We start from the raw sequence: 102,037 nt of genomic DNA on the forward strand, positions 1-102,037 counted from the left end.
CTGTAGTTAGAGAAAGATGGGGTGAGAAAGGGTGTGGCTCTGCCTTGTGAGCAGAAAACGCTGATTATTTCCTCTTTGCCTTTGCTCTGACGAAAGACTACCACAGAAGTCTGACTCGGGTTCAGACCAGAAAAAATCTAAACCATTTGAAAACAAAGTATCAGCAGAGCTCAATCTCATTGATGCTTTAAATCCCATTGAGGCAACTTTTTATTGAGTTAATTAACAATTACAACTTCAGATCTCTTGTTTAATATGACAAAAGTTCTTTAAGTTTATCGGGTAATAAACATAGATTAGATAATTACAGCTGTTTGTGCTCAACACATTTATATACAGTGTTAAAAGTCAGTTTTATCATCCGGAGACTAAATGACTTTTGGAAACAAAAGAAAATAAATGGGTGTGTCTCTAGAGCTTCTGTTTTAATGCAGCACATTTTGGATGAACTTCATGGGTATTAGTTTTTTTTGTATTTCAGGTACACCACAGAGTTGTAATAAAACTTGGTCTGGATCAGAGCCATCAGTTGCTGCCATGCGGGCGAGAGAGCCGCTTTCATCAATGTTGGGGCTCTTCACACTGATTTGGAGCTCATCAGTCAGGGTGACTCCAGCTGTCAGTCAGTAGATGTATCCTGCAGAGCATGGTGTTCAGGTGGCAGATAGTAATGACTGATTACACTGAGGACAGTGTGTGTGTGTGTGTGTGTGTGTGTGTGTGTGTGTGTGTGTGTGTGTGTGTGCGTGTGCGTGTGCGTGCGCGCGCGCGCGCTCTTGTGCATTCCCCTTAACCATAAACACGCCATCTTCTCATGGGCGTGATAGCTATGGGAAACCAAATCAGTGCCTGTTATTTAAGAAGGTTACTCTGCCTTTACATTTCAAGATGGCAGACAGAACACTCAGTATGAAGTGTGTATATGATGCCGTTCTATAATTAGTAGCAGCAAAGACTGATAGACTTTTTATTGCCCGGCTGTTGCAGCTGATTTGCTAATGTCAACATAACTGAGGTGGCTCTTGTTCACTGGGTCTGGAGGATTTTATGTACATATATTCACTCTTTTTGAACTGTAGCATTTTTGAAAACAACACTATTAACCTTTAGGGCAGCTATGCAGGCTCCACTCAGATCAGGTTTTACTTTATACAAGTGTTGACTAAAAGGCTTTGCTGAGATAAGCATTTATGAACCTCGAGCATTAGGTGTGAAGTTCTGATGCCTATGGTGCCTCTGTCACATGTTGTGCTGGAATCATCGTCTGTCTAATGTCATCTTTACTATGTAAGCAGATCTGGTGGACAGGAAGCTAATGGGGGGTATATTTAGGGTTGATTATCACCTCTTCTTTTCGCAGTGACCTGTTTTGACTGCTTTAAGAAGAGGCAGCATGCAGAGAGTTTTACATTTGTGCTTTGCATGCCCCCTTTCCAATAGGATAAAAGACCTGTGGATATATTGAGTCAAGGTTTGAATTGAATTAGTGAAGCTGGGGTGGAAGGTGATGTTTTACTCGGTGGCTATGACCGTGATCGGTTCAGGTTTAAATCTCCTTGGATGCTAATTAGGTCAACAAGATGAGAAGCCACATGGTCTCTAATTTACAGAGCGATATAGATCTGATACATAATTTTTTCCAACTATTTCAATCACAGTAAATCATGTTCCTGTGTGAACTTGAGGTTATATGAGCCAAATGTCAACATGGGGGCAGATAATGCTCTCATAAGTTTAAAAAAGCTCCCAGATCAGCACTAAACCATTGTAATCATTTACTTGGTTGACATGCGGTAATCTCCAAAGAAAGTAAACATACCTGCGCAAGTTATTTTATAGGCTGCAGTTTAATTGTAAAATATTAAGATAGGGGTGAAGAGGATAAAATATACAATTTGATTTCATAGTGTATTTGCTCGGAACTAATTTACTGTGAGACCACTAAGACTGAGCTGAGGTTGTCATCTCAGGGCAGATTTATGTGATTGTCAAGTTAATGAATCCCTTAATAAGCCCACATCTCAGAGCCAACAGCGTCATGTGGCAGACAGCATGCAAAACAAGGGAAAAATTGTAACACCATCTCCAGTTTTCATTGGTCTTTCATATCAAGCAAGTTTACAGTGCACATTACACTAAGACAGCGTTTGGCTGTGGTCAACTTTCTCAGAAAAAACTAATTTGTGAGTATGTTTGTGTGAGAAACCAAGTTGATGTGTGTGTGTGTGTGTGTGTGTGTGTGCGTGTGCGTGTGCGTGTGCGTGTGAATGTGTGCGTCATGGCGTTCCACAGTGGTCAAAGGTGCAGGAGTCAGCAAGTGTGAAGGCACGATGTGACCAAGGGTGATGTGGGCAGAGACCTCAGTCAGGGGGTCCCTGACGAGGAGAAGAGGGGTGCTGGCAGAGAGGTGATGAAGGAAAGGTGTGAGGAGGAGGGTGTGTGTGTGTGTGTGTGTGTGTGTGTGTGTGTGTGTGTGTGTGTGTGTGTGTGTGTGTGTGTGTGTGTGTGTGTGTGTGTGTGTGTGTATGTGTATGTGTGTGCGCGCGCATGTGAACATATGGTAAATGGTAAATTGACCTGGGCTCTGGCAGGGCCAGGTGGACAGGAATGTGCTGTTGTGTGTGGATGGGATCCTCCCTTGAGCGCCCCAGCATGCCCACCATCACCCCACACTAGCAGGCTATTTATATTACGCTGTGGGAACACACACACACACCACACACACACACACACACACACACACACACACACACACACACACACACACACACACACACACACACACACACACACACACACACACACACACACACACACACACACACGACACCACCCTGCTTCCCAACTCCGAGTCACAAACAACTTAAGGACAAACTACAGCACATAGCCTAACGGTTACATTAGCCTTTTAAACTCACATTATTACTGCCTACCTTCTCAGTTATCCTTGAGTCACCCTAAAACAAAAATCAGCTGGGTTCACCTCACAATGGAAGGTTCAGATTTTGACTTTTGCAGAAGAGCAAGTCAAGCTAAGCTAAAAACCCAAGGCAAGATGTTTTATGTAGTTTGTAACACTTTTAGTAACACTTCCTAAGGAAAGACTAGGAAACAGATTTGAAACACTTTGATAGGATTTTAAATACTCACACACACCACATCTGCACTCATGCATGCAGAACTCCCATTTGTGGAAAGCAAACATTCCTCAGACTTCTAAAACCGTGCTTCTGGGATGAATACAGTTTTACTGTCAGCTGCAAGAAGCAAATATGCAGACAGAAATCAAATGAAGGCATAAATTATGTTTATCACATAAACATGTGAACAGGTAACGACTGCACAGTTTTAACACAGCTCTTGGTGTGACTACAACAAACCTGTTTCCACAAGAGACCAACTGGAACCACATTTTAAGTTGTTGTATTTGTATAGGTTGATGTTAGTTTTGATGCCCCCTGCAGCTTATAATTCTGGAAGCAACCCACAAATACAAGAATGAGAATGTAATGTAATCTAGTGAAAAAAAATATAACTGCACTGTGCGGATTAACCTCAAATGACCATATGGCTCTTTTGTAACCTAAACCCTAAACTGTCTTTAAAATACGATGTAATGATCATTTAACATGGCACAAACCAACCAAAGTGTAAGATGAAACAGTAACCTTTTTTCCATGATCTGATAGCAGAAGGAAAATAATTTGCACTAAAGGTTAAGGCATTTTTAGATGGCTGGAGTTGGTGGAACTGATTTAGAAAAAGGGATTTATAGTAAAGGACCTGAAGTTGGTACTGTGACCTCTGCAAGTCATTCACCTTCACAAAACAACGCCTTATGATACCTGGAGTTGACAGAAGGACTCACAGAGGGTAAATTGAGTCCTACCAACTCCCACCCAAGTTCCTCTTATCTATTAACACGTAGTATAAAAGGACACACACAAGTACACTTTAGCACAAATCAATGCCAAAACATAAAAACTCAAAGATACTGACAAGCACACGTCAAACTTCTTCCAGCCTGCCCCGATCTCCGAGCAACCTGATCTAACATCAGAGTAATGGCATGAGAACATCAGAGCCTGGACAGATATGAGAAACTATACTAAAACATTCACAAATAAAAAACTGTACATGGGTTTAAGTTACAAAGTGCATAAAATGACACACTTGCCCTGAAAGACAAAACACAGAGCGCGCACACACACACACACACACACACACACACACACACACACACACACACACACACACACACACACACACACACACACACACACACACGGCATACAAATAACATGGGTCATGGATAAAACAAACATGGAACATGAACAAGATGGTATGCATAAAATTGAGGCATTACACAAAGTGAAAACATATTTAGCAGCCCCGGCCTGGCCAAAATGACACGTGTGTTATATATTTAGTACCTATTGTGGGTGGAGGAAATTATTCTGCTTCTTAAGGTAAATACAAATGTATAAAAACCATCAGATTATTTGAAGAATCACACGTCACAAATCTGAAAACAGGCCGGATTTTATGACCTCAGAGCTTTCTTAGTGTAGCTCCAAAATTTGCCCAATCACTGATCACTAATCTTTTCATTTTCTCAAATAAAATGTTTTTTTTCACGTAAAAAACAACAACATTTTAATGATACATTCTTCTTGCCTGACGTCGTTCGTTTCACTTCAATATCTCTGTCTGGTTGAGCGTGTTTCAGGAGTGTTTGGCGTTTTCTCCATTGTCAATGTGTAACATATGTGCAGACCGTGTTTCTCTGCATGTTTGTGTGCAGAACTCACACGCTGAAAGTTCAGGAGAGTGTAAAGTGAGTGGGCTCAGCATATCTTCCAGGGTTAATTGTATCATAAATTCACAAGCTGCTAAAAGACAAGCATGGCTGGAATTCACACTTCAGCCCTCACTTTCTCAGCCACAGCTCAGCAATGTGTGTGTGTGTGTGTGTGTGTGTGTGTGTGTGTGTGTGTGTGTGTGTGTGTGTGTGTGTGTGTGTGTGTGTGTGTGTGTGTGTGTGTGTGTGTGTGTGTGTGTGTGTGTGTGTGTGTGTGCGTATGCGTGTGCGTGTCTGATATGACACTATTAATAAAGGAACAATGTTTTCTATTTGATCAAATGGAGAGATAAATGAAAAAACCTGGGAAAAGAGAGAAGGAACTGAGATACATATTTACTCTGCTGTACATTACATCAAGATAGTAATCATAAACCTTCAGTAATTCATCGACATACAATTCAATATTGCAAATGTGTGTTTTTGACCAGGCACTGATTCATGGCTCCGTGCAAAGCATCTCTCCAAGTGTGACATGCATTTATATATGTGAGTTTCACTTGTTCCTCCTTTTTCTTGCTTTCTCTCTCTGTATCCTGTTTTTGTTCGCACCACATTTATTTGCACACCTAAAGGGCAATTTTAGCGCCCAGCAAGAGATGGAGGTAAATATGTAGCGCTGGGACAAAAGATAACTAACTACAATGGTTTTATTACAGAGTTAAAGGTGCGTGATATGCAGTATTATGATGGGAAGGTGTGCGGGAATCATCACTGGTCTGTGATGAGGTGATAAAGCATACGCAGAGTGGTCTGGGTCTGTGCGTAACCTCTGTGAGAAGCTCCCGGTTCCCAGGACCCGGTGTGTACGTTTGTGGGGCAATAACTCACCAGGTCCTTTGACTTCCTCTTTCGGCCTTCTGCGTTTTATGACCCTCTCCTCTGCCATACAGCTGCTGTCTCCGCAGCGTCCCTTTTCTCTGATTGGAGTTTGAGGGAAGAGGATGAAGGGGAAGAGACCGGGAAGCAGCTGGGATGAGGTGGGAAGCTGGTTTGATGGAACACATTTTTATCACGACCAAACTACATATGTACGGTGGGAAACTAGCAGCCACATAATGAGACTGAATTTCCTTCTTCTTCTTTTTTTCCACTTCATTTAACACAATTTCTATTTGACCGGCTGAAAAAAAAAAAAAAGATGTCGATAGGTTTTCTATCTACTGTAAATGTACAGTAAATTACCATTGAAGGCTTCACACTATAAATCGCTGAGTCAAAATGTACCCAATTTGGGTCAAAAGAGCACCAGTTCAATAATAGGTGAACTTCACCCTGTGACCATGTTGAAAACCTCTCAAGACAAGGAGTTGTTTTGACCCAGTGGTATAGTCATTTTTAGCCATGTTTAGTGACACGACTCTCGGGATGGCAATGTCGGTCCGTCAGTTGGTCTACCACTAAAATATTTCAGCAACTATTCTGTGCAGATAGGCTATTTGTGATTCCCAAAGGAAGAATTATGACCCTGACACCCTGACCTTTCTTCTGGATGCACTGACAGCTCAAATTATCTGGTATATAAACACTATTGGATGGATTACCTCTCCCCAGGATTAGTTACATTAAATTTGGTGGTCCTTGATGTTACTTGTATCGCCATCATCATTTCTGACCATACACCTGCAAAATGACATTCATATCCACCTCAGTTGTATCTTTTCTGTATGTTTACTAAAAACTAAAATGTGGAACATGCAAATATTATGCTTGCTGGGCATGATATTAGCATTTTGCCACTGTGGCATGACTGTAGACTCATTCGTGCTACTCTTGGGTTAAAACGAAGGGTGCAAACAGTTTACATTTATACTGAAATGTACTGATGGCTGCACGCTCATCAGTTTGTGCAACCAATAATACATGTGTGGCAGATTTCAGATAAAACCTGAGCCTGCTGTGTTAAACACTGGGTCAAAGCAAATCCTTCCAAGTAATGAGATCAAATCTGTGAGGCTAAGCGGATGTGGGGCGCACAGGGAAAGAATCAATGTATGCAAAATACATTTTCATCACAGTACACTGTCTGCATGTTTGCTTCAAAGTTTAAAGCTAATGGGATGTAGTTAGTCTGACAGAAACATGACTGAAACTCTCTGTCTGAATTTGTGTGCTCTCGTCACTTTCGAAGGGAAGTGGTTGAAGATGAAGGTCAAGGTCACGTTACTTGAATGTCTCTGTTTCTTTAAGACACAGGAAAAAGTCAAGTGTGGGTGAAGGTCTTGTGGCTCTATCTGTCTTTGGCAGGAAATTCAATCACGATAGGGTGCTATCAGTTGTCAAGAGGAAACACTGCAGATCTTGTTCTTGAAAATTGCTAAATGTGTCGAAGGCAACTAACCTTCCTACCTGTCTCAATTATGAGAGAGTGTGTGTGTGTGTGTTTAAACCAGGTTATGGGTGTTTAGTACATGCGCCATATTCCTGACCTCTGATCACGCAAAGTATTTTAATCCAATCAGCTTCGTTTTCACATGACTGTCACACACTCGCTGCTCCCATGGTAACCTACAGAGGAAGGAGAGAAAGCGCTGGAGTGAGAGAGTCGGCAATGTTGTCCTCTCTTTCATCATTGTGACATTAAGACACAAATATAATCACACATATTGGATTTTATACTTCACCAATATGAAACTCTTTACTTTTCAGCTGGGTGAAAAATACAAACTCTTTAATACAAAAATACAAACACATTTCTGAAAAAAGAGACTGGAGGCAAACAAGGCAAGAAAATCAGACATCAATCTGGTAAATTAATGATAGTATATAAATACTTAGCAGAAAATGTGAAGTTCTAACCACACAATATATTGGTTTTCACTTAAATTAAATGATTTTCATTGTCACGCTAATAAAATTCCAGACGATAATTACATCCACTAATGCAGACCACGGCTGCGCAGTAGGGACCACACTTTGCCTCTGTTTGCATGTATGTTCGCTACATCTCAACTTTTACATAAATTGGGATAAAATAATACATTTGACGTGCTTTCAGATAGATATTTTGATGGATGGGTATTTTAGCAGAACTGAAAAGAGTCCCTTGGGTGCATGTTGAAAGAAAGCGGACATGTTTAAAAATAGAGAGGAAAGGCAAATGGTGACAAAGTTTGACTGAAACTTGCCAAAAGATAGAAAAGGGATAAGGCTGCAACGATGAGCACAGTGACCCGCACAGCAACGCACAAGTATACAGAAACACAGTGACAAGCAAGCAGTGATCAACAACAGTTAATAAAAAGGAAGGTTTGCAAAGACAAAAAAAAAAAAAAAGCATGTTGAAGCTGTTTAAGTGGAATGAGATCACAAAGAAAGATAACTTTAATCATAAGTGGTGCTAAACTCACAAATAACCACTTCCCTTAAGGGGTGAAAAGGTGAGACTGTGCCCTGTGGTTTTTTTCTTGGCACGCTACTTTCTGCCGCTTCTCATTTTTTTTCTCTGACATTTCCTGTTTTACCTCAAGTTGAAGATTCAGAGTATGTTAGTGGCTTTTTGAGGCTTGCATCTGCAGCCGTCAGTGTTTTTTCTTGCTCTTTCTATTTCTCTCCACCAAGATGCAACATATATGTTTTCTCATCCTAAAACGAACTTATGATTTGGAGCTCAGCTAACAGGAGTCAGGGGGATTTTATGCCTAATTTTTCAACTGCATCTGTGCAACAGTTAGCAAAACAATCCACCTGCTGGTCAAGGATGGTATTGCCAGACTGTGTTAATGGTGGCAAACACCATGAATTAGCGATTGGTTAAAGTCAGGCCAGGAAAGCTCTGATAATTACTTATGGGAAATCCTATTTTTATATGACAGTAGTGATGCCAACAACTTGTGGTCTTTTCCAAAAAAAGAAAAAACTTTTGAATGTCTGGAGGAAAAAAGATGTTGATAATATTATATATTAAGATAATGTAATGATACGACGAGTACCATCCGAGTCACTGAGCCTCAGCTAACGCCACTCTTATAATGTACCTTTATATTCCAATAGACTAAGAACAGGATTATTGTAATATAAACTGGTAGCAATATTTTGTATTCTCACAGTGAGAATATCACCCGATTTAAGATGCATGCATGTTGGTTTACATTTCCAATCGAAAAACGCCTGATAATAATCAGTTCAACTTGAGGTCCTCTGACAGAAAGGAAGTGCATTTTGTGCAAATTATTTTATTCAGAGATAGCAGACAAAACAGAAACAGAGGTGTCCTTTCCAGCTGAGAGCAGGCGGCGGCGACCTGTGACACCTGCGACTCTCAGCCTGAACTGACTTTTAAATCGAGTCCACACACTTGTGTAAACTTTATACAAAATAAAAAAGGACCCAACCAGACATGAAATTGTTTGGTAAATGCCTGCTTGCAGAAAGGTGCTGGTCCACACTGTCACGGTGCAAGAAGGTGTAAATATACTGTAGAGGTCAGGTTACAAGGTCAGAGACTGTACAAAAAGTACTGGGGATTAAATTGTGTGTTTATCTTCACCTCTGATGGCTCATTAACAACTAAATAAGAGGATGTGTTAGATAAATGTTATATAATGCCATTGAATATAAATCTTAATGTATTACCATTTTGCAATGGTTTCCAATTTATGGCTACATAAAATAAGGGATATTCTCTTTCAAAAAGGCAAATATAAAGGCTGAATTTAAATTATAATGCAGGTCAGCTTTGTGATGAAGACGCAAGTGAAGGGAGGAGATCTTATCGGAGATTTTCATAACTATTATCACAATCTATAACTATTCCTTAGTTGACGATGGCATGAAATATGGAAAACAAAACAGTGACAGGGTTGCTGTTCTGTGCGTATGCTAACAAGTACATTTATGCCTCACTGTGCACGCAAAACTCAAATGCAACAATTTTTTTTTTTTAAAGAAAATAAACATCTTGCAAGAACAGTTTGGGTTTGATGAAACAAATCCCTCTCAATAATTATTGTACAGTCACTAACAGGGTCACTGACATCCATCACAGCAAAATAATCTGCTAAATCTTCAGGTGAAGTAGCATTTGTAAGGTTTATATATAGTACTGAAAAAAAAAAACAGTCAATTTAAATGACTTGCCTATATTGTTGCTGAGCCTATTTATTGTCCTACTGAAGATTCATGCCATGTTTTTCAAATATCTAAGTGTAGTAAATGCTGCATGTTGTCCATCATGACTATGATAATGTTAAATGGACAGTATTACCCAGGCAATGTGGTCAAGATTAATGCAATTATTATTATTTTTTTGTCTTTTCTGTAATATCCGACAGATTATCAGCCACTATGATACAGCTTTGGAAACAGGAAACGTTGTTTTCTTATCGTAATTATTTCCTCACACTTGCACACAAATCATCTTCAAAAAAATACAATCGATCCACATACACACAAACACACACACATTCACTCATTTCCTCTCCAAACCGGGGCAAGTACTAGAGCAGTAATGTATAACTATTAATAATAAAATTATGTGTTATGACATCATTTATATTCAGATCACACATCCATGGACAGGTGAGGACAAAATGGGCGGTGGTACATCTGTAAAGTCTTATTTAGAGCAGGGATCCAGGTTTTAGTCGAAGGTGTCTGCAGACTTTGTGTGCAGCTCCTTTTCCACTTCAATGCCGCCTTCATGCTCCTCTTCTTCTCCTCCTTCCTCTCTCAGAGCCACCAGAAGCGTACGTAGACAATGAGCATGATGAAAAAGACACCACCAGCTGCCAGTTTGGCATAGGTGGAGCGGGTATTCAGATACTTGGCGTCGCTCCTGTACTTTTTCGACAGGCTGGACAAGTTGCTGGCCTTGGAGTCGAGTGCTGCATGGAGGAGAAAGCGGGGCGAGGAGAGGTGGGAACAAAAGAGGACGAGTGGAGAAAGGAGGCACAGAAGACAGAGAATGTGAAATTTAAGAGCATACCCGTCTTTTTTTTTTTTTAATTCAGCGCGAGACTGACACAACGCATCGCTATATCATGAAGGGACCTGGACATGCCAGAGGTAACAAAGACTTACCAGAGAGGGCCTCTCCCCTCTGTAGCACCTCCTCTATGTTGGCCACCATGATCCTCTGCACGTCCTGGAGCTCCGTGTTGATGCTGCCCAGATTCCTTCTCGCTCGGCTGTCGATGTACGACTTCTTGGTTTTTTGAATGTAAGTGTCTAAATAGAGCGAGAGACAAATATTAAAGCCAGCCAGTGGATCTTTTTATTCAAACTTAAACCCAGCATACAGTAAGTGCAGTGATGGTCAGTAAATTGAGACAGAAGTAAACACACACCAAAAGCAGTTGACCTTGGGCCGACAGAGGAGCAGCAAAAATATAACAACAATAGCAACAACAACAAAAACAAGAGACAAACAAAAAAAACACTTTGACTGTATACCTAACAACAGCAAAACAATCCCTTCCCAGTCACTTTCAGTGATTGATACAAGTTGTTATGTACCAGTCCCATCAAGGACTTACAATGTATGGATCAGGGAAGTACGGTGTCATCAAGGATTTACAGATTCCGAAATGCATTCAAAAAGGGTTCCCCATATTACCTGACATTTCTCATTCGAATGTTGGAGTGAATATTTCATTTTCTCCGGTTTTAAGAAGGACATAATGTCGGCTAACCATTGTGTATGAGTGGGCAGGGCAGCATCCCTGCACCTGAGCAGAACAGCCAGCAAGGCCAGGAGAGGAAACAAAAGATAAAGTTAACTGTACCTCTCCTCCAGTAACCCGAAATAAAGAAACCAAAGGGTGTGGTTTCAACTTACCATTTATTCTCAGGGAGAGGATTGTTTTTTGTAAATATTTCTCCACCAGATTAGTTGAGAAGACAACTGCCTGTTTTTTTTACTGTAGATGCACACTTCCTGTAGGCTCTCATAGCTGCATGTTTGATGACTTCACTTCCCTGTCGGGGGATGTAATAATCTGAAAGTGAAGATCCACTTAATGCAGTGTGACACTAGAGTACTTTTTTGTGGTGATGAAAAAGTGGGTCAGCAATGGGATTATTCACTGCGAGGAACGTGGTTACAGTTTGCAGGAATTATGAGCCTGAAAAAACTCTCAAAACAGACCAAATCATGTCACCTTTTTCCCCCAGGGATGCACAGCTACTGCCAATACTGATCTTATTAAACAGATCAGAGAAAGGCAAGTGCAACCAATCCATGTTAAAGCTGGTGTAGGCAGTTTTTATATATATATTTTATAGTTATATAGATATAGCATATTATAATTCAAGTTGTCTGAGAGAACACTAAACTAGACTGCACATCCCAGTGCGTCCGTTTTAAAAATCTAGCTTGTGACAGAGTCGATAAGCCAATCACAGATCAGTTCAGAAAGGGTGCGTTCCTATCGGCTGTTCTACAAATCCAGATGTAAGTGCCGCTGATAGTTGTTTTTAGCAACTAAAAACTAAAAAGGAAGAGGGACGTTAAAAAAAAAAAAAAGTCGGCCAATAAAAGCCATCGGGGATGTACTGGAAAAGAAATTCAGTCCTGGACTTATCTGGTGGGACTGGACCGCCCACACCCTGAATGACAGGCACACAGAGAGGGTCAGTAAAGAGACAGGCAGAGTCAGAGAAAGCCAGCGCACCACTGAACGCAATAAAACACAGAAATTGGCGACTGAAGCTGCTTATGCCCGTGTTCGTCTGGTGGGAGGGGCTTAGGACAGAGAGGGACTGGAGTTTCAAATTCTGGCCTTTTCCAGAACTGCCTGCACTAGTTTTAAGTATTTTTTTTTTTCTCTTTTCAGTCTCCTTGATAGGACCTCGTGTTTGTCTGATTTGTTGCAATTTTGTGTCATAAAAATGATCCAATTACACCTCTCAGTGCAATACACAGATTTAAATTCAGAGGGAAAGAGAGCGCTGCTATTGGATTTGATAGCCCGAGTTTACCGGGACAGGAAAAATTCAGACTAGAGCATCACTGACTGCTGTTTCCCGAACCACTAATGAGTCATTACAACTATACTTATCAATGGTCGCTAACGCATTTGAAACAAACAAGCAGACACACCAGTATAATTTGCAGAACACACTGCACAGAAGCACAACTACGACCACCACTGATGCCAAACCAGGTACAGGTTTAACATCCGTGTTACCAGAAGCGTAACAGGGTTAAAGCTTTTAGACCAGAGAGCTGAAACCTGCTCCCGGCTCTTTCTTTTTTCTTACCAAATTCAATGAAGGAGTAAGGGCGGGATACTGTGGGGACCTTCCTTCCATGCTGCTCATGAAACTCTCCCTGCAGGTCTTCTAGGTATGCAAAGGCTAGCTTCTTGGGAAAGCTGGCTTCGCAGAGCACAAGGTAGCACACTCCTTTCTCTATAAAATAGCTGCAAGGAAAACCAAACGCGTGGTCAGAATTCAAATATTAGTTCTACGGACAAGTGGTGGGTGATCTGGGTTCTTCTTTGAGCCCGACTTCACTGCACTCACTGAAATGCCATGGAGCCGGCCTCTAAAGTGCAGCGTGTGGGACTCTGGTCATTTAGTTTCCTGAAGAGCTGCTTAGCTTGACTCTGATACTGCTGAAGATCCCGACCCAACTAAAAACATGAAAAAAAAACCAAAAACAACATCAGTTATCACAGTTCACCGAAATCTCACACAGACAACACAGTATTTAATCATGGCAAAAAAAAACCTGACTGTTATATGCACTTCGGCAGGTAAAATTCACAAGAAAATGTAACTATTTTACAAACAGAACAGATAAAGATGACATGAATTTAAGTTGCGTCTGCTTGTCTGACAAGACAGACAAAAAAGTAGCCACCACCTACAGTCCAGATTTCACACTGTACTTTCCTGGATGGTGTACATTTCTTGCCCTGTAAAGAGTGCTGAAAAGCAATCATTTGAAGACTACACACAGACTCAGCAGTGTGACGCTACGTCTGACAAAATCGGCACTGAATCTTTCTGATCAATTAATTATGGTCAGCATTTTTGCCTGCGCATGGTAATCCCTTTTGTTGGGCGTGTCATTGACTTTAACACATGACAACGTATTTAGAGCAGGACTGCAGCATCACAGAAACACGTATGATGTAGAAGCACAGAGCAGAGACACAACAAACCTTTTCACTTCCCTTTTTGAAAGCAAATAAGAGAGGGAAGGAAACATGTTAGAGCACAAACATAGTAAAACAGCTCATCATGTTACAAATGCCATCCATTTGAAAAACATGTTTTAAGATAAGTTCATTGTTTTTTGAATCCCCGGTAAAAGTCTGAAAAGATAAGGCCCCCATGATGTCATCCGTCTTATCTCTGTGTCCTTTGAGATTGCAATTTATTAAAAAAAAAACATGTGTCTTGTCAATCCCCCACACCTCAATTTCACTGACGTAAACCTTTCACACCCTTTTTGATGCAAGACAAATCAAATGTATGGCCACATACAGTCAGCTGACATCACACATGAGCCGCAAAAGAGACCAAAACAAAGATCTTCGAGATTGTTCCTACCATAATAAACTTGTGTTTCAAAAGAGAGAGAGAGAGGTTTGTAACACGGTCAACATGTCTTTACTAGAGATGGACTAATATTGGCTTTTTTGAGACTGGTTCCAGCAAAAGTACTTAAGAGTTGAAATCCACCAATTACAGAATTCTGATTTCGTTTGTAATGTGAAGACAAGCGGTTTTTGAAAAGGGCTCAATATTAATGATCCATGACCCAGATATGGACTGAGCAGGATGTGTCACAGCAGAAAAAAAAGGAACATGTCAGTGCTCTCTGGTGGATGAATTGTGTAATGGCAGCACTCTTCTCCAGCTCCCTCAAACATACTGTGTCTTTGCCATTTCTGTACTGGTATTTCATGTTTCCCCATCAGCCAGCTCACACACACTAATACTGACGTATCTGTGACGAGCTCTAATTGACTAACTGACTGATATACATAATTCATTCCCATGCCATTGCTGAAGAATACAAATAAACTCGATGAGGACTGCATTTTGCACTGGGATTACATAAAGAGCATGCTTTGTGCTGTATCTGAATGCAGGCAGATTTTTTTTTTGAAGGTTTAAATTAGACTGTGTTGGACAGCAGCAGCAGCATCTGAACTTTCATAAAACTTCGAGCTGAAGTTTATCCTCAATCCTTTTAAATAATAATAAAAAAAGAAAAAAAGATGCAAATCAGCCTGTGAATAAATTCTGGGTTTAAAAGGGTAATGAACCTGTTGTGGGAGCAGTCTGATGAATGAGTCAGCTGATTTAGGTAAATAAAGCGCCGGCTCTGTGCACGGGGTGGACAGGCCTGCTGCAGGAAGCCTCCACTTATCACCAGCAAGTCGAAATTAACTTTCATACATCAGCTGGTGGCAAAGGGCCACAACCTGGAGGAAACTCGTCCCACGATTACGGGCCTCACAGCTGCTCAGCGACTTCATTTTTTTTTTTTTTTTTTTAGCCTACGTGTCCCTATCAACCTGGGAGGCATTTCCAGCAGCCAGCTAGCGACCTCAGAGGCAGAAAGGCTGAAACGTTTACCTGTTCGTCCTCCTGCATTGAAGCGGCCAGCGGAAGTCCGTCCGCCAGCCGAGCGATCATCGTCAACAGCACCATCTCTCCCAGATGTCTCGCTGTTTCTCCGCTTCCCAGCGATTGTTACAGGAAACTGATACCAATGTTTGACAGGCTGTAAAACTGACAACACCACAGGACTGACGCGCTGAGCTGGCCGGAAACGCAAGAGCTTTGAATTGTCACAGCTATAAACCCGCCGTCTCCTTGTTATGCGGAACCAAGCGGTCACAAAGAAAAGTTCCGCATCACGTACACTGCGCTAATTTTTCTTTTTTTTTTTTTTTAGCTTTATGCATTTTTCGACGATGACAACAACAGCAACAATAAGAAGACTAATAATAGTAAAAACAATAGAATTAAATTAAATTAAAAGATTTAATTCCTACACGCATTTTTTTTTTTTTATGTGATCATGTACACGTCATGTTATACACGCAGTGCACCCTCAAGTCAAAACCTTTTCTCACTTATCGGGGGTTATTTTGCTCTTGTGGGGTGTCCGGGGCCCACCAACCCCCTCAATAACAACTGATTATAGTCTCTTTCAATACATCTAATTTCATTTTACCATGCAGCAGGTAATTTAAACTCCAGAGTTTATATACAGATACGAAGATACAAAAGCCAACCAAAATCTAGCAGCAGGAATTTAAATGTGAAGTGGAGTTACAGAGTTATAGCATGGTAACGTTTCTACCAAACACATACCTGCGCACACACAGTCATTAACTTGGTCTTATACAGTCTGATACTTTGCAAGCATCTCCTCTTCCAGCCAGGCTGGTGAGGGACTCAGCGACAAAGATCAGGAGCTCACTGGACCCTTCAAAGCCTCTTAGTTTTGTGACTTGTGATAAGACAAGTGGTCGGTTGGTGTGTCCACAGGGACTCACTGTTGCAGACCGCAGCCCTGACATGACAGACAAAACACCTAGTGACCCCCAGCGTCTGCCACACAGCATTTCTGCTGCCCGCCCGACGTTTAATGGGAGCAACACATGGCACGATCTGATAGGAAACACCTATCTGTATATTTAACAGAAAATCAGATGTAGCTGGTCAAGGTGCTAATATCTACTTTGTGTGCAATTATTAAAGAATCACAAGATAAACCTGAGGGGAGATGAGGAAAGGAACAGACGTACGTATTTGCCACAGGGATCATCAAAGTGTCGCCCTACATCGTGTTTCCTCTGTTTGCTCCTCTGGCTCCATCTGTGAACATGGCACCGGTCCTGCACTCAAGCTGCACGTTCATATGGCAGGGATTCAGGTCCAGTTACAATAAAGCCAGTGAAACTACACTGAGGACCATTGGATGACTCTCACTGCAAACACCTAAAATATTTAAAAGCCTGAGTTGAGCAGGATATTAAAACCAAAGAGTTGTCTCATTTTGTGTTGCAGAGGTACTAATAAACTAATATACTAACAGACAGCCTTGGGATTAAAACAATGAATGCTTTACTGTACATCAGAGCAGTGCCTCCTGAGATACGGGTCTAATAGCCCTAACAGCAAAAGACATTTACATTTCCATAATGCCCTTAATAACCACATGAGCTCACTGTGTCCTGATCCAGCTTCCCTCATTGTACACTCTTCACTGAGGACGACTCATACTCAAAACAAGACATTTCAGCTACAGCATTAATCGCAAAACCCAAACAAACTTGGAATAGTTGCTTTGAATCCTGTTCGATGTTCGTAAAATATTCAAATGTCATGTACATATGAGCAGAAACAATGAACACGCTGGAACAAACTGAAGATGAGTCAGACAAGTGCAAACATAATTATGAGACAGCACAGCTGGATGGTGTCTCTGGTGCTACTTTGCACTGAGGTGAAGTTTAAGTGACACTGATCCTTCATGTCTGTAATTGCAGTTTCAAGACAAATCACAATTTAATTGAGGTTTAAAATTAATTACTAGTTTGTGCAAACCATCCGATGATGATGTTGCATTTTGCCAATAACAGGTTAAATTTGCAGGCAATTTGCAATCTTCTGTAGTAACAGAAGTGCAAAATGGCTCTCAAAGGAGAAAGAAAAAGAAAATCATAGAAGATCTGCATTTTATTACACACACGCACTTGAATTTAAATTTATCCACACAAAACATAGAAGGACATGTACACACACAACTCCTGCCCTGTACTGGCACTGTAGATAAACTGACCTTGTGTATTCAAAACATTTCAGGTCACAAAAAATAGGAAAGAAACAAATCAGTTTTATCCAACAAATAAATCAGCAAAAACTGTGATTTGTAACAACAACAAAAAAATCTAAGCAAACATTATTTTTGATACAGTATATTTCCCTTTATATGCCTATTAGAAAGTATACACTTGAACAAGGGCCGATTTCATTTGCAACTATTTTACGGTCCCTGGAGTGTTCAGTTGGTCCCTTGTCAGAAATGTTTTCATGAAATAGTTTGTATCAATGACCTTTCTGTCTCCTTTATCCTCTCTGTGATGGGAGCAGCTCAGGCTTGAGGTTTTTTTTTTAATGGTATCAGAACAATAAAAAACATTTTGAACTTTTGTTTGATTGGTGGACATTATGGATGTAGGCAAAACATTCTCCACCTTTGAACCGCAAAATTAATAATGAATGCCATGAGACTTACAAAATAAGGTTTTCTGTGCTCAAATTCCTCAGAGACTGAGCCATGGTCCCACACAGTAACAGATAATAGGATAATACTGCTGATTTGTGATGGTCCCCAGTTCCCTAAATGTAGCAAAAACAAAAATGCCACATTTGCCGTAGCATTGGAAGAAAATTAAATTTTTATATTATATGAAATAATAAACATTGAGAGTAAAATAAGTGTCAGCAGGTAAGAATGTAAGAATTTTCTCCAGCAATTTAAAATATGAACCGTTGACAGATAAGTCAATAGAGAAAGCCCATAAAAATATTGTAGTATATCCAATCAAAACAAAACTCCTTTTACCTTCTGATAAATTCCAGGACAGATTATAAATGCTGCAGATCTCAAATATGATTTTGCAGGTATGCCAAACTCTAATCTGTTTTCTGACTGTGCACCTAAAATATCAAGACAAGGCCACTTGAATGCAAATTAAATATTTGACAGTACATTTTGGTGTTAAGTGTAAATTGCTGGTTCAGTAGTTTAAATTTAAACAGCTGGTGATTGGTTCCATCATTGTCACTGTACTGTAGGCATTAATAACAGGAGACAGGTGAGCAATAAATGGTAAAGTCACTGATGGATTCTCTTATAATCCTGCATGAACACATTTGTGTTCAGGAAAAAATGCTGTGATACTTTTGTGCGATGGAGACAGCATGAGCAGGAGGACATGGCATCAACGGCAGTCGAGGGGGCCCCAGACACAGGCCTGACACGTCATTCATCAGCTGCTTGTTCACTCCCAGATCAAAGCCTGTCAATGACCATAAAGCATTTTCAAGTGTAACAAAGACTGTTATCGTATCAGAAAATGTCTATACCAGATCTAATTTGGCAGAAGACATCATGACGACATCATCACTCACCAAGTTTCATGGCATAAGTCAGAAGCTCTTGCACCTTGAACTGGTAATGGAGACAAAATGTAAAGATGTAAACAAAAATGAGTACGAGTAGTAGAAAGAAAGTTGGGAACAACAGCAAAGACATCAGTAATACCTGTATTTTTCTGGCTTCGACAAGGTCACCCCGCTCAAATGCTGACATGAGCTTGTTGACGCTACACCCGAAATAGTTAAATGTGCTGCGGGCAGACAAATAAATAACATGAATTACTATTTAACATAGAGAATAAAAGAAGAGAAAAGCATTATGAAATTGAAGATCACACACACCGACCTGCCAACTGCACCGTGCGCTCCCATAGCCAGTGCTGCTAGCAGTTGCTTTGGTAAAATGAAGGAAAATTTGTCTCATGAAGATGCTATAGCTGAAGTTAAGAGTCAGAAAGCGTCATCTTACATTGTAGGCAGATACAGTACAAAACCAGATGGAGGTGAGGAAAACACTGACCTCGTCCACGCCATACAGGACCGACCAGTGAGGCCTATTGTAGCTGACACACTGGCCAAAGTCCATCAGGTCACTCCCACTGAACTTCACTCCTCTGAAGGAGGGAATGAGATTCTCAATGTCTTCTACCACATCTCTCGCTCGCACTGAAGAAGAAAAGAGAAAATTCACCTCATTACAAATATTTGACATATAACATGCTGCTGATCATGGACAAAAATATGTCTTTATCTTGAAATGTAGTGTGAAAACAGGATGAAAAATCTTCCGTCAACAGCACTCACGGTTAACACCAGTTACTGCCGGTATGTGATAGTAATAAAAGGGCAGAGTTGGAGCGACCGATGCCACTTCCTGCAGGAACATCCTCAAAGCATCTGGAGCAGGCCGACGAGTAAAGAAAGGTACCATATTTACATTATGTAAATATTTGAACGAAGCCACAATACTGATACATGAAGTAACTGTAAAAGTGGATGTTAGTGGTTATGTGCATGTCCTGTCATTTGAGACATTGAAATAAAGGCTTCTCCCGCCAAACACCGTCACATACCTGCAGTGCTGGGTTTGAAGAAGGAGGGAGCAATGACTGCTATCCCATCAGCTCCGATTTGTGCTGCATGGCGAGCCTGGACGGAAGATCAACAAAAACTAAGGCAACTTGTAGCAACTGCTATGGTGGATCTACAGCCAATTATTTCAATGATACAAAAATAAAATAAAATAAAAAATGCTAGAAACTTAATAAAAACAAACTATAAAGTTGATAGAAAGATATATTTCAAGCTTTGTAGTTTCAGCATACTGGTACTGTAGCACTTTAATTTCCATTGATAAAAAACAAACAAGTGTTTTAATAATATAGTTCAACACTTATTCACTTTCTGGTAGAGAGTTGGACTGAAATGTTGTTACAGCCAGCAGCTGCTTGGCTTCGTGTCGAATAAAGACTGGAATCAGAGGGAAAGGACAGGCTCGGCTCTGTCAAATGATTACAAAATCCACCTATTTGCAGCTCTAAACCTCACTAAGTAACAATCTTCAGAACATGTTTGGGGAGGAGCATTCCTGAACAAAAAAAATGTAATTTGTTTGAGGTGCCTTTTTGGACCGAGATGCATGTAGGCATAAAAATACCAAAACAACCCTTCAAGGCTCTTTCTCTTGAAACAATTAAAAGGCCTTTATTATCAAATAAATCCTTGATCGAAGAGTCAAATAAATAGTAACTGCCCTTTTTGTAATAGTATTTCACCAACAGGAGTCTTACATTTGGCCACGGTTTGACAGCATAGAAAAGGTGTGGACAGTACAGTTTTTTTGTATTTTCACCCCAACATGTTGCTCTTGTTTGTTAATTCTGTGCAGAATCTGACAAATGACACTTCTCTGTCTTACAAAGACAGGGATGTGCCAGACAATTTCTCGGCTGGGACCGGGAACTTCCCGCACAGTCTTCACTCAAAAACAGTCTGACGCACGCAAAACAGGAACCAGCACAAAGTGACGAACTATTTCAATTGTTTCAACATTAAACTGAACTTATTATACAAACAATAAAATATCAAAGCAAAACCAGAAGAACATAAGTGCAGGTCAAACTCATTTATTAAGTTTACTTGAGTTGCAATGCATCTAAAAGCACGTGTAGTGAATGAACATACTGGGAATACTGCTCTAATTGAAAGTAATTTGTCCAAAACCTATCAATGCAGAGGATTAATTGTAATCATGGTTAAGTTAAACCTGGAAAGTTGCCCGACCAGGCAAGTCTGGAGGAATACGTTTTGATGGTAAAATAAAATAGACTTAAATGATCCTGCTTTTCTGAAGTAAGCTTGATTTATAACTTGGATTCTTCATGAAACGCACCTTGTGAAGATATATTTTGTTTTAATTTTCCCATCACTACAGACGACCGGCAACAACTTACCAGCTCTTGGGAATCTTTAAGACTCATGCAACCGACATGGACAATCACCTGATCCATTCTGTAGGAAGACAATTCAAACACTGTCAACTCGGTTTTACCATGCATTAAAAAAATTTTTTTTTAAAAGTGTGAGGACTTACTTGCCCTTAGCTTTCTGACACCACTCCTCTGCCAGGAGCTTCCTCTCTACCAGAGTGAGAGACATGCTCTCTCCTGTGGTGCCATTCACTGCAAGCAAGAGAAGTCTTGTACTATTTACACAGCATTTTCCACATGACAACAGTATCTTAAAGAAATGTAAAGAGAACAATTCTAACCTAAATCTAAGTCTGATGAGTCAACGCTCGCTCCCAAAACTGAGTTACTCCTGACAGTAAATTGCATGGAACAAAATGAAAACAAAACAAAGACTGCTAATCAAATATGAACGGATGACATGACCTATATAATCAAGCTTCACCAGGAGGTAAAAAAAATTTTAAAAAAAGGGGAGAAACCTCTGGTGGGGCCAAATAGAGGGATCCACCACCAGGACAGCAGAGTGCGCAATACGTGCCAGGAGAAAACAATTTCATGGAGCAAAGACGCAGACAATGACGAAGACAGTGAGATGAAAAACGAGAAGAAAAGAACAGGGGAAAAACAGGATGAGGCACAAAGATCAGCACAAACTTATTCTGCTGAGTAAGGTCTTACAGAAACTAGTCCGGAAACGAAGCACTGACAAAAGGAGAAATTTAGCACAAACTGCGATGATTCATTTGGTTTGAGCAAAGTGCGAAATGAAATAGAAATCTCTGCAGTCATGTATGACACAAAGGAAAGACTAACTAGCCTTGATTAACGAAGAGAAAAGGAGATTATGTCTTCTCACTATTGAATTTGTGCATCACGGGTAGCTAATGCAGAACAGACTGATAACCAAACAGAGCTTTAGACAAAACATTATCTTCCTAGTTTGGTCAGATAAAACAATGAGGACAAATAAGAGACGTAAGGATTAATGTGCCTGGAAAAGTTTTTTTTTCCTTTTTAAAGCAAAACTGGTACAGTTAAGAATGAAGTAGTACTTTTTATTGAAAGCAAAAGTATTGACTGTTTTTCTATTTTAAATCGACAAGTCTACAACTCCACTAGTCGCAATAACTATTTTTGAGGACTTCTTATGCAGTCTAAAGATTTAAGAGTCCCACAGGGTTTATATTCTTTGAGGAGGTCAGAGACCTATTTTGGGCAATATATTTTGCATTCTCTTGTTTTTTTTACTTGTTCATTTATCCATTTCTGCTCAGCTGCCCTGGCCCTCATAAACAGTCTGTGTGTCGATATGAAAAATATGTCTTTGTCTGCAAATGTAGTGTGATACATTTGATACTACCTGAAGGACAAATTATGTGACACTTTACGTGATGCATTTAGTGCTTATTAAGGATCCAAGCACCAACGGCGGTGGAAACCTATTGTTTTTGGTCTGATTTGTATTTATTTTAAAAGCGTTCCCAGCTTTTATTCAGACATCCAGGCAGCTGCTCTGCCTGACTGTGGCGACTGAAGCCGAGGCTGGATATCAATATTGTTCGGACTTCAGTCGCTGAAGTGGTTCAGTCAACCAAATACAATTTACTTTGTGCTTAGTCACCATAAATAACAAACCTTTGCCTAATCAGATTTGACTTCACTTCAGGCTCTGGCAAAATATAGGTCTTCTTTCACAATCTTCTGACATTTTGTGAACAAAATGACAAAATGAAAACAATCGGTGATTGCACTACGCGTTTTGAGTATTTTGTTACTTTCACAGAATGAACATATCGACTCAAAATCACAGTCAAAACCTGCCTAATGTGCCAAAGGCGATCTTTGTACATTTGAAAAATAGAAGGGAAAAAGAGAAACGAACACTGGACGCACTACACTGCATAACGGTATGGACAAGGCAGATGTAAAATGTGTTTTTGAGGAGTCTAATGAATTCAGCACATTAATCAGGCCTCAATAATACATGACATAATTTGATTTAATGCTGATGAGTTGAATTGAAATAGTCTACAGAATTGGCTATCAACCATAGACTGTAGGTATGAACTGATTATACTCAAAATTCATCGTGTGGCACAAAAAGCAGATGACAAAACCATCAAGTGTGTATTACGTGACTTTGTCTTTGTTTAGCATGACGTATTTTTCAAAGAAAATAAATAACAAACATTTTGACAAAAGCTTATTTCATAATTTTAGAAGGTTATGAGATCATTTTAGTTTTGAAGTGAAGTAAAGTCGCTGGAAGACTATAATGCTCTCCAAAAGTAACTTTTCTTTACATTTCATTTAGCTGACGCTTTTATCCAAAGCGACTTACAATAAGTGCGTTTCAACCAAGAGGGTTCAAAACCCAGAACAACAAGTTCTGTAACTGAATGACTAAGGTGTGGTGTTCCAGTTAGATCCAACCCTACCTGATTATATTTTAAAGTAATCTAACCCAATGCTGCATTTTTCCAAGGATTAGAAAGGAGGGTTAACGGTTAACAGAGGAACAATATATCAACTTTGTCAACAAACCAACAATCGTGCGTTATCAGCGTTGATTCAGATGGGAACACAGACAATGACAAATATCAAAAGGAAGAATCGACTTGAAAACTTACCAAATATGCTATTTACACCTTGCTTCTCTGTCAAGTAGTCAACATAAGGTCCAATCACTGATAGGTTGACTTCACTGTTTGGCAAAAAGAATACCAAACATGCGGTGGTGCTTCAGATCTACAGGAGTGTATGACATCTCCACACTCATTCCTCACTTTTAACTTCTCACAGGGGAACTGAATGTACACATGCATTCACACACACACACCAAACACATTCAATCAGTGCCGGACTCGGGGAAAAAAAAACTGCCAGACAAAGCAAAGTGTTGTCTGAAAGCTGCAGTAGTGCCCAGATCAAATATTGCCAGTTAGTGTGTCACTTTGTGGACACGTACCGATTCCTGGTGGTTTGGCACTCGGGACTTTTGGTATGCCGTCACTTTATGCATATGCAAGTTTGGTGCAAGTTGCCGAGCGTTAAGCCAAATGCTGCCCAAATGCGTTCTTTTCTGTCATCATCTCCAATTCTGATATGGTCTTTATCATAGACATACATATGTTTATGGTCTTTATTAGGTTAGAGCGATGTAAATAAAGGGATTTACATGTTTCTCCCGCCTCTTCTGTAGCTTGGATGTGTCCAATGATTTCCAAATGTCAGTGAAGTCGTTTCATATTCTGATTGTGACTCTGAAATCCTGCCGATGTGTCCAAACGTGATATTAGAGCCGGCCTTGGATAACGGTGTTAACGTCAGCCTCGCCACCGCAAACAGTCCGACTGATTGATAACAGTCACCAACAGGCAAAATACTTGTATTGTTTTTGATACGTTGAACTCCTCAATGAACACGATCAGACAGAATTTCAAATCTTACTCCACGTTGCTCAGCATTAACCAGGTAGATGTATGGCAGAATATTTATAATTTACCATAAACATATTAAATAACCGGATGCTATCAAACATAAGGCATTTACTACCGGCATAAATATTATTGATGTGGTGATTTGTTTTATTGAGAAAACTTAAAAATAGTCCCCCAAAAAATAGTTTTACCATTTATTACTTATGCTTGTGTTTCATTAGGGGTCAAGTTTACACCGATCATAAATGGCAGCATTTTTTTTTTTTTTTAACACGTGTCTCATATAGACATACCAGTGGTATACCATTGCAAAACCCAGTGAGGCTGTATTGTACACCGATTCAGCTGTTAATGCCGATCATAAACAGCAGCACTGATACCGGATATTGTTTTGGTAAGTTATAAATATTCTGCCATACATGTTCCTGGTTAATGTTCAGCAACGTGGAGGAAGATTTGAAATGATGTGTGATCGTGTTCATTTACGAATTCAACGTGTGAAAAACAGTGCAAGTATTTTCCTATTGGTGACTCTGGTTTCGATTCATTCAAACTGTTCACGGTGGCGAGGCCAAATCCAAGACCGGCTCTAATATCACGTTTGGACACATCGGCAGGATTTCAGAGTCACAATCAGAATATGAAACGACTTCACTGTCATTTGGAAATCACTGGACACGTCCACGCCACAGAAGAGGCGAGAGAAACGTGCCAACTTGCAATGTTTGATCTCGCCATCTTTCTGAAGCTTCTTACCTTTGGGTGGTGAATGGCGTAAAGGTGGCTGCAACCAGACCCGACAGCTTTTTCTGGTTTGCAAGAGTCATGGTAGACATAAATACCTGGCATAGAAACAGACATGTCAGTCAGAAACAAAGAAAGAACGAGGAAACGAAGAGGACATAGAAAGACAGGAAGGACGAGGAAAAGAAGAGGACATAGAAAGACAGGAAGGACGAGGAAAAGAAGCGGACATAGAAAGACAGGAAGGACGAGGAAACGAAGAGGACATAGAAAGACAGGAAGGACGAGGAAAAGAAGAGGACATAGAAAGACAGGAAGGACGAGGAAAAGAAGAGGACATAGAAAGACAGGAAGGACGAGGAAACGAAGAGGACATAGAAAGACAGGAAGGACGAGGAAAAGAAGAGGACATAGAAAGACAGGAAGGACGAGGAAAAGAAGAGGACATAGAAAGACAGGAAGGACGAGGAAACGAAGAGGACATAGAAAGACAGGAAGGACGAGGAAACGAAGAGGACATAGAAAGACAGGAAGGACGAGGAACAAAAACCGTTAGACAGTCATAACTTTTAAAAGGTTGTTACATGTCAAAATTATCCTAAAAAAAAAAAAAACACATTGCATCTACACCTTCGGGACACAGTATGTGAACAATACTCAATGCAGAGGAGTTTATAGCCATCGACCCTATTTATGAAAATAAAAACAAGACATGCTGTCGAAATTTAGTCCAGCTCTATTATCTGCAGCCTACCTGTACCAGCGTGCTTCTTCAACATCAAATGCAGTTTTCGAGGAAGTATTTCACGGGTTACGACTTGTTTGCAAGCATCCGCCCGGGATTTGGTGATGTGCCTGTCACGTGGAACCATCTGCGCGTCAAGTGACAAAGCAAAGCTTCACGGGAAATGTAGTTTGTGAATGAAAATCGCGAGAATAAAGCGAGATGAACCCGGACTTTTATCCACGTCGATATTAGAAAACGTCCACCTCACCTTCCGACACGCGTACGACGTTTTCAATCGTTTTGAAACGTATTCATGTGGGCTGAATGTAGTTAGCTTTCCATTTACAAAACATTAATGCCGCCTTAAATTGCTGTCAGGGATATGTGAATATTATGTGGCGCATAGAAACAAAACTGTAAATAGTTAAAAATGGATATTACTAGTGATTAGTGATGTTACGAGGTGTGCCGACGCTTCGAAGCGTGTGTCGCGTAACGGAGGGGGCGTGTCCTCGAAGCGCGTGTCGAGGCTTGCTTCATTTAGGGGAGGAGCCAAAAACGATGACGTCCGAAGCCTCGCTGCCCGGCTGTACCACGTGACTGCTTCGGGAAGTGGTTCAGATTTTGCCGGGAGGTTTGACGGCAATATAAACCCCTCAGGCTCCGTTCAAAATGTGGGTTGTTGGTGGAGAGTTGAGGTCAGTTGAGAGTTTGGATAGTTTGGAGAGTTTAGAGAGAGAGAGATAGTTTGGAGATGTAGGAGAGTGAGGAGAGAAGGAGGTGATAAGATGGAGCCAGCCGGGAAGAAGAGGATTTCCCCTGTGGGAACACTTTAATTTGATAACTCCTAATAAAGTAAGCTATATCTAACTCTATTTCTGACACATTAGGTTTGCTTATCAAGAACTGTATTTTTCACAGTTTCTTATTTTATTCAAAGGTGAGTTGGGGTACAATAACAACACCTCATCCATGCTGAGGCATTACCGTGCCTTGCATGAGAATAAGGTAGGTAGGTAGGTAGGTATATACTTTATTAATCCCCGAGGGGAAATTTTTTCGCCACAGCAGCATACATACAGGAGCAATAATAGAAACAATAGAATAAAATAATAATAGAATAGAATAATATAATAGAAAAGCAATAAAATAAAAAATATAAATATAAAATATAAAATGCACAGTACATACAGTATATATACAGTACATTAAATATCTATATATATTATATACAACCAACCAATAAACACAGTCAACATATATATATATATATATACATATGGTACAGTATATATCTATATATATAATATACATACAATATACAAGCAACCAAGAAACACAGTCAACAGTGTTTTTGTACTGTGATTGATTTTGCCAGAGGTGAGTTATTGTACAGTCTTATTGCAGTGGGCAGGAATGATCTCCTGTATCTGTCCTTGTGACAAGCGGAGCTGGAGGAGTCTATTGGAGAAAGTGCTCCGCTGTCCCTGCAGCAGGTGGTGGAGAGGGTGGACAGGATTATCCAATATGGATAATAGTTTGATCAGCGTCCTCCTCTCCACCACCTTTTCCAGACTATCTAGTTTGTAGCCGATGATGGAGCCGGCCTTCTTAACCAGCTTGTTAAGTCTGTTGGTGTCACCGGCTCCAATGCTGCTCCCCCAGCAGACCACAGCGAAGTACAATGCACTGGCCACAACAGATGGTAGAACATCTCCAGCATCATGCTGCACACATTGAAGGATCGGAGTTTCCTCAGAAAAAAGAGTCGACTCATCACCTTCTTGTAGACAGCGTAGATGTTGGTCTTCCATTTCAGTCTGTTGCCATGGAGACACCCAGGTACTTGTACTCCTCAACCATGTCCACCTCCTCTCCCAGAACTCTCAGCGGTTGTGGAGCCGTCGTCTTCCTCCTGAAGTCGACCACCATCTCTCTGGTCTTGGCCACGTTCAGGAGCAGGTGATTTCTTCCCGCCCGCTCCACAAAGTCCTCCACTACTGCCCTGTACTCATCCTCCCGTCCGTCCCTTATACACCCGACCACTGCAGAGTCATCAGAGAACTTCTGCAGATGGCAGGACTCTGAGTTGTGAGCCTTCTTCTGTGAATAAGGTAGGTAGGTAGGTAGGTATATACTTTATTAATCCCCGAGGGGAAATTTTTTCGCCACAGCAGCATACATACAGGAGCAATAATAGAAACAATAGAATAAAATAATAATAGAATAGAATAATATAATAGAAAAGCAATAAAATAAAAAAAAAAAAAAAATAAGGAGGAAACTGGAGCTTCACCCAGCCAAGGTAAGTCATTACAATATTACAAATGCACCATCACAATTTTTCCCTGTTCACTTTTGTTTATTGTGCAAATAAAGACAGGTAACAGACACTGTTTATTCTCTTTTAACCAGCCACCAGGAAACAAGAGGTGGATGAAGCCCTCGTCTCCATGATAGTGATGATGGACACACAGCCCTTCAGTATTGTGGATGATGTTGGATTCAGGGCATTTGTGTCCAAACTGGATCCTAATTATGTCCTCCCTACAAGGCAGGTATGTATGGGTGCATGCATGAAACAAATGAGTACTTTATTGTGTCTCACAGTTCAGCACTATATATTTTTTCCTTTAGGCTCTGAAGGCCATGGTGGAGGCCAAGTATGAGTCAGCTAAGGAGAAGGCTAAAGTGGAAAAGGTGGCTGCTGTTAGGGTTACTTCTGACATGTGGACATCCACAAAACCAAAAACTGTTGAGAAACTGTTATTTCTGAATAAAAATGAATAAAATGTCCCCTGTCCTGTACATCATTGTCCAAGTTACACAAGCATATTCAGTCCCCTCTTCCTAGTTCCACAAGCACTTCCACTGTCCTCTGCCTGCTTAAGCCCATGCCATGTTCCTAAAGTGACAGAAAAACATGATTACACAACCTGCCATATCATATGATACTATCACTTTGGGAAAATGTACGCACACAGAATACATTCAAAAAATATTTTATTATGCACATATGTGATAATTTATGTACAGAAATTATTTGGTCATACATTTTTGTAATTCATAGTCATTCCCAACAGCCATAACAGACACAAACATTCAATGCATCACATGTGGTTCAGATCCAGCTGCCTGTCATTATACACTTGGCCAGCAGGTGGTTCCGTGTTCACATGAAGCTCCGAGGAATGAACCTTTTCTGGAACCAGTTGGCGGAAGTGGTTCGATGCCTCATGAGGCTTCATCTCACCATCACTAGATATTACCTTCCGCTATATTTATATATATATATCTATATATATATATCCAGAATAATCTCCCAAATAGCTGAAATGTGTATTTTTATAGGGGGGAGGAGGGGGGGGGAGGAAACCAGGAAGCGGATGTTACTTGTTGACGATTCATCGCACCAGCATCCGGTCTGTGAGGCAAGCTAGCTCATCGAAAGGGGCAGCATGCGGCGAAATTAACCACTTTCCAACTTAAAGGACCGAAAACGACAAACCCGTTCAGGTCCGCTGTTAAACGATGGAGACGTGTCTTTTTTCGATTCGTCTTAAAATCCTTGTCGCCCCGTTGTCACCAGCCCGGCTAGTTAGCACAGCTGGCTAACTGGCTGATTAAACCCTGATAAGTGTTGATGCTGCTTGTTCTGACCAGCTGACGAAAAAAATACGGAAATAATGAACTCGCATCTCAAAAGGTTCACAGTTGACACACCAGAGTGAAAACAGGACCTGTTGAAGTTTGGTTTTATTCGCTGTTTGTTTATTTTAGTTTTGGAGTGAGTAAACTGTGAGGAGATTGTAAACACACAAATAAGAGAAAGGGACTCTTCAACTCGACGTTGCTTGATTTTCTTAACAAAGAGCCGTAAAGAAAGCTGTAATGCCTGCAAACTAGCGTTGTGTTTTCTTTTTTATACTCACACGGCTGGATTCATTTGACTTTAGCGGGTGAGGTGGAGTTGAACGCGATGACAGTCTTTTTGCATGTGACACGTCCCTGTTTGCATGGTCCCGGTGACGGCTTAAAGTAAACAGGTGTGACACTCCGACGTGGAGCAAATGTGCTCTGCTGCTACAATAAGATGTTCAGGCTACTTCAAGTAACGACATTACTGCCAAGTGTTTGATTTCAGTGTTAGCTTTGTGCGCACACGACTGTCTGTGACCATCATCCCTGTCTCGGTGAAACACACAATGGGACAAAATTGAGCAACAACCCAAGATGTTTCTTGATGCTGTTTGAAGCCATCGGTGATTTGCTGGTGACTCATAAACAAAGCCAAAATAGTGATTAAACATGACCTCAGGTAGAAATGAATGAGGTGGTGGAGGTTTACGTGGCTTGATTGAGTTTATTATTGTGAGCTGTTTGGTTGGAGCAGCGGTAATGACTAAATATTTATTCAGTGACTGTCTTGAGAGCTGAACTGTAGTTGTATGTGTATTGCTGTGATCTTGCCTACACACCACAATGCCGCCTGCACTGTTCTTATTATTGGTGTCGGGAGCGTTATGCAGCCTTGGACATTCAATGACACGGGAAGAGAAGCACAAGTTGAGGTGAGTGGAAGAAAAACACAGCGAACATAGTGTGAGATGTTACACATGCTGATTTGTGGACGTGCTGTGCTTTCACCAAAGGAACCAAGTGGTTGAGATGTTTGACCATGCATATCAGAATTATATGGTAAGTTCTCCTTCCTTGCTTTATCCCCTTTCAGACGTTTGTAGTTTGGGAAAGCCTTTGTGCCGCTTGCTTGGTATTTATGTGTTTCAGCAGAATTGAGCTGCTTATCCCTGCTCACATTATTTGTAAACCGCACATGACTTTGATAATGGTTAATTATGGAGACATAAATACAGTTTATTAATGTTTGGGGGTATGTTTTTGATTTTATTTTCATAACTCAGCAAAACACAGAAATGACCATGGCATGATTTTACGAATCAGCACGCCAGCTGGCTTTTTGCCACATGCTTTGTGCTTGGCTCCCTCATGTGATGTGGTTTTGAGATTTCTGGGGTTTAATCAGACTGATGCAGCCTATTATTGAACAGACAGGAATCGAGAGCAAGGTGTCAAATGTGTGTTTGTGTGTTTTTCAGGACCATGCATACCCAGCAGATGAGTTGATGCCTCTAACGTGTAGAGGAAGAGTACGCGGGCTTGAACCCAGTCGAGGAGACGTAGATGACGCACTCGGGAAGTGAGTTGCATCATGCCTTGTTTCACGAGTTTTGCTGTATTAATGGACAAATCATAATGTAGGTTATTTCTCACACCTGTCAGACGGCAGATTCCTAAATGACAATCATTTGTTTTGAACTATTTTTAATATTTGTTCTGTGTGGGGCACGGCAGCTTTCCCTATCACATTTCAAACATAGAGGTCATTTAAAAGTGCTTAACAGAGACAAAGAAAAGCCTTGAATCGACAAGCAATAAGAACTCAAATAAAATCAGGTTTAATCAAATAATATTAGATTTCAGCAACAGTAGAAAAGATATACAGTACTAGTGCAGTACTTAGTTATAAGTTGCTCCAAATGCAATAAAGCAAATAATAGTGCAGTAGTGAAATCAACAAATTAAAGGCACATGAGAGCATCCGTTTTTAATTTAGATTTTAAGTTACATTTGAGATCAGCAGAAAGTTGGTTCCATCTGTGCAGAATAGTATCTGAAAGCTGCTTCACACTGTTTAGATCAGTTGACTAGTTTCTAAAGATTTAAGAGTCCCACGGGGTTTATGTTCTTTGAGGAGGTCAGAGACCTATTTTGGTCCAAGATTATTTAGTAATTTATAAACCGGCAATAACACTTAAAAACGTATTATGTGAAAATTTTTAAATATTGATTTGCAACAGGGTTGTGCTCAGTCCTCTTGATTATTGTCAAAACTCTTACAGCATTCATCCTTCTGTCACTGCTGCTGTCACTGTCCAGTGAGGAGTGTGGTCCTCACAGACCTGCTGTGATTGGCTCCTTCTACCACCAAACTAACATGTTTCCTGTGCATGCAATCTACACACGACCCGCTTTCAAAAGTCACAGACGCAAAATAAACACCTGTAATCTGATCAGAGCAGTCAGACCTAAACAAATTTGCAAAAATCTATCGTCAGGGATTTTTGGCTAAAACTTCAGACTTGCTACATTTGATCAGATTCCAGTAAGAAGTGTCCATAAATCGGAGTCTGAACAGCCTTATCAGCCTCAACCCTGATAGAAATGAAGGCATTAATGCTCTTGTTTAAATCTTGTTTGTCTGAGGTGATAAGATGCTGATTTAGTTCCTGCCTTTGTGGTGGTGCTGGAAATTGGATCTGAATAATTTAAGACACTGAGATTTCTAATTTGGGGTTTCATCTCTATAGTGTGGAATCCATCTCGGTTTTAACTCTCATTCTTTCCTTCTCTTTCTTTATTGCTGATTCGGACTCATTAGTGTGGATATTAGTGTTAGGGTAACCAGCTGTTGTCTCTGTCTGTTAGGTTTTCACTGACCCTCATAGACACCCTGGATACTCTGGTGGTGAGTATCAGTTCTGCATTTTTCTCATTTGGTTGTCGTTAGTAATGGGTAATGATGAAATAGCATTAATGTTATCTACACGCTGTACGGGAAAATGATCTCATGTTATTTTGCATAACAATGACATTTAATACTGAATGTCAGTGTTGCTAGTTCAAAACTTTTAAACTGTGTATTTGAAGCTGATTGTTACAGTCATGCTCTGTTTCTTTCTGCCAGCTTTTAAATAAGACAACCGAGTTTGAGGTTGCGGTGAGGAGGGTGCTGACAGATGTGAGGCTGGACAATGACATTGTAGTGTCAGTCTTCGAAACCAACATTCGAGTCCTCGGGTGAGATTGGACCGGATTATTAGCATACAGACACTGTTCAAAACTAAATCGCTCAACCGCTGAAGTCCAAAAAGACAGAAGAAGTCAGTGGACTGTATCGTACTTAATTGTTTATACGTGGTTATCTTGTGTGTGTTCAGAGGTCTGCTGGGAGGACACTCCATGGCTGTGATGCTGAAGGAAGGAGGTCAGCACATGCAGTGGTACCAGGATGAGCTCCTGCACATGGCCAAAGACCTGGGACTCCGACTGCTGCCGGCCTTCAACACCAGCAGTGGCCTGCCTTATCCCAGGGTGAGACAGACACACACAGGCAGACATACTACTATAACTCAGCTTCCCACTGTAATACCAGAATTCTTCCATTTTAATAATTGAATGATAATGAATGGAAAAGGCTCTGTGTGCTACATGCCAATAGATGTAGTTTTGTTTAAAGGGTAAAATTGCATAAAAAGGTGTTGCCCTTATCTGCCTTATCTGTTGTAGCGGTTGTTTAATAAGAAGAATCAATGAAAACTGAGGTCATTTGTGATGCATATAATGAAGGTAGTCCAAATCTTTATGATGGAAAAAAAAATCAGAACCTGACCTCTTAAAATGAATCCTTTTTTAAAGAAAACCTATTTGAACTGGTGGGCTATACAAAAGACATTTTTGAGTTTATTTACATGCTTTCAGACTTCAACATGACAAACTGATATCTACATTTGCTCGGAACCTTCTCAAAGATTATGACTCCATATTTCTATTTTCTGCTTCACTGCTCCGCTCGCAGCTGTAACAGCTTTCAGGAGCAGACATTTTCGTGGCTGACTTGTTTCCGCGCATAATCTTCCATTAATCAAATGTGACTGTTATTCTTCCTCTTTGATTGGCAGGTGAACTTGAAATATGGTGTCAGGGGTCCTGAGACGAGAACAGGCACAGAGACAGACACCTGTACAGCGTGTGCGGGAACCATCATCCTGGAGTTTGCAGCCTTAAGCCGCTTCACTGGGGACCCTGTGTTTGAGGTACCACATTGTCATGACGTCATCAGATTCTCCTATGTCTACATTCACACTCAGTAAGCATTACAGATAAGAAGACAATATATTTCAATCACCCAGCAGATATAACACAGTCCCCAGTCAGCAGTTCATGTTTTGGACATCCGCTAATTATTCATTTGAAGATCTGTGGTGATACACAAACTGAATTTCTGTTAAGTGTTTGCATGCATTTTGTGATGTTTCCTATGTCGACATATTGAATTCATCGCCGTCAAAGAGCTGTCGAGTAGTTAGATAGCCCATAGACATTTAAACAGACAAGCATCAGCTCTGAACAGCCACACCCTACAAGTGACTCAGGTTTCTTTTGAGATCCGGTTGCAGATACTTGGATTTATGAAACCAGAATTTTGTGTGGGATTGTATTTCATATATTTAGTGAGATCCGATTCCATTTTGTCCTTGTTTTCCTTTTCCTTTCTCTACACTGCTTATTTCATCAATAGGTGATGGATTGGTGGTACTATACAATAATTCTCATGTCACGAATAACCAAGTTGATCACTAAGTTCCATTGGAATATTCAAGTGTTGTGGGCCCATAGATTATACAGATAATACAGTTTGTATCACTCATCTTAGTTGTCTCTCTACTTTACATCACTCCTGCAGAGACTGCACACATTTAGTGTAATTTATTTGACTGAGGTTCGATCACCTATCTCATGAATAAACAATATCTTGCCAATAACTTTTTAATTGTGGATGCAAAAATGAAAATTGCTGCTTGTCATCACCACTCTTGGTAAAATAATAAAGTTTAAAATAAGCTAGACCCTGAAGACGTCTTTTGGTTGCTGATCCACCTGACTTTCCATTCAAGTAGGTATTGGAAATTGTTTAAAAAAAACAACAAAGGTAGCTATTTTTTTCCTCACACCTTCCTTGATCATGGGACCGGTTCATTTCCTGGCAACAGCAAACTGCTGAACAAGCAAAGAGTCAATCACTGTAATCATTCAAACAGTCGAGAGCTACTGCAGATTGATTTTTACTTTTTTTTTTTAAATCAATAATGCACACTTCCTCTCTCTCTCTCTCTCACTCTCACTCACTCACTCACTCTCTCTCTCACTCACTCTCTCTCTCTCTCTCTCTCTCTCTCTCTCTCTCTCTCTCTCTCTCTCTCTCTCTCTCTCTCTCTCTCTCTCTCTCACTCACACACACACACACACACACACACACACACACACACACACACACACACACACACACACACACACACACACACACACACACACACACAGGCCCATGCCCGGAGAGCCCTGGACTTTCTGTGGGAGAAGAGACAGAGAAACAGCAATCTGGTGGGAACCACCATCAACATCCACTCTGGAGAGTGGGTCCGAAGAGGTGAGAGCGCAGAGGGAGTGAAAGATGAACAGGGCAGATGAATGGGAAAAGTCATTTGAAGTATAGGTGTACAGTTGTTCTGTTTGGGTATGGGAGGATTTTGGTTTTACAGGTTGTGGATGACTAAAAATTAATTGTCTTTAAATAATGTCTAATAAAGTGATTGATGATTTTGTGTTTCCAGACAGTGGAGTGGGAGCAGGAATTGACTCGTACTATGAATACCTGCTGAAGGCCTACATTCTCTTGGGAGATGACATGTTTCTGCAACGGTTCAATATTGTGAGAACACACGCACACACATTTGACTGTTGTTTACTTTGTGACAAATATACATTTGGAAAAACTAGGTTTGATGTCAAGTTTGCGGGGGGCTTATTTGTGTGTATCACCAAACACCATAATGTCTAAATTGTACTCCCTGATTGTTCTTATTACCTCAACAGTGTTTTAAGACAACTATATCTTCAATATATCCACTATGTATGTCCCATTTAGCACTACGCCTCTATTATGAAGTACATCAGCCAGCCTCCTCTGCTGCTGGATGTCCACATCCACAAACCTCTGCTTCCCGCTCGCACCTGGATGGACTCTCTGCTGGCCTTCTTCCCCGGACTGCAGGTCAGATACATAATATGAACCGAAGCATTTGCTGCCTTTATAGAGGCTTCTGTAATTTCAATAACTTTGTAAATATTGTACACGTTCCAGGTGTTGAAGGGAGATATCCGTCCTGCCATCGAGACTCATGAGATGTTGTACCAAGTGACCAAGAAACACAACTTCCTCCCAGAGGTAATCTGTTTTACAGTTTCCAACTTCAAATACTACAGCCGGGGCTTTAACTGCAGCACAAAAAGTGAATCTGTGTCATTTGACCATCGAATCAAATAACCCCATATGGCTTGTGTGGTCAACCAAAACTGTTTGGAAGCGAACAAGCTTGGATTTCATGCAGCACAGCTGCATTTTAGCTTCGTCTGTTCATTTTAATTACACCGCTCGTAGTCGGTGTGCTGACCCCTTTGTCCTTCTGCGTCTGTCCTCAGGCCTTCACTACTGATTTCAGGGTACACTGGGCCCAACATCCCCTGAGGCCTGAGTTTGCAGAGAGCACCTATTTCCTTTACAAGGTAATTTATCAAGTTGCTGACATAATGCAGACGTTCTCTCTTCAATGCCACAGTAGAGGTAAATGACCTATTATCATGCAGCAGTTAACAATGGATGGTGTTAACTTGATATTAGCTCTCAGGTTTTTGACATTTGATTAAAATCGAATGGTGCACCAGAATTCACTCCCAGTTTGTGAGAGACACTGTCTCCATTTCTGTGGTAATTAAGCCACCTCCAGCAAACACATCACCAATAATGTTCATAAGTATCTGGTCTTGTAAAAAGCTTTGAAGAAACGTGATATGCTGAATCGCTGAGATCGTTTCTCTTGGAATCTGTGTAATGGACTTCACTGGACTCCTTCTCCACAGTTGATGTGCTGCTGTGATCACAGTACTGTTCTCTCACTCTCCCAGGCCACAGGAGACCCTTACTACCTGGAGGCCGGCCGCACCATCCTGGACAACCTCAACCGCTTTGCCCGTGTTCCCTGCGGCTTTGCTGCAATGAAGGATGTACGCACTGGGAGCCACGAAGATCGGTCAGAACATTAAAAACTCAGTGCTTGTATGATTATTTGTGGGATGATAGTAGACTGACTGCCTGCTACTGGGAACACCATTTAGATGGGCTTTACATACCATGAGATAATGGTGTAAAAAGCATGATATGAAACACAGCAAGGACAAAGTATGTTACATAGTGGTAAGGGTTATATGTTTTTTTTTTTCTTACCATCACTGGATCTTTGTAACTGAGCTTGACCAGTCCGAAAGTCATGAGGCCAATATTGATCCTGATTATTAAAATAAATATACTGGATATCAGATGATACTTTTTTGCAGGAAACCCTCAGATATGGTTAATTTAAAGCGTTATAACAAAGCAATATATTGAAACAATGAAATTTATTTGTAAAGATGACATTAAACAGTATACTTTTTTTTTTTTAAGGAGAACAGTGTTTGATGAATTTATTATTCAGAATTAATGAATAAGAGAAAGAAATTCAGGCTGTAATGGTGAAAACATTACATTGATGATACTAGTTTTGTTTGTAATGGGAATAATCTGTGTTTGTTTGAGTAATTCAATTTGTCAGTCCGCTGTTCCTTATTTTACACGACTTTTCTTTCTCTCAGGATGGACTCGTTCTTCCTTGCTGAGATGTTTAAATACTTGTTCCTGCTGTTTGCGGAAGCGGAGAACCTCCCGTTTGATGTGGAGGACTACATCTTCACCACTGAGGCGCACCTGCTGCCCCTGTCGCTCTCCACAGCCCCTCACTCCTCGTCCATTCCCTCTAACAGAACGGTAATTAATATGATTCCATTAATCAACATTTGACAAAGTAATGAAAGCATTTACACTTTGGACTCATGCAAAACTGTCATATGTTCCTGATACTTCAGTCAGAAGAGGAGCTAGACGACTCTAACTTTGACTGGACGTGTCCGAACGCTCGCCTCCTGTTTCCTGACCCCGCCTTTCCTCGCAACCTGAGAGAACCGATCCGTAGTGCTGTTGACAAGAGCTGCCCGCGTCCTGCCCCTTACAGGTATGCATACATACAGATCAAACCAGCTCATATTGTCTGCACCTATTGTCTATTTTCAGCAGCTTTCTTCCATCTTTGTAACTGATTCCTCCCCCACCTCCTTTCAGGGAACCTGGTATGGGCCGTCCTCCCCTGAGGGCTCAAGACTTCATGGCAAACAACCCTGAACATCTGGAGCTGCTGAGGAGGATGGGAGTCAGCCTCATCCACCTGAAAGATGGCAGGGTGCAGCTGGTGCAGCATGCGACACAGGTAAACAATTTATCAGTTTTAAAGTTATCATAAAAAACACAAAATCCATGACCGGATGAACTGAGTTTCTTGACTGTGTGCTACATCTCAGCTGTTTCTTGTTGGAATAATAATGTAACCTGTGATACAATATATTACAGTTCGAGCACATGCTGTCATGATAAAACATGATCACATCTATAATATCTGTAGAGCTAATGAGGAAAAACTACCTTTTAAAAGGTGAAGTTATTTTTCATCATGCGTGCATCATGGTGTCTTCAGATTCCAGCGTCTGCATCTGTACTATGTAAGACAAGGAAGAGAACATACTTGGACTCAGGTGCCAAATTTTGTTTTGCCACATATATTTGTGTCCAAACTCGATGTTCTTTCTGGTTTCTTTCCACCTTTTTTAAAACTGCTCTCTCCCGTCCTCTCCTCTCCCACTCTGTCACACCTACACGTAGGCGATGAGCGCAGTAGCAGCAGAGGATGGCGTGCGCTTCATGCAGGAGATGATGGAGCTGTCCAGCCAGCAGCAGAAAGAGCAGCTGCCTCCCAGAGCCATTCAGATCGTCTCACATCCGTTCTTTGGCAGGGTGGTGCTGACCGCCGGCCCAGCGCAGTTTGGCACAGACCTGTCCAAAAGTTCCACAGGGGTGAGTGGGTTTTGTAGCTGTGCCAAGCTTCCTGGTTACAAGTGCACATCTAGCTGTTTGTTTTTCCAAGGAGAGACACACTCTTCCCCCTTTATTTTTGAGAGGGAAACTTCCTCTCCAGGAATAGATAGATAGATAGATAGATAGATAGATAGATAGATAGATAGATAGATAGATAGATAGATAGATAGATAGATAGATAGATAGATAGATAGATAGATAGATAGATAGATAGATAGATAGATAGATAGATAGATAGATAGATAGATAGATAGATAGATAGATAGAAGACAGACAGACAGATACTTTATTAATCCCACAAGGGGAAATTATTTCGATGTAGCAACATTATAGGTACAGGAAAGCAATAAAACAACAGTAAAATATTAAATATAAAAATGCACAGTAGAAACAATAAATAAAATAGAATAATTAAATTAAACCTAACTAAACAATAGTGCAAAGATTTAAACAAACAAGAAAACAGACAACCGACGGTGTTATTGTTGTGTGATGGATTTTGAATATGTCCTGGAGGACAGATGGAAAGTATGTCTGTGGGATCAGACCGCAGTTCTGTACAACAGAAAAATGATGAATTCTTTGCAACAATTCTGCTTTTTTTTTTTTGTCCTGCAGGTACGAGGCTTTGTCACTGTGGCTGAACCCTACAATGGCTGTACTGAGATCACCAACGCTGAGTACGTCCAGGGCCACATCGCTCTGCTCCAGAGGGGTCAGTGTATGTTTGCAGAGAAGGCCCGACACATCCAAAAAGCTGGCGCCATCGGAGGCATCGTCATCGGTGAGTGCGCGCAGCAAATGACAGAAGACGGAATATGACTACTCTGTGACTAGATTAGTGCTTGATAACTGGATTATCTTGAAGACAGTCAGTCCAACAGGGTGCTGATCACCGGATAATAAAAGATTAACACTAACTTGAGCTATAGTAATAATGTTAAGTCTGTCACTCCTCTCTTTTCCTTCCAGATGATAACGAGGGCAGCAGCAGCGACACAGCTCCCCTGTTTCAGATGGCCGGGGACGGCCGCAGCACGGATGACATCACCATGCCTGTCCTCTTCTTGTTCCACAAGGAGGGCAACATCCTGTTGGAGGCGTTGAAGGAGTACAGAGAGGTGGAGGTGCTTCTGAGCGACAAAGCCAGAGACAGAGGTGTGATAATTTTTCCCTCGTATGCGCCATTCCCGATGGTTGCAGCACTTCTCTTCATTCCACTTATAAGATTGATCACATCGTTGTACATATATCTGTCTACTGACTGAGCCTCATTATATGCTTGGTTTCATAAAATAAAGATGAGGTGTAGGGATTCAGGTGCAAATTGAAGTATCAGAGCTTGTGAGTCATTCCAAAGCTACCCACCGGCTGTGGTTATAATGGGGTGTGATGGAGGTTTACACCCTTATCATTATTGCATCCACATTCTTTTCCTCTTTTTTCCTCATTTGCCAAATCCTCCTATTCCCTGTAACGGTACCTTTTTCTCCTCTTTCTTGGTTTCTCTGCTGTGTTTTCACAACCCTCACCCCTTTGGATGAACAGAAGCCATATTCAAAGGTAAAACTCTTCCTGGAAGCCTGATTGAGGGCAGTAAGTATGCTCTTCTTTTCCTTCTTCCTTTGTCTGTTACCCACACTGTTCCCTGGCCTTAATATCTTCTTCTTTTTTTTTCCTCCTTATGGTAATGCTCGTATCTCACCATCCCTCTCTCGCACGGGGCCTTCTAACCACAGGATTCTGTTGGAGTCTGATAGAAAAGCTTAGTGCAAGACCTTAAGACATGACAGCTCCTCTTACCTTCTGTCACTGGGACAAACCAATAGTTATGCAGGAAGGCAGGACAGTGTGGTAGGGTTATAACCCAGGCATGTAACAGTGTATTTACTGTAAATATGAGAAAATCTTCATACCTAATGTTAAGATGCCTGAATGGAGATGATCATGAACAGTAACTTGGTAATCATGACACCATAATGACCAGATAGCCTGTGCCCGTCTGTGCCTGAATTATGCAAGCCTTAAAGTTGAAGGCTGCTGTTGTCATTGCAGCAGTCCTGGGTGTATTCCCTTGGCTGTATAATAACAAGATGAGGTTAAAGCCTAGTATATGGTTGGACTGTGTATGAAACACTAAAGCGCTTTTAATTTAAAATGATGACTTTTATTTTGAAATGGATACAGGAAGTCATTGCAGACGGCCAACAAATGGTGTAATTACTGTCAGTCAGTGAGAGACATTTATATTGCAGACCAGCCAAAAAGCACAGTCTTGTCTCTTAACACGTTTTACAATCTGCAGTTAAAGAGGCGTTGACATTTTTAGAAACGATAAGGCATCACTTTCCTTCTAACCAGAGCTGTGCAACATTCACAGTACAACTCTTTGCCAGACTTTTTTTTTTCTCATTTGAGTCTGAGTTTGGTTTTGCAGCTATGTGAGAAAGGCTTTATCCTGTTGGAAACATGACTCACAATCAGCATCATGCCGTTACAGTTGACAGCCTCTCGACAAAAACGGGTCTATTTTTGACCAAGAATGGCTACCAGGAGGCTCGTATGTATTACTGACGGAGGAGGAGGAGGAAAAGTGTTTGTGTGTCTGTCTTGTACATCATTTTGCGCAAAACTATTCAGTCTCACACGCTCCTGTTTCCTTTTCAGGTGTGAATGTGCAAGAAGCGGAGGAGGACTGCTTAACTGAGGCAACAACTCCCACTTCATTTGAACCTGTCGGCCAATCGCAAATGAGCACGGTGGAGCCAGATGAATCTGCTGCTGAGGAAGTTACTCCTTCACAGGAGGAAGTCAGTCCTGTGGATGAAGACGCCAGTCCTGCAGAGGAGGTTAGTCCACCCGTAGAGGAAGTCAGTCCTGCAGAGGCAGAGGCGGACTCGGCTCAGCCTGAAGACGAGATGGACTCGGAGAAGAGAGAGGTGCCTAAAGACAACACAGACTCCAGCAGCCAGTCAGTGGACGAACTGCTGGCTGATTGGCGGGAAGACTTGGAGGCATTCCAGCAGATGGAGAAAGATGAGCTCTGACAGTCGTCGGGCTCATCGTGCCCTGTGACTGCGGTCTGATGCCGCCAAGGGGAGAGACCTGGAGGTGGGGCATCGTCACATGTCGCCAGCCTCAGCCTGATGAACTCGCAGGAAGCCGGGGAGATGTCTTTCATGACGGTTTCCTGTCTTCTGAATGGTATCACGTACCAAGGCAGCCCACATACTGTCTCTCTGGACCAGAAGGAAGTCCTTTTTAGGTCGACGGTGGATGAGAGCCCAGGGTTCTTACCTCACTTTCTCGTACAGCTTCTGTTTATGTGTCATAACAAACCCTAATGATCAACATGGACCAGACTGTATAACCGCGTCTCGCTCTCCAGTCCAAATTACTTCTCACTCTGTCTATGCATTTCTGACTACTTTTGCTCAATCGAATGCTAGTCCAACATCGACTTTCTAACTAATGAACCCATCGACCAATTCATTTTATTCACATGTGACGATTATTTGTGATGATAGATTTACTGCTTTCATGGTCTTGGGCTTAATCTTATGTAAGCATTGATGAGAATTAAGAACTTTGTTAATGGGGAAGATTGGTGATGAATAAGCTGCAGAATCTTTTTATGGCTTTATGGCAGACAAACTCAACACCAAACTTAATCTCTCTGGAGGATATCTGTCATTGTAAATATGTATTTGTCGAAATATATTGACCGAAATAATATAGTGCTGTTCGCTCAGGTTCTGGGTCACCCCACAAACAACAGCCTCTGGACCACATTGGGTGGAGCAGACACACCCTCAGCAGCGTGACGGGATGGATCGCGCACTCATAGGCCGCCTCCAGAGGGCGCTGTATGATCTGTCTGTCATGATCGAGCTGCTGACTGACTTGAAGGAGCAGAAATAAGCCAATAAGATGACAGGATGAAATCAAATAAAAATTGAGGGAAATCCTGAAGGCTGCCTTCATTCTTTGAGTGTTTGTTCTTTGAACACTGATTGTTTGATTTCTGTTGCGATCAAAAAATGAATGTTAAATGGAAGGAGATTTACTCATAGGATGATGTGGTTGGATCCATCACATCACATCACATCACATCACATCACATCACATCACATCACATCACATCACATCACACCACACCACCCAACCAACACAACACATCTCCTGCTCTACTGTAGATTTTAAGTGTTACACCATTTTGTGTGGATGAAAAAGTTGCTCTGACATTATTCAGCACGTCATGTCTATGACGTTTTTGAGAAAGGTAAACACAGGTTGACTTCACAATAGAGTGGGTCATTTGAGTGGACGGTAAAGATATTTTTTAATTCCTTTTTTAATTTTCCAACAGACATTTCTATAAACAGTGGGCGGACACCCACATCAAATCACTTTAGTCAACATGAGAGATCTGTAATTGGAAATATTCTCAGGGTGCACCATGGCATTACTGTCAGAATGATTAAAGCAGTGGTGGAGGAAGCACTCATGTCGAGTAGAAATTTGCGGCTGCAAAACTGTCTTGCATTTACGTTTTACATAGCCTAGGTAAAAGAAGAAAAGTATCCTATTTTTTAGCAAATTGTACTTAGGGCAAAAGCTTTTGGGGAGAATAAAAACATGTAACAACATTTTTAATAGGACAGCTTCTGGAGGTGGAGCCAGTTGTACTATACTCATACTGTTGCATATATAAATACAATATAACTTGCAAAGTGGCTGGTAAATAAAGCTATCGGTTGTAGTAGATTATAAGCATGACAATATTACTGTACTGTAATTTCCACCACTTAATAAAAGTGACTTAAAATGTTTATATGAAGAAACAGAACAAAACAAAACAAAGAAAAAAAATGTTTAATTTGTCATTGACAGATTTCCTTCAGATCTTCCACGGCACGGTAAATAATACCACAGACGGACCGTAGTAAGTGCTGCTCTTGGTGGATCCCTGTCAAAATAAGACAGCAGCTAAGGTCCGGCAGTGATTGGTGAGTTGGTGGGGCACTCCTCAGCAAGATGGCTGCATTGCTGCGCGCAATAGTGGCATCCTGGTGAAATGACGCAAGCCACAGTTTACGCTCAGTCCTCGCGGCTCTGAGCTGAGCTCTCCAGTCTCCATAGCGCAGATCCCGCCCGACACACAGCCGGAAGACCGACCGGCTACCCTCCAGTGGACCGAGCGGCACCGGTTCATCTGAGTAAGTACGAGCGTGAATTACTCGCTAATCTTCTCCCAGGGGTGTCGTTTACCCTCCAGCGAAAACCACGCTCCTGCTTGCGGGCTCTTTCTCTCTTTACTCCTCTCTTTTGTTGTTGTTTCCTGAGTGTGCCGTGATTATTACCCGGTGCTCTCCTTCCTGCTGCACACGGGGCTTCGCATCTGTCGAGGTTTTCGGTGCTGCACTGCTGAACGCGACTTTATCTCCCCGTTTTTACCGGCGATAAAACACGCGAAGAGGAGTCTGAGGAGAGGGGGACGTGTTCGTGTCTCATTTGGAGTGTGTGAATGACTGTGCTCGCTCGGTTCGGACGGCGTTGGCTCGGCGCGTTTCAAATTTTCCACACATCCTGGTTGGCTGGTGCCGCACAGTGCCGCTGCTCCCCCTCTGCATGCCGCCGCCGCCGCTGCTGCTCTTCAGAGGCCGTTTGTTTTGAAGAAACACTCAACAGAGGGAAGACCTGGGGCTGGCAGAGGCAGCGGGCCGTTAACCTTTGTGGAAACCACACTACGCACCGTTTGCACTACTTCTGCCCGCAGCTCTGCCTCCCCCTGACGGGAACAAAGCGCCCAGTGTCTCCCGGCAGCGCAGCTGGACACAGCTGTTGAGCGGAGGACAGGGCAGAGCTGTGTGGCTGGGCCAGGGGCTACAACTACTGCTGCTACCGCTCCTCCTCAGCCTGCCGTGTGCCTCCAACTTCTCTAGTGTGATGGGAAAAGCTTTCTCCTTCTGTTGACCACCATCAGCAGGCTTCTCTGGCATGTTTGTTATGAGCTGCTGGTTGTCTTTGTTTCTCATCACAGAGGTGAGACAGGAGCTGCTGGATGACATTAACACAGCAACCACAGTTAGATTTCATATGCAGGCTCATTTGCTGCCCAATAGCCAAAACTCACTGAGTCTATTTCAAATGGATCCTTCACTTCCCACTTCCTCAGCAAGTATTATCCACACTGCATCAACCACAGGGACTCGATAAGTTCCCAACTGCCTTCCTGGCTGCTGCCTTTAAACGTGCCATATGGTCATTAGCCAGAGTGGATAGATTCCCCCCATGTGATCAACAGCATCATAACATTACATCCATTAGGTTGCTGTGCAGCACCCTGGTGTGACACTATGTTGGTGTGGCCGGCGCATTATGGCAAGGAGCATCGTGTCACCAGCAGCTTACATCAGGGCTATATAGGTTATGACCAGCAAATCCTGGGAGTGGATGCTGCAAGTCCCCCTCCCTACTTTAGTCTTGATTTATCTGTCTATCTTCATCCATCTGCCTCCATCTGCCTCGCTCTCCCTCCCTCACTTGCTTATCACACAGCGTAGTGTGTGTGTGTGTGTGTGTGTGTCTGTCTGTGTGTTTGTGTTTGTGAGTGAGCGTTCACATATGGCTTTTCGTTCCGGTGGCAAGCAGAAGAGACTGAAATACAAGAGTCCAACTCCTCCTCACTCCTCTCTCTATCTCTCTCTCTCGTCTATTCTTAGTCCTCCTCCCTCTTTCTTCCTCAATCATCATCGCCATCATCCGCCACTCCAGCCTGCCCCACCAGCAGCCTCTTCACCTTCAGCTGATTAACAGCGGTTCAGGTGAGCCTCCCCAACCCCCCCCCTCCCGGCGCCTCCCGCCTCCTTGCGAGGGTCATAATGCAACACACCTATGATGTCACTGTGCAAGGAGGAGGGTTTCCATGGTTACCAGGATGTCTTCTCTGTCTGTGGGCGTGGGAGGGAGTTCCCATGACTGTCTCTTGCGTCTAGTTGGTGTTTGCTTTGCGGGCACTGTGTTCTCCGTCCGGGGCCGTTCTGTCAGGTGCGGTGAGGTAAGTCTCTATAGTGCAGTGCAGAAAGCACAAGGGAAGCACAACACGATCCCTCTGGGTTCAGCGTGTCTGTCGGTGTGACTGAGGGCATCGCTGGTCGGCCGGTTTGTCTACCTGACAGAATAATTCAAAGCTGGAGATGTTGCAGCATTAAACCGGGAAGCTGCAGTCGTGTCGTACTCCTGTGGTCTGTTATTCCTCGTCTGTTCGTGCGCTGCAGTCGAGGTGCAGATCATTGGATGAGGGCCATTCCCGCCGTTGGTCTGGCTTCTCGCTGCTTTTGTGTCAGCAGAGACGCTGGCTGTGAAGCCTGCATGCGTGCTTTCTGTGCTTAGTCTGTCACTTGACAAAGCAGCGTCCCTCTGTGTCCCCGACTGTGTTTACAGTTCAGTTGGTGGTCAGAGTCCAGTTGGGATGGGACAAGGACACCGAGTGCAGTATTGATTTTGCTTTCCAGTTTTTTTTTTTTTTTTTTTCCTTGCTGCTTATTCTCATTCCTACTGTGACTTCGAAGGGACACAATGCCCCATCCCCACTGGATAAAAGTTTCTGAGGGGATCTCTGCAGGCCCATTCCTCGATAATGACAACACTGCTGGACTGATGTGAGAAAACAAATGGAGCGTTCAACCTATCAGTAAAAGCTAATGCATTTATTACAATCCCAGGTGATAAAATAAGGAATTCAAATGTACGACCTCTGGAATAGTTCCGGTATCTTTCAAACCGAAGTGTCAGGTTAGTTTCACCTTTCAGCGTGTCTGTGGTTCATACACCATTTTATTCTGTTGATATTGTACACAAGCAGGGCCACAAATAACAATAATTCACAGGCTTTGGTTCACTGTTTGGTCTTTGAGATGTCAGAAAATTGTAAGAAAAGTCGACTAGTGTTTTCTAAAGACCAAAGTGCAACTTAAAATGTCTTTTGTCCTGACCAACAGGCCACAACCACAAGATGTTAATCTTATCACAGAGGACTAAAGGATGCATCCAAGAAGCTGCTGTCAGAGAATTTTAGCTTTTTTCTTTATTAAAAAAATAACTCAAAATGATTTATCAATTATCAAACAGTAAGCCATTCATTTTACGTTGATTAACTAATCTATTAATAGTCTAATCATTGCGGTTATGAACACAACAGGAACTTAGTATTACATTTTACATTTATTACATTTTATCGTGGAGTATCTTTTACTCCACGATAAAATGTAACGTGACTTTTCAGGATTTAGACATACAAAGTAAACAACACTGTAGCAATGAATGCTGGTTACTCTTTTCTAAGGAAAGAAGATGACTGTTTTATAGTTTTTTGACTTTCAGCTGAGTCATATTGTGATTGAATCAGGATTCTATGATGCAATGAACAATTATTTTCATTATTGATAAAGTAGATACATTTTTTTATTTAACTGTTTTTGTAATGTAAAAAAAATTAGTGAAAAGGACCTTCCCAGAGCCCGAGGTGATATAACCATTACAGAAGATTTATTTTAGCATCTAACATGACAAAAAAAATCATCAAATTCTCAGATTTAAAAAGCTGGAATCAGCAAATGTTCAACATTCTTGCTAGAAAATGACCAAAATGATTACCTTTTTATAAAAATACTATCAGATTTATGCCCTGCTTGCTTGACTTTGACCTCAGTGCAGTGGCCTCCTCGATTTGCTGTTAACATCATGAAAATGAATACATTTCTAACACTTATTTCACAGAACAAATGACATATTTTCTGAATGTAGGGAGTTCAATCACTGAAGTCATCACAAGAAGAGATGTGTATGTATCGTGGGTGGCTAATCATCTTGGCTGAACAGCATAGCATGTATTAATCAATCGATATTTATTTTTTCAGTGTTTCCACTCGGATTTCATTTGAACCATATTGCCGAGCACAGCAACTGTTTCCCTCTGGTGAATAGTAACGACCTCGTGCTAGGTGTCGGTTGGATGAAAACTGTTGAGGGGTCTACTCTGAGAGGATGCAGTGTGTGTTTGTGTTTGTGTGTCTCTGCACACGATGACAGACGGACTAAAGCACTGGTTTGCATCTGAAAGAACACGGCCATGTTGAGATGTGAAGCACAGGCTCGTCTGCAGCTCCTCTGCAAAGGGCTCAAACAGGCAAACATTTCAATGTGCTTCATTCACACACAGACACTCATCCGAGATGGCTTTGCCAATTATCCTGCAGCATGCTTGCCAATTGCGCTGAGATTTGGTATTTATTTTCATCAGCTGCGGAAATCTTAATAAATATTGATGTGGGTCTTCTTTTATTTTCCAGCTTGTCGGTTGGTTTGTTCGCAATTCAGATTGATTTGGGCGAGAAAACATAAACATGTTTGACCTTGTGTCGCTGCTCTGTTGGAGTAGGCTCGCTCTGTCACTCGTGCAGCTGTCTGTCAGTAAATGTGATGAACATGGAGGCATACTAAAGTCGAACATAGAAAAGCAGTGCTCGTAAAAACATAAACTGCAGTGCTAAACACCTTTTTATAGGTCAACAATTAGCAGCAGTCTTTTCACTTTGGAGAATTGACAGCCACGATAGAAAAATAATATTGTTGAGAATAACTGTTAAGTCCAAAAATAGGAACATACGAAGGGCTCTGCAACATTTATACAAGTCAAACATGGACAAAATGTACCCATAGTAGACTGAAAGCCAGCTGACTCACCTGATTCTACCTATGTATTATTACTTGTCGCGCTTTGATATCACTCAAGCCCTTCAGTCACATTTCCACCCTTTTTTGCTCCTGTTCTTCACCCTGAAATCAGTCATCTCAGGCTCTGACCTGCTTTTACCCCGGTCACAATTGGAAACAGCAGAACAAAGTGCTACCAGAACGAATAAAAAAACGGGCATGACTACTCGGCTTTTGCTCTTTGAGGGAATATGTCTCACTCTTGAAAACTCAGTGCTGCAAGCGGCGGCCATTAATAGGCCTCAGAGGGAATATTTTATCCTCTGGTCTAGCCAACATTAGGTGGAACAATCCATTTTTGTATGGGTTGGTTCTACCTGTACCAAAAGGCACAGCTCAGATTTCAATTACACTACTGTGCTGGTCTCTGAGGTTGAGCGCTAATGGTGTCCCTCACCACTTTCTTCTTTCAACCCTTTGTTTCGTCCTCTAATTTTTTTCTCTTTGCGTAAGCTACAGTCGTGAAAGGAAATGGTAGGAGGCGCCCAGACCATACAAATTTCACCTCCACTGGCTTTTATGGGCCTGGAGTAAAAACACTGGCTTCTTACCAAAGTATATGCATGTAACTTTGTGTCTAAGACCTGCTCTTGTTTCTTGACCAGCACATGCCTCAGCTATGTGCAGTGTGTCTCTCATTGTCAGTCACAAGGCCAGTTTCACTTAACAGAACAGAGGCGCTCCTGTATGTCCTCGCCCCCCCCCCCCAACCCCTCACCCCCCTCTGTTTTCACGTCCATTACCCCCTCCATGACCACTTGTCATCCTCATTACAGCAGCGAGAAGGAGGAGAGAGATGCTCGACAGCAGACCGTGAATAGAGAGCGTGGAGACGTACACTACTTTAAGCAACAGCACCCGCACTCAGGAGGAGAGAAACCTTTACTGTGTGTGTGTGTGTGTGTGTGTGTGTGTGTGTGTGTGTGTGTGTGTGTGTGTGTGTGTGTGTGTGTGTGTGTGTGTGTGTGTGTGTGTGGCTTTCCAGGGCTTGTCAGGCTGATGGAGAGCTTAAACTGGGACAAGAGGAGAGCTGCAGCATTTGCTGCCTGGCTAGAGTAAATATTATGGCGCGTTGGCCCAGGAGTCATACTGAAACTCTGCTCTGTCACAGAAAACAGCGAAGACGCGGTCGACACACAGTAGCACACAGACGCAGTTCTCCATCACAGTGTCGTGTAGCAACTTCAGGTACAGGATCTGGATTTTTTTTTTTTTTTTTCAGTTTTCTGACTTCTGCTAGGTCAAAACAATACCTTCATTACGTTAGTCAGAAAGGAGTGTCTACTGTTGCACTGGAGTATTTGTAGTCTATATATGTAACATAAAATCATATAAATCTTTCATAGATCTTACCACATCATCCACACTGTTGCAGCTATAACCTTAATAGGTCTGAGAAACTGGTGGGCCTTTTTCACAAATGACATGTTGAGATGTCACAGTTGGAAAAAAGCACAGCTATAAATAATGGAAATTCATGATGGCTGAATTAAGACTCCTTGTTTTGTTCATGATTAATGTTTACATCACTGTGATGAAGTAAGTTGATTTGTCTGTTATTTTGCTCTACTTGCCAAGAACAGAAATTTCTGTCTGTGTATTTTAATGACACATGGAATTTAATATAACTGTATTGGTATTGTAAAATTTCAAGAAATTCACTTTCAAAACGATTTATATACAGTGTGAAGTAACCAGCTGGGGACTTCTGTTTTTGCGCCCAGTTTAGTCGGTTCCTGCTTGCCCATATTTTTTGGACATATGTGTGATGATAACTGCCTATTCTTAACAGTCAAACTGGGTGTTTTTTTTGGTTTTTTTAATTAAGTAAATATATCAACTTCATAATCAAAGTATTTCATCATATCAATACAACTGCTGATCCTTTGCTGTTGCCTTCAACATAAAATCATGTCTCCCAACCGTTCTCAAATGTTTCACACAATATTTTGTACATTTTTATGAAATTAAACATTAACCTCAAAAAGAGTGGTAAAAAAAAAAAAAAAGCACAAATAGTGTACATCTAATGAGTGTAACTACTGTTTCGGCAGCCATTCACTAACTATCCTAACCATGAGATGCATCAGGACACGAGTGTCCTACCACTTTCTTCCTCCGTTAAAGCTCTATAAATTCTCATTCTGTCTAATGCATTTGTAAATGCTCTGTGGGTAACTCTGTGCTGCTGTACTGAGGGAACCAAAGGCTCATTGTAAAGCACTGGCCAGCTCAGTTCCTTTCAGTTTATTGTAGAGCAGGCCAGACAGCAGAGTAGGGCTCAGCACTCAGTATGAGGAAGCAGAGGGTGAGTCTGTGCTCTGTCACAGGTGGATTCACTGAGAGAACTGCTACGCAGTAGTGAATCTCCCTGCGGCTTTGGCCACAGCTGATCACTTCCTGATTACAGTCTGGCCCTCCTGTTACAGGAGCCTTATGATGGGAACTAATAAACACGGAAGCAAATCCTATCCAAAACAAAAAAAAAAGTAGTCTTGGCCTCTCCTGTCTTTCACTTTTGTTCAGCCAGTTTTTCAGGCTCTATGGTCGCTCGCTCTGGCACAACCCAGCGTTTGAGAAACCTTTACACTAACTGCACACTGCTCAGCCTGTGTGAACGGTGTGTGTTTACGCAAGCATGTACGCTCACATCTCCCTGAACAAGTCCTTTTTGAGTTCCTCCTTCGACAAACTGACTTGTAAAGGAGGCTTTATTCACAGAACTGAGAGCAGGTCACGTCTCACCCCCAGGTATGCAGGCATGGGCAAGCCTCTGTGTTTGCCAAATCACATTCATTTTAAGCCCTTGGGTGTTTTCCATGTGTTATGGGTGCCCTTTGAACTTAACATGGAGTCGGAGCTCTTTGCCTTGCCGACCTCTGTGTTATTATTTTGGTGTGCTGAAGATTGCTTACGAGGTGAAACACTGACACACGGCTCTGTGCCAAATCTGGTGTAAGTTTAGCTAGATATGATGCAAGACCTGCTGGTGACATCATGACACACTTTTATCTTTAAATTGGGTTACTACTTTGCCTTGGCAAGTGTACCCTTGTTGAATGTTAAGCATCTGGAGCGAGTGGCTGAGGTGGTTCTGTGCCAGTAAGAATTAAGAACTTTTATCCGTTTCACACACGCAGGATGTTTCTCAGATCATGTTGGCTATGTGTGTGTGTGTGTGTGTGTGTGTGTGTGTGTGTGTGTGTGTGTGTGTGTGTGTGTGTGTGTGTGTGTGTGTGTGTGTGTGTGTGTGTGTGTGTGTGAGAGACGGGGAGATGGCTGGTGTGAGTGTCCTCGCTGACTCGCCAGACTAAGCTTGTCCCATTGACACACTTCACTGTCTGCAGGAGGAGACGACTTCAGAGCAGCTCAGTCCAGCTGTCCTGTGGGTTGAATCAACACTGAGCAACGCCCCGCTGTGGTCTTACATGTGGCACAGAGTGGCTCAGTGCTGCTAGGGTCGCCAGGGCTAAAAGTGTGCACTGATCTCATTGTAGTGAAACACATGCAAAAAGAGTAGGAGGATGCAAACAAGTCTTCGACACTGGCACACTAGAATATCCTGGTCCTTAAGTCTTCTTTATTGCAGTGGATTTTTTTTTTTTGCTTGTAAACTATTTAATACAAAGCTGTGTGTATTTGGTGCATGTGTCTGCAATGTAAGACGCTCAATCAAAAAGTAATTTTCTCCATTTTGACTGTTTCATTTGAAGAACTTTTAGAGGCCCAAAGGGATAATACCAGCCTGATTCAGTTTTCATTACTGTGATTGTAGTCTGGAAACGGCTTTCACGTTAAGGTTTGCCACGTTGTAGTTACAGCTGTTGTAGAGTTTCGTCTGGTTTCAATGCATATAGTGTTGAATGCTGATTGGTTAAAGGCTGCTCCAAAGGTTTCAAAATTAACACTAGGTTTACGGCCATTAAGCGGTGACTACTGGAAACAAGTACCCATGTTGGGTTCCCAGACCCGCATATTCACACAGTGATTTTGAGTCTGAAACATCAGGCAGGCTAAATCCTGAAACAAAAAAACAAGCCAACATTTGACAAAAGTCAAGAAAATAAACACAATTTTGAATGTCAAAAGTTTTTATTTTTCACTCTGGTAATATTGTTGAACATTTAGGGCTTCTACCACAAACTGTATATAAAAGTGGATGTAGCTTCCAGGTCTGAAATATGAGGCCAATTCGTAAATGCCTTAAACTGCATTACCACAGAGGGCTGCTAGTGGTTGGCTCCAATAAGGCTCCGGCTTCATAGACTACCATTCAACTTCTCCAATGAAATACAAAGCCAATACAGTTTTTTTCCACGAGTTATTTTGGTGTTGTTATCTGCAGTCCCGGCTCTCCCCCGGTGGTACATCTGAAAATAATCACATTTATCATCATCATTGGTTAGAATTTAGGTCTCAAAAAGCAGTATTATTTGGGGGCGAGCTGGTTGATTGACAGGCCTCTGGTGCATTAAGGTTTGCACTATAGGTGGGCGTGGTTTAGTGTCCTAGGGTTTCCAATCAGAGTGAGTCCGAGCCACAGCCCGCTCCTCCCGAGATCATCCAAATATGGTCCCTTCTGGCACCGAGATAGCAAGCTGGTGACCGCCGAAACTCGACTCAACACTTCAGAATGGCTGATCACAAACCAACGGGTGACGTTACTGTTGGTTGCCGCTTGGCTTCCACTGAAGCAAAACTGCATTTTAAAGAACTAAATGTTCATGTTTTTGTGGAAATAAAACACTGGATGGTCTTGAAAGAAACCTACTAAAATCAGCAGTGTGTGCATCAGCCAACCCTTCACCCATAAAACCCTCAGTTGATTTTGTTTTTTGATGCTTCTGGGAAAACCAGATTTCTTGCAGAACATGTTTTGACTGCTTGAATTTCAACAAACAACTGAGTGTTGTGTCATTATTGAATCCTTTGCCCTTTATAGGCCTCCCTGGTATTTATTTATAGGTGTATTTGGCTTTGTAATGGTCTGCCTACTAGCTGTAGCCGATTCGTATAAACCAAGTAATAGCTGCTTGGCTTACAGATCCACAAAGCCAAGCATCATCCTTGCACACAACAATGGCTCTGGGACTGCTTGCCTATTTTTAGTCTGCTCCTACTCACAATTTGATGTTTCAATACACACAAATCACAGCCCTTCAAATTGATGCTGCCCACACACCAGAGACCCTGTGAAACTTAAAATCTATCAAGTCTTCCCACATTTCTCAATACACTTCCTCCAGAGGTCTGCTGAGGGGAGTTTCTGTGCTTTGCTAATCTAATGTTCCCTTCAGTTCCTCATTAATAGACCACAGTGTAGACCCGCTTGACGGTTCCCGAGCTGCATCCTCTCTTTCGTTGGCTTTATTCACCTTTTTCTCCTTCTTTTTCTGTCTCTGTAGCTCTCTCTGGCCTCTTTTTCTCAGTGTGCTGTGACTCTCTGACAGGTAAAATGCACCCTGGTGGCAGAGAGACAGTCGCATGCGCGCACGCACACACACACACACACACACACACACACACACACACACACACACACACACACACACACACACACACACACACACACACACACACACACACACCTCGTACTGCTCGGTGCACAATTCTCATTTACTGTATGTGGCTCTTGTCAAGAAACAGATTATGTCAGATGAGATTATTTCTGTGTCTTTACGACAACGTGCCTCAGACTGTATTAAGATCTTCCAGCTGTGCACGTCATCATGGGTTTATGAGTGTGTGTGTGTGTGTGTGTGTGTGTGAGAGAGACATAATTGAGTTGTTCCAGAGCGGTAGTCGGAGTGAGAGGTGTCCTCGGCGGCCTGGAACAGGCTGATAAGCTGCTCTGTAGTCCAGGACTCGTGCTCAGGCCACAGGTGACACCACACACAGCTGCACACACTGACACTAATCCCAAGCTTGCGTGCTTGCGGGTGTGCGCGCGCATACGTGCGTGTCTTCATTCATGCCCCCCAGGCACAACTCCTTCTCGCCTGCGAGCCCTTTGACAAATTCATGTGAAAGCTCTGCTAAGGCTCCAGAGGTTAATGCCTTTTCACCTATAGAGCTGGGAAAGTGTGAATCTCCTCATGGTGTACTGAACACACTCCTCACCAGCTCACAAACTATGACTCGTAAACTTGACATAATACAGAATTTTATTTTTTCCATTAATTTCAGGAACGTACAACAGTTAGTTTTATGTGATCAAAAATGTAACATTTTCCCTTTAAATACTGCAGCCTCTGAAATGATTACACAGTTCAATCAACACCTTAAAACACCTTACTTGAAGGTAAAACTTAAAGTTAGCTCACCTGAAACGCCTTCAGTATCTGTTACATTGATAAAACGGTTAGTGTGTCCTGAAAAATGTTACTGCTCATCTGATTGCTGTAGTCGCTTGCCTCTTGGGACTTCCTCGCAGTTCTGTAATGCATTTCCAGATCTCTTAGCACCTGGCAAATTAATTATGTTGGCCACAACTATGATGATAAGGTTTTTCATGTAAGGTTTTTGTCAAAGCAAAACAGGATTTGTTTTACAGCAGTAGTTTCACGTGTTCTGTTTTTTTCTGCGACATGGCAGCACATTTTGTAAAAAGGACCTTCCAATACACAGACACAATAACATGGTCACAACCATCCCTAAAGGTAAGACATTCAGTACCGGCACACACGGACCACCACTCCCTGCACCCTGTACACCTGCTGCTTTGTGTCGCCTCCAGGGTGATGGAGGCTGGTTGGCCGCAGCCTAAACACAGCAGTGAACACGGGCCTCCTGTCAACTTCAAACGCTCTGAAGGAGGGAGGAAGGGCAGGCGGTGCTCTTTTGAAGCTCTGTGCTCATCTTTTTCTCTGTGGCCTTTTTTTCTATCCCACCTTCTGTCTATCCTTTCCTTCACCCTTGCGCCCCCCTTGCTCCCCCCTTTTGTCTCAACCCACCTACTTCCTCTTTTCCGTTGTCTTTTTCTCTCTCTTCAGTGTTTTCCTGCCACTTCATAAAGCCTGTCCTTCATCCAATGCTCCTCCTCCTCTCACTTGTGTGCTGGTGCATCAGATTTAATTTGGGTGATGGGTAATCATCGGCTGCATCTGTCTGTGTCTGTGTGTGTGTGTACGTGCATTTTTGTTTCTGGCAGCAGTCAGATGGGCTCTGTCAATGACAGGATATGGCATGTGTGAGTGACATGGAGACTGCCCTCAATGTAATGTGTCTGACATTGTGTGAGGCCTCCCATGACAGAGTGCGAGATTGACTGACAGTGACGTTCGCAGCTTTGTGTCAGCTGTCCTGCTCCGCGGGAGGGTTTCTACTTTCATCTTTTCTGAATGATTTCGGAGTGTTTATTTAATTCCTAACCAAAAGCTTCAACGTGAAGTTAAAATGATGAGACGGCTTACAGAAACTTATCGGTGATTAATGATCATTTTACGGCTTCACTGATCAATATTTTTATATCAACAGTCAATTAAATAATTACACATAATGTGAAAGGTGTCACTTGTAGTGATGCAGCTGCAGTTCCCACCATGTTAGCACATTTCAGCTCATTGTTTCAGCCACTTCACTCTTTTGGTTCAGTCACACTGCTGCTGTCATTAACTTTACATCCACAGAAGACAGAGTATTTCCACTAAAAATCCATTTTACACTTCCTGCTCCACGCCAAACACCAGACAAAGCTAGCACACAGCTGGTGAACAACGTTTGGCATTAATTTAGCATGTGGCAGCTAAAGAGTTAGATACTCCCCTCAGCAGGTGATGGAGCTAAAATGGGCGTGAATATTAGATTAACTGGCGGAAACCAGGTGGCCAGAAATACGACTCCAAATGAATTCTAATGTTGCTTTGTGTCTGCTCAATGAGTAAAGGCAATGTTTTGCCAACATGTTTGCCAAGTCAATTTTGTAAATACACAAATTGCCCTATGCAGGTAGGCTTTTTCCTAAGAGTATCATAATAACTTTAAGGAACATTCTTCAAATTTGGCACAAAGGTTCCCTTGGACTCGAGGATAAATTGTTCAAATTTTGGTGGTCAAAGGTCACTGTGACCTCATAAACCACGTATGTCCAGAATTAAATGCTAACTATGACTATGTTTCAGACACATGTCTAGGATAAAACGATGAAGTGGTGACATTTTATATCCAAAGTGTCAAATGTCAACTTCACTGTGGCATCATAATGTTCTGTAAAAAAAAAACACTTTTCTGGCTCTTTTTCAACATCATGACGACAATAAAGAGAAGGGGAGATTGTGACCACATTTCACATTTGGTCAGATACTAAATTGTTGACACTAATCTTGGGTGTCCACGATCTGTGAGGAATTGATTACTGTCAATCAGCTTTATGGGCCAGAAATGTGAACACATTACGAATTCCTTCAAAGTCTTCACTACATAGCCTATATTATGTGAGTCTAAACGTTTATGAATGTGAACTGCAACTTGACTAGTTGGCGGAGACATACAACTGCAAGGCGGTAATTCTAGTTTCATTTTATACTGTGCCATCGAATCCTCAGCTCTGTTTATTTTGTTCATCTTTGAATATTTGAAGAGAATTAGTCCTGATGCTTTTATGTTTAAAGATAATTAATTCATTAATCATTAAAATAATCAATGCATAATAAATGAAAAATATTCATCATCCCTCAGCAGTGTATGGATACATTAATTAAATGAGAAGAATGACATATTCCAGCCGTATTTCAAACAGGTCATGTTGTTTATCTACTCGTTGCCCCCCCCTCCCCCGCTGCTTCTGCTCACCACATGTTATGTTTAGCCCTAAAAATGAACTTTTACAAGGTTGAAGTAATAATCTGCAACATGTGCAACAGATATACAGTATATAGAGGATGGCCAAAATTTAGCTAAATATATTTATAAAGCCCACTCTGTTTAAACTTCAAATCTTAGCACCACCAGATCTGTATATCTAAGTATCTTTTTTGACGGAAAGCAAATCTCAAAAGCTGTTAAATGAGAAAACATATTTTACATTGATCGTAAGTCCCCAATACCATAGAGTACTTTTAAGAGGTGATATCTATAAATAGCAGTGTAAAACCAGAACAGCAGTGTCGTTAATTTAATTGTGTTCATTATGAATTTAGAATTTCTTCTCTCTGTCCTTGCCCAGGTGAGAGTGCGATGAGGAGATCTTTCAGAGTGTGAGGCCATGGGCTGCACCTCGGCCAAGCAGGTGTCGGCCGTGCCCAACGATGAGGAGGGACGCGGCAAGGCCTACAGCAATGGAGACCTCTTCACTGGTCAGTTCACACACGGATGTCAATAAAATCTCCACAGCTCCATTTCACTCAGTTAATTGCTCAGCGTAGACCCATTGCCTTGTCTGCCCCGAGGACTATGAGCTATAACGAAGAGAAAATATTTTCAGGGCAGAGTCTTAAGCGCTCCATTTGAGACGATTACAGTCAACACCGCCAGTTTTATTGGAGTCAGCGGTGTTGACAGTTCACATAAGAGAGAGGAAGTAACTAGTAAGCGAGACGGTGGTGTTCACTTGTGTCCTTTATGTTCTTAATGCTTTAGTCTTTGGAAGAAGACAGAGAGAGACTGAGAGCAATAGAAACATAAAGGTGAGGAGGGGTGTGACTAGAGAGGTGTGATGATGAGGTACAGGTATAGTTTGAGTACTACTTGTATTGTGGCTCTGGAGGAAGTTTTCCAATGTAAGGGATGCAGGGGGTTCTAATGAAAGACACAACTGAGGTGCATTGTGGGAAATGTGGAATTGTGTTTCTGGAGTTTGACCCTAAACTGCTTTAGACTCTTTTTAAGTTCTGTCTCTTGTGAGTGACCCATCATTATGGAAGTGCAGTCCCATTGTGCTGGAGTACCCCTTTAAACATTTCAATAAGTCATTAAAATCTGAAGTTCATGAACAGATACCTTATTAGTTTTCAAACAATGACTGGAAGATCAGTCTGAGGATCCTAACTCTTTGATTTGATTTATCTTGAGCAAGAAAGAAGAGAACTAAAGGCCTCGAAACAATTCAATTTAACAGAAATATTGGGAACGTCACTGTTTGCACAAATCAGACAACCTCTGACATGAGTCACAAGAGGTCACGAGAAGACTGCTTTGGGTCGTGAGACAAAACGCTTGGGAACAGTGATTTATACGTTTTTCAAGGTCAGTCATGAAACAAAACTGAAGCTGTCGTTCATCTATTTAAAAATTAGTTTTTCTATATCAAAATATAGACTGTAAGCATAACATCGTGACTATCAAGACACTCAGTCCTCATTTGCTCCCATGAATGTGAAAAATGACAACTCCCTTTAGGCAAGCGGTCCTTGATCTAATAGTTTTGATTAATTGAAAAATAACGGGCAGAATTATCAGTGATGAACGTAAATGTTAGTTGTAGCCTTGGCTTCGTCTGTCTGCAGCAGACGGTTGGGCAATGAGGGACGGAAATATAAGTGAACGGCAGAGAGAAAGAGATGACGGGTGGATGAGGGATTAACGGCGATTAAGAATTAGGAGCAACACTCTGGTAGAACTGCACACGGGCGGATGGATGTGGCAGATGACGATCGACAGGAGGTCCCCTCCGTCTGACTCCATCATCCTTGTCTCCCTCCTCTTCACCCTCTCTCAGCGCCCTCTCTTCGACTTCCTGCTCTTTTCCGGTCCCTTCAATTCCTCGCCTCTCCTCTCTGATTGCCTCGCACTCGCGTCTTCGTTCCCTCCTCGTCTTTTAAGGAGCAGCAGAGCGGGTCAGGAGATGAGAGGGAGCGATGGGAGGAGTGGAGCATTTTCCTTGAGAGAGGAAGGGAGAGTGACGTGGGTTGACACTGCTGTTTCTTTTTTTTTTTTTTTTTTTTCCTTCCTCCTTCTCCTCGATTTCTCCGTCTCCTTTAGATCCCCTCTTCCCTTCCCCTGCTCAAGGCCCCATTCCTCTCTTCCTCGTTCTCTCTGTCACACTATTTTGGGTCTCGACACCCACGTCCCTCCCTCCTCTCTTCCTGCCTTCGTCTCCCAGTGTTTCTTCTCTCGAGCTCCTTCCTCTCTTCTCTGGCACAACACTGGGTCAGAACCTTGTGTCCTTTCACATCCCTTCCTCCCTCATTCTCCCATCCAGCCCCCTCGTCTTGCTGTCAATTGGTTAAAGGGGAATCCAGAGTGGTGGAGGCTGGGATAGGCGACTATTTGAGCTTGTCTGCAAGTGTGTACTGGGAGATGGAAGATGGAAGTGACCTGGATAGTGTGGATTAGTGATCCCAGGCCACTACCCCTAATAGCATCTCCTGTCTCACCCCTTCTTTCCTATTCATCTTATCCTTGCCCACTCTTATCTTTGCTTCTTTTTTACATCTAGCTTTCTAACTTCACAGCATTGACACAAACTGTGTAGTCATTCTTTCCCACTTGACTCATTGCCCTTTCCAACCCCAGTCGAACTGGCTCACTGCATCAGGTTTACTTCTCCTGATTGAGGCGGTAAAGATTGGTCGGTCCGCCCGCTTTGCCTACATACATACGTTTACCCGCAGTGGACTGTGTGTCAGTTTGTTTGCATTTGTGTCTGTTGGTGTGTGTCATGTATCAGTGTTTAGCTCGACAGTGAGCCATCCTCTTGCTCACACTGATCCGCCTCCAACAGATTGTCTGCCAGTCAGTCTGTCCTTGTGTGTGTGTGTGTGTGTGTGTGTGTGTGTGTGTGTGTGTGTGTGTGTGTGTGTGTGTGTGTGTGTGTGTGTGTGTGTGTGTCCCAGATATTCGGGCTGCCCACTCCATCAGACTCCGGCCACTAACCCTAACCTCCCCTCCCCTCCCCTCCCCCAACTCTCGGTCGCTCTCGCACAATAACCGGAAAAGGCTGAGCTCCATTACACAAACACTGAAGGACGAAAAGGGAAAAATAGCAACACTCTCCACAACATTGATGTCTGTGATAATCCCAGTGAGAGGAGATCGGAGCAGAGACGGTAGTAGTAGTAGATAGACATGTAGTTCTGCATGTGTTTATGATTGCAAATGTGGCTCCCTATTTAAAAAAAAAACCAAAAATAAAATGGCATGCAGATTTCCCTGTTTAATTGTGCCTTGTTACGAGGATGAAGCAGCTGAGTGGTTTGATAGTCTGTCCTTCTCACTCTGTGTATCATGCAGAGAAAATTGTAAGACAGATCAGATTTACTATTTGGATTGCTGATACTGTAATGTTTAAGGTTGCAGGGAGTCAAACAGCATTGCTCTTAACTGATTGTTTTATTCGTGCTTCAAAGAAATGCAGGCATTTCAGTCATACTTAGCTTTCTTTATCATACTGCTAAATGAGAAGTCAGACCACGAACATATTATCTCACACAATTGAAAAAGAGCTCAAGAGAACAACTACGTCCTCGAATTAAGTTTTTGTGACGTTGGATTTCAGAGAATTCTCCCTCAAGGAACATAAACTCTGAATGACAACCCAAACTCCCAACAAATACCGTTTTTGTGAAAGCTGTATGGCGAGTAAAAACAATTCCTCTTTGGGGCAGTAGACAGAAATAAGAGAAGCAAGCTGTTGACCCGAAGGTCACCAGTTCAATCCCCGAGCTGGCAGGATAAATTTGGCACCAGGAGGTGAGAGCAGCCCTTGATGTCCCTCATTATCACTGCTGAAGTGCCCTTTAACAAGGCGACTCAGCTGCTCCAGTGGAGCTGCTTCAGGAGCTGGCTGAGGTTAAAACTGGGGTTGTACTGGGCAGCTTCCAGGTGTGAGTGTGGAGCAGGATCTTCATGGAAAAGAGTATTAGTGTCCAGTGGGTTAACCCTAGTTTAAAGAAGAAAAGATGAAACACATACGTTCAACTTTTCGTCAGTGGAGGGGACTAAAAAGACAACAAATTAAATTAACCAACGCATGCAGTCATGCACAGGCTGCTATATGACAATGCAATAATTATATATGCATCTTTAAATACATATTGGCAAATGCACAGGCACATTGATGTGTCTGAATATTCTTAATGACCTCACCTGACTAGAACTGCTTCATGTTATTATGAACCCGGCACATGACTCTTTTCTGTTTCTGTGCACTGCTAGCATTATAGGAATAATTTCCCGTCTTCATATGAACAGGGGAAAACTCTGTCTGTCCATTGTCAATGAGGATAGAAGTTCTCTGAAATCTGTCGGCACATTTAAGATCACTGAAAAGAACAAGTCCTGAAATCACCACCATGTGTTGTCTGTTCCTTACTGAATGAATCGGTTCAATTCACAGATGCATCCAAAAGCAAGTCAGTCCATGATAACATCCTCTATGTGTAACCTCGTCACCGTCACAGAGCAGATGCTCGGCTTCATAATAAGGCGTAATCTGTCTGTGTTCCAGCAGGCCCCAAAATGTATGCAAATTAAACATTAAATTTGATTGAAGCCATACTCGTCAATTATTAAAGGGTGTCCTCAGATTCATGTAATCTGAAGTTTTGATAACATTGAAAGTGTGCGACATGAGCTGATGAATTTCATTAGAGACGAGCTCAAACTGGCTTTATCAAAAAAATAGAACTGAAGTTGACATATGACCAGACAGACATCACTGGTCGTAAAGTCTGACTGCACTTATCAGTGTTACTGTCATGTCTGTCTCCTGTGTATACTTTCAGATAGCCGCCTCATTTTACTGTTCACTGATAGTTTTCAGACGCATCACAGCTAACACAGATTACTAACTTAATGCATATCATTGCTGGTGGAAACTGAACCTTTCCTGCTGTTGTTGCTTCAATAAAAGCTTTCTAAATGCGACCACTCCAGCGCCTTTTTTTTAGTGAAGAAGCAGGGATGTGCCATGTTATTGTACACAATAATATCGGCATTATATTTAATATGATTGTGAAAATTCTTTTATTCATAGTGAGGGTGGGCACGGTGGTGCAGTGGTTAGCACTGTCGCCTCACAGACGGAAGGTTCTGGGTTCAGCTTGGGTTTGCATGTTCTCCCTTTGCTTGCATGGGTGTTCTCCGGGTGCTCCAGCTTCCTCCCCATCATCCAAAGACATGCATGTAAGGTTGTCTAGCGAGGATGTGCCCCACCTTCCCCCAACTCTGAAAAATAATTTTAGGGCCTTATTGCCCGCTCGTTTTTGTCACAGTTAGCAGAGCTTTGTTAGCAGTCACATTCAGCTGATGAGACGACTGCTCCTGTATGGTCAATGAATGTTGAGGGGTGTTTTGCATGAATATGTAATGTATAATTTATTCTTATGTGGCCTCATAAAAGACCAGGAGAGATATGTTAATAATCAATCAGTAGCACCAGAAAACCTATGATTTAATTATATGATACATATTTCTACATTAGTCGGCTGTCTTCAGCAGGTCCATAGTAACTCAGAGGATCAGCAGAAATTTCAAATGGCTTAATTTTAATATTTTCTTATTTGTTTTGAGTTAGCACTGCAGGTTTCTGATTATTCTGTTCCCGCTTTTTATCATTTCATACCCGCCAGCAAAAGGCATGACATTCATCTTTGTACAAAATATTATCCACAGTGATTCCCACTTGATGGAGATGTATGTGTGTGTGTGTGTGTGTGTGTGTGTGTGTGTGTGTGTGTGTGTGTGTGTGTGTGTGTGTGTGTGTGTGTGTGTGTGTGTGTGTGTGTGTGTGTGTGTGTTAGAGATGAGACTTTGTGTTCAGGTGTAAATGTCATGACCAGGCTCGGGATGGCCTCGAGCCAGACTGGCCAGAGGGAGGACACGCAGCAGGAAGGACAGAGTGACTTAGCCACAGGCCAGGCAGGACAGCCAGAGCAGTGGGACCACAAACACACACTCAGTCACTCACACATGTACACTTGCCCAAAAAAGGCTATTTAAATGACTCACACCCATACAAACGCTGCGCTTGCATCAAACGACAAACGGACTGATTCAAAGACACGACCTCATCTGAAATAGAAACACACTCGTGCGCACATGCACACGCCCTCGTGCACACACAGTGACTGTTGGTACCTTCAGGTCAGCGCAGAGCCGCGGTCTCTAATCAGAGATGAGAAAGATGTCCACATCACAAAAATCACGGCTTCTCAAAATAGTTCTTCCCTTTCATCTCTCCTCTCTCCGACGGTTTCCCTCCCTCTCACCCAAGGCGAGCCCAGCATCGGCGTGACGAAACACCCTTGTCATCTCTTGTGACAATGACTGCCACACACACGCACACACACACACACACACACACACACACACACACACACACACCACGTACATAGCATGACCGGATTTTGCTCCTATCTAAACTGAAGGAAAGTCTGTGATGTGATGAGTCTTGATTGGTGTAAGCTGGGTCACTTTGATCTATAACCATCACATTAAGCTTGGTGATGATCCGGTGACAGGAGCAGAACATTCACACAATTTAACCTGTCAGGCTGCAGCTCACCCAAATTACATAATGACATTTCCCTCAATTCCTGCTTGAAATTGTGCATTTAGATCTATTTAAGTACCCGGCAGGCAGCAGCAGCTAATTTTACCCCTTCTATTCATCTTTATCCACCTTAAAATACAGATTTTATAGCTTGAAATTTATGTGGATTACCCCTTTACAATGCAGGACAGCAGAGGAAATGGCTCCTAATTCTGTTTCCTGCCGTGGAACTGTGTGTTTACAGAGCACATCTAAGCTGGGTGAGCCTGTGCTGTGTTAGAAAACTGTTCGTGCACGTGTCTGCGTGTTGAGACAGGAGCCGCTGTGCTCTGACTCGTTTACATTCCTGAGACAAACAGCAGAAAGGTAGTCGGCATTTCTTTCTCTTAATCTCTGCCAGCTTCCCTCCTTGTTTTTTTCCCCCCCTCAAATTATTTAAAATAAATGGTGGTTATCTGACAATTGCAGGCCATGTTTGGCTCTACAGTGACACACGTGTGAGATGTAGAGACTCCAGGTGATGTTACGCACACACACACACACACACACACACACACACACACACACACACACACACACACACACACACACACACACACACACACATACTGCAAACACACAGGTGATCCAGGTGCGGGCCGATTGTGAGCAGCCGAGCGGAGGAAGGGTTGAACCTTTCAGCTGGGTACAAAGGAGCGCAGACAGACACTCGGATAAACCGACAGACAGAGTCACTGCTGATAGAGCGAGGGCAAAAATACAGAGTGTGCTACAGATAAAGCAGACTGCTCTGCATCTGTATGTATGTATTCCTCAGCTTCTCGGCTGCTTCATCAGTTTAATATCCAACAATCAGGTAGTCAGCCAAAATGCCTCTGTGCTTATATTGTTGTACTCAAGGTTAGGTGGGGTTCAGTCTTATGTCAACATGCTGTAGGTGGAGTTTTTAGACATCACATCATTTAATATCATAGTCAGATTTATGATGATATCGTGGTATGAGCACCACTGGAGGTCTTTTGTGAGCCATTAGTGCTGAAATAGTTGTTCAGATGTGTTTCCAATTTACAATATAGCGGACTGTATTTATTTTTTTATATATAGTTCATCGTAAATGAGGGTGTGGTTTCTAACAGTTGTAATTGCCTCTGATCAGTACAGACCTTCTCAATAGTGAGCAGTTCCTTAAGTTTTCTGTTTTTTAAAATTGTAGGTTAAATATTTTTGAATATTTGATGGTATGTTTGGTCAAAATAAGAGTCTCTTAATTTTTTATCAAAATGAACTGATTATATATTGTTGTTCAGAAACACATTAATGGCCATAAGTCAAGAATTGATAGACTAATTATGACAAAGTTTCACACAAATGTTTAATAGAATAAGATAATGAAGTGATGAAATTGAAAATCCAAAAGACCAAAGGTCAGTTTTGCTGTGACAGGATAGTGTTCTGTAAAAACACTTTTCTGGCCATAACTCGGGAACAGAGGGCGAGATTGTGACCATATTTCACATTTGGTCAGAGACTGAATTTTTGGTGTTTACCTTGAAACTGTGCTTATGTATAAATCGTGTTGTGCTGTCAAGATGTGTGTGAAGATCCACGTTTTAGAATTTGTAGGTTCTTTGCAGCAACATCTATATTTCAAGGATCGTCTACTGTCATGGCTACAACTTTATCGGCTAAATTCCTTCAAAGTCTTCATTATTAATTGAGTCTGAACTTGACTGGTTGCCACTTTGTTGGATAATTGTAAAATAATCAGCATGACTCATTGTAGCATACAGTTTAACCCGGAGGGGAAAAGCAATGTTGTTGTGATGTTAGTAGAAGATGTCAGGCTCAGAGTGTATCCTAAGATTAATGTTGTAGTAATATCTGCATGTTAAATCACTATGATATTTCTTTTTGGACAAAGATATGCCCTACAATCTTGATGACAATCAAGTGTTATAATTAGTTTGCTTATGGTAAATGTAACATCTGTTTGTCCTGAATAATGCAGGACAACCAGTTACACATTTCACTTCTGTGACCTGACAGATCTTCTGGTTATGAATCTGGATGTATTTGAGCTATTCTTAGGTTAATTATATGGGATTGAGACAGTAATATGTGTAACCCTGTATCAGTACGACATGCGTAATGCCAGGTTTATTGTCCTATTATTTTAGTACTGGGTGTGGTGGCTGCGCCGTGCGGAAGTGTTACCTCTCCCACTGCCACTGAGCCTGTCTTAACTGTCTAAATTGTCCATGTAGCCTAGAGGCTGTTCAACTGATGTTTAATCCCCTCCAGCTCTGCTCCTTCTTATCTGTACACTCTTCCTCTTCTTTCCTTCCCTCTTGTCTCTTCTCTCTCCTCTCGTATTTCACGTACACGCTACACATGTATTCCCTCTCGCTGTCTCTCGGTTGTAGCTTTCTCAGATGAGCTGCCGTAGCTGAAATGGAAAGGAGATGACTCGTATCCTCCTACTTATACCTCAGCTGTCGTGTCTGCTTTCTAAAGCGCTGCGTCAGATCTTGGTTATCAGATTACCTCTGACAAATTAGAAATGGAATCGATGGAATAGTCACCAGTCATGTTAATGTAATACAGTGAGAGTACTGGGTGGTTCTATTATTCTGGCCTTTCAAATAATATAGACCAGGACGGATAAAAATAATTTTGGTCAGTGTTTCTTTGTAGGAGACGAATGAATATATGTTATTGTTTGTTTCCTTTCAGTCTTTTTTATTTTATTTTATTTTATTTTTTTATCTCCTTTAATAATTTCCTCCTCTCTCTGCAAATTTCTCTCTTCTCAGATGAATACAAGATGAAGGGAGTGGAGGAGGTGAAGTACATGAGAGGGGATGAAAACAGAGTGAATGCACGCAACCAGGAGAACCTGGTGAGACACACACACACACACACACACACACACACACACACACACACACACACGCACACGCACACACGTACGTACGTCCACGTCCAGTGACAGCCCATCATCCGCACACAGACTCAGACCTTTTACTGACAGTTCATCAGCTCAAGCAAACAGGCTCGTGTTTGTGTCCAAAGGCAGCTCCGTCAAACCTCACCGGCCCGCACATACATGCGCATTGTCTCTTACACAAGCACAAACACACAAAGGGGCACCTCGCACACAGGTAGAGAAAACATGCTGGCGTGTGAGGAATGTGTGGGCTGATCACTTGGTTGGTTGGACTCCCTCCTTGCAAAACTTTTAGGTCTTGAACAGTGTAAAGAAGTGTTACATGAAGTTATTTTTCTGTAAAACTTTGCCAAAATCTTGCAAACAATTGGATCCCTCTTGTACAGTAATGGGAATTTTTTTTTATAAATTGAGACACATTAACAATCTAAATTTAAAGCTCGGGCAGATTTACGTCCTCATCACATCATTAAAAAACTGAAAAGTTTGATACTGAGTAAACTTGAGAGCCTGTTTTCTTTTTCCATAAATCAGGTCTGCCTGACATCCTGGCAAGCGAGCCATAAACTATATCATAAATCACACTGCCACAAATTATATTACTATACCTAAAAAAGAAAAAAGGTTTGCGAAAGTAAGTGGCTACAACCACCTGTGAAACTCGCTGCTTATAACCCCCGCATCACAGGAGGTTTTAAATGAAGACATCAGGTAAGGTACTGCAGATTTTTGTTTGTTCATTAGTTGCAAATATAATTATTCAACTCTTTTTAAGACATGAAGCATTTTCACAAAATCTCTTCAATTCAACCAACACTCAGCAAAGGTCATAACATTATTTTTAAGCTGTAAAATTGTTGTAGCTGCTGCTGTTGCGAGAGCCAAACCACATTTTTGCGCAGCGAGATAACCTCCAGTGCAGCCACTGCATGTGGTCAGAGCAGTATTTGTTTCTTACTACGTGTCGTTACTGTGGGTGTTTCCTTTCAGACATGAATACACACACACACACACACACACACACACACACACACACACACACACACACACACACACACACACACACACACACACACACACACACACACACACACACACACACACACAGTGAGTTGTGAAAGGTGCATGTTGCAGAGTTTTTAGATGTTCAGAATCATGGAAACGTTTCACTAGCAGAAAACTGCGCACAGAAACATGGAAGGGTGTGTAAGTTGACTGACCTTCATCAGAGTTGATAAGTAGTTTTATTAGACCTGCCCCATGTTGCATGCCTGTCATGCAGTGCCAGCTGGGGGTGGGAGTAATGTGATAATCCAGGTTGGATGTGACGTTGGCTTTGAGTGGCGTAGCTGATGCTGATATCAGTTGTTTGTTGCTGGGTTGTTTTTTTTTTTACCTGTATTATTTGCTGGTAATGAAAACTAATGGTGTGTGCATGTGTTTCCAGGAGAAGAGTAATGCACAGTACAGGGGCAAACAGCAGAAAGAGGTTGCTGCAGCTAACATCAAGTCGAAGTAAGTGATCAGCAGCAGCTGGTAGCAATGTATAAAATATATGATGTGTTCATTTATGGGGATCTGTGATGACTTGAACACTCTATCGCAAATATTGTTAAAGGGTCAGTTCACCCAAATTCCAAAAAATAATGCCCTCTTCACAATTCGAAATAACCATGCTGCCATTTTGGTTTAAACTGAGCAGGTTTTGAGATATCCCCCTTTCTCTGCTCCCATGTGGTCCTCAAAACACAGAAAGTTTTCTTTGAAGAAACAATGTTGCAGTAACTCTGAGTATTCCACAAACCTCAATGTAAACAGCTGCTCTTCTCATGGTGAAAAACTAAATTTAAGCCAATATGGACTGAAAAAATTTAATTTGAAAACGTCTCAAGATTTACAAATCAAGACAACTAAGCAAACTTCGTCTGCTGAGGAAGACCGTGGGACACGATGAAAAGCTCCAGAAAAGGTGCTATATAAACTCGTGAGATTGTTTTGCAAACTCAGGGAACAGTTTTCATAAAAATTGATGTAATAAGTAGTTTCAATGAAAAGATACTGAAATTTCTTGTTCTTGAAGTGTGTTGCAATTTGGCTGAACTGACGCTTTGATAAGCTGTTACATCCATTAAGATGCGACTTCAGTATGTTAATGTTATGATGTGTGCAGTAAGTGATATTTTGTGTCTGGCTTTTGTATTGCTGCCTCTTGGCCAACCTCAGACTCCGTGTTTGTGTTTGTATATATATGTATACATGATGGTTGCTGCTGGTTGCAGAGTATTTAGCCTTTGGATTAGAGGCTTGGTTAATACTTGATCAAATAATTATTTAAAATCTTCCACAGCCTCCCAGCCCAACGATTTCTCACGCTGCGGTGACAACTGTGTGTGCATATGTGTGTGTGTGTGTGTGTGTGTGTGTGTGTGTGTGTGTGTGTGTGTGTGTGTGTGTGTGTGTGTGTGTGTGTGTGTGTGTGTGTGTGTGTGTGTGTGTGTGTGTGTGCTGTGTGGGGGGTGTAATGGAAAATTCTCGTGATGTATTTGTTGCCTCCCTTCTCCACCTCATCTGCAACCTCCAACTTCCTCTCCCCCTCTCTCCTGCTTTCCCATTCGTCTCTCTCTCTCCCTCCCTGTGTCTCAGTATTCACACGTCAGAGAGCCAGCAGGAATTTTTCAGGATGCTGGATGAGAAGATTGAGAAGGTGAGGGGCGGCGGGGGCTGTGTGTATGCATGCGTGTTTGCATGGTTTTAATGGTTGGGGGCGGGGGGTGCAAGGAGTGGATCTCGGAGCGTTTAAGGAAACAGCTGGGTCTTGTATTTTTTAAAGAGACAGGCTCTACAGCAACAACATCCATTAGTCCACGTTGTTATTCTGTGTACGAGCTCAACACTGAACTTCGAATGCGTGAGGGGGAGGAACAGGTGATCACTGCAGTGAGGAGTACTTGGTACACTTAGTCTGCCACTTGAATTACACTGCGAGGTCATGCACAGTCACAAGCAGCCAACGCTGGATTCAGCTTTCATATGATCCCTTTAATTTTACAACTGTGCCATGAAACACATCGGCGTATTTTAAGCGGTGGCTGGGAGAGGATTTGGGTCCTTTACCTGAGTGAACGTAAATATATCACAAAGTGTGTTTCGATCCACCTGTTTTGTGCACGTAAAAAAGCCTGACTCGAAACGGTAAAATAAATATTTAAATGTTGAAATATTGCAAAAAAGTTTTTAGGCTTTAGGGATGTGGAAAAGTTGGTTTATCACCATTAATATTGCTACATTTTATTTTTTTGTTTAGGTGAATGCACAACATTTTTTTATCAGTAATATACATTTTAAAGTTGCTATACTCAATATTGTTATATAAGCAATGGATCAAATAATTCAGTGTATTAAGAAATGGATTCAATATAGCAATCCACAGAGGATTACTCTCTGACTCGGCAGTTCCTCTTAGCCCTACAGAGCGCTTTAATGCCTTTCAGAACAATGTTTTGGTTGTCCGGCTGGCAAAGTTACTGGTTTAGTTCCATCTCACTTCTTATATCAGAAAAAAAAAGGCTCTGATAAAACCAGGGCTATACACCAACAGCAGACAGACAACGTTAGCAACAAGCTGACGGAGCATTTAGCTACTTAAAAGTCAGCTTTCTTATTCAGAAGTACGTGGAGAGCAAAACAAATCTAGAAAGAGAGTGAATATTGGAGTAAATTTCTGAGGTGGCCATAAATACAACTCCAAATGAAGGATAATGTGGCTCCATGCAGTATAGTAGGCAGCTGTTTGCGACCATGTTCAACACATTAATGTTGTAAGGTTAGAATATGTTAATGTTGTCCAAAAAAAAAGTGTTAATGCAAATTTAATTACCTTAAAAACAACCTGGTAGTTTAATCAAACATGGTGCATCATGAGTGCATAGTGAAACCTGAATATGAAAAAGAAAAAAATACAAACAAATGTATCTGTCAAGTAAAAATAAATGCAATATTTTTATTTCAAAAGTAGTAACACTTTAAAATAACATGAAATAGAAATAAAAGCACTTGTGTAAATGTACCACTGATTTTCAGGGTCATTCTAAGGCAACATGTGTTTTTAATCCTTAATTGAAAAAGAGAGAGTGCATGGTTTGACATGCTGTTAGAGAAGCTGTGGGGAGGAGAGGAAGGCAGTCGATTTAGCGCCGCATCTTGATGGAAGAAACAAAACAACATTACTGCCCACCTGTCAGCACTTTACTGCCTCATCTAGCACGTTCTACTCCGGTACCTGCAAATAGACGAGGGTTTGTTTTAACATGACTGGAGTAACAGGTGCGTGGTTTTTTTTGGTGCATTCAGACAGTTCAGAGTCTTTTTAAGTAGGTTATTACTGAGTACACTTAACTGGAACAAATTAGACTCTGGGAAAAAAAAAACTAAATTATGCACATCTCTTCTCACTCATCCTTTTCTTTCTTCAGGGGAGAGACTACTGTTCAGAGGAGGAGGAGGAGGAGGAAGAAGATGGGACATAGCACAGAGGCCCCAAAAAGTAACCTCCACAGAGAGCCTCACTCTCTCTCTGTGTGTGTGTGTGTGTGTGTGTGTGTGTGTGTGTGTGTGTGTGTGTGTGTGTGTGTGTGTGTGTGTGTGTGTGTGTGTGTGTGTGTGTGTGTGTGTGTGTGTGTGTGTGTGTGTGTGTGTGTGTGTGTGTGTGTGTGTGTGTGTGTGTCGCGTGCGTGTACGTGTGTGTGTGTGTGCTTATGAGAGACAGAGAGAGACCGAAAGAGAAAGAAAGAGCAATCAGTGTTTTACCAATGGGACGTTGATGTGACGGGACAATGTGTTGGTATGAATATGTGTGAGTTTTTAAACATATGACAAAGATAGTACTTTAAGCGCAAATGAAAGAGTGGGGGATGCATGAGAGACAGAGAATATGGAAAAGAAAACTTTCTTCACAGACTACAGCCCTCCTCTCGTAGCGCCCTGAGCGGACAGATGAAGGTGGCAGAGCGATGAAGGGACAGACAGATGAAAGGAGGGAGAGATGGAGGAGGGCGTGTTGACGGATGGACACATCGTCGTGAGCAGAGCGAAGGACTCGCCACGGTCGGGTCAAACGGTTATTTCCTCAAGTGGGACAACGACAGCTTCTGAACCCTCCATCTGTCCTTTCCTATCTGTCCGTCTCTCCTTCCGAGGTCCGATCCTGAATATTTAAACCCTGCAATTGGACAAAGGAACTCCCAAATATGGACAAACATCTTGCTGGGTGTGTGGAGGACTGAGAGACACACAAATAGAGAAGAGAGGAAGCCCAGGGAGGAAAAGATGCTAAAGGCAGAGGAGTTACGTAACGCCACCTGGATCCACACTGAATTTTCTGGGCCTACCTATCGACAGTCAGGCTGACCAGGGCCACGACGGACTGAGAGAATGGGTGAGGGAGGGTGAGGGAAGGTGAAGAAGATATTTTAATAAGAGAGAGTAGGGAGCGAGCTGGTCGATTAAGAAACTCTAAACTCCTCCTGCCTTCCGAAGTCAAGGACCTTTATTTTTTATTTTTGTTTCTGTTCCGCAAGCCACTCATTCAGTTTTATTTTCCTTTTTCTGATGTTTATTCTTTGGTTTGTTTGATTCTTGGCCTCCATTGTAGTGTATCATCGTCATCATCATCAAAATCATTATCATCCTCATCACCACAACAGGCAGACTGAAGCTGTATAACTCGGTGCATCTGTGTCTCAACCCAATCCATCCTCCCTCATGTACCATAACATTTGTGGTTCCCAGCTTACAAGCACACACCCAGAGTCTTATATTGTACATAAGGTAACGCACCCTCATTCCAACACACCTTTGCGTGAACATATAAATCACACAAACATACACACATTATTTGATACCCTTCATGTCACCAGCAGACTGTCATGCACATCAATCAGAGGTATTCCTTAAAGCTCCATATTCCTGCTTTGGTTCAGTGTTCACACACATTCATACACATTCTGGCACTGAAGCAGCAAACTGGGCTGAGCTCGAGGGGAGGATGCCCGGTTACCGTGGAGACACAGACCTGATCACGTTTTTTTTTTGGTTGTTTTTTTTTTTTTTTTTTTTTGCTGTCATCTTTACTGGATACTTCCTGTCGTATTATTTTGAATACTTATTTTCTATTAAAAATAAAAACGCAGAAGCTCTGATCGTGCATGGCATTTTAATGTGTGCGTGCGTGTGCGTGTTGTGAGCTGAGTAATAGAGTGCCTTCATGCTGGCAGTGTACCGAGGAGCATGAAGTCAGTCTGTTTCCCTGTGGTCATGCTGCCTACAGCCATGCAGTCAGAGCAGATTCATTCAGAACTGCAAGACTGTGTTATGCCACCTGCTGGCACAGTATTAGTACTGCAGTCTAGTGGGCTCCGTGTTCCTGTCAACAAAAAAATGCATTTTGCATGTAGTTAAATACGCAATATGTGTGCAGGCAGGTGTTTTAGAATTTCCTAGATCTTTTCTTCTTTGGTTCAAATAAATCAAGTTAAGCACAAAAACTCTCCCGAGGGAATAAATCTGTAATCAAATATGGCTGGTGAAAATTCAAGAAACATGTTTGTCTTAAACTTTTCTATATACGTGTGCCTTCCAGATGGCACAACTAAAATCGATTACAATAGCACGGTACAGTAACAATCATGGCAAGGACAGTTCAGCGTCTTTTCAAACGCAGAGGTGAAGAAATGCAGTAGAACCAAATTTAATGTGAAATTATATGACAAAATAGAAATTAACAATTAGTTACATAAGCAATAAAACACACTTGTACAGATAAATACAGTCAGAGGTTTTGCTGCAACTTCGTTACTTGGTCTGGTATAGTGGCTAATTTTAGCGAATGTTTTCAAACGTATATTATTAGATACTGTCGTTTAACTGACCCTTCTGATTCAGTTTGATGACTTTGTCTTCTATAATTACTAAAACTTTTACGCAACGTTTACACTACAATGTTTCATGTTCAACTATCCCACAATTGTCGGCACGGAAGTCGCTGGTCAGCCAAAATTAAGCCTCAAGGATTAGTTTGAAGGATTTAGTGGCATCTAATGCTAAAGTTGCAAATTGCAACCAGCTAAATACCCTTTGCCTCACGATCCGAAAATAATTTGTAGTGGCTGTGAAACTGGCGAAAAACACAAGGCCCTCTCCAGAAACCAAGCAGCAGCAGCCTGGCGGGACGTCACCCATTGGTTTGTGAACGGACGTTTTGAAGCCCCGAGTCTGACATTTCAGCCAAAGCCACCTTGTTGTTGTTTTTTTGAAGCCAGCGATGACAATATTTGGGTGAACTGGGGAGAAGCAAGAGGTGGATCTGACTGAGAACCAAAGAACACTTTGTGCGCCCGACTATAGCGAAAGTCTAGCACGCCAGACCTGCCAATTAAACCACAAGCCCCCCAACTGTACCGCTTTTTGAGGCCATGAGGGAATTAAGCGAATGACATCATATTGACCTGTGGGAAGAAATTGATCGACTGTATTTTATGAGAGAAGTTGAATGGGAGTCTACTGGGACCAGAGATGTTTTGTTCCTCAAAACTGTCGGATGTGTAGGGGAGTGCTCGGTAACATATCGCCTATATTCACCCTATCAACTTCATTAAATAGTAATAGCCTACGTCTATAGCTAAACAGTCAAAACAGAGAATTGAAAATGTACCAAAAAAAAAATGTGTGCAATTTAATACAAGTAATGATTTATTGACCTTCATGGTAATGTAGACAGGAGTTTTAGTCCCCCTTGTTAACATGACATATCCCCTCACAGCAGAGAGCGTGTAGGAGCAGAGCGGTAGTTTAGTTGAACATATGGGTCTGGTCTGCCTGAATCATTGATTCCTTATCTGACTAAACTTTCTGTGCTAGTTAGGAATCTACGGCCTCGACCACGGTTCTGAAATATCATTTGGCTCACTGTGCTGTCTATCGATAAATCCCATTGTTTTGATAAATGTTCCCATTGGGCATCTCCCTGTTAAAATCATCAAATTATCTACTGGATGTTGGGAACTCCATGATAAGACATCAGCAGAAATATATATATAAAAAAAAAAAAAAAAAATTTAAACTAATGAAGGAGTTTGATACCTAATTAACCAAGTTCCATATAGTTACAAATAATGCTAGTAATAGTTGCAATCTATTATAATAAATAAAGACAAAGACTAATCGATTGATATGGATAATACTGATGACAACTGGGTGTTTATTTTTTTCATAAACATGATGTGGTAACTTCATGTATAAAACCCCAGAGTGCTGAATCTATATCTGCTCTCATCCTTGGCCTAATGTGCCCCCTGTCGGACTGGACACTGCTCTGCTTTGAGTTAGTAACACTGATCTCCCCATTTTGATAGGAACATTCAGTAGCCTGGTTACTGAAATAGCTGTTACTGTCCTTCTGTAACACACACACACACACACACACACACACACACACACACACAAACATCTTTACCTTGCATGATTCACTTGTAGGGGCACAGAAGGTTACAATCGGCAGCCACCGAGCACATCGGCAGCGTGAAGGGGTCCCTGTGGGCCAGTGCTTGCAGCAAGGCTCTCCCACACAGAGAAATAAAACGTGTTGGAGACAGACAGATCGAGGTAGAGAGAGGGAGGTGGGCGAGGTGAGAGCGAGAAATTAAGGGGAGGGAGTTGGGCAAAGTGAGAATGTGGGAGGGAGAGAGTGAGGAAGAGACGGATGTTGCCCGTTAACCTCAGACAGGAATATGGGCAAGAAAATGTTCTTTCCACCCTGACGTAAGTACCAATAAAGAGCCCACTCCTCCCTGCTTTGTGTGTGTGAGCGAAATAAAGAGTGTGAAATTCCCTAATAAGGTACGACATGTTCTTTGCTGCAAGTGTGATTTAAGACTAAATTCTTGTTTGAGTTGAATTCGCATTCATAAATGAAAATTTGTAGTTTGTTTGTCATAAATGAGAATATTTCTGCAGTATTTTCAAACATTAGTAATAGTAACATACCTTTTAACAGCTTGTAAAACACTAACAACGTAAATGTAGTTGTTGTCTAGTGTTAATCTGTGTTTTGAAAGTCCAGCTAATAAGTTTGAGAGTGATATCAGGTCTCCATGTGTTGATTTTGTTGGTGGGATGATCCTTTTGTTTGTTACAGGTTGGATACTTCAGCAGGGAGCCACAGAAGATTGATTGCTTAGTGTAAGAGCTTTTTGTAAAAAGTTGTAAAACCACTTTTCTTGGCTTATGGTGCCATGACAGTTATTTTTCTAAAAGAAAGATAAAGTAATTGACATACAAAATAAGATACTGTGATTTGTGTCTGGACAGCCTAAAAGGTCTCTGGGCAGGTAGCTTTTAGCAGGTCTATGTATCTAAATTTCCAATTAGCCTGGAGAAAGCAGGTTGTAAAAAGTCATTTAGCTTTACTTAAGAACAGTTATCTCTTCCCTGTGAGGTGACTGTGGTTTGGTCTTTACTGACCTATTTTGTTGTTCTTAAATATTACATGCTGTTTTTTGATGACATATTTCTGGGTCATCATTTTTTAAGATAAGATAAATCTCCATCAAAAAGTTAGTTTTGTACAAATATGTAAATGTGGCTTCTTTTTTTTAATGGCATTTCTGTTGAAGAGATACCCTTTGAGACAGAAGACATCTCGGATACTCAGACAAAAAATTTGGTTTTACAAATATGGGAGCACAGTGCATGTGTGTGTGTGTGTGTGTGTGTGTGTGTGTGTGTGTGTGTGTGTGTGTGTGTGTGTGTGTGTGTGTGTGTGTGTGTGTGTGTGTGTGTGTGTGTGTGTGTGTGTGTGTGTGTGCGTGCGTGCGTGCGTGCGCATACATGCAGACGTTGCCCACGTAGACAGTATGAGTCAACAGCCGAGAGGCAAAGGGATGGCTTCCTGCCTGCATGCCCAGCAGGCCTTTGCTCAGTGTCTCAACTCTCTCCAGCAGTTCCTGGCTGCCACTTTGGAGTAATCCACCTCAACTAGTTCCAAACACACTCATTTAGAAAATGTGGCATTGTCAACCTCTTTATCACCTCGTTCTCTCTCAGTGTGGAGAAATATACATTTTACGTTCATCTACAGTGTGCACAAACAACATTTCCATCCTTTTGAAGTCAGAACCGCTCTCTGCTCTCCTCCCCATCCATTCGTATGTAAAACCTCTCCATGCAGATCAATACTCTGGATTACCTTGGTGAAGAAGCACCTCACATGAGGGGGAGGCCAAGGCTTTAGGCAGGTGGAATTAGATGCATTTGCATTTATGCTGCACACCCACAAGAAGTGACCTACTTAAATCCCAGGCAGCTAATTGTTCTGTGTATACACGCCCATGAACAATTATGTAACTGTCTGGTTGCATCTACTTAATGTCAACATCACAGTTTGATGCCTCAGCTGGAATGAAAAGGTGCGTTTTTGTACTTCACCGCATCGAGTGACCAGCAGGGGAGGAGAGATTGAAATGGATAGCCAGAGAGCCTGATTGGCTTATGGTTCTGCACTTGTATTGTATTTTGCTGCAGTCTGCCAAATTCACATTAGCTGAGGAAGCAGTCAGTGCCTGGAGCAAGACTTCTAACGTGAGTCTAATGGTACTGAGGAGTGTGTGTGTCAGGAACTGGAGTCGTTTTTAAGTGACATGTGTGGGAACATTTTCAATCATCTCAAGTTGTCTGGCCAGAATGAGTTGTTTTTGTCTCCCACTGTCTGGACCTGAGTTCCCTCAAGATGAGACAGCTGTGGATCAATATGTGTTTAAGCATGCATGGAGAGAGAAATCTTCAAAGATAAAACAAGGGCACCATCTGCTGGTTCCAGGTTGTCCGTCCCCCCCCCCACAATGCTGACACGTGCTTGCACACCTCTGCATGATCAGGCACTATCTATTAGAGCTGTACATCACCCTGACAGCCAGGTGAGGAGGCATGAAGTCCTAAATCACCGACCCTCCTCCTACCAGCGCACACACAGACATAAATCACCTCATTGGAATTACAACCAGAGTGCAAGCATCTCCTCTGCTGAGCAGTACCTTGAGCACTTCACCCGACTGCTGTGTAAAACTACCGACAATATGTTATAGCAGTGAGTTTCCATTTTATATTGTAGTGAAGTAGACAAAAACATGATCTAGTTTCCACTTAAGTGCCAAAAATGAATTTGGTAAGTGCTACAATCCTTCTTTTAGTTGCATTTTTAAGCCTCTCGTTTTAGAGAAATAGCAGTACATATTTATCCTTGAGTTTTCTCTCTGAAATATTTTTTCTATTTACTGACCGTAGCTCTAAAGGATTTACCCTGCTATTTAGAGCGAGAGCAGAGAAAGCCTAGTTATTTAAGCTACGCTTTCTCTGCAACCACAGTTTAACAAACCAAAGCTTTGGCAGCCCTTGAAACGTACATTTATCCCAAACATACCTAAAAGAAACGAGACGGTTCTGCTCTCTCATCCATAGATTAGTTACAGAAAGACAAATGGCTGCACGTCAAATACACAACCACAATTACAAAGCAGATGTTTTGCTCCGACAGAAGAGGGAGTTCGAGCCAGTTGAATAATGAAAAAGCCGGTGCTGAAGCCTGACTCCGGTCCAATAGGGTGAGGTTGTTTCCAGAGAGCCAAACAGAAAGTGCAGAATACAGTGACTAACACAAGTGGTACGTTTTCTTCAATCATTTATTTATATGCATTTCCCTCTTATTTTAGCCTAAATTAAACAGTGACAGTCCAGTTTGACCAGAGTTTGAGCCTAGTAGTTGTTGCTGTTAACGTGCCTGCGAGGCAAGTCACAACATGGGCAGCCTCCACCAGTCAGCTGTGAACTCCTGATCTCTGACCTTTGTTTTAAGACAGCTGTAGCCACAGGTTTAAAAAGGTCAGCATGAGCGAATATTTAAGTGATGCTTTTGGAAGGTATAGGTTTGGGCAAGTGTGTGTGTTACTATTGAGAGGCTGTGATTTTGTGGCATCCTCCTGCATGTACGTTTTAACATCTTAAATGTCTTTGGAAAGCACCAGAGGGAGCTAAGAGATTACTCAGACACACTGAAATCATTGCTCTCTCCTCCTCACTACCGCTCATCTGACAAAGAACATCAAACGGGGGACATGGCAGAATACTCTCTTTACCTCAGCGCAGGGAAAACTTTACCAGGTGGCAGAGATCCTGGCTTAAATAAACACTAGAGTCAAAACAGGGACAGAAGTAAGCTGGCTTTGCCCGTCTGTCTGTGTCTGTCGGTGCACTGTAATTAACAGAGGTTACTAGAGGGTTGCTATAATCATATAAGAGCATACAGAGTAATATTATAATAGCATATAAAGCATGGATGCCAACTTTTGGAATGGGAGGATGTGTCTGTGTGAGAGTTTTCTGTAGACTCCGTTATAGCGAGTGAATGTCAGATTTTCTGTGATAAGTTTTGAAGTGTTTCGTTTCGATTTTTTTGGTCTTGGTCAAGGTTTGGTACATTTTTCTCTGCCATTAATTGGTGTTATGTTTGTTTTTGTGCCATGACTGTTCATTGTTTTATGCCTCTGACAATTTGTAGTCCTCAAGAAAGACACAATTTATTTTACACTTTGAAATTCTAAATAAATTCCTGTCATTTTTCTTTTATTTTTCATCTGCATCCAGGAAATAGAATCTTTGTCTCCATTAATTTACTTGTGTTCTTTAACATTTTTCTTTTGAATCACTCTGCCGGTGTTGACATAGTTGCAGCATACAGTATTTACCCTTATGGTCTATGTTTTTTCCTCAGACAACTCACGTTTCAAATGTTTATTCAGAACGTAGTTGGAGTTTGGTGTCCACGCGCCGACCTCATCACTCTCTGTGGATATGATTACAGAGATACCGGGGCGTGATGAGCACATATCTTTAATTTCCAGCTGGAGCTGGCAGGTGGAAGCCGGGGTGGAGGTGGGGCCGAGGCAGCAGTACTGATGCAGGGCAGCAGTGTAATTCACAGGCAAAGCTTAAAACCACCAAATTTGGAGGGTGATGATTGTGGAGACTGAGCCATGTCACACGAGTAGAGCAGCTCGAGCTGACTGTCTGAATTAGCTTGCGGGCATCGCTCCATAAAGTAAGTCAGCTGTGTATATATATATAAAAAAAAAAAGAAACCTAGCATTTTTCAGTCCATGACAGGCAAACATAGAAAGACAATAAACACTGCTCTAATTAAGGAATATCATGTAGTCAATGTCACATGAAAACCACCTATCTGCAAAACCTCAACTTTTAATGAACTATAGAAAAAAATAGTTTTTTTCAGCAGTGATAATGTGGTTAATTCAACTCAAATCAGTTAATTTTTTTTCAACCCATGAAGAGACATTTCATATTTCAGTTTTGCTGAAAAATGCAAAATTGATAAATTTGGGGATACCTGGTTTTCTTTGGACAATGATGAATGTTTTCTTTTTGCTGGCTTTGTCCTTTATATTAAAAAGAATTGATAAGTCACTTGTACTGTTCATCATTTTATCTTAAACTTCCCTATAGACCATTTTTACTGCAGATATTTTGATTTGTCATTGTCAGTAATGCACGTGTATTAATGATGGCTGAGTTCTGTTAAGTGTCCCAGTAAGCCATGCAACTGAAACAACATGCACAAAAACAGGATTTATCCTAAGTGGGATGCAGCCATCATTATTACACCTGTGTTTTCTCTACAATGACAAGTCAAAATGTCTGCTGTGAAAAAGCTCCAGCATGAACTCTTAGCCTAAAATTGTATTTTTTTTAACACACTATAATGTAGTTGTAAGCAGATATCATATCATTCAAGTGTTAATTAATGTAGCTGTCAACAACTTTAACTCAATAACTTCATATAACACACCCAATTAATATGAAATACTTTAAATACAATTTATTATAGCCTATGTTTATAGGCTGCACACACATGTATATGTTGCTGTGATTATTAGATACATCAATGCACGTGTCGCAACACTACCAGAGGGGGCGGGAGGAGGGGGGGAGGGGGGGGTTAAACATGCAGCAGTCTGATGCCATGGTTGATGACTTCATGGTCTCCAGCTCTGCAGCATCCAAGAGGCTGCCAAGAGCCAAGGCGTGGAAATGGAAAAAAACATTCAGAGAACATGCAGCCAGGAGAATTAAGGAGGAGAAATACAGACAACAGGCTGCAGGCACACCAGCAGCAATGGCTTTGAACACAGTGATACTGCACATCTTAATAAACCCATTGTAAAGGATTCGATAGAGATAGTAAGTCTACTTGTTTAATTTACTATCCAGTATATAATATCAGTCATTCATCAGCAGTTCATGTGTTTTATTGCTGTATAGGCTAATAATGATTATTGAGAGTTATTGATGAATAGTATTAGACGTTATAGGGTGAGTAAAGCATTGCTGCACAGGCTCCATGCAGCAGCAGCAGCAGCAGCAGGGATGTAGGAGGGGTAAAAGAGGTAGAGACCCCTCCACCCACTCTCTCCTCCTCTAACCACCTTCCTTCCTCTCTCCCCCTCTCAGCGTGGCTCGCTCACTCCCTCTCTCGCTCTCTCAGTCTCAGGACTCCGGGTCCAGGTCGGGGAGAATCGCTGCGGAATCTGGAGGCGAAGATGCGGGCTGTCGGGGCCGTGGGAGTCGGTGTGGTGTGGGCGCTGCTGGCCGCTGTGGTGCCCGGTGGCGTGTCGGAGCTGGCGACCCTGGTGCAGGAGCAAGTTAAGGCCGAGTCCACCCTACTGAAGCCAAAGGTTATGATCGCCATTGTGGCTCGTAACGCAGCGCATAGCCTGCCGCACTCCCTGGGCTGCATCGAGAGGCTGGAGTACCCGAAGGAGCGCATTGCGATCTGGTGAGAGACGCACCAACAAGGATGCAATAGAGGCACAAATGTGGTGTTGAGTTTACTTTTTTTGTGATACCTGAATCTTACTTTGTTGTGCAAGGATTTCTGCAAGTCTCAAACGTGCATTTTCTCGACCAGGCTTATTTTGTTCCGAGTGCATATAACAGGCGATATGATGTGGACGGTGGGCTTCACTGGAGCGTGCTGTAATGAAAAACAGCGTGTGTCCGCGTTAATTATAATAACAGATTGTCAGTGTTGGCGCGGAGACCTGTTGCTGCGTTTTACGATGCTCTTACCTGGCGTGTCTGCCGGCATCTTAATTGCACACTGTGGCAGAAGATGAAAGAGCTGTTGTGCATGTTAGAGTTAGGCTTAACCCTTAATCACGGTTCCCTTCGTCTGATTCAGCACAAACCTGCGGAAACGGGGCTTTAAAACAGCAGGACTGACTGCTATGAAAGGGGGGCTCACCTCAGGTAAGGTCCTGTAGCTCGTTTAGTCCCACAGCAGCAGGCTAATATAATTGAAAGTTATTAAAGAGGGACCCCACAGGTGAAGAGATGAAAGGAGACATTGAGTTGGTCTGACAGCAGGACCGGGGGTGTGTGAATTCTGGGAAGTCATGCGTAAAATGTGTGTGCGCTCCTGGATGGGGGTTTATGCAGGCTGATGGATCAGATTAAAAAAAAAAAAAAAATCAAAAAAGAGATCTTCTGACTACATGCAGGTTGATTATCGAAGTGTCGATTAGATGTGAAAAATATGAGATGGAGGACGTAACACTTGCAGCTCTGGTAAATGTTCACAATGCCCTCACTCTTCCTCTCCCAGAGACCCAGCTGTAACCCGGCTGGCATTCTTTTGTTTTGTTTCCCACCCTTCCCTTGCTGAATGCCAAGTTTTTGTTTGCAGATGGGCTGTTACTAATTCAGAGACCCTCACAAAAATGCACACACACACACAGAGGCACCAGAGAAACTCAGTACAGAGAGAGGGGCTTTCGCTCTCAGCAAAGTGCAAAGTGACTGAGCTAACATGGCTTTGTGAGTGGTTTAACTCACAGAGGAAGGGCCCCATCAGTTATGACTAGCATCTCTATACCCTGCAGTCAGTGCAGACAGAAGAAATCTGTGCATGCTTGAGGCACGTTAGTCTTATATGTTAAGAATGTTTGATAATCTACCACTGACACAGAAATGTATAGAAAGGACACACATAGGCACACACCATGTCTAGTTGGCAGGCCTCTAACACTGGACTGTTTTAGATTGTATACATTTTCATATCAGCAGTCATAGTCTGAAGTATTTTTACTGACATGGTCTGCTTTTTTTTCACCAGAGTCCTTCTGTCATAAAGCTTTCTGATATTACGGAGGTTATCACAGTATGTTTTACATGCAGTAAGATAATTTTTTAGCACATATGTTGACTCTAGCTGTTAGTATTTAGCACATGGAAAACAAATGTGTGTGTGTGGTATGATAGTTGTCCAAGAGGCCATCAGACAATAATGGTAACTAAACATCCCTGAGGCTGCAATATGTGGTGTTGCTTTGTTTCAGTATAAACTGAATAATAATGATGTGCCTCATCTTATTTAGATTTTGTTACATTGATGTAACCATCTCCCTAAAAGCATAAACACATGTCAAAGTATTTTCTAATGTGTTAAAGAGAAATAATTGTAATAAGACAAAATTCAATTTAAAACCTGAACATCAGGCTGTGTCTGAAGCTCCACAGATTAGGGGATATCTAAGTGGGAAAGATGCCTCTTAAATGGATGGGGCAAGTTCTTCAGGAATAAAACAGTAAATAGATGACCTCATCATCGCTTCTACAGAAATGTTATTTTATGGCAGTACAGAGTAGCTTGGGGGGAAAAAGAGGGATGAGATAACTCAAGACGAGGGTTCTCCAGCTAGACTGGAGCCAAATACTTTGTGGTTACATGACACATCTTCATCCAGCACCCTAGTTAGTGCACTTAACTGCTTTGCTGAGCTTGTCCGTGTAGATAATGGGCTGGCTGATATAAACTGTAGGCAAACTATCTGGCTGTGAAGTGCTACTTTTCGCGAGGGGACACAATGTTCTTCACATCCTCTCTGAAGCATACTCTTCCTCGCTCCCTATCCTCATCCCAGGGTTCTGATTAATGAGGGATACTGTACAGGGAAGGACGGAAGAATGACATCTGATTGCCTTTTAGTTCCTGACCGTCGTTCCACTGGATCAAGGGACATTTTTGTTTCTAGGCATTTTGATTGACTTGTAAATGTATACATGTCGATGTGAACTGAGACAAACGGACAAAATGTGGAGAGAGCATGTATGTATAATTTATATATATATATATATATATAATTTTCTGGCACTCAGAAACGTTCATGTAGATCCCTCCCTTCTCCTCAACAAATGCAGTGTACAATACATGATGGTATAAAAGAGACAAAGCGATCACATTGCTGTTGGCCCTTATAAATATTTTTCGCTTGGATCCAGGACATTTGACCAAAAAATATGGTTGCCAATCAGGAAGCATCTTGTCATTTTGCTTGTTTTGTATTCTTTCATTTAATTTGTAACTGCGTCTCTGATATTAACTGGGTAGACTCAGCTCGATTTACAATGACAACATCATGCATGTTTCCAAAAATGTAGGCAGGCCTTGGCTGATCTGTGGATGTTGGGAGGACCAACATTTCCAGTTCGAGCCTGTTCACAGGATAATCTGATCATCCAGATCTCTTACACCCTGTTTTTTTTTTAGCTCTGACTCACAGCTGGGATGGTCGGTGAAATCTGCCTGCCTTTAGAAGAAGACTCCTTCAGCAAGTGGGCACAGGTCATACGGAGAAGTGGCAGAGCAATGAGAAAGACTCTCACACTGCTGTTAAAGAATGAAAGAATGCAGGGAATTAGAGAAAGAGGGGCATGGTTCGGTAGATAAAAGGTGGTCAACAGTGTGGGGAAATTACCCAGAGGGCATAGCAAGGTTAGTTAATCCACATTCCCACAGTAGCTTGACTAAATTTGCTCTCCTCTTCACCCTTGGCGTGGTTCTCCTTTTCCATCCCCCAAGCATCCACCTCAACATAACTCTGGTTAAAAGACAAGCAGCTGTCAAGCTACGTGTCTCATTGTGGACTTGTGTGGAGCTGCGATGTTTAGCACGTGAACATCCAGGATTTATTGGAAAAAGGTGTTTGTTAAAGGCTGGTAAAAACATAAATATTGAATGAAATTGGTTAATGCCAGACATTGAAGTTTCTCTCCAGGTCTTTACAAAGACATGACATTGATAACAGTGGCGGGGAGCGAAGTTTCGGGCAGGAGATAACAGAGGAACGGTGTGTGACAATTAGTGAAAGGTTAAATTGAACATTCAAAATCTTTTTCTTCTGCCAGTATACAGTTAAGTTTTACACCCTGCCTACCGGAGTTGGAGTCTTTTTTTAAAGCAGCTCCAAAGGAGATCGTAGAGGATTGCATAAGGGAACTGTGTGTGTTGTTGTGACACACACTCTCTGAAGCTCGGGCCAGCATGCTATTAGCTTACTCCTCACGTCGCTTGTTACTGGCCGCCTGCTGCTTATTGCCCGCCGGCTGAGTTCATGTGGCGAAGAGCTTTCCCAGGTGCTGAGCTGGGGGTCGAGATGATTTGTGGACTTGTCAGAGACGGACTTAACCTGGATATCAGGGCGCTGACATCATCAGCCTCTCCCTGAGGATTCGCTTTCTCCCTCTCACAATCTCATGTTGTTTATTTACTCATTTATTTTATGCCCAATTATCTCATATTTATGTCTGCCGCTGTACTGTATGTGTGCCGATTTATGGGGTTTCTGGTATGATTTTCTCTTAGTATTTAACACGAGGAACAGTTTTTTTCATGCCATTTTATTGACAAAAACATGAAGCCGCAAAGCAACCATCGAGCTCTGATCAACCAACTATGGCTATTATTTAATTTTCCTATACAAGAGATCATTTAAGTCCTGATGCACTCAAAAGCCTCAGGCATACTGTGACTTTACAAGTCAAAATTTTACCACAGTTCCATACAAACATGTTAAAGACCGCACTGACAGATATGCTGTATACACTACAGCTCCTGGCAGATAATGAGATGTTAAATTTGAATGTTTCTTGATCTACTATGTCATGTGGAGACTTGTCTTATGTGATGTGTTTATTCTGACTGTGCTTCACAGTAGCTTAGTCTGACAAGAAGTCCTTATTCTGTCCTCCTGACAGTTTGCTCAGTGTCACCGGGAGGCACATTTGTCCTCTTTTGGTAGAGCCTTTCCACGCCTTCAGTCTCTGCGTCAATGTTATAACCTCAATTTAACATCCAGGGGAACATAAAGAGTAACATAATGAAATAACGCAAAATACTCAGAAATGGCTGCTGAAACCATTTTTAGATGTAACAATAAAAAAAAAATCAAAAATTTACAGAAAGTGTTCCACTGCAACTAAAAATGTAGAAATGGAGGCAAATATACATCAGGGTCTCCAAGGTCAAAATAATTCAACAAAAACCCACACTGTTTAGAGAATAAAAAACTGAATTACAGAAAAAAGACAATACTAAGATCCCTAGTTAGAAATACAACAGGAGAATAAGGGGGAGCAAAAAACATTACAAGGTTTCTTTAAAGTTACAGAGAGATGGCAAAGGCACTTCTATCATCTGTCAGCCAGAACAACGGGAGAGAAAACAGCTGTATCAAAGAATGATCAAAAACAGCTTCCATAATGGTGAGAAGATAACCAATAAAAGCTTCAGCCCAACACATAGCTCAAGGGGCCAAATGGCAACACTGAGTCTGGGGGTTGATATCCAGCCCCAAAAACGATCAAATGAAGTTCAGGTGTGGGTGGTTCAAGCACCCAGACGAGCAGTCCGATCTGAAACATAGTGAGAGAGAGAGAGACACATCTCTTCCAACAAAAAGCCAGAGAAACGTCAGCAAACAGTTAGGCTAACACGCACTGCAGCAGGACCATCTGTTATCTCATATCAACTCTCCACCAGACCTCCGAAAAGACTGCAAACAAACTGACCCAGAAATTGTAGATGTAATGGAGTATTGTTGCCTGGCTTTCAGTAAGTCTTCAAGGCCATCGACTTGTTATCCAGTAACCAAGTGGCAACCGTGCTAAAAACTGCAGTTCATCAAGTGACCAATTGAGGCTGGCTCCAAAAGTGAGTCCATCCGCATAGACCCCCCATGTCAAAATGTTGAACTTAAGAGTAGAAATAAACATGCTTACAGCCTGGTTTGGTCTCTATAGCTAATTTGCTCATTAATGACAGCTGTACAGGAGTGAATTTGTGCATATTACGTAAAATTGTGTTAACGCTTAACGTTACGCATAATTATTAGTTTTGGATTAGCCAGGAGTTAAGCAGAGTCAGGCACTGTCACATTAAGCATCAAAACCACTCTTCAGGAAACTTATGGGCGATGTGACGGAGGCTATTTTCGTTCCCTCTGACTGACAAAATGGAATCAGGTGAAAAGACTGAAACAGGCTTAGGGAGGTTATCAGTTTTGTGATGTTGGACTGTTGCCCTGTGGGGGTTTCACCTTGCCAGGTGTGTCACCTCAGGGCCCATTCCTCTGTGGGAACACACCAGTGAAGGAGAAATTGTTATTGGTGTTGTCACGCAAAGACTTCTGGCCATTTTGGGAGAGGAGAGCATCCAAGTGAATGGAATAAATTATCGGGGAGATTGGGGGGGTGTAGGGCTATTGTGTGTTATCTGGAGCCGACAGCACTGGCATTTCTGAATGATTAGCAGCATGCGTATTTGATGTGTGTCAGTATGTATTAGATCACAGTACTGGCACTCGGAGCGCGTATAATTATCTGCAACGTTCTGGTACAAGCATGACTATTAATGTCCATGCATGTGTGTCTCTTCTCACACATGTCTTAGATGGGTATGTGTGTGTTCTCTTAGACACATAATGAGTGTGTGTTTCTGCTTTTCTTTTCTGGCTCAGCCCCTGTTTTCCATTCCCGTTCCCATTACCCCATAAGGCCCACAGTGAGCCAGAGCTGTGTAGAGTAACAGGCCACAATCATCTCTGACCTCCCAATCAGTATCACCTAAGGAGTCGTATTCTGCAGTCACATCCAATCTGTGGGAGACTTGAAAGGTATTTAAACATCTGCTCCAATTTTTGACATCAGCTCCAGAAACTCAAGGTGACTTTTTCCAGATAGGCAACTCGTAATGACACAAACTCCCTGGAGCAGAGGAAGATGGCTCTGCATTTTATTCCCAGCTGTAACACAGTTTGCAGCTGCAAATGTTGTATATACCTTAAAAGGAACTTAACGATCCACACCTTCATCATGTCAAAGAAAATTTTACATTAAATCCACCCACTCATTAACTACTTGAGTCTAAGATTGTCTTAAGTTAAACCATGAAATTTATGACTTAAAAAAATTAAATAGAACAAATATAGCACAGTCTTGACAAAACATGCTGTGAGGAAGTCACGACTGATCACGACCGATCCAACTCTTTGAGTCACCATGGGCACAAAAATGTTCACAACCTGGCTCGAAACGGCATGATAATGATTGGTGGGACACCATTTGCAACTTTAAAAACAAAGTAATGTACTAAAGTGACAACATCACTCAACCGAACTTCCAGTAAGTGTCAGAAAGGAGCAACATGAAGAGTCTTTAGAGGTAAAGAGTCTTATGTAGCCATAGAGGTGAGGCCAATCCCTTGATTGACTGGGAGGCACCAAGCAATCGGGACAAACGTGGATAGGGAAGCGCACTACCAGAGGGAGATGCTGTGATCCACCTGTCCAGTATTGTGGACAAATCAAACACAGCAAGTGAGGTAGAGAAGAAGGTACCTCTCTGCCAAAGCAAACAATCCCCTGACCCACAGGTAGATACAGACAGGCAGGAGAGGAGTCACACACCAAAGCGCCATACTCTATATTTTTCTTATTGTTAGGGGGAAGTATCAAAACCACCCATGTGTTTGGTCATTACCAAAGATGTACATCTTTAAAAATGTTAAATTGTGTAATTGACCTTTTAGAAAACGGCTCAAGCAAAGTAAATGTTATTTGCAGGGAACTATTTTCAGCTGTGGATTAATATATATTTATAAAATATAGTTTAGTGTGTTTACGGCAGTGGCCTAGTGAATGTGTAAGTGCCTGTGTGCGTTGCAACCGTTGATTGTATATAAAAATAGATGTGGTCTTTAGGTCTAAAAAGTGAAGTGAAAACAGAAGTGTAAACAAACAGTGTAATACTACTGGGGGCCGCAAGGGGCTGGCTCCAAAAAAAAACTCTTGCTCCCATTCAAAAGGCATCAACCTCTCATAAAATACTAAGTCAGTAAACTTTTCCTAAAGTTATTATGGTGTGATGATTGGTATGTTTTAGGTATGTTTGGAGGCATGTCTGTTGTGATTGACATGCCTGGGATGCACTTAGGACCTCGGATTCTCATTCAGATCCACCCCTCGCTCCTTTCCAGCTTTTCCAATTATGATCCCTTTTGGCTCCAAAAACGCGATGGCCAAAATACCAGACTTGAGTCATCAAAGTCCACAAACCAGTGCAGCACGTCTCAGTGAGCTGTCACTTGGTTGCTCTAAAGAAACGTTAATGAAGCGCAGCAGTGTGCCTCACTGATGTGTTTTCTACTGTTCTGGTGTGAGGAGGATGCGAGGCACATGGGCGCCAGTTGGTGACACATCACTTTAAAATGGACGTTCAGTCAAACTCTAGGTGTACTGAGTCTCAGTTTTTTATTGCATTGCTCAAATAGCTGCAGGGTATCTGTGGAAATAGGAACTTTTCTTTACACCTTTTGATGAGGTGTTATTACGAGAAATTACTGTGTGGCTTAATGATAATTTTTCCAAACGCAGTGACTTCATAGCCTAAACTTTGCCAGCCCTGTTCTCATCCTGAAGCAGAAAACTCTAACCGGGTACAGCTGAAGGGATGCAGCTGATGATGATGTACCTGCAAAAAGAATCCTCTTCACCTTGAAGGAAGAAGGTGAACATACATGTTCAATTATGTGCAGTAAGCTAAGAGAATTGACTTTCCTATCCGTGAGCCTTTTTCAAGCTCTCTCTCCTTCTCTTCCCTGGAGTGGAGTAAATGGTTATTCCAATACTTGTCTCCAGACTGTGAATTCTTGCTTAGATTCCCCATCTGTTCCAGCACACTTCCAGCAGTATTGTCAGAGCTTGGCAGTAGACTGATGATCGGGCTGGCAAACACTAAAACACAATGGTATCTCGGTATGAGCTCTCTCATCTGGAGAGGAGGGAGGCCTGAATATGAAACAAGATTAGGTGAAGTGCAGGCGCACATACAGAGAGGCAGAGAGGGAGAAACAGGTCCAGTGTTAATCAGTCAGGTAACTTGTTTAAAGGACCATGTTCATGAATAGTGGAGCATTCATTAGAAAGACTGGTGCTCATGTTCTCATAGAGGAAATATACATTTAGCACCATCAGTCAGTCTGAGCGTGTCATCCATTTTACTGTTTAACCACTGTGTTGTCGCTCCTTCTCTCCCACCAACTCTCTCATTTCCTCCCTTTTCCTGAAATCCTTTTGTTCCTTCATCACTTCTTCCATCTGTTTCTCTACTTTCTATTTTCCTTTCTCTGTCTTCATGTTCCTTTAACTCTCTTGTCCTCTTCTAAAAGCAGAATTTCTTTCACATCATGAATGTTTATGATTGTGTGACTGGACCTTGCTTTGAATGTTTACAAAGAGTACTTAGTTGTTTGTGTTTGTATTGATTCAATACATTACCAGTTATTGTTATGTTCCCACCCTTGTTAGCCCTGAGTGACTGTGTTTTGTTGGGGGTTTTTTTAAGCCTCATTTTAGTAGGAATGCTTTGCCTGGTGTGTTTGGTTCTCTCTTTCTTGACAGCCTTCTAAGGGAGGATTTGCACACCCGCATGCAATATTGCGTGGAGCACACACACCCGTGAATGATCTGCATCGGTCGTTTATTTAAGCTCAGGGCTGGCAGCAATGTGAATGACCACAGGTCCTATTTGAATACCCTAATGCCAGGATCAGACTACACACCATATTTGGCTTTCACAAAGTCAAATTAGGCAATCAAAGTGCCGGAAATTCTTGCTGTGTCTTTGTCGGGAGACTTGCAAAACTACAAGTATGACCAGTAATCGTTCACATTCGTGCCTGAGTTCTTGTGTCGTCAGGGACGATGGTCGAGAAGTTGTCAATCATGGCCACAGATTTGTTTTGAATCCTGTCATTCTATTTATCAACGCCAAAGAACACATCATAGGCCATGTTAAACTTGGCAAGTGAAAAGAAATTCTCACATGTTTTGTCGGCTTGTCCCGTGGTGTCCCAGACGCAGCCTCGCCGTTCTTACATTGTGTTCCTACATAAGGCCTGCTTGTTGTTTCTGATGTTCATATTTGGGCCAGACACAGGGAATTTCTTGTCAAAGACTAAATTGTCTCAAAATCGAGCTGAATTTGTATCTTCTGATACAGGCATTCGTCCATGTCTGAAAATATTTAGCAAAAATTAATTGTGTAGAGGTCAGAGTAGTAAATGGCCATACAAAGCTTTTGACTTTACCGGTAGAATCTTCTTGACAAGCCTCCTATAACAATCAGTAGTGCCTTTCTTCAGTATGAAACGATCATTAATGTTTTCCTAGTCTTGAATATGAATGCCAAACATTACACTTCAGTGCAACTCTGACGGCCTTGGCTACTTTTGTTGACCCTGAGAGTCATGAGGAATTTCAGTCAGGAGGTCCCGTCTCACCGCCCCCATCTCCCTCCTACCCTTCTCATTCCTGTTACCCTTGCATCTCTCTTGTTCCTTCTTAATTACATGCAGCACCCAGTCATTATTGGCAGTGATATTAGATAGTTTATTGAATCAACAGTCAGTCAGCTGACACTGGTCTGCTGGGTCCTTCCAGACCTGTGTTTACCTCAAAGGGCCAGTCTCAGAGACAAGCCCCTGTGTTCAAGGCATGATTATCTGACACACTTTTCTGGAGTGGATAACCACAGGAGGTGGGAGGTAGAGTGATGAAGTCATGTTGATAGTCAGGTTACCTGAAAAAGATTACAATGACACCATTGTATTTCTATATTTTTGAATCTGACCAAACTCTTGTTATGAAGGCTACAATTTTTGAATTTTTTATAAATATATCATTTTTTTTTGTAATCTTTTTTGTTCTCTGCAAACTGCTTGTTTTATCTTGCAATACATAATTTGATCTAATCTATAAAGGTGATAAGAACCACTGGATGACTGTTGGCTGGTGTAAGCAAGCAGCAACCAACACTGGTTTGTGAACTGCCGTTTTCAAGTCTCAAATTCTGATTTTTTTTTTCTGTCGCCGTTTTGCTAGCTTGGAGGGGTTTGGAGCAAGAAGTGAGCATATCTGGAAGAGCTGGGGAGGACCAAGCATTGGAACACCAGAAAGCTAATGAGAAGGAGGGACTTTTGCAAATGACAATATAATGACGTGTGGAAAAAAATGGTTGAGTTTGTATTTCATTAGAGAAGTTGAATGGGAGTCTACGGAGCCGGAGCCTGTTTGGAGCCAACCCCTTGTGGCATTCGGTGGTATTGCAGTTCAAGGCACTTCTGCATTGGCCTCATTTTTCAGACTTAGAAGCTACTTCCATACTCTCTGTGGGTGTAAGATGTGAATATGGTGTGATGGGTGTAAGAGAGACTAAGGCTGATGTGACAGATTGATGGACGTATTATAAGTAGGCATGTGGTGCACTGACATCAGAGACAAGGGACAAATAAAGGGACAATCTCTGAAGTGATAGAGAGAGGGAGTGGTGGGGTGTTTAGGTGAAGCCCAGGAAGCATGTGTTGTCCAGATGCTGATCATAAAGGCGGAGAAGGAGAGAGGAAGCCTCACCCCAAAGCTGCAGGCAGCAGAATAATGAGGTTCACTGTAAACTTAAAAGAAAAAAAGAAATGAGGAGAAACAGCACAAGGCAGGAGAGCTATACAGAGGCATGGAAGGGTAGGAAGGGGGATATGAGGCCTGGAGCCTAGATTATTGTATGTTTGTATAATGTGCAGAGCTGCATCACATTGTATCTCTTTCTGCTCTGCTTGGAGGTGCGCACGTCCATTTTGATTTTATTTCCCATAACCAGATGGATGAAATACTCCAGCAGGAATTAGCTGAGTACAGCTGAGGTACTGAAGAGCAGTGAAGCCTCTTTGACTTGACACTGAGGTCACAGAACAGGAGAGTTCAGACTGCTTTTGCCTGAAGGTAGAGGAAATCGAGGAGAAGCCACACATAGTTGCCTCCTGAAGAAGACTGCATGTTCTAAAATGGAATGGGATGAAGGAGATGATGTCCCATAAAAATAAAGGAGAGAAGAGAATGAGGTACATCTATAGTGTGTGTGTGTGTGTGTGTGTGTGTGTGTGTGTGTGTGTGTGTGTGTGTGTGTGTGTGTGTGTGTGTGTGTGGGTGTGGGTGTGCGTGTGTGGGGGTTGTTTGATCATGTTAGAGACCGATGAACAAAAGCCTTTGTTTCACTCAATTTGTCTCAAATATACACTGTGTTCATACGCTGCTTTGATGTGTACATACTGTAACTAAGCTTCACATATCCAGATATCATACGCCACACTAAAATGTAATGTCGGTAATGGAAAATCACACGATGTACTCAGAGTCCTTAGTGCTCGGAGGGGCTGGGAGGTGGGAGGGGCGGGCTTACAGGATGTGCATGAGAAAATAGAGAGTCAGAAAGCAACCGTAACTCGAAAGTAGTTGTATGTCATCCTCACTAGATGCATTTTGTGCTGGTATTACCACAAATAAGTATTAATACTGTGTGTACTGTGTGTATGTTTCAGCCCCAAAAGCTTCTTAGCATCCAGGATCACAAAACAAATGCAGCATTGGTCAAATCTGCTTATTTCTTGAAGTACTAAAACCCCTTCTTAAGAGATGAAGTCACGAGTTTGTTGTACTTTTTTTCAACAACCTAAAACCGACCGATTACCTGTACACTGGAGCGCATGTCCCGCCAAGAAGAGCCTTTAAAATTGAAAAGGACTCCACTGAGATTTATAAGCTGAAGCAGAAACATCATTAGCATTTTAGTGTGTGTGTAAAATAAAGTCGGTGCAATCGTTTATAAGTTTGGGAGAAGTTTTAATGATCTTAATTAAGATCAACATTTTGAAACAATTATGCAGATTTCTGGTTGCCAGTAAAATAAAGTGATGCAAACACAAACCCCCTTTTCTTTTTGCTCTTGCTTTCAGCCACTCTTTCCCCTCTATTTCAATCGCGAGTTATCCTCTCTGTCTCACACAGCCATAAACATACATGCGTTCTCAAAAGCACTGTATGTTCCTACTTACTGTGCCAGGTATTGGGTTTTTTTCTACTTTACCTCTCACATTGAGTTTCCTGTATCAAATCTCTGCCTGCAGCTGAGTCTATCATACGTAGATAGCGTGTAGGAACACATTTATGTCCTCTAGCGGTTTGCAGTTTAGCAGTTGAAGAATCTTGTAAACGTGTGTGCACATCTACTCATTACCAACGAGTCAGGTGTTTCAGTGTGTTCCTAGCCTGCGATGAAAAATAAGCTGGTCTGGCTTCTTCCTTTACTCTCATCCGCTGTTATGCACTCACACACAGATGTATATACTTACATGCATGTGTGTATTTCACCTCCGAAACCACATACTTACCAGCCTTTACACACAGTCCGGCAGATGCATTTAAAATGTTAAACTAGCACTTGTGCAACACATAAATAACCGGTCACGCTGCTTTAAAACAAACATTCCCAGGACACAAAATTAATATCCTTATGTTCGGCTGCACATCTACATGTGAAGGCATGCAAACACACACATACTATTAAAATTATTGACCGTGTTGCTCGCGGCCCCACTGCAGCTGTTTGTGATGTTGGATGAAGAGTTTATCTGTCTGACTGAAGATGATTGAAATTCCAAACGCAAGAGAGCTCCGCCTCTTTCTGTCAAATGTTTAGTGTGTAGTACGAGACTGAACATGTATGTGTGATGTTTTTTCACGTGTGTAATTTGTCCTCATGTTTATGTGTAACTCTATGTCTGTTTATCGTAAAGAAAACAGGTGCTGTTTTTAGGAGTTATATTTTAAATGTGGGTAAATGAGGAGTGTTAACATTGTTATTTTCTATGTTGAGAGGAACTTGCTGAAAATATGAAGAGGTGTCCAAATTTGAGCGTGTTTGTTTTTCTATCTCTGTCCATCCTGTCTAAAATTGGGTGCGATTTTGGAGACAGTACAGCAGGGAATATTACAGGAAGCAGTGGAAAACTCCATCTCACCAAGTGTGTGTGTGTGTGTGTGTGTGTGTGTGTGTGTGTGTGTGTGTGTGTGTGTGTGTGTGTGTGTGTGTGTGTGTGTGTGTGTGTGTGTGTGTGTGTGTGTGTGTGTGTGTGTGTGTGTGTGTGTGTGTGTGTTTGTATGCACAGGCTTCTGCCTCACTTTCTGTTGACCTTTCCTTCAAAGCACATTTTAAATGCAGAGAGGGAGCGACAAGTGATATTTATTTTTCTGAGATCTCCGTTTGTGAAGTGATAGCAAACTGCAATGCAGGGCTGTTTTATGGTTTTAATTTATCTTGCACAAATTCATATACGCACCCACTCCCATCCGCACATACAGTAGTCACAGGGTCTGCTCTGAGTCAGCTCTGCCTAGCTGAATTGGAATCACCAATGCAGAGTGCAAACTACAGCAGTGACAAACCAGTGGCAGCACGAGATGCTAAAACTGACATCATTTGCTTACAGGTAGGGGTGTCTGTCTGAAGTGGCGCTTTGTGAGTTTACCTTTGCAGTAGTTTGGTGTTGAGTTTGTTTACACGTAGTGCATCAATATTCATATTTAAATTGAGGAAAAGATACCTGCACGCTGAGTTAAGTATTTTGAAGCCTTTGTGCATGAGCTCAGCATGTTCGATGGACGTCTTTGTCAAGCAGCACCCACAATTGTTAGAAAAGCAGATGCCAGTTTGTAAAGAAGGGTTAGAGCACCATTTGGATTACTTCCCCAGAATAATTTCTGTCTGCACCGTGTCTCCTCAGTCTTTGCATGCGCTCCAGCTGCAAGGAAGCTTTGCAACACTGACTGAGGCTGCCTGTTGTAACATTGACATGTTCTCTGAATATCATGGTGCCGACTGTCACAACTTCTTCCCTGTTAAATCCTGCTAACCAAAATGTGCAGCCCTCTAAGTTATGCTCGACCCTCTTTCATTTCCTCTTATTTCTGGTTCCTGAAAACAGGCGTGGCATGTTGTGTTTGTGCCCAAGTGTTTAGCAGATGCACCTAAACAGCATGGGTGGTTCCTGAAGGAGTTGAAACTGTGGCTGTTCCTTTGAATGATCTTCTGTGTTGTCTGGTTTGGTGTTGTAGGGCAGCAACAGACCACAATATGGACAACACCACTGCCATATTGAGAGAATGGCTGAAGATAGCCCAGCGAGTCTATCACTACGTGGAGTGGAGACCGATGGAGGAGCCGAGGTGGGTCCAAATGCTCCATTAATGAGATCTGTGTGGTGTAAATCAGAATTTGATTCTATTTTTTTCTTTCTTTTTCTTTCTTTACATAACTTGTGTTTCCCAATAGAATGCTAAAGACAATTAAGTGACTTTTATTTTTGGCTGTAGGTCCTACACAGATGAGTGGGGTCCAAAACACTGGCCTCCTTCTAGATTCAACCATGTGATGAAGCTGAGACAAGCGGCACTGAAGGCTGCCCGGGAACGATGGGCCGACTTCATACTGGTAACCTCTCTCATTGAACTCAGAGCTAAGAGTTGTTACAAAAACAGTGTCAACACTGCCTATAGGCTCCGCCATAGCCTCTACTCTGTGGCTACTGTTGCATCTGTAAAATGGAGGATAAATTGTCATTAGCATCACAAACCCTGCGGAAGGATTCGTTTAACTATCAGAATTTGATCTTTTTGGTCAGATACCATTTGGAAAGTCTAGAAGGCCACATGATTGAATTATTTTAACCCCATTCAAGTTAGCAAAAGGCTAAACCAGCAATTAGCCATCTTGGCTTGTGGAAGTGTGTAGTGCACATACTCTTTCCAGAGAGCATGCGCAGTATGTCTCACCAAACACCAGATATGCAGTTAGTTAGTTGTATACTGAGATAATCTGCTCAATCTTCACTGCTCTCACAGCAGCAGTGAGGACTGAGAGTACACATACATGAATATTACATTTTATACCAAATCAATACCTAATGTTCATCATAATGGGGAGATTTGGATAGTGTAGAGAACTCAGGAGGCAAATGGCATTGGCATGATGTGGGAAGTTTTAGGTTACTGTAAAATGGCTGTCTATCAACATGAATGTGATACCAGTCAGCTGATACTCCGCTGGTGAAGGAGAATGTGATTGTGAAGCCCAGAACAAAACAGCTGATACCGATCAGCTAATGCGAGTGTGACCGCTGCTTGAACCTACTCTAGTGGCGTAGTGGTGCTTTAATTTGAATTTGGCTGATAAAAAAAAAAATCTGCAACCTGATTAAAAAAAATATATATATATAACTAACAGTGACAAACTTAAAATGATGTTAAATAGGTTTTCTGATGGTGAGTGTCCCAGAATGTGTAACTTTGTTCAAATTAATGAGAGTTGTATTTTTATTTGTATCCGTTTTGATTACTTTTAACGAGTTAGAAGGCAAACATCTGTAAAAGACAATCTGATTTAGTTTTAGACTCTGTATTCCTCTGTGACTTGTGCACTCAGGCGCTGCTCCTCTTTAGTTTGTAGACAGTGACAACCTGTTGACGAACCCTCAAGCGCTGAACCTGTTGATGGCCGAGAACTTGACTTTGGTGGCTCCTATGTTAGAGTCTCGCTCTCTCTACTCCAACTTCTGGTGTGGCATCACCCCACAGGTATGTTTTGGACTTAAATTCATCCATCACTCAGCTGGATTTGTTAACTCAGCCTGGTGTTCTTTATCTCCCTCCTCCCTGTCAGGGATACTATAAGCGAACCCCAGACTACCAGCCAATCAGGGAGTGGAAGCGACTCGGCTGCTACCCCGTTCCAATGGTGCACAGCACTTTCCTGTTGGACCTGCGTCGTGAATCCAGCAGAGACCTGGCTTTCTACCCCCCTCACCCTGACTACAGCTGGGCATTTGATGACATCATGGTGTTTGCCTTCTCAGCACGTCAAGCAGGTCAGTTTGAAACCTCACAACAAACTGCCAGATCTGTGACAGGGATGCAAATGCCTCATGACAGCTTCGCATAGATTAACTGAGAATCATCAGTGACTTCATTAACTCAGTAGTTGGTTACAAATGCTTTTTTCCACTGTGCAGTTGTGAACTGCTGTAAAACACAGAGCTTTTCATTGGTTTTATGCACATGTGTCAGATTAAGAAAGATGAGTGAGAGCACAGATAAATGGATGCATGTGTGTCCTTGACTGAGCTTGTGTGTGTTAGTGAGTGTGCAACAACATTAACGTTTGTGGATGTGAGTGTTTGACGTGTGTAATCATCCATAAGGAACAAATAGGACCATTAAGCTTTCCATTGCACAGACAGCAGTGTCTGGCATTCGCCTGGAAAAAAAATAGTAAACATGAAAACGTTGACACAAACACAAACAGATGCAAAAACAAAGACACTCAGAAAAACAGTTTCTTCCATCTCACTAATGAGTTTCAGCACTGACAGCACTACATAAGAGCTCATGCAATTGATTATACAGCATTTATATACAGAATATTTAACCTTTGAAAGAAGAGATGGCACATCATTCCTCTTAACATTCACATGTATTTTATCACACTCTTGCTCAATTCAACACACTCAGGGGCTTGGCTGTTGTTTGATCTGGTATTTTTTTTTGTTACTGTTAGATTCTATATAAAAGTGGACGTAGTTTCAAGGTCTGAAAAATGAGGCCAATGCTGAAGCAGCCTGAGCTGCAGTATCACCGAGTGCCGCTAGGGGCTGCCATCAAAAAGCCTTTGTATTTTTACATACAAACGTAACAATTGCATTTTTTTTTCATACAGTTGTACTATATTTATTGACAGCAGCAGCTTCCAGTTGGTCAACTCAGAAATACTTTGGGACGGTAGCAGTTGTTACTCTGACTAACAAGTGTTAACAGGCTAAATTTGTTGCAAGCTGAATAGAGGCAGGGGACATGTAATTGGCTGAAAGGTGAGAGGGTGTGTCTAATACTCACAAAAAGTGAGACAGTGAAATAAAACGCCCTCTTAAGAAAGGATATTTAAAATTAGAACATGCGTAATGAAATAAAAATTATTGCTGTGAAAATTAATTCACGATTTCGTATCTTCTTCCACCACTCACTGGGTATCACATTGTCCTACTAAACCTTTCCTTTCCTGGAGGAGGTGCATCCATCACAGTCACATCACCTTTGTTGCGAACGTTTATTTTGTGCACGTGGGAGGAGGTAGGAGCACCCAGCGGTGGTCCAATTTACATGTTTATTTAAATTGTTTGGGTCAAGAGGTTGTATTTACAGAACCCTGTGTGTGTGTGTGTGTGTGTGTGTGTGTGTGTGTGTGTGTGTGTGTGTGTGTGTGTGTGTGTGTGTGTGTGTGTGTGTGTGTGTGTGTGTGTGTGTGTGTGTGTGTGTGTGTGTGTGTGTGTGTGTGTGTGTGTGTGTGTGTGTGTGTGTGTGTGTGTGATCGTCCTAGGTGTGCAGATGTATGTGTGTAATAGAGAACACTATGGTTTCCTGCCCGTTCCTCTCAAGGCCCAGCAAAGCGTGGAAGATGAAAGCGAAAGTTTCATACACACCATCACGGAGGCTTTGAGTGAGTCCACACACACACACACACACACACACACACACACACACACACACACACACACACACACACACACACACACATGTACGTACTTGCTCAAGTTTGTTTCTTTTCCTTCTTGACCTGCTCAGTGATTGCATCCTGTCAACCCTCCTCTCCTCCTCTTCTATACCCCCCCTCCCCCATCTAATTTTTGCTCCCTTCACTGCTCTGATTTTTAGTAAGTCACTATATTTTGTCATCTTCTAATCCTGTTGTTGCTGTTTCAACCCTTCGCCTCCTTCCCCTCCCTGTCAACAGTTGACCACGACATTGAACCCTCTGAGCACGTGTACTCTCCGCCATTGCTGCAGGCCAAGATAGGCTTTGATGAAGTGAGTTATGAGAGTTCTGGCTCTGCCTGGAGAAACAGGAGCTCAACAACTTCTGTCTCATTGTATATTTACTGTTCTTCAGCAAATACCACTTCCTGTTTTTCTCCCAGTTTGTTTTTGTTTTCCATATTTCTCCAATTTCCTCTGCTTCTTCCTTTGCTCTTGCACTTTCCTCCTAAATGTCTGCCCTTCCGCTCTGTTTTTTTTTTGGTTCTCTCTCAGAACAACATTTAACAATATAGAATGTTTCCCATGTGTGTTTGATTTTTTTTTTCACTGTTTAGATTTTCCTAATCAACCTGAAGCGCCGACTGGACAGAAGAACCAGGATGTTGAAAACAATGGGCTCACTCGGCCTTCACGCTACACTGACAGACGCAGTGGACGGCAAGTAGGTCACAAACACTCGGCCCTGCATGCAGCTGATGAACCACTCTGAAGAAAATTTCATCCCGAAAGAAATCTCTGGAGCCTCTCAGCGATATAGTGTTCAGCTTTTTCTGTACAACAATTTTTTTCTACAGTGCCGGAATAATGCTCAGTGCTGTTGTCTCCAACCTGTCGCTACTTTTTGTGACTTTGCTTTGTTTGGCTGTGTTTTCTCTGAGGAATAACTAAGCAGCCAAAATAAATGTATAGATACATGACGCGCCTTCCTCTTCTCATTACTACCCAAACCTTTCACCTCTCTTTCTCTCAGGGCTCTGAATACGTCCCAGCTGCAGGCGTTGGAAATAGAGATGATGCCGGGCTACAAGGACCCGTACTCTGGTCGAGTCCTGACTAGAGGGGAGATCGGCTGCTTCCTCAGCCATCACTCTGTATGGATGCAGGTGAGGGCGTGGAGACGTAATGCATTTATTCAAGAAGAAAGGTTGAAGGTTAGAATCCTGAAGGAGCGCTGATCGAACTTGTTGAAGTTTCCTTTTACAGAATACTGATTGACTTATAGGACTTGGACACACTGCCTGCATGGTGTGTGTGTGTGTGTGTCACGGCTCTCTCACTGCGTTACTGTGGCCCGTGTGTGTGTGCCACTATGTCTGCTGCTGTGCTGCTATTGCCAACCCAAAACTGTCTGCATTGAGTTTCTGGCCATTACTATCCAAATGCATCCAAAAAGCAGTCGTGTCATTTTCGTTTACACTCGTTCAACGCAAGACACCCACGCACTAAAACAATGCTACCCTTCTTCAGTTAAATTATTGACATACCACAATTAAAGCCTACGTTTAGTTTTTACTATGACTATATAGTATATATAGTACACATGTGATTATAAATCTTTTTCCTTTCTACTTTTACTGGGAACTGTGCATGGGCATACATGAAAAAAAAAAAAAAAAAAAAAGCCTCAGCTGAGACGTGCATCTCATGCACGCTGTGTGGCTGCTCTGACCTGTTAACATGGCACACATTGCGCAGGTGGTGTTTCTCAGAGATTAGATTCGGTTTACCTTTTAAGGACATTGATAGTAACCTTAAAA

At 42.0% G+C, this 102,037-nt stretch overlaps 5 protein-coding genes across 11 annotated transcripts in view; 3 read left to right on the forward strand and 2 right to left on the reverse strand.

The window, feature by feature from the left end:
- Window positions 1-9,020: 9,020 nt before the first annotated feature.
- On the reverse strand, window positions 9,021-15,705 carry sec22bb (SEC22 homolog B, vesicle trafficking protein b). The gene is made up of 5 exons (XM_069695003.1): window positions 15,398-15,705; window positions 13,328-13,437; window positions 13,064-13,224; window positions 10,883-11,029; window positions 9,021-10,686 (listed from the first exon to the last, which is right to left on the reverse strand). Exons 1-5 carry the CDS (start codon window positions 15,470-15,472, stop codon window positions 10,532-10,534), a joined length of 648 nt encoding a protein of 215 aa, XP_069551104.1. The 5' UTR covers window positions 15,473-15,705; the 3' UTR covers window positions 9,021-10,531.
- A 1,792-nt stretch (window positions 15,706-17,497) lies between these two features.
- Window positions 17,498-26,680, reverse strand: npl (N-acetylneuraminate pyruvate lyase (dihydrodipicolinate synthase)). Its single transcript, XM_069695002.1, has 12 exons — window positions 26,347-26,680; window positions 25,605-25,690; window positions 24,039-24,112; window positions 21,531-21,618; window positions 21,391-21,448; window positions 20,011-20,086; window positions 19,742-19,834; window positions 19,458-19,603; window positions 19,284-19,330; window positions 19,104-19,188; window positions 18,971-19,010; window positions 17,498-18,858 (listed from the first exon to the last, which is right to left on the reverse strand). Exons 2-12 carry the CDS (start codon window positions 25,682-25,684, stop codon window positions 18,719-18,721), a joined length of 927 nt encoding a protein of 308 aa, XP_069551103.1. The 5' UTR covers window positions 25,685-25,690; window positions 26,347-26,680; the 3' UTR covers window positions 17,498-18,718.
- A 3,031-nt stretch (window positions 26,681-29,711) lies between these two features.
- Window positions 29,712-43,175, forward strand: edem3 (ER degradation enhancer, mannosidase alpha-like 3). Of its 3 annotated transcripts, none has more exons than XM_069694984.1 (21): window positions 29,712-30,890; window positions 30,972-31,017; window positions 31,437-31,537; window positions 32,827-32,866; window positions 33,086-33,198; window positions 33,339-33,492; window positions 34,080-34,214; window positions 35,500-35,605; window positions 35,790-35,887; window positions 36,104-36,229; window positions 36,320-36,403; window positions 36,658-36,741; window positions 37,141-37,265; window positions 37,867-38,038; window positions 38,137-38,282; window positions 38,390-38,534; window positions 38,984-39,175; window positions 39,815-39,980; window positions 40,169-40,354; window positions 40,745-40,792; window positions 41,864-43,175. In XM_069694984.1, the coding sequence occupies exons 1-21, from the start codon at window positions 30,802-30,804 to the stop codon at window positions 42,241-42,243; spliced, it is 2,736 nt and encodes a 911-aa protein (XP_069551085.1). In that variant the 5' UTR covers window positions 29,712-30,801; the 3' UTR covers window positions 42,244-43,175. The 3 variants fall into 3 exon arrangements, with proteins under 3 accessions (XP_069551085.1, XP_069551086.1, XP_069551087.1); XM_069694985.1 differs by having other exon boundaries at window positions 40,745-40,759; XM_069694986.1 differs by lacking the exon at window positions 40,745-40,792.
- Window positions 43,176-44,189: 1,014 nt separating this feature from the next.
- Window positions 44,190-73,547, forward strand: LOC138618914 (uncharacterized protein C1orf21 homolog). Of its 2 annotated transcripts, XM_069695006.1 has the most exons (7): window positions 44,190-44,415; window positions 45,922-46,023; window positions 58,137-58,266; window positions 67,217-67,302; window positions 68,798-68,865; window positions 69,994-70,054; window positions 71,823-73,547. In XM_069695006.1, exons 3-7 carry the CDS (start codon window positions 58,176-58,178, stop codon window positions 71,874-71,876), a joined length of 360 nt encoding a protein of 119 aa, XP_069551107.1. In that variant the 5' UTR covers window positions 44,190-44,415; window positions 45,922-46,023; window positions 58,137-58,175; the 3' UTR covers window positions 71,877-73,547. The 2 variants fall into 2 exon arrangements, with proteins under 2 accessions (XP_069551107.1, XP_069551106.1); XM_069695005.1 differs by lacking the exon at window positions 45,922-46,023 and having other exon boundaries at window positions 44,191-44,415.
- A 7,948-nt stretch (window positions 73,548-81,495) lies between these two features.
- Window positions 81,496-102,037, forward strand: part of colgalt2b (collagen beta(1-O)galactosyltransferase 2b) — a 25,044-nt gene continuing 4,502 nt past the window's right edge. Inside the window, exons 1-10 of one of the 4 annotated variants that reach the window (XM_069694987.1) lie at window positions 81,496-81,651; window positions 81,922-82,246; window positions 96,750-96,860; window positions 97,008-97,125; window positions 98,133-98,267; window positions 98,353-98,557; window positions 100,063-100,182; window positions 100,477-100,550; window positions 100,835-100,941; window positions 101,251-101,383. In XM_069694987.1, the coding sequence (XP_069551088.1) occupies window positions 82,011-82,246; window positions 96,750-96,860; window positions 97,008-97,125; window positions 98,133-98,267; window positions 98,353-98,557; window positions 100,063-100,182; window positions 100,477-100,550; window positions 100,835-100,941; window positions 101,251-101,383 (1,239 nt within the window). In that variant the 5' untranslated portion in view covers window positions 81,496-81,651; window positions 81,922-82,010. Of the gene's footprint in view, window positions 81,652-81,840; window positions 81,858-81,921; window positions 82,247-96,124; window positions 96,154-96,749; window positions 96,861-97,007; window positions 97,126-98,132; window positions 98,268-98,352; window positions 98,558-100,062; window positions 100,183-100,476; window positions 100,551-100,834; window positions 100,942-101,250; window positions 101,384-102,037 lie in introns of those variants that run through there. The other 3 variants (XM_069694989.1, XM_069694988.1, XM_069694990.1) reach the window with 3 other exon arrangements.

Source organism: Brachyistius frenatus, unplaced genomic scaffold, assembly GCF_029030835.1.
Source record: "Brachyistius frenatus isolate BFR_SWC_R1_liver_20210118 unplaced genomic scaffold, ASM2903083v1 Contig_18, whole genome shotgun sequence".
Lineage (NCBI taxonomy): Eukaryota > Metazoa > Chordata > Actinopteri > Embiotocidae > Brachyistius > Brachyistius frenatus.

Excerpts from the sequence above, each read along its gene's own strand:
- sec22bb (XM_069695003.1), bottom strand. The coding sequence starts at position 15,472 with ATGGTGCTGTTGACGATGATCGCTCGGCTGGCGGACGGACTTCCGCTG. Across the intron at positions 13,225-13,327 it reads GCCGGCTCCATGGCATTTCA|CTATTTTATAGAGAAAGGAG; the intron begins GTGAGTGCAGTG and ends TTTTCCTTGCAG. Across the intron at positions 11,030-13,063 it reads TTACTCCTTCATTGAATTTG|ACACTTACATTCAAAAAACC; the intron begins GTAAGAAAAAAG and ends CGCTCTATTTAG.
- npl (XM_069695002.1), bottom strand. The coding sequence starts at position 25,684 with ATGTCTACCATGACTCTTGCAAACCAGAAAAAGCTGTCGGGTCTGGTT. Across the intron at positions 21,619-24,038 it reads AGGTGTAAATAGCATATTTG|TGAATGGCACCACAGGAGAG; the intron begins GTAAGTTTTCAA and ends TCTTGCTTGCAG. Across the intron at positions 19,604-19,741 it reads GGCAGTAACTGGTGTTAACC|TGCGAGCGAGAGATGTGGTA; the intron begins GTGAGTGCTGTT and ends TTTCTTCTTCAG.
- edem3 (XM_069694984.1), top strand. The coding sequence starts at position 30,802 with ATGCCGCCTGCACTGTTCTTATTATTGGTGTCGGGAGCGTTATGCAGC. Across the intron at positions 30,891-30,971 it reads GAAGAGAAGCACAAGTTGAG|GAACCAAGTGGTTGAGATGT; the intron begins GTGAGTGGAAGA and ends CTTTCACCAAAG. Across the intron at positions 35,888-36,103 it reads TTCTGCAACGGTTCAATATT|CACTACGCCTCTATTATGAA; the intron begins GTGAGAACACAC and ends TGTCCCATTTAG.
- LOC138618914 (XM_069695006.1), top strand. The coding sequence starts at position 58,176 with ATGGGCTGCACCTCGGCCAAGCAGGTGTCGGCCGTGCCCAACGATGAG. Across the intron at positions 67,303-68,797 it reads CACGCAACCAGGAGAACCTG|GAGAAGAGTAATGCACAGTA; the intron begins GTGAGACACACA and ends ATGTGTTTCCAG. Across the intron at positions 70,055-71,822 it reads TGGATGAGAAGATTGAGAAG|GGGAGAGACTACTGTTCAGA; the intron begins GTGAGGGGCGGC and ends TTCTTTCTTCAG.